This window comes from Anastrepha obliqua, chromosome 4 (assembly GCF_027943255.1).
Source record: "Anastrepha obliqua isolate idAnaObli1 chromosome 4, idAnaObli1_1.0, whole genome shotgun sequence".
NCBI classification, from domain to species: domain Eukaryota; kingdom Metazoa; phylum Arthropoda; class Insecta; order Diptera; family Tephritidae; genus Anastrepha; species Anastrepha obliqua.
In genome coordinates, this window is record NC_072895.1 from 106,153,306 (window position 1) to 106,297,484 (window position 144,179).

The 144,179-nt window shown below is 37.8% G+C and overlaps 5 protein-coding genes across 5 annotated transcripts; 3 read left to right on the forward strand and 2 right to left on the reverse strand.

Annotated features, from left to right (window-relative positions):
• The first annotated feature begins 1,360 nt into the window (after nucleotides 1–1,360).
• On the forward strand, nucleotides 1,361–3,448 carry LOC129244326 (putative gustatory receptor 58a). Its single transcript, XM_054881944.1, has 3 exons — nucleotides 1,361–1,771; nucleotides 1,832–2,494; nucleotides 3,287–3,448. The coding sequence occupies exons 1-3, from the start codon at nucleotides 1,361–1,363 to the stop codon at nucleotides 3,446–3,448; spliced, it is 1,236 nt and encodes a 411-aa protein (XP_054737919.1).
• Nucleotides 3,449–8,954: 5,506 nt separating this feature from the next.
• On the forward strand, nucleotides 8,955–10,420 carry LOC129243645 (putative gustatory receptor 58a). The gene is made up of 2 exons (XM_054880825.1): nucleotides 8,955–9,169; nucleotides 10,248–10,420. The coding sequence occupies exons 1-2, from the start codon at nucleotides 9,056–9,058 to the stop codon at nucleotides 10,407–10,409; spliced, it is 276 nt and encodes a 91-aa protein (XP_054736800.1). The 5' UTR covers nucleotides 8,955–9,055; the 3' UTR covers nucleotides 10,410–10,420.
• A 4,387-nt stretch (nucleotides 10,421–14,807) lies between these two features.
• LOC129244692 (integral membrane protein GPR180) lies at nucleotides 14,808–23,311 on the reverse strand. Its single transcript, XM_054882471.1, has 6 exons — nucleotides 22,409–23,311; nucleotides 19,392–19,863; nucleotides 19,176–19,319; nucleotides 19,045–19,115; nucleotides 16,065–16,354; nucleotides 14,808–15,997 (listed from the first exon to the last, which is right to left on the reverse strand). The coding sequence occupies exons 1-6, from the start codon at nucleotides 22,918–22,920 to the stop codon at nucleotides 15,717–15,719; spliced, it is 1,770 nt and encodes a 589-aa protein (XP_054738446.1). The 5' UTR covers nucleotides 22,921–23,311; the 3' UTR covers nucleotides 14,808–15,716.
• Nucleotides 23,312–41,834: 18,523 nt separating this feature from the next.
• On the reverse strand, nucleotides 41,835–105,087 carry LOC129244327 (sodium channel protein Nach). Its single transcript, XM_054881945.1, has 9 exons — nucleotides 104,594–105,087; nucleotides 68,419–68,616; nucleotides 68,064–68,348; nucleotides 65,493–65,729; nucleotides 65,123–65,277; nucleotides 64,191–64,256; nucleotides 50,437–50,528; nucleotides 46,530–46,635; nucleotides 41,835–41,944 (listed from the first exon to the last, which is right to left on the reverse strand). Exons 1-9 carry the CDS (start codon nucleotides 105,085–105,087, stop codon nucleotides 41,835–41,837), a joined length of 1,743 nt encoding a protein of 580 aa, XP_054737920.1.
• A 25,979-nt stretch (nucleotides 105,088–131,066) lies between these two features.
• On the forward strand, nucleotides 131,067–131,577 carry LOC129244328 (putative nuclease HARBI1). The gene is made up of 3 exons (XM_054881947.1): nucleotides 131,067–131,288; nucleotides 131,346–131,423; nucleotides 131,557–131,577. The coding sequence occupies exons 1-3, from the start codon at nucleotides 131,151–131,153 to the stop codon at nucleotides 131,575–131,577; spliced, it is 237 nt and encodes a 78-aa protein (XP_054737922.1). The 5' UTR covers nucleotides 131,067–131,150.
• The last annotated feature ends 12,602 nt before the right edge of the window (nucleotides 131,578–144,179 follow it).

Here is a 144,179-nt window from a genome sequence, read left to right on the forward strand (position 1 = left end):
CATATTTATTTTATGGTTTAATAAAAAAACAATTATAATAAATATTTTTTAAAATTATTCTAATACTTCAACGTCATTTTATTGCGTTAATAAATTCATAATATCGCAAAACTTGTATTAGCATATTAACAGTAATGCTATAAAATTTGCTTTGCTTTTGTATACAAAACCGACGACAGAAAATTTTCAGCCTGCGGATGGTAACATAATTCACATACAAATATTATATTTGAAATATCTTCAAGACCATCCAACGCCTATCTCCAAAAAATCGTTCCAATATTGATACAGATTTAATCTTTTAATGTTTCTTGCTAAAAAAATAGATTACTACTTTTCATTCGGATGTTTCTTAAATCCATATGGTATGTCCCTCCATTTGTAAGAGGTATATATTTCACACTTCATAACTCTTCCTCACCTCAAGTGACAAAATCAGTTTCATAACTTGCTTCAACATACAAAACTAATAGGTTCCTCGTTAAGCCACTGAAATGCTTGTTCGTAGTAGATCCTTATTCTGCGCCAACTCGCCACTCGCCAACAAATTAACAGACATCCTTGCAAATATTTACCCCCACCATAACTTATACCCTTATCGCCATCGGATACCCATAAATTAATTAATTCAGTACATGAATGCTTATGGAAGACATGAGCGCTAACGGTGTCGTCGTTCAGAGGGATCAATGCCTTGCACATGGCTAAGAATATCAAATACGGGAAGCAAGTAATCAAAACTATTTCGATTTTTGGCTCAGAGTTTATTTTTTTTGGTCATAGTTGAACTCGTATTCGCCAGATTTAACTCCGTGTGACTTCTGGCTAATCAATAAACAGAGCAGACCACTCCGGTGACACCATTCCGAGCCCATGGCAACGATTCAATTGACTATCAAATATTTTAAGAGCTCGAGTTTGAGTAGAGATGTGGGCAGATAGTATCCGAAATTGGCCGGAAGATCTTGCAAATTGGATTGAAACTAAGTAGGAGAGGAAGGAGAACACTCAGTTGAAAATATTGCACTGCGTAACGGATTGGATATTAATTTTACGTAAAGAATTAGTTCGATAGTTACGTATGAGAGTTGTGTAAAAGGATTTTAACGTAAACTGAATCAGATTATTTTGTCACTAAATTCCCCATTGTTCAGTTCGCTTTCATATAATGGCACAATACCTCGGGGCTTGCGAACCCCTTCCTCATCGATACCCCTTCAACTGCTGTCCTAAGATATCATCAAATCATCACATGTTTACATTCGCTATCAGCAACAAAACGACAACAATACGAACTCATCACACTTGTAAATCTACTTGGAATCGTGGAATATAACAAATCCTCAGTATAAAATAGAAAATGCTACGCGAACGTTTGCTCCGCTTCGTGCTAAACGTTTCCTATTACAACTCACTTGCGGTGGGTTTGCTGCCAGCGCCGCTAGACAAAAAATCGTATGAATTCCGGTCCACACGGTTATATCTAGCGCACAGCGTCTTCGCACATATCTTCTATTTAGTGGCCAGTACGTGTGCCAGCTTATATTTTTTCCATGCTGGCTACATGACGATCCATCTGGTATTACAATGGACCTACAACATAACGAATGTAACGAAATTTTTCTTCATTATAGTTTTGATCAAGGAGATATGGTGCAAAAGACGTTGCGTTATGGAAGCTTTTGTGGATTATTTTGAGCTGGAAGCACAACACGAAGCATTTCTATGTGAACATCAATACAAAGTAACAGAAGAAAATGCCACCGAGTATGTAATCCCGAGCGAAAACGGAAGTACAAGGAATGTCAGCTCGGACTGCGAATCAGCGCAGGAAAATGAGATAAACATCAAATATTTGAAGCGCTACACTGCCGACCTCATCATTTGCAAATTCTTTCTTGGGTATGGGCTTCTTCTCTTGAACGCTTATATTTTTATAAGTCATCATCCAGGTAGCGATCCGTGGTACCCACCCATCACCTTTATCTCATACGTATTGAACACTTTTGGCCTTACCGTTTCTGGACATTTCTTCTACGTATTCTGCCAACTTTATCGACAGTTTGCGCAAATAAACTCACAGCTGCATTTGTTGTTCGAGCAACTCCATCAACAGCAAAGACCGAGTGATGTCGTAGCAACAGTTTTTGCCAGGCGTATTAACTCTCTGGCCACATTGCATCTGGATGGCTACCGTCTGGCACAACGTATTTTCACCATCGGAGAGCTCACGCTGGCCGCTTTGTTGTTGCGGTTGTTTGTTGTTAACACGCGTACAGTTTATAGTGCTTGCCTCTTTCTTAGCCAAAACTCGCTTGAGAGTTTATGGCCCTTGGCCAATGAGCTCTTGTACACTTTCGCGTTCTTTGCTGATACGATAATGGTAATGGGTATACTGGATGCGACGTTGGACAAATGCAATCATACTGGACAAGTACTGAGAGCGTATGTGGAGGTGGAGGATACGCACAATGCTGAGTGTTTGAGAAAAGCGGTAAGATTAACGAAATAGTTAAGTGATAAATAGAGCAAAGCACACACTAAATATTTTTAAAGTATGCAGTAGTAAAACTCGTCTCAAGGAGAGGTGGGAGGTCTCCTACTCAGAAGCGTAGATTAAATCTATGCAACCAAATTTGAGACAAAGCGAAGAGCAGTTACTTAATATTTGTCTCCTTTGAAACTAAAATAAAAGTGGCCTACTAGAAGCCTGAATGAAATGAAATACATTCAGCCACATATATCCCTTTTTATACTGCAAACGGAAGACTTTTCTAGTGGCAAACATACCTATATTTGAAAAGTATTACGACTAAAGTTAGTAAGAAATTATAACTTTCAGATCACAAAGTCTGGCCTTAGCCGTCTATTCGCTTAAAACGCTCATACATCTGATTGATATTCTATGCCATCAAGTCTCTCAGGTAATTTATGACTAATTCGAAAGATCTCTATAATTTCAGAAAAACAAGATCTCTATCTGAATGGTCAAATCCAAAGATTCAAATTCCTTTGACCTTCCTCTAGTCAATTAGAAAAGGGAGCTCTACTATTCGAGTGTAATTACTGCTATGATGCCGCTAAGAGACTGGCCAGCTCCAATGCCAACAAAGGATCGCTTCTTCGTGAGCCAATATAGTCTTAGAGTCTGTCATTTGCTCAGCTGATTGACCAGTGCCTCAATAAGTGTAGAAGCAGGCCAGATCGCTTTCTAGGGTCTAAATTAAAGTTAATTTTTTTCGAACTTTTTCTCTTTCTCATTATTCTTTTGCTATTTTCTTTCCAGCTGGACTCATTTGCAGCCCATCTCAGCACCCAAAAGCTTCGTTACAAAGTTTGTGGCCTCTTCGAATTCGATAAAGGATCATCGTTGCACTTCTTTATGATGGTATTGGTAAAAGTAACGGTACTAGTGCAATTCGATATGCAAAACAAGTTGAAGGCGTAAAAAACTGTCACAATTTTATTTTTCGTAAATAAAGTTGTAAAGAGATAAAAAAAAATGTTGCTCTTATAATTTAAAATGAAAAAAATAGTTCTCTTATGGTAGTTGAGAGGGATTAAAGAATTAAGTAGTAGAACTCGACTGAGCACGTCTGCGAGTACCGTCAGTCTATGTAGGGAAATTTACCAGGCATTCTATTTAAGTAAATAGCCGCAAAAAAGTGAGGTTAGGTTTTAATGAATAAATAATTCCACTTCTTTAATTTCAATGTAATTTTTATTATTTAAAATGTGTAAAAAACGAAACAGATTTTCAAAATAGATTTATTGTTTGTTTACATTTTCTTGCATTCACGCACGATAAACATGTTTATGTGTGTATGTATGTATGTGTGTATGCTTGTAAATAAACGCAGCGCTGTGCATTGCAAAAGCTAATAAATGCAAAAACAAACACTATATATGAAAGTTCAATTTTTGTGACATAAAGATTAGACTAAAGGGGTTTTAATTAAAACCAAAATTTAAAAAAAATTGTATTTCTAATTTCTAATTAAAAATAAAAGAAAAAAAAAATTTTAATTAAAACAGAAAATTTTTAAATAATTTTCAAAAAGAATTTAAAAGATAAATCAAAACATTTTGTAGGTACCTAAAAAATAAATTCGCACGAATTCGCAATCATTAAAACTTGCAAGTCCTACTACATGCAACAAAAACTGTATGGCATTTGACAATTTCGCTTAGTGGTAACATTTTTTTTTGCTTTTTTTATTTTTCGCTTTGTTTTGTCGTAATTTCATAATTTTACTTAAATTTTTTGTTTCGTTTATTTGTGTGTGTGTTTTCTTACATTTTTAAAATTCTTTTCCTTTGTCTGCACTAAAAACAACACTAAAACGTCGCTTAAAGCATAAAACAGTTTGGGATGATTATAAATGCTAAATAAACAAAAAAATCCTAGCTTCGGAAAATAAAGGCCCAATCAAATCAAGGCATAATCTCTCGGGAGGTTCAGGTCTTTCGGCAGGCAACTGGCTACCATCCCAACCCGGTCTCAAGACATGTTGGTGAAGACATTCCATCAGCGTCTAGTGCCAGCGGTAAACCCCCCTTGCAACTAGACTCTCAGGAAGCAAGGGCTGCCCTGTCAAAAAACAAGCTGAGCTTGCTATCTCCGTACCTTCAGGTGACACGAGAACTCCGGAAGGAGTAACACCTTTAACTATGTCGGCGGCATAGGCCAATGGTTACTAGTGCTCGCGCTTCTGACATAATCACTGCCCATGGTAGCACACACACCCAATAACATATTAGTGCTTCAGAAAGGTAGTATCGTACCGAGTGATGGGCTTTCAGAATCCTGAAGAGACTGAAGGATATCAAATGAGAGGATCTGACAGAGGAATGGTCAGACTCCATGGCGTGGACTTAAGCCTTCATTGTCGAACACCCAGAAACGGTTAAAATGGATTATGCGCAAGGTAAGCTCAAAATATCGAATGAAGCCACATCGGATGAAACGAAAAGAACGAAGTTGTCCGCCAATCAGACGACTAACATCACAATAAAGAAATATGGTGAGGAAATAGCGAATGAAAGCTGCATAAGAGCGGTGAATGACCGCATTTCCCATGGCGGTTTGATCCCGCAAGCAAACTGCGAATCTTTGAAAGATAATCCAGGACCTCCACCCAGTTGTTCGGATGCTGGCTAGTTGCAATCACGCGTCAAATTAATGAGGTGCGTTGTTCAATGATCGGTGGGCCTATACACCCTGGCAATAAAACGCATAGGGGAGCTTTGGCCGGGAGTCCGCCTCGATGTGATCCTCCAAGAAGACATCCTCAACCAGACAAGATCCAGAGCCTGGATATCAGAGGATATGCTGAAAGTAATTAAACTGGGCAACCCTGAGCTACCAGCGACTGGAGGTAGCAAAGATTGGCGAAGTGAATGGCAAGAGAAGGCTAGCGGGGATCATCTGGAATGAGCAATCACTTGATCACCTCGCCAGTCGGAAATGGAAAGTAAGCACGGCTTACATGCACTGACACTCTATGTCTGCCAGTAAGAGCACCTCCGCAGGAAATACGACCTTATCTGCAGAGGAGACCACAGTTGCGTTAGACAATCCCCCTTCCTCTCCCCCGCGTATGGTAGGCGAACTCTCTCGAAGGGTTTATGCTAGAGGACATGGTGGGAGAATACTCCGAACTCTCTGATGATATGGAGGAGAGAAGTATATCCCCACTACTTCCGGCAAGGAGAACGCTGACTAAACCGTCGTTGGCTGTCATCCAATATCGTATACCATTGTTGGTGGGGGTGGTTTTGTATTCACTACAATTTTTTTGTAACTAGTCGTAAAGAAAACTTAATAAAAAATAAAATAGAAAACGAATCGAAAAATGGGCTACTGCCACTTCAATTTCAGTTCGAAAAGTCTTCCATTTCATAAGTTCATAACTCCTCGTCACCTCAAGTAACAAAATCAGTTTCGTAGCTTGCGTCAACATACAAATCTAATAGGTTCCTAGTTAAGCCAGGGAAATGCTTGTTAGTGGTAGATCCTTATTCTGCGATCAATTTCCACTCGCAACCAAATTATCAGACATCCTTGCAAATATTTACCCCCACCATAAATGATACATTTATCGCCATCGAATTACTCATAAATTATATTAAATAATTCAGTACATGAATGCTTATGGAAGGCATGGGCGCCAACGGTGTCGACGTTCAGAAGGGTAAATGCTTTTCACATGGCCAAATTTTGAAATACAAGAAAACAGTATTCAAAACTACTTAGATTTTTGGCTCCGAATGAATCTCTTTTAGTCAAAGTTCGACTCATATTCGTCAGACTTAAGTCCGCGTGACTCCTGGCTAATCAGTGAACTAAGTAGACCGCTTCGGGGATACCAATCCGAGTTCAATTTCATTTTTGCAATTACTTAATAATTCTTGAAAGCACATTGGATTGCTTCAAAAACCAAACTACGATTAAGATCATAAGCTCAGACATCTTTTAAATTTATGTTCGCAGAAGGGCCTTCTTTATCTCGTTTGCTCTTTCAAGGCTTTGAAGCGCCTAATGTATTAAACACGACATCCAAAAACACATGGCTACGAAATTTTTCCAGAGCTCGATTTCAACCCTTTTCTTTAAAACATCGTGTGGAAGACGTGATCCTAATGCTTTTTTCTGACCAAATGTGTTAATCTCGTATCAAATATGATATTGCTTGAGAAAAGCTTTCATCGAAAGTGATCCACAGAATCGTGGCTCGACTTATAGGGCTCGATTTGCGCAGTCAGCTTCCAAAATTTACCGAAAAATCGAATACTGGTGGTGATTTGCCTATTTTGCTCAAAATTTATTTCAAAGTAAGATTCCAAAGTTCGGTCAAAAAAAGCTTATTAACTGTATTATCCTTCAGATATCCAGAACCCATAGCTAGCCTATAGTTGGATAAAGTTTCAGAAGCTGCCTCTATGCCTGGAGGGAAAACGAAACTAATAATTTGTAATAAAAATCTTTCCAATCTCTGATGCAAAAAGAAGTAGTCGAATGATTCACTGGTATCCAACTTTGGCGCAGTCGGTGGCGGCTATATGTTCGTTGACAGAACTTGTCGACTACATTTACATCTTTACAAACTTTGGAAATCTCCGCAAAATTCACTGGTTGGCTAAACTCCGTCCATTTTTGGTGCACGTCTTATTGTTTCAATACAAATGGGGGCCTCTCGTGTTTTTCTCTTCTCACAGCAGTTGGTGCTTTACGAGAAGCTTCTTCCTGACATGCTTTCGCAGGTTTATTATTGCCTGCCGAGGATCGTTCCCACTTAGAAAAAAATTCTGTTATTTGCTGTTTTATGTTCACTGTTTCCCAGTGGAATGATAGTGACACATATGTAACTAACTCCCTTCGGCAGTTGTTTTAGTGATGTAGTCTAAAATTGCAGACTTTAGTCAGATCAGGTGAAGAAGGACTTGGCTCCACTTGGTGTGTCCAACTGGCGCCGGTTAGCACGAGAAAGAAACGGCTGGCGCGCTTTGTTAAACTCGGCCAAAACCGCGCCAATTGAGAAGAGGAGAAGTCGACTTTACCATTACTTTTGGATACCTGAGCGGGAGAGAAAAATCCGTACAAAATTGTCATTAAATTGTCTTTTGTACAGTCCTCGAGGTTAGGAATAGATTTTCGCCTAGCCTTGGCGTGTTGAGTATACAGACAAAGTATACTTGTAAGACAAAGGAAGTATCTCACTCAGCTGAGCATATTGAACTGCGTAACGGATTGGATATTAATTTTAAAATTAGATTGGATAATTAAATATAAGAGTTGAGTAATAGGATTTTCCTGCAAACTCAGTCAAATTATTTAGTCGTTAAATTCCAATACCTGGGGGCTTACGAACCCCTTCCTCATCGCCACCCGTTCAACTGCTGTCAAAAGATATCATCGAATCATCAAATATTCACATTTGTTATCAGCAACAAAACGACAACAACACGAACTCATCACACTTGTAAATCTACTTGGAATCGTGGAATATAACAAACCCTCAGTGTAAAACAGAAAATGCTACGCGAACGTTTGCTCCGCTTCGTGCTAAACGTTTCCTATTACAACTCACTTGCGGTGGGTTTGCTGCCAGCGCCGCTAGACAAAAAATCGTACGAATTCCGGTCCACACGGGTATACCTCGCGCATAGCGCCTTTTCACATGTTTTCTACATAGTGGCCAGTGCGTGTGCCAGCTTATATTATTTCCATGTTGGCTCTATAAAGTTTCATCTGGTATTACAATGGACCAACAGTATAGCGAATGTAACGAAAATTCTCTTCATTATAGTTTTGATCAAGGAGATATGGTGCAAAAGACGTTGCGTTATGGAAGCTTTTGCGGATTATTTTGAGCTGGAAGCACGACACGAAGCATTTCTATGTGAACATCAATACAAAGTAACAGAAGAAAATGCCACCGAGTATGTAATTCAGAGCGAAAACGGAAGTACAAGGAATGTCAGCTCGGACTGCGAATCAGCGCAGGAAAATGAGGTATACATCAAATACTTGAAGCGCTACACTGCCAACCTCATCATTTGCAAACTCTTTCTTGGCTATGGGCTTCTTCTCTTGAACGCTTATATTTTTATAAGTCATCATCCAGGTAGCGATCCGTGGTACCCACCCATTACCTTTATCTCATACGTATTGAACACTTTTGGCCTTACCGTTTCTGGACATTTCTTCTACGTATTCTGCCAACTTTATCGACAGTTTGCGCAAATAAACTCACAGCTGCATTTGCTGTTCGAGCAACTCCATCAACACCAAAGACCGAGTGATGTCGTAGCAACAGTTTTTGCCAGGCGTATTAACTCTCTGGCCACATTGCATCTGGATGGCTACCGTTTGGCACAACGTATTTTCGCTATCGGAGAGCTAACACTGGCTGCTTTGTTGCTGCGCTTATTTGCTGTTAACATGCGTACGGTTTATAGTGTTTGTCTCTTTCTTGGGCAAAAGTCGATTTGGAGTTTATGGCCCTTGGTCAATGAACTCTTGTACACTTTCGCGGCATTTGTTAATACGATAATGGTAATGGGTATACTGGATGCGGCGTTAGAGAAATGCAATCATACTGGGCAAGTACTGAGAGCGTATGTGGATTTGGTGGAAATGCACGATGCTGAGTGTTTGAGAAGAGCGGTAAGATTTGCGAAATATTTGTGAAAAAACGTTTTAAATAATCTGCTCCTATAGTTCATTGAATTCTAGTCGGGGTAGACGGCATTAACACAAACTGCGCGCAATCTTCTTTGGTTTTTGGAAAGTAACTTTACATCTGGGTACCTGGTCACACAGGCATTGCGTTAATGTGCTGGGTGGATGAGCTAGTTAAACAGATATTAGAGTATTGGGTTACACTTGGTTAACTCTGGTCTGCCCCTAAAGAGTTTGGCTTCACGTCAACTCCACACAAACTTGCGAGATGCTTCTGGTTTCCCGTGGATCGAAGAGCCACAAGGGAGCTTCTAATACTCGAATTTTGTGATAGATTTTCTATAGCTTCTTGCTCTCTCCACAAGGCGAATTTTACTATTCCTAATATCCATTTCGTATGCAGTAGTCCATTCGTGTTGGATTCAAGGGCGTAGCCAATGCTGCAAACGGAAGACTTTTCTAGTGGCAAACATATATTTGAAAGGCATTACGGCTAAAATTACTTAATATTTGAAAGGTATTGCAACTAAAATTAGTAAGAAATTATAACTTGCTGATCACAAAGTCCGCCATTAGCCTTCTATTCTCTTAAAAGGCTCATACATCTGATTGAGATTCTATGCCATCAAAGATCTCAGGTCATTTATAACTAATTCGAAGAGCTCAAATGAGATCAAAGATCTCTATAATTTCTTAAAAACAAAATCTCTATCTGAATGGTAAAGTCCAAAGATTCAAATTCCTTTGACTCTGCTCTAGTCAATTAGAAAAGGGAGCTCTTCTATTCCAGTGTAATTACTGCTATGATGCCGCTAAGAGACGGGCCAGCTCCAATGCCAACAAAGGATCGCTTCTTCGTGAGCCAATATAGTCTTAGAGTCTGTCATTTGCTCAGCTGGTTGACCAGTGCTTAATAAGTGTAGAAGCAGGTCAGATCGCTTTCTGGGGTCCAAATTAAAGTTAAATATATTTTTTGGTTATAAAAATTAAATTTGAAAATCAATAGTACATTTTTTTCGAACCTTTTCTCTTTCTCATTATTCTTCTGATATTTTCTTTCCAGCTGGACTCATTTGCAGCCCATCTCAGCACTCATAAGCTTCGTTACAAAGTTTGTGGCCTCTTCGAATTCAATAAAGGATCATCGTTGCACTTCTTTATGATGGTATTGGTAAAAGTAACGGTACTAGTGCAATTCGATATGCAAAACAAGTTGAAGGCGTAAGAAAACTGTCAAAATTTTATTTTTCGTAAATAAAGTTGTAAAGAGATAAAAAAAATGTTGCTCTTATAATTTAAAATGAAAAATATATTCGGAAATTCTCCAAGAGTGCTCTTATGATAGTTGAGAGGGATTAAAGGACTAATTAGTAGAACTGGACTGAGCACGTCTGCGAGTACCGTCAGTCTATGTAGGGAAATTTACCAGGCATTCCATTTAAGTAAATAGCCGTAAAAAATGAGGTTATGTTTTAATGAATACTAATTAGGCAAATAGCCGCAAAAAAGTGAGGTTAGGTCTTCATGAATACAAATACAAAAAAGTGAGGTTAGGTTTTAATGAGTAAATAATTCCACTCTTTTAATTTCAATGTAATTTTTATTATTTAAAATGTGTAAAAAACGAAACAGATTTTCAAAATAGATTTATGGTTTGTTTACATTTTCTTCCAAGCACACACACGTATGTGCATGTTTATGTGTGTATGTATGTATGTTTGTATGCTTGTAAATAAACGCAGCGATATGCATTGCAAAGGCTAATAAAAGCAACAAAAAAACTATATATGAAAGTTCAATTTTTGTGACATATAAACTAAAGGAATTTTAATTAAAAATAAAACTAAAACAAAAAATTTTAAATTTGAAAACAAAACTTTTGAAATAAATTTGAAAAAAAAATTTAAACAAAAAAAACTTAAACCATACTTAACCACCCATCTATATTTTATAGGTTCGTAAAAACTAAATTCACACAAATTTACAATCATGAAAACTTGCAAGTCCTGCTACATGCAACAAAAACTGTATGGCATTTGGAAATTTCGCTTAGTGGCTAAATTTTTATTTTGTCTTTAATTTCTTACTTTGTTTTTTTTTTTTTGTTTTGTCGTAATTTCATAATTTTATTTCAATTTTTTTCTTTTGCCCATTTATTTATGTGTGTGTGATTTCTTACATTTTTAAAATTCTTTTCCTTTGCACTAAAAACATTTTTAAAACGTCGCTTAAAACATAAAAAGGTTTGGGTTTGGATTTGTCATGTTTACTTAACATTTCTGTTGAATCTTTCATTGCTCAGGATTATTTTATTGCTGCCACTTAAAATCGAATTATTTTATTTAGTAAATTTCGAAGTTAGTACTCTGTTTTAGAAGCAACACTTGGTTTTCGAAAATTTGTATTAAAAACGTGTAGTACTATTAAAAAGGGATCCGAAGCATAAAAATACTCTACATGTTTACTCATTTGCTAGATTCAATTTCCTATTTTGCCTGCTCGCAAATCATGGAATCATTTTTTTTTTCGAAAACAACTTTTTTTCATGCTTAGCTGACAGATTGCAATTTGAGCACCGTTTGCATGAATTGTTTTGAAATTTCGCAAGTTGTTTGAGAATCAAATTTTATTTAACACCAAGGCGAATTCATACAAGGTGATGCTATGCTTTGATACAAAAAGGGTTTTTTCCAATTTCCTAATTTGGTGCTTTGAATGTTAAAATCAGCTGATTACCTTTTAATCAACCATTACCCGAACAAAACAGATCACTTTGACATTCGAATTTCCAAAACGAAAGAAACAAATCAGCTGTTCTAGTAGCACCACCTGATAAGAATTCGCCTTGTTTGAAAGTGAGTTTTATTATGGAATGTAAACTTTTTTTTTTAATTTGCTATTCCTTGAAAAAAAAACACTTCAGCAGCATTTTTAGGGGCTCAATAGTTCCAACGCCCTCATTAGTTTCCCCGACAGTCGGCTCTACGTAACCCGAACGACCCAGACTTATATCCGGCCAAGGACTGTCACTTTAGCGAGAGAATACGGGGAATATATTTATGGGGAACATTTATACTACTACAACAACAAACTATACTCATACTAATAGTAAAACTTCAATTTCACGTACTTACAGATTCTTTGTCTGAGGGGACCCTTAGCGAAATTTTATGGGAAACAATTTTATAAAACATGTAAGCCTCTGGCGGCCTTCAAAATGCGATTTTATTCAAACTCCCTAAAAGTGGGGCCAAAATTACCCTTTCAACAGAGAGATAATGGGCTAAAATGTTCTATAAAATTATTTCTCGTAAAATTTTACGACATGCAACTTAACAACACATTTCTCTCCGATATGTATTTTAACTCTTGTTTTCATTTATTCTAAAAACACTTAAGCAAAATATTGCAAATTTAACCTTCAGTGGGCACCTGGGTTTAGGGAGACGCTTTCTACTTTGTATGTGAATTTATCAAATTTCTATTACAGCTAAAAAAGCCTTGAGACTTGAGCTTCCTGGTAGCTCCATAAAATTTAATTTTCTATCGATTTATGGAAATAATCTTAGGGTCTTATAACCTTTTAAAAAAGATCGTCGAACAGAATGAAAAAGTGCCATACCCGAGTACCTAGCCAAAGGTTTTAAAACAGGTACCCAACAGAGGGTTAAAATGACCAATGAAAAGAAATTTGTACCAAGAACACAAAACCAATTTGGGGTTATAGGGGTTCATGCAGAGATGGAGCCATTCCGCTCCCAGACAATGAAGCTCAAATTGCTGCGCAGTGAAACGAAAAATGGTTCAAAAGGCAAAATTTCTGCCAAATTTGATTCATAAGCGATTTCGAAGTTTGACTCTGTCGCCGCCATTTTGCTTTAGATGTTTTCGTTAATCTTTTGGGTTTATTTCGAGGCGAATCTATTAGAGGTGGTATCCAAGGCGAATTGAGTACAAATCACGTGGCACTTCGATTTCAATGGTTTGTTTAGTTTAAATTCTCACAAATCACAAAACTTCCAAGCCACTCACTAAATTTTCAAAAACATGTAATTCCTCCTCCTTTTGCTTGTTTTGTATTGGAAAGGGAACTGACGTCAAACTTGTCAAAATCGCGAAAAATAAAGTAACTATTTGGGAAGGCCTCACCTATAGTACTCAATTTGTCTTGGATGGTAAGGGTAAATCAGCTGATTTGTTTTTTTTCCTTTCGCCGTGTCTATGTGACTGTCAGCTCAAAATGAAACAAAGCGAATTCATTCTTTGTTTTCTAATTTGCCAATACTTTGCTTTGACAATCAAACGTACAAAATATTGTTGTTGGTCTAGTGCCACCACCTTTAATAAATGCGCCCTGGTTAATTTTTTTGTTTTTTTTTTTTTTTGTTAAAATTTACCTCAAATTTAGCTTTTTCCGATTTCTTGAATTAATTTTCTTCAGAATTGTTTGTGAAGTTTTTGTTTCCATCCCTTTTCAATTCTAGTGAGTTTTTACACCTTTTATTTATTTCTGTTAATTTTCAATTTCATTTTAGCATTTTTCTTATTTTTAAATTAAATTTCTTCAGCATAGTTGGTGAATTTTTTTGCTTCAATTCACGGGGATGAGCAACGGTTTCCTGGATAGGGCTAGTTTACTGGGACGACAGCCCTTGGTCGGAACCCGAGTCATTCCGGTAACGTAGAATGGCACGCACTTTACTATTCTAGCGATTTTTTACTTCTTTTATTTATTTCTGTTAATTTTTAACTTCGTTTTAGCATTTTTCCCGATTTTTAAATTAAATTTCTTCAGCAAAGTTTGTGAAATTATTTGCTTCAACTCCCTTTTCTATTCTAGTGATTTGTACCCCTTTTATTTATTTCTTTCAATTTTTATCTTCATTTTAGTATTCATTTTTGTTTTTTGAATATTTTTCTATTAACTTTCTTCAACTTTTTTTTAGAGAACTTTGTGCTTCTGCTCCCTTTACTACTTTGGACCTTTTAATTTTCTTTCACTCTAGATTTCCTTTTTTTAATATTTTTAAATTAATTTTCTTCAGCATTTTTTAGAGAGTTTTATGCTTCAGCTTCCCTTTTTCAACATAGTGACTTTTTCACCTTTTAATTTACTTTCACTCTAGATGTCCCTTTTTTTAATATTTTTAAATTAATTTTCTTCAGCAATTTTTGTGAATTTTTTGCTTCGGCCTTTCCGTTTTCATTGCAGTTATTTGTTGACCATTTTATTTTGTAAATGTTTTTTTTTTTTGTGTATCTACTTTTTCTAAAATTTTTGTCATAAGTTTTAGCTTTAAATTTTATTCTCACTTCATTAAATTTTATTCTCACTTCATTAAATTTTATTTTCATTTCATTAAATTTTAATTCTTTTATTTTGCATTTATTTTTAAACCCTCTTTTCTTATTCTTATTCTGCTGTTAACACTCTTTAGCGCAAATTTCTTTAGCTCCACTTTACCGTTATACTATATATTGTTCTAGCTTACATTTCGCTTGCTATTTTGAGTAGGGGGGCGGGTTGGGTTTGCTTTACGCACTAAATATACAATACATATGCAAAAAATTGTGCAATTTACAAATATAATTTGACACTTCTTTAGGTATATGCGATTATCACTGAGTAATGCATACTTTGTTGATTTTATTAAATGTTTGTTACAATATTTTCAAATTTAATTTATTTCGGTAATAATCATAAGTTCATTTTACAAAGTCCATGTAGCACAAGGCTGCCAAAGTCGTTGTGTACTTGCAGCATATTTTCTGTTATCTATATTGTTTTCTTTCGGTTTCTTCCTTTGCCACTAAGATATATAACTACCGACTTAACTATCCAAATACATATCTATGTACGTACGTTGCTCATTCAAACAGTGCTTAATATGCTAAGTTACGTAAAGTATTGTAATTTTAATCGCATACAATATGAAATGTGTACCTTAGACTTAATGTTGTTATGCTTCAACCAAGTGCATAGCAATAATGATTTTTTGTTTGTTTGTTTCGTAATTTATAAAACTTCTCTCTTTTTATTTATAAACATACGCGTACCTACGTGTACTTGACTCATCACACAATCGTTATATGTTGATTACAAGGTTTTGTTGTAAATATTATAACTAAACTAAAAACTAATGTAATGTAAAAGTATTGATAATTAGAATAATAAAGTATCATACAAAACTAAAGCAAGTTGTTTGTAGTAATAAATACAATAAAATTGTGTTTACATGTAAAAAATCATAAAATCATCACATACGACGCACAAAGACTTTCGTTACATTGTTTTCTACCCGACCAGCGCGCATCAAAATTTCACTTTCTTTTTTCTGCGCTTCACCGCCTACGCTCTTAATCTCTCCCGCTTATAGATATATGTATGCATGTAGATAGTTACTAATTCCATTGTTTAAAAAACTTCGCGTGCACGCAAATGAGCTCACAAAACTACATACATTCAGGCGTTTACAGTATAGCATTTTTGTTTTTGCACACTACTCATGCACATACAAGGGCCGTTTAGCACTTATGCCACAACATGACTATTCTTATTCAAATCGGTTAGCAGTACCGCATCAAGATCCTCTGCATCCAACAGCTCCGCGCATGTGTCACCGTTTACAGAATTAGATGCTAGCATCAAATTGTTCGCACCGCCCACTGCCGTTGCAACACCGCTGATGCCGTTGATGTTCGCATGCGCAATGTCACCATTGGCGATGACCACCGCATCGGGTGAATTGCGTCGACGTTCACGTTCGCGCACAATATGTGGCGCTTCATTGAATTCGTCCAGCTCATCCATGCCTTGAGCGGATGAATGAGAATATTGTATAATTGGTTCACTTACAATTCAGTTCTATGCTGCACTCACCTGTGTACTTATTGCCGGCTAACAGTAAATACTGTCCCGATCGGTTAGGCCACAGCAGTCCCGTCATTACGCAATATGCCAGACAGTCAGCTGAATTGGTTATGCCGAGTAGTAGTTTATAGCGCCACATTGGACTCACTTGCAGCGCTACAATGGCGACAATGGGCAAGTAGATGAACCACACCAGACTGGATGCGCCTAGGTGTAATAGGAAATCGAGCTTTTTTGTGGAGTGCTCATATTTCATAGTGTTGCGAAGTTCGTAGAGGAACCATGTCATGAATGATGTGCTGAAAGTAGAATTTTTATTATTAAAGACTTAATAAAACAAAGACCCGCAATGTTTCCATGCCAGTAATCGGCCAGAAATTATCATCGCCGTTATCATACACTCCAACAGTTCCAAGTTGGAGCATAAGGCCTCAAAATTATGTGGCCCCAAAAATAGTTCGGGAATGATTTAAGCTATTATAACAACAAGAAATTGGGACAAGCTTATTTTTCAAAAACTTATGAGACATATTTAGCGCTATTATAGTAAGAAAAAAAATTTAATCAGAAAAATTGAGTTATTTAGCGGCGATGAGAAACCATATCACTAAAGAAAAGCTTAGGAGAGAGCTTAAGATGCTTAAAAAATGGCACTCTGTGACCTCATAACCTCAAAAAGTTTAAACACTACAACACACCGCGGAGGAAAATATGATAGTGGCTCCTTCGAGCGCAGGAAATCCAACGAAAAAATAGTAGCTAAAAATGATACTGAGCCAAAATTTTCGAGATACATGAGTGTAATTTGGATAGAGATCCCTTAAGAATTTCGCTTACTTCGACTTTTACAAGAAATTGAGTAATTGCTTTTGTTATTGAAAACGTCTTCTAAGTATATCGACGAAGGTATCGAGTATGAACCGGTTATAAGAGAAATGTACGGCTTATTGCTATGAAATATTTTGCCTTGGCGGCCGCTGTAGACGTTGTTGTAGCAGCTTCCTAAGCCCTGTCAGTGCAATGTAGTTACCGGTCGTCTTCGACTAGTTCACCTAACGGTAGGACCACGAAACCTGCCCTTTCGACAGGTTGGGTCCAGAAAGAAACGCGTGTTAGGTGAGTAGGTTTGGTGGGGCATATAAAATGGTGGTTAGTATCGTGCGGAGTGCCTTCACATGCTGGACATATGTTGTGTATATCGCGGTCAATTCTGGATAAGTAGGCGTTTAGTCTGCTACAGTGTCCAGAGCGTAATTGTGCTAAAGTTGTGCGGGGCTCTCGAGGTAGCTGAAGCTCTTCATCTGCTGTTGGTGTTGGTTGGACTCCGTTTACGACGTTCAGAGGTCGAGAGTTTAGGAAGGTGCTAAGTGGCTCCCGATGAATATCATATCATCCCCTTAGTATTAAAATAGCCTATAAATTTTTTGATGTTTTGAGAAAATGAATTTCAAACTTTTTGTCGAAAGTAGCTCTCACTCAAATCTCGTTATGTCTGTAAACATTTATTATTTTTTGAATGATGTTTTGACCCACTTTGTGGAACTAGAATTTGACAAAATTTTGACCACATGTAAAATCGACGATGGAGAATCCAAAAATTCAATAAAAAAAATAATAGCCTATGAGCACATAGGCTATTGTTATACTAAGGGAACGATATAATGTATGTCTAAACACTGCCCGGTCCAGCGGTTGTCGGTTCGTTTTGTCCTGGATCGTGTCGAAATAGTTGAAGAGATGTCTCCTGACGTGCCTGGAAGGCGGCTCAGGTTCTAACAGGTGTGACACCTGAGTACAAACTGTTTGCTGAGCATTTTGTTGTGCTCCTTGACTGGGAGCATTTGCGCCTCATTATGTAGGTGTTGTAGGGTGGACATCAGGAGGCATCCCGTAGCTGTCCTAATAACAGTGTTTTGGCATATCTGGAGATTTGTCGTATCACGAGTTCTAGGCGACCAGACACGCACAGAGTAATTTAGAACCAACTGGTCAACTGCTTTAAATGTCGCCACCAACATTACTTGCCTTGTTGCGGTTTTGGACTTTATTAGCAATTGCGGTTGTGTGCGCAGAAAAGGAGAGCAACTCCCAAAATTTTGGGGTTGTTTACTGTCGGTATTGGTGTGTCGGCGACTGTAAGCTTGAGCTGCAGTTTGACCTCCTTTGTCCAGGTGGTAAGGAGGGTCGCCGTGGACTTAGTGTGGGCAAGTTGTAGATTCCTCGCAGTCAAGAAGTGAAAAAGACTGGTGAGGTAATCATTTACTTTGGCGCACAGGCCACCGATGTCATTTCCCCCCGACACCAGGGACCAGGGGAAACTCCCTCTGGTGGTTGGAGCCGAATCCATGTTGATGTGAGGCAGGGGCCAGTTGTTTCATGTAGAGTGGGAGTAGGAGGGATTCAAGAGTCTTCACTACTAGGGAAACGAGAGTTATCGGGCGATTAGATTCCCCTTGGTTGGAGGGGTTTCAGAAGTGGTACCACTCTCCCTGATTTCCACTTGTCAGGAATTATGAGAGTGGCCATAGACATTTTGGAAAGCCTTTTGAGGTACCCTACACCCAATGTCACAGGTTTTTCAACATAAGCATGTCCGTCAGGGCCAGTGGGTTTTGATGCTTTTCATTTAGTGATGGCCCCCTGAAACTCATCACTGGAGAATATGTGGCGCACTGTTGCGGCCATCTAGTGGCACGAGAATTGGATTTGCCAACCGGAGGATGCAATATAAATTGCCGTATAAAATAGCTCACACATCTCTTCGGGTCCGACGAAGTGCAGCCGCTGAAGGTGTTAGCAATTTTATCGATCGTTCTGGCGTAGGTTGTCACGCTCGTTTACTAAAACAGCTGATTCAGCAGGGAAATTGCGAAGTATGTCTCGGCTTTTGCATTTGTAAGAGTTCTTCCTCATAACTAACTCATTGGGTGCACACCACAAGCTTTGGCTCATAAATTAATATTTTAAAAGTCTTTCTCTTGTTGCGTACCGTAGTATCAAAACAATCCAGCCCGGCCAGGTTTGGTACTCATCGATGTCCGAAATAATATCCACCTCCGTCTGTAAGAGAAGACTTTATGTTAAAATTTTAGCTGCAGCCAATATTAATGCTAAACTCACCTTATCCCACACATAGAGGAACATTTGAAATGCACAATAGGGAACCCAAATACTCATCAGTATTATCCAACCAGTGCGATTGATTTGCTGGCGTGTGACGGCCCAGCCTTTAGCCAGCAACAGCAGGATTAACATAAAAGTTGTCTAAAGAAGAAGTTATTATCAATTAAATTATAGTGGTTACAGTGAAAAGGCAGCTATATATTTATCACATACTCTACTAAAGATATCCAATATGTCGCCAGCAGTCTGCATGCTCGGCATACCAACTCCATTCATGGCGAACTTTATCAAATGCGCTGTAATGAAAGCCAAACTGACAAACTCACTCGCCAAGCTGAGCGTGAAGAGCCGAGTTACTGGATGTTTTTGCAAACGCACCGCATATATTTGCACCGGCAGCAGCACCATATAGACTAGCAAGAAAATCAAATACATTTCGAGCAAATTTTGCTGATCGAATGAGAATTGAAAGGTGAGTGGATGGGCAGCGGAATTATTGGGATGCCCGTTGACAACGTATATATCGTAGTTGAGCGCGGGCGTGGGTGGTGGGAGTATGCCGTAGGGTGATGCAAGAAATTCGTTAACCACATTGGCTGCATTCTGATTTTTGAGACGATCGTATACATGCCATTTGCAGGTGGTGCGATTGCGATAGCAGGCAGTCAGCGCGACATACCAGAATCTGAAAGGGAAAGAAAAAAAGTTTATTTCGTGTTTTAAGAATTTAACAAAACAAATTTTAATTAAAAATACTTTGTTGAGGTACTTATTACGCCGAGCAGCGCTAATACCATATATGACTCATAAAGCAAGCAAGAAGATTGGGGTTTAAGTGATGTATGGTAATTTTTGTATTTACTGGATATACTAAGATGTAAAATTTTAGTGTTTCATTTTCTAGAAATGTTTAAATTCATTATTTGCACTAAATTTCCGTCATTACTAACTTTTTAAAGACCATAAAATATGTTTAGTAATGAAAACACAATTGAATTAGTAAATAAAGGTATGAATTTAAAGTTAGTAACTGACAGTATTTGCTTTATTGAGTATTATGCAAATAAAAGCCGGGTTAAAAAGGTGTTTTGAAAACAAATAAACAGCAGCAGATAACTCTGCTAACAGATAAACATTTTTGTCTTCATTTGGTTTTGCTTAGTGAGAAATTGCAAGTAAACTGTAAATTTTTCTGAGAAGAGTCGCTTGCAAGGCGAATCTATTAAAGGTGGCAGTAGGCCAGCTAATTTGTTTTTTTTTTTTTTTTGTTCCTTTTTTCGACTTGTACATTCTGAAACGTATTACTTACCAAGGCGCATTCATTAAAAGTGGTGGTGTTTTGTACGTTTAATTGTCAAAGCAAAGTGTTGGCAAATTAGAAAACAAAGAATGAATTCGCCTTGTTTAATTCTAGGCTAATAGCCAAGGCGCATTCATTAAAGGTGGAGGCACTACATCGACAACAATGTTCTGTACCTTTGATTGTCAAAGAAAAGTATTGGCAAAGTAGAAAACATAGAATGAATTCGCCTTGTTTCATTCTGGGCTGACAGCCACATGGCCACGGCGAAAGGAAAAAAATCAGCTGATTTACCGATACCACCTTTAATAGATTCGCCTTGGCTGACAGCCATATGGACACGGCAAAAGAAAAAAAAAAAACATCAGCTGATTTACCGATACCACCTTTAATAGATTCGCCTTGTTACAAACAAATTTATAATTTGAAAATTGACACTTTCTACAATAATGAATTTAAGTTCCAAAGTTGTAATGAACATTTTAAAATGATTGACAAATAAATTGATTCTTTGTTTTATACTTTTAAGTGAGAACAAAATGCTGTTGTTGGCCTAGTGCTGCCACCTTCAATGAATTGTTGTTGTTGTAGCACCATAAAAATTCCTCATACATATTCGGGGAATGCTGCTGAAGTGACAGCCTTGGCCGAATATAAATCCGGGTTGTTCCAGTTACGTAGAACCGACCGTCGTGGGAACGCTTTCAATGAATTCGCTTTGGTCGCTTGTGGACGTACGTCGAAGATTCCTTAAAAAATTATATTATGGCCCTGTGTAACCCTCGTTAATTATTTTCCACCTAGACCACTGTTGGCGGGGCAACTCCAAGCGAACTTTAGTGGTATTCTGCAAGTTTGAGTTTTCTTTTTCTTTAAAAACACCTCTCATTTGATCAAAATCAAACTAATTTCGAAACAAACAACGAACTTTCAAAATTAAGCCATATGGGAAGGCGAAATAAATATTTGTATCTAGTAATTTGACTGTGTGCGTAGCTTTTATCACACCAAGCAATTTGTGCAATCCATTAGGCAAATTAAATAAAGGCATCTCTAGATAAATAAGCAACGTATGTTCAAATTTTCAACGCAATCGAGGCTACTGCAACCAGTTAATTGCTTCATTAACATCCGGTTGAACCAATTTACCGCCTGTTTGTCTGTAGAAAGGCTGAACTTTAGCTGGAGTTCAACCATTTTAAACGATTTTACCATGGTTTGCCTTCACAATTAATTTGCGTCTCTTGCACTTTTACTTTCTTATGCCTTGAGCTGAACAAAACAGCTGAGTATTGTCTGCAAAAAGTGAAAGGAAAGCAGAACTATGATGCCAGTCATCGAAAAGAGTGTATTGGAGCATTACATTTGTGTGATGAAAAACCTGCTACAGATAGCAGGCGCAAATAATTTGGACAAATGATTTTAACGCACAAATAGATACTCCCCCTTATCTTATCATTGAGCAGAGCACTTAAGTTGGGACGGCTACATGACATACGGCTGTGATTTCTTTGCTAAAAAAAAAACAAATTTTACTGACTTTTAAAAAATTATGTCGAAAAGCACACGTGTGAATATCGGCGCACAACAAAAAAAAAACACACACAAAAACTTGTTTGGCAGGTATTTATGATCAATAAGCAATGCAAAAAAAAACAACAAAAACAGCTACAATAAAGCGTAAGCTAACCGAGCAGCCCACAGAAGAAATGCATTCACAGCTCACTCTGCTTGCCCAGCGAGTTGTTAAACTGAAACATTAGCCATGTAAGCAAAATTATTTCCTAGAATTACTCTTAATTTATTCTCTCATTTACGCTTATCGCTGCATTTTGCAATTTCAATTTAAGAAAGCAATCATTCATGAAACAACTTCTGTTTAATTTCCTCCCTGCATATCTCAACTTCTCCTCTTTGCCCTCCAACTCACCTAGGCTCCGACACCTCGCTGATAGTGTAGGTGAACTGATGCTCTGCTATCACATTTGCGGCCGTATCCTCGTCTGCACAAAGCTGTCCGTGTTTACACGGCACACGCCGTACGAAATCGCGTTTACCCTGCTTGTTGCATGCCTCATCATAGACCAGTGGCTGCAAATGCGCAAACATACGTTGGCACGCTAACTCGTGGTCATCATAGCTACGATTGCTATAGAAATCAACAAAAGCCGCCTTGTCCAGCACGACCAGCGAAATGGGTTGCGCAAACTGATCGGATGTTGTAATGTTGCCGTATATGTAGCCGAAGGAACCGCCGTGCGGTGCTGTTGCTTCGGCTTTTTGAAAACCAAATTTGGTAATAACTTTGAAAAAATCACCAGTATGAAAAGTGCCTGTTAGATGTATGGCGCTACTGTATTGCCATAACGCTTGAAAGGCATACAACCAGCCGAGTGTGTGGAGTAGCAGTCGCGGCCATAACGGCGGCCGCTGCCGCTTCATAATGCAATTGCAATATTTTACGCTTTCCTATTGTTGCAATTCAAATTTATGTTGTGTTGTCGTCGCGCTTATTGTGCGTTCCTTGAGAGATTGTCTACTCTTTATGTTTCAGCTCAAAAAATTCATCTATGCAAACTGCTTCTGCCAATTCGGCGTTTGGGTGGAGTGTCGCAATTTCGTTTTTCGCTTTTAAAAGTTGTGTACTTTTCTCTCACATTTAATAAGAAATTACGTTTTAGTTCTATGCTACTATTTTCTCGTAGTTTTCATTTTGTGTAGCGCACAGTTTTAGTTTAGTATAAATAGCGATTTTAGTTCATTTTATCACTAAAATTTAATAAAAATACATCAGCGCACCAATCGAAATAAAAATAAAACAGCACAAAGCTACAGATTTCTGCGCTGTCAAGCTACAAATGTTGCCAGATTACTTCAACAAAGTTGACTAAAGAAAACTTGTGAAGCATAAGCCAACGTTCATACAGAGCTACAATAACTTTACTAATGTAAAACAATCAACTGCAGCTATTTTCGACACGTTTGCTGCTTACTCACTGCATTTCTTCTTGTATTCTGCATGAATGATGGAATAAGTATAATAGCTTTCACTTCATTTAGTACAGAATAAAGAAATAAATGCAAAAGAACGAACCTTATGAAAGACAGTTGTCTATGCATGTTGAAAATTTGTAAGAAAAAACAACAACGTGTAGACTAGCGGGAAGCCTTAGTACTTACTTAAATTTACTTCAAAAAATCCATGCACACACTCCTGATTAGAATTTCATTTTCCTCCGTTTTATAGGGAATGCACAGAAGGAATGCGTTTGAAATATAATCAGCAACTTTCTTACAACAAAGAAACTCAGTCAGCGATTTGCGAATAAAACAAACGAATGGAATAAATCAACGGGAATCTATTAAAGGTGATAGCAGTTGACCGCAAGAATGATAGAATGAGTCAATTCGCCTTGAGTAGACTGGCTGACTAGTTTTGTTTTCTTCCGCTGTGTGCATTAGGATGGCCGCAAAAATAAAATAACGAAAACCCGTTGAATGTCGATTGCACAAAGCATATTTTTCGTTTCTATTTTCTTCTGTCGTGACATTCCAATGTACAAAACGTTGTTGTTGGTCTAGTGCCATCAGCTTTAATTAATGTGCCTTGGAATAAACGAACTACTTAGTCAGCACATACGGCAGTCACCGTAGCCGAAAGGGTTGGTGCGTGACTACCATTCGGAATTCACAGAGAGAACGTAGGTTCGAATCTCGGTGAAACACCAAAATTAAGAAAAAGATTTTTCTAATAGCGGTCGCCCCTCGGCAGCGAATGGCAAACCTCCGATAGTACTTCTACCATGAAAAAGCTCCTCATAAAAAACATTTGCTGTTCGTAGTCGGCTTAAAATTGTAGGTCCCTGCATTTGAGAAACAATATCAAGACGCACACCATAAATAAGAGGAGTAGCTCGGCCAAACACCCAGAAAGGGTTAACGCGAAAAGAAAGAAAAAAGTTGTAAAGAAACTCAGTGTGAACAGGAAAAAGATGAAAATAGATTATATACAATATATATAAAATAAGGAAAATTTGGAAGGTAATCAAGTCCTTATTTGCAATTTTGGCTATAGATCATGTGAGCCGCCCCTGCATGCGTACAACCAGCTGTTTTTATTCTCAGATATAGGCATGCCCACCCATACGATCAAAGCGAATCTATGAAAGGTGGTATCGGTAAATCAGCTAATTTGGTTTTTTTTCTTCTTTCGCCGTGTCAATGTGTCTGTCAGCCCAGAATGAAACAAAGCTACTCATTCTTTGTTTTCAAGAATGATAGAGAAACAAGTAACGCCTTCCGAATTCGCCGTGTCGTAAGAGCGCATGAATAAACAAGCAAAAGGAAGGAGAATAAATTGTTTGTAAAGAAGAAGAGCAGGCGAAAGCAAAGGAAACAACCAAACACAAGAAATAATATACACACCCACACACATATACTTTCTTGCCATGGCGTTTTCCGCATAAAAACGCAAACAAACTGCATTTAAAGGTTGTATATTAATTTGTTTTCATTAGTTTGATTAGTTTAAATCTCACGTATCACAAAACAACAAAGCTATGCACAAACTTGTTATTTCTCCTACTTTTGTTTGTTTTGTATTGGAAGGGAACTGACGTCAGACTTGTAAAAATCGCGAAAAATAAAGTAACTGTTTTGGGTAGGCGCCAATTTGCCTTGGTTGGTTACGGTAAATCAGCTGATTTATGTTTTTCTTTCGCCGTGTCCATGTAGCTGTCAGTACAGAATGAAACAAGACGAATTCATTCTTTGTTTCCTGCTTTGCCAAGGTGGATTTATTAAGGGGGAAGTCTACTGTGACAAGGGAAAAAACAGGCTTATTTTCCGCATTTTATTTCTAACAAAATATTGCTCGTACATAAAATCTATTTAAACTCTTATCTTTATTATATATTTAAGTTTTTGAAAAAAAAAATTTTAAGTCAAAATATTCAAAATGGCCGCTGTGGCACTTCTGCAAGCGCAGGTCCGCTTTTCTTAGGTGCCTAAACGGTGTACATGAAATCTTACGTTTCGGTGATCTAAAACAAAAAAACAAAATATTGTTATCATATACATAGTATTGACTCTCGTCTGACGTAGGATTATGTCGATAAAAAATTTTGGCGTTGAAAAAAAAATTCTTGAAATTTTTTTCTTTTTTTTTGCCTAAAATTGATGTTACTATTGTTTATAACAATTTAACAAATAACGATATCAAAAAAATCCTATGTCAGACGAGAGACACTATTACAGAGAATATATAATTAAATTTTTAAGCTGATTCATTTATCAGAACTCGAGATATCGTGTACACCGTATACAAAAACTTAGTTTCGAGAAAAATGCGTTTAAAGTTTCAGTATTAGCAGGTACGCGCTTTGGAGCGCTTCGGGAAAAGGTCGAAATTTCAACGAAGAAAAATTTAGCCAGCTGTAACACATATTGTACCTTATTTAAGAGGGTTCAAAGTATTTTTTAAGCTAATAAAATAAAATCGATTTTTTGAAAAATTCACAGTAGACTTCCCGCTTAAGGTGACAGCATTCACCCAGCTGAATTTTTCGCCGTAGGTATGGCTTACGTCAAAATGATATGCTTTGTTTGTATGTATTGGTATGTTTACATTCGTATGTTTACATTTGATTACTGATTTTGACGTGATGCTTGTACCAAACGCAACAACAAATACATGTAGGGTTTTACTTATATGTGTTTGCTGTCACCTGTAATAAATTCGCCTTGTGCTTTGCCACTACTTTGCTTTGGCAATCAAACGTACACAACCTTGCTGTTGGTCTAATGCCTTCACCTTTAAAGAATGCGCCTTGGCTACGACTAATGAAATCTAAAATAGTAAGACTGGAAATTTTTATCGACAACTTACAAAAAGTTATTAGATTCAAGTTTTTGTTTTGTATAAATCGATTCTTAATCATGTTCGAACATGCTGAACCAGAATAAAGCACAAATTCCTCATAGTTTCTTTTTAAGAGAAAACATCGAAAACTTCATACATTTTTGAAAAAATCAGAATTATTACAGTTTCAAGATTTCAAATGATTTGGGTCAACTAAAGCTTCTATAACCACACCTTCATGCATTAAAATGTCGTTTGGTGTTTTGATTAAAAGAAACAACACTCAACAATGAAACCGTTGACAACTTTGTATTCGGCGTGTATGTACGCTTTTGGAGTTGTGCAGCATTCATTGCGACGAAGATTTTGTTTTATTACTGGCAAAAAATAAATACTGATCGAAAATAAAAAAAAGCTTGAAAACAAACCAAAAACGCAGGTTAACCCAGGACCTCATGTAAGTATACACTTTTAAGTAAGCCAGCGCAACAGAGTTTCACACTAAATTTCGTCTCGGTTAACTCCGTTCTTTTGCAAGGCTAATCGAATATTTAGTTATTGTTGACACCCTGTTGTCATGTCCGCTTTTACTCAGTGCAAAAACCGGATATTGCTTTTACTGTAGGGTGCATTTTCGCTTACCTGCTGGATAATTTGGCTTTACTGAAAATTTAATATTTATAATGTTATGTGTTAAGGACAGTTGTAAGATTTCCAGTAAGTCTACAGAAAAAACTTGCTTAAGCTCCTTTTGAAATCTGAACCTATGCAACTAGCTTTCAGGCTTTTCAATGGCTTTTTGAGCAGTTTTTCTTTGAAAATTTTAATAATAATGTAATCAACCCCAGCATAATTCGTAAGTATGTCAAATTTGCTTGGGATTATTATTAGAATATGACATAGGAATATACAGACATTCACACACATTTCTTTTTGTCTGCACTAACCCTCAAAAGTGTTGCGAAAATTTATTCAAAATTAGTTAATCACTTCCTTTGATCCAGTTTGACCCCAACACCTGTAATTGAATGCGATTGTTCGAAAAAAATAATCGGATTCAGCAAGCGAGTATGTATGCGTGCATGTTCATATATATACATAAATTCATAAAATAAATGTCACAAAAGTATTTACATAGCTTATTTCTTTTGAATAACGCATAAAAAGCATCGACGGTAGTTTGGGTTCTTTGTCAATACCAGCAACCCTCTTTCTTTACAAATCCTATTCCGAAAGGGGAGATTTGTATCTGCTGCCACATTTGAGAGATGATAGAGAAATCACATACAGAAGTTTAATAAAAAATGGCAATGAGCTTATGTCTAATGGAAAGGCATAAAAGTATTGATAAGTAAAATACTTTTAATATGTTGGAATGGCCTATAAGTTAATGAACATTTATTTAAACTTATTTTATGCTTATCTTTTCTCGTAGTAGGAAATTTGCGGAATTTTTTTATTTTGATTTATGCTGACTCTGGAAACTGAGTTTCAACTTAGGTTTTGCGGAAAATATTTCAAATATTTGTATAATTTTAAACTTTAAATTTTGTTTTTCGGTACATAATTAAAATTCCTATCTAAATATCTAATAAAAAATTTCCTACTAAATAATTGGTGATACTTGTACGTTTACATATCGCTCATTTACTGCAAAAGTGTCATAACTGAAAACAAAAATCGCACACCTCAAAAAATCTTCATTTCAAGACCAGCAGTTTTTAGTACTAATTTAGTACAACACAAAATTTTCCTACTAAGTAATTGGTGTGAGTATAAGGGCTTCACAACGCAAAATATCTTTATTTTAAACTCAAACAATTTTTAGTACTAATTTAGTACAGCACAAAATTTTCTAAATATATAATTGGTGATACTTGTATGGGTATAATCATTTCGTAACTTAAAAATTCTGCGTTTTAAGTCCAAAATTTTTTTAGTACTAATTTAGTGCAGCGCAAAATTTTTCTACTAAATAGTTGGTGATGTTTGTACGAGTGCAAGTACTTCACAACTCAAAAAATCTTCATTTTAAGTACAACATTTGCTTAGTACTAATTTAGTACAGCATACAAATTTCCTACTAAACAATTAGTGATACTTGTATAAATATTTCGCAACTCAACAAATCTTCATTTTACGCCCAACAAGTTTTTAGTACTAATTTAGTACAGCACACAAATTTCCTACTAAACAATTAGTGATACTTCTACGAGTGCAAGTTTTTCGCAACTCAAAAAATCTTCATATTGCCCCCACAAAAAGCTTTTAGTACTAATTTAGTACAGCAAAAAATTGTCTTATTAAATAATTAGTGATATTTATACGGATACAAGTATTTCACAACTCAAAAAAATCTTCATTTTAAGCGCAAACAATTTTTAGTACTAATTTAGTACAACACAAAATTTTCTGATAAATAATTGGTGATACTTGTACGAGTGCAAGTACTTCACAACTCAAACAGTCTTCATTTTAAGTCCAACAATTTATTAGTACTAATTTAGTAGAGCACTACATTTGCAATATTTGTATTTTTCACCATAAACTGTATTGTGAAAAAGTGTTTAGTACTATTTTTTCTAAAGCAATGTCCTATTTAGTACTAACATAATATTTTTAAAATCAGAACTGGGTTGGGCTGAGCGTATCTGCTTTTCTTTCGACCGCATTCGTTCGAGATGTTTCCAACTTCTTCGTATTATAGCGTCCCATCTGAGCAGAAGGTGTGTTGGAGTCTCTGGGAGTTGGTCGGAGATACGACAGGAATCAGTGAACCATATCCCAATCCTAAAATTACGCAATCGGCGATGACCTGTGGGGATGCCCGTGAGAATTCTCAGTTTTTAGCGAGGATTATGAATTGCCTGGACCTCCTTTGATCACACCTCGCCAGTAAGGACTTCGCCCAGCGTAGCTCCATATTTTGGTGCCAGCTAATGTATCTTAACCTTAGCTCTTCACTTTTAATCTTCTCCTTGATGGTATGTCGTCCCATAGCAAGTAAGGGCTCGGGATCTATAAATAACGAGGCTGCATTCATTTCATTCATTCATTGTAGTATCTCATACTGTGTTTTGTAATATGGAACTTCCCTCCACTCACTTACTATTTTAATACGTTTTGGATGTTAATGTGCTGAAACTTATTAGCGAATGCATATTGGTCCATTTTAGTACTCGAGGAAAAGTTATCGATATATTTATATTTATTTCATATCGAAATTTTAATGGAACATTTTTGATAATCTTAAAATAGTTTATTGGAAAGCACAAAATATGTTTTTTGTACTTTTTAGTATCTTCAGATTTTTAGTACATTTTTATTTTACTTTTAGTATTCAATAAAAAGTAGTACTTAAAATACCGCAATGTAAAAGTGCATAATCACTTTACTAACATACACCTTTTACTTATTTTTAGTACTAATGAGCCAAAAATCTCTTTAAGTACACATTTCTTTTATTTTAGTACTCAATGAAAAGTAGTACTTAATAAACCGCATTGTCAAAGTGCGATATTTCACTTTACTAGCATACAATTTTTTAGCATTTTTAGTACTAATGAGCGCAAAATCTCCTTTGTACACATTTTTATATTTTTAGTACTCAATGAAAAGTAGTACTTAATATACCGCATTGTCAAAAGTGCGATATTTCACTTTACTAACATACACCCTTTACTTCTTTTCAGTACTAATGAGCCCAAAATCTCTTTGGGAATGACTTGGTATGTTTTCGTACAGGTAAAAGTATTATGTATACAATTATACTTTGAGTACAGGATTTTTTAGTACATATTATTTTAGTACTGAAATATTTTAGTACAATTTACAATGTAAAAAATTATCAAAATCTGTACAAAAATATTTTTTAGTACTTCTTCAGTAATTCTCATAAAATAAATTCTATCAAAATATTTGCATAATGTTTTACTCTTCTGTTCTTTGAAGCCTACTGAGTGACATGTTGACATATTTCTTTATCCAACACAACAGGCAACTAACACACGCAACCATAATGAATTGACTTTCATTCCTTGCGTAACTTCTGCGGCACTTCAGAGCAAAAGTTAGAATTTGGCAGTTCGGATAAAATGTCTGGTGGTGAAAGTCTAAAATTGGTTGTTAATTTATAGCTGCCTGCATTATTAATACAATATTAACTTTACATCACACATGCACACCCACACATTCGCAATGTTCACTGATATTTACACTTGTAATTAAAGCATTTTCACATTTATCACACACCAACTAATCGACAGACATAATTTCGAAAGGAATTTGTTGCATATTTGTGCCGGCACGTGTAAGTTTGTCTCCGCAACTTCCTTTCTTCTTTTCCTGCCCCACTAAGACATAGAAATGACCCAAAAACTTACAGAGCAAAATTAAGTGATACGACCGACCTTCTGGCATTTAGTGACACATTGTATTTGAACTTGTAACCTGTTTTTCATACAACAACACTGTGACCAAAGCTGGCACACAATACGAAAAGCGCTTGCAACCGCAGTAGTGACTGCGCGAAGGAGACCGAGGAGGAGGAGGTGCGAGTGTACATATCATAAATATTTGCCAAGTGACCCATTCGTGCGGAATGTAGCACAGCAAAAGGATTGTTTTAATTGTTTCAAAACTAACCCAACAGCTTACAGGCGCACACATACACATACGGCCACACTCCACCCAGAATGCAACGAAATGAGAATGGCATGTCAGGGAATGGCCGAGAATCGGACTGAGAAAGATGGAGTCTGGGAGCTGGAATGCAAGGAAATGAGCGAAGGAATGAATGAATGTTTGGCTGCTTTGCTGCTTGGCTCGCAGGACTGAGAACTCAAAAATAGGCTTGCGGTTTGTCACATTGTTTTTTATTACTTTTATTTTTGGCAAAAAGAGGAGAAAACTTTTTCGACAGTTTTGAAAGTTTCTCATTTGCTGGACATTCAGATGAGAGTATTGCAGGGAAGGGATTATTTTTCGCATGCGATATTACGCGTGCTTTGGAACAAATTAAAGTTAACGGAATTGCTGTAATTGTGGGGCTATGACATGGGGAAAGTTTTTATTTCAAGCGCATAAAACAAAAATATAAATACACACCCACATACATTTTTATACGAAATAAACAAAATTTATTTTTGTGTTAGTTGAACATTGAACGAGAATTTGAAAACTTAAATTTAAAAAAATTAATGGCTTTGACCAGCAATTTTTGAATTTAATAATTTTTGTTCAAATAGATTCATTTAAGTATCTTTGGAAGGAAATGAAAATTCTTGGACATATTTTAAATTTTCGTCGTAAAAATAGATTTAAGTTTAGTGGCTAAGTGGCAAAGTGGGGCATAATGCAGTTTTGACTTTAAAACTTTATTTCAGCGCTAAGTTAGTAAAATTTTTTATGCAAAATATAACTTTTAGTACTAATAAATACTAAAGTAACTACTTATAAATACAACACTTTTTTTGCAATTTTATTAAATTATTTTAGTATGTTAAAGATTTTCAGAATGCAAAATTCAATATCAGTTTTAGTACATAGTGCGTCCATTAGATTAGATTAGATTAGATTAGTGGGGGGTTGTTCAAGTCCAAGCACTCAGCCAGGAGACCATTGTACTATACCCGGATAGATTTCAGTACAAAGAATAAAGATAGGAAAGATAAAGAGTGGGTGGTAAAACGGATAAATTTGTTTGAGGGCACTCCTCCACAAATCTCTTGGATTCATTGATGAATCTTAAGAGATCCGGAAGAGGAAGTATATAAACTTTATCCATACTCAATATAACGCAACACAATATCCGAAGTCTGATTCTGGAAAATGCAGGGCAGCTACAGAGAAAATGCTCTGCAGTATCGTCATCCTCAAGACAGGATAGGCATATCGAGCTATCTACAGGCGTTGTGCCTTGTGGTTACATCCACCAGTACTCTCAGGTTCTTTCTGTTTAGGAGAAACGTCGGTATTTTCCTGTTTGGTTCTTTCACAAAGCTTTTGGCTACTCTGCACGAATTCAACCCAGACCAACGTACTCTATGGGTAGACCTCATGAAGTCATCAATCCATAGTTGTATCGACGCGGAATTGACATCTAGAAAGGGTTCAGGGCCTAGTGGCATACTTGCAGAATCTTGCATAGTTCAGAGCCAATTTATCAGCTAACTCGTTCCCTGTAAAACCACAATATTCAGGCGCCCAAATAACACTAACTTTGTTGTGTTTTGCAACACTATTCAGTTTTGTCTTACATTCACCTAATAACTTCGAAGAGTGGCGTGGTTTAGCAAGGGCTTTCAGCGCAGCTTGACTGTCACTACAAATTCCAATAGTACTACCCCGCCACTTTTTCTCAATTAGCCAGTACGCCACATTCAAGATGGCATAGACTTCCGTAAGGAATACCGTGGCCATCTGCCTTGTGGCAGAGGAGTACTTAGTGTCTTCGTCTAAGTTCCATCCAGATCCACTACCATCACTGGTGTTGGGTCGGTGTAGAAAGTGTGCTGATAACCCGTTAATAGGTTCTCTAGGTTAACCATTGAGCTCTATCTGGGATCAAAACATCATACTTCCTACCGAAGCTAACGACAGGCACCCGATTGTCCACCGGCATCGAGAACAGTGTGCACCTCTCCGACAACTGGTGGCATATCTGACAGTGGCCAGTGCTTTCTTCATTTCCCCAGACTCCGTTTAACTTCAGCCTGTACACCGCCTTCATGGCTTCCTTCCGATTTTTGAAGATTTAGAGGTTGCAAGCTCAAAATGGCATTAAAGGCATCACCAGATTTCGTACTTATGGCACGTTTGGTACCCAAGCACACACTTATCTGTAGCCTGTTTAGGTGGCTTACTCTGGAGTTAACCATTGTAGCTTTCCACTCTACTACAGAGGCGTATGTAAATGTATGCGTCCATTAGTACTTAAGTTTTTTTACACTCCGCGCAGTAGTTAAAAGGCTGCCAACAACTTTAATATTTTTATAGAACTAATTTTTTAGTGCATTAAATAACTCTTTATTGTGATTTTAGTACACTGAAATATAATTTAGTACTCTAAATAGTTTTACATTAAAATGAATTCAAATTAAAAATTTAAGTTGAAGTACGTGGAGTTACTAATAAACTAATGTAGAATAGATTTTTGATGGGGAAAAATAAGTTTAAATATGATTTTAATAGCCTAAGCCATTTAGTACTTCTATCTTTTATTTTTATTAGCACACATATATAAGTACGCGGAATAACTTTTAAATTAATACTAAAATGGTGATGCTAAAACATGAAGTAGTTCTTTAATTATTTTATTAATTATACTAAAATTTTATAAATTTTAAATAGTTATAGTACTAATATTTTTAGTGCTATTTACAATTTAATTATAAGTACGTGGAATAACTTTTGATGACTATTAAACTAATTTTTAGTACTTGTGGTAATAATGGTAATGTGATTTTAGTACTACGTAAAATTTAGTACTGTACACAATTTAGTGTATATAATATTTATTAGTACTAAAAATTAAGTACTCGTAATAGCTTTTGATTAGTTTTAAACCAAGTAATACTTAAATGGGATTTTAGTACCAGGTAGACTTTAGTACTTTACACAATTTAGTGTATAGAATATTATTAGTACTAGAAATTAAGTACGCGTAATAACTTTTAATTAATTTTAAACCAAGTAATACTTAAATGTGATTTTAGCAGCATGTAAAATTTAGTACTCTACACAATTAAGTGTATAGCATATTTATTAGTAGGTAATAAAAATTAAGTACTCGTAATAGCTTTTGATTAGTTTTAAACCAAGTAATACTTAAATGGGATTTTAGTACCAGGTAAACTTTAGTAACTTTAATACTTTACACAATTTATTAGTATTAGTGCATTGTAACTTATTAGATTAATATATTGCTTTATTATTATTAATTTTAACAAACTATACATTTTAGTACATAATTAAATTTTTAGTACATTTTTCATGTGTACTAAAAAACTATTATGTACAATAAAATATCTAAACTAAAATAAAAAGTTTTTAACGCTGCAAATAATTTTGCAGTTCTGTGTACTAAAACACAAAGTAATGTGGGCATTTTCTTAATATTTAATTTTTAGCACAGTTTTTTTTTTATATTTGTTAATTGATTAAAAAAGATACAATAAAATAAATAAACTAACATAAAATATTTTTAGCGCTGCAAATAATTTTGCAGTTCTGTGCACTAAAATACAAAATAATAGAGCACTTTTATTAATATTTAGTTTTTAGTACATATTTTTTTGTGATTAATTGAAATAAATATTATAATTAAATTGACATAAAAAATTTTTAAGCGTTGAAGATAATTTTTAAGTTTTGTGTACTAAACCTCTAAATAATATAGTACCTTTATTAATATTTAATTTTTAGTACAGTGTTTTTGTATATTTGTAATTAATTAAAAAAAAAACATATTACAAGAAATTATTTAACTAACATAGAACATTTTTTAACACCGAAAATAATTCTTCTGTTTGGTGTACTAAAGCGCAATATAATAAAGCACTTTTATTTTTGAAATTTAATTTATTTTTATTTTTTGTATATTATTTTTTAGTTTTTAAAAATTACAATGAAATAATTAAACTAGCATAACACATTTTTTAGTTTAGTTTGGTACAGTTTTTTTGTATTTTTGTTAATTAATTAAAAAAAAATTATGAAATAATTAAACTAACAGAAAATTTTTTAGGGCTGAAAATAATTTTTCAGTTCTGTGTACTAAAACACAAAATAATAAAGCACTTTTATTAATATTTAATTTTTAGTACAGTGTTTTTTTATTTTTCAGATTTAATTTATTTTTATTTTTTGCATATTTTTTTTAAAATATGTTTTTAAAAATTACAATGAAATAATTAAGCTAGCATAACATATTTTTTAGCGTTGAAAATATTTTTTTGTTGTGCACTAAAACACAAAGAATTTAGTAATTTTGTTAATATTTAATTTTTAGTACAGCTTTGGTTTTTTTTTGTTAAGTAATTTTAAAAAATATTACAATTAAATAATTAAAATTTTTAAATTAATATAAAAATTTTTTAGCGTTTAAAAAATGTGTCCAGTTTTGTGGACTAAAACTCAAAACAGTATAACACTTTTATTCATATTAACAAAAAACTAAGTTTTGCTTAATATAGTGTAAATACTGCCTTTACTAGTCTCCAAAATGATTTTCCGGCATCACCCTAACCCTCTTCAGATTATAGTAAATTTTCAATAATATAATAAATCCACTTTTTTTAAATTACTCACTACCCAACTCGATTTTTTATCTTCCCAATGCGGCAACATTTAATTCAAGCTTTAAGTAACAAACCATTTTTAGTTGCATTTTATATCCACTTCCATCCGCAATTACCCGCAACTTATCGCACATTGAACTCTTAAAAATTATGAAACAGTCTACCAAAACAAAAATAAAAAAAATGGAACAAAAATGGCAAAGAATTATTGCACACAACGGCCACTCGATGCCATCAGATAAGCGTCAATCGGTCAACTATTATCGGTGTAAGTAGCCATGTTATGAATAATTTAGAATATTTATGCCGCGCACAACCGTTAAGCAACATCACTGCGGAGCGCTTAACAAGCGTCTTATCCCTTCAACAGCCGGTCGGTCAGCTTTCTCGTCTTGCGACCCTCATGCTTTGGCATGACTAAGCACCGCCTATTCGGCCGGCTCCCACTAATCCTGTCGATATTGCAACTAAATGACAAGCGCTGATGTTGTCATTTCATTCAATCATAAATATTAAATAAAATGCTTACATATATCAATTATAACGATAAACCGACGCAATCGAGGGGAATACAAACATATACACACACGCATACTAACACACAGCACAGAAGATTGAGTAGCTTTCGGTTTGAGTGAGCTGAAGTGGCCAGTGGCAGAGAGAATTGATGTTGGTCAAACGGTGGAGTTGTGTTGTTGTGGCTTGGGGGTGGTTCGGCTTGCATACTCGTGCACATTGACACGCTTATGCTCCATCAATATTTGCTGTTGTTTGTTATTGTTTGTCATTATTGGCTTTTTGCTGTGTTGCTGCTTTGCTTTGTGGACTATTTGTTGTTGTTGTATTTATGCTTCGTTGGTCCGTGGCAATCGTAATCGCCAATAATTGATGACAAGGCAGAAATTACGAAAGTTAACGGTGCCTTTTGTTTTCTGGAAGTGCTCACTTTCTTGCATTACCGATACAGGGACATGCACTGCTTTTATGTTATTAAAATAAAATGAAAAATGGCGATTATGATAACATATTTTTGGGTTATTGGAAAATGTGCTGTGGGATGGACGTTTTGCTGGCGCTTGTAAACTTAATCAAGGAAATCGGTTAATTATTTTTGGACATATTTAAGCTTCTTGAAGAGCTACTGCGTCACTATTCAGTTGGTGGCTGGGAGTCTTAAAAATATTCTTGTCAGGAGGGAAAACACAAATTTGCCATGGTTGTAGGCCATTTTCGTCAGAAAAGCTTTTGTGCGATAATATTTGTGTTCATAGACGCGAACTGTAAAGTGCTTCTAAGCTGCACAACAAAAGGGGTCGCTAAAGCACTTGTTTTGTAGGTCGCTTGAGAATTGTAACCGCGTTTTGAGAGCGAATGAAATCGTAAGCGGGCAATGGCACAAATTAATAAATTAGTATTTGGTTAGTTCTATAGCGACCTGACTAATTTGAAAGCAGCTGTGTAGGGTTCTAGACTGGAAAGCACTGTTACCGATAAGAAATTTATCGGATCTAAGCTCAGCAGTATATTTTTGAAAATTACATGTTGGCTAGTTCTTCCAAATATCTTCTCAGCTGATGGCAATGATTCGCTTTGGAGAGAGGTGAGGGTGGGCTGGTTAGGAGTATGGGTTTAGTATATGTGGATTATGAACGATGAAGCTAAGAGGACATGCTGAGACGATTCCAACTCGTCTTCCATACAGGTGACGTAAAAAGAACTCAAGGTAATTCCAAGTGCCATAGCATACACACCACGCAGATAGTGTTCTTTGAGAAAACCCACGAAGTTCGAGAGCTGAGATTTTTTGACCTTAGAAGATCGTTCGAGCGCTACCGAGCGCTCCTGGTCACACGTGATCAGAAGGTTTTCACGACCTTACAAGTTGGTTTCCTTGCCCAGCGCTCGCTGAGACGAAGCGAAGCCCATCTTTCCAGGAGCAGACCACAGGTGGTCAAGGGGATCACAGTCCTCTCCCGGGGAAACCACTTCACATGCCCCTTGTCTGGTCAGCTCATTGCCTCATAGTTTCTCGCAATGTCGCTGTGACCAGGAATCCAGATGAGCCTTATGTCAAAGAATTTGGATGCAGTCGACAGTGAAGCCAGGCATTCTTTGATAAGTTTCAAATGCGCCATCATGGATTCCAGAGCCCTAATTGCCGCTTGGTTACCGAATGTAAATATTTACTTTCTTGACAGTTAGCACGCGTGTGAGTAGAAAGTCAGCTGCTTCTTTGATTGCGGCTACCTCTACTTGAAGCTCAAAGCAGTGGTCCGGTAACCTGAATTGGAATCTGAGGAATTCCTTGCAGAATACTTCTCCGCCAACCTTTCCTTCCAACTTCGATCCATGCGTGAACAGGCTCACCAGGACCATTTATAGCACTCCGTCCACACCTGCCTTGATGGAATGTGAGTGGAGAAAGTTCCGCTTGGACTAAGCGTGGGTGTACATTGATCCGTCGACAAGGGGTAAGTATACGCCTATTTAGCAGCATTCAATTTTTTTATAACGATTGAATTTAGCCGCTCATGCTTCATTAGACAAACTGTATGTAAAATTTTACTAAAGAAGCAGTTTGAACTAGTTTTCTGTATCTCAATTTTATCAAGGGATCACTGAATATACAATAAATGTGGAGTTCGTTCGAAAACTCCCAGAACTTTAGGTATCCATTAAGCTATAATTCAGTCAGACTCAGTGCAATAATAAAATAATGGATTTAGAAATGACGTCACTCCGAAGTTTTGGATCTGTGCACCGCAAGTTTCAGCCATTCATGCTATTCAACTTCATTTTTCATTTACTGAAAAAACTTCTTCACACCAATCCTATCCAAGAACTAATGAGAAGATGTTTTAGTACTGGACGTCTACCCTAACTTTCAGTTCTTACACTATTTCTGCCATTGCTTCGCTCTGGTGAAGTTGGCTGTCAACTGCACCTTATTTGTAGGTGCGTGCGAAAGCGTAAAAAGGCCATTAACAATGAGCTGGTTGGGCTTAAGTGTGCCGCCGAACGTAGATATTCAGAGCTTCTGAGGTTCTGCAACTAATAGCGGTCACCCCTCGCCAGGCTATGGCAAACCTCCGAGTGTATTTCTGCCATGAAAAAAGCTCTTCATAAAAAGTCATTTGCCGTTCGGTATCGGCTTAAAACTGTAGGCCCCTACAATGGAACCATATCAAGACGCACACTATAAATAGGAGGGGGAGCTCGGCCAAAGACCTAACAAAAATGTAACCGCCAATTATTTATTTATTTATTTGTAGATATCACAATGATATCGATGGGGTGGTTATTTCGTTAGGTTCCAAGACCTTTCGGTTCCTTTAAGCCACCCATATACGAATCGTACTCTATGGTGAAAAAAAAATTTAGGAGAACTTTGGCTGCCACGTCACTTGGGAGATTCTGCAATCGAATTCTCCGCGATCATTTCAAATGCATTCATATACTCATCCAATCAGTCGCTGTTCAGATGGCAACGATTGTTGTTATTGGTTGTTCTCTTTCGTAAATCATTAACACGATTTCAGTTTTTTCGTAAACAAGCCACTTCGTGACCTAAGTGACGTCAGCCCATCAGCTGATTCTGTCAAATTCACTCAAAACCTACTAGCGTAACTCTAAAAATCTGCTCACCATGCACAAATTCTGCTTCCTCCTTCATTTCACCACTTTTTGGCGAGATACGCTTACTCACCATACTTGTTGGTTATTGAACTTTTGAAACACCCTTTTTCAGCTCCAATAAGTATTGCTTCTATTGATATCACATATGAAGGCATGTGGCAACTAGAATTATCAATACATGCTGCCATTGCGGCCACTGACAAATTGACTGAATGTCTAACAGAATTTGCGCTTACATACATATGAACGTGTATATGTGTGGGTGCGACTATAAATAAAAATTCCAATACTTAGAAATTGTACAACCTTTGCAGAAATTTACCCTTTGTCATTTATGACTTGTATTTCGCAATTTGTCGCAAATAAGTAATAACAAAGGCAAAATACAGTTCCTGTGCCACTTTTACGCCTTTCCACCCCCTGGCACAAAACTCTTGATTTCAGTGACGCCACATAACGCCGCGCACGGTCACTCTTTTCCACAGTTTTTCTTTCGTTCTTCCACCCTTTGGCAGATTAGGGCATATTTGATTGCATGATTGGAGGATTGTTGCTTGGGGAAGGGGGGTTCGTATGGTTTTACGGTACTTTTTTCTCATCTCATAACGCTGCCAATTTGTATCAATACACTCGCTGATATGAAATTTGATGTTGGTGCCACAAATTCTGTCGATTGTTGATTTGCTTGTTTGCTTAGAATTTTTCTAGGTTTGCTATTTATTCGCCAAGTCACTGCCACAGTTAGGCAAACAAGTTTTATTACAGTAATTTTTTTTCAATATTCACAATGTGAACATTTTTTCGCTTTTTTTCTATGAAAATGTAGTTTTTAGTATAATAATTCGAAGTTACACGCCAATTTGAAAAGGCGTTTCGGAGTGCTTGAAAGTAAAAGGCCGGAGCGGAAACGCGTTTTTCTCAAAATGGTGTTTTCAAAGTCGGAGACCAACATTACTCGAAAACGGCTATACCGAATAGTCTCAAATTTTAATTTTTTTAAATATAATTTATTTTTTACTAATTAATCGAAGATTTTTTCTCACCAATAAACATTTTTTTTATGAACAATTTATGGCCGGAATCGGATGATATTGATCTGGACAAAGTTTATTTTCAACAAGACGGCGCTACGTGCCATACAAGCAACGAAACCATTAATCTTTTACGGGAAAAGTTTCCGGACCGTGTTATCTCTCGAAGAGGTGATCACAATTGGCCACCGAGATTTTGTGATTTAAGACCTTGTGACTTTTTTCTTTGGCCCCACGTGAAAGAGAAGGTCTACGCCAACAGCCCAGGGTCGATTCAATACCTCAAAGATGGAACTCGTGAGGCTATCGAGGACGTAAGGCAGCCATTTCGCAACTCGGTTATGGAAAATTTCATGAAAAGGATATTGTCCTGTAAACGTGGTCATGGTGGTCATTTGCCTGATGTTATTTTCCAATACTAACGGCATACCTTCCTCTTTATAATGCAATAAACATCCGTTCATTTATATTAATAAATAGCTTTTTTCTTTGAATATCAAAATAACTCCTCTTATTGGAAAACCCTTTATTTTAAAAATCCTATGAAAGAAGTTCAGAGTCAGAAGATTGAAATTTTCAAAATTTGGTTCATTTTTTAATGTTGCTTATTTTTTAAAGCTCGAAATTTTCAAAATTTGAGGCATTTTTTTTATGTTACTCAAAGTTTGAAACGCAAAATATGTTACTTTGCTGTAATACATGTGTAAAAAGATTGCGGAAAAATGCAGTCTCAATTCAGATTACAAATTTGTGGTGAACTGTATGTTATGTGAATCATAGTCACTCTCAACCTAACCTGACCTAGGGCGACATGCGATGACTCCCCATAGTTGTTGGTTATTAAACCTCGTACTTACCCAACACATCAGCAAATGAGAAGAGCACATCACGTCTTAGCTGGATTTCGGATAGTTTCGAAAAAATAAATTGAAACTGAAATTGAAAAAAATTGGCGACATTGCGAATATTGCAAAAAGACTCATAGTGCCAAAACTTTTTCGACTCACTGTACGTATTTAGACATAGCAAATTTTACATTATTTTGCTTTTATGTTTGCACTGTTAAGACAAATATGTTGGCGACGTTTCCGGCATAAATAACCGGCATTAACCATACGAGTACAACCCTGTATAATTCATATATTGTACATTCATACGCACACACACAATTGAATACAAAGCAAATGAGTCGTAGTTGAGGAAGTGGTTCGTTAATTTTTATATGTCAGTGGCTAATAGTTAAGGGAGAACAACATGAAATGGTTCATTTGAAAGGTCTATATGTATGTGTGTCATAGTGTTTGCATAGGATTTTTCTGATATTTATTCATTGCGGTTTTAAAACAACTCGTGCGTACATTTGTGTTGTGTGTAAACAAATTGCTGTGTGGCCAGCCATAAAGGCTCCAATTTAGTTAGCAGGATTATTTTATTTTATTTTTTGCTTTTTGATTTCTATTTTTTTATTTTATCCTTTTTTTTAAATTATTTTCCTTCAAAAATATTAGTCAGCAGGTTTTAATGCGGTTGCTAATTCCAAAACAATCTCTTGATTAGACGTGCGCTGAAGTAGTAGATGACCTCTGTGAAGCTTAAAGCGCTGCAACCCAGAAAGAAGCCAATGAGGCCGCCAATATAAACTGCAAACGAAATGAAGGATAAAGATAAATAAAATACAAGTAAATAAATATTTGTTTTTGTTTTTTATAAGCCAATATAATATTTTCTTAGTTACACTGGAAATTTATTTTGCTCCGCTGAAGCGAAGCTTTCAGGGATTACTAAGCCTCGATGCTGATTATTGATGACTAATTGCTACCGCGCCGATCACTGGGCGCAGTTATCCCGGTATCGCAGAACTGTGGAGTTCCGCGGAAGCTCAGTTACAGGCTACCGGACGCGTCACAGGCTGTGATACAGATAGTGATACGGCCTTCAGATACCAAGGGTTGCTGTGAATAAGTATTATTTACAAATAAGCAGTACCGAACAAGCAGCGGCTAGGAATAATGGGTGTGAGCGGTCTTGCTTTGGTGTGAGGCAAGCCCTTTAAAAAACCCACAACGCCCAACAGTTGCTACTGACAAGACGAACAAAGGCCGCCTTCAAATTAGCAGTCTACCTAATTCTACAAGGCAGCGTCTGTCTTCTTGTGAGGAGCGGCTCAAACAAGATGTGTCTCGTAGCGAGCGGGTGTCTCTTGGAAATGCTATTCCTCGCAAGCTGTACCACGAGGCAGCCTCATCCCGACGATAGAGATTCTGGGCTAACAACCATTACTCCGAAATCACATTGTTACTGAAACCAGAAAATGCCTGACCCACAGGCTCGGCTATTAATGAAAAAATAGAGGAAAAATTGGAAGTTTTGCAAATATGGCAAAAAAATTTTCCACGAATATTTGAAACAAAAAATAAACTAGAAATTGTTTGAAAAATTTTAAATAACAAAAGTTTTTTGTTAAAAAAAACTAATATTAAAAATATTGGAAAAAAATGATATAAAAAATTTGTTTTTAAACAATTTATTTTTTGTTAAAATTTTTTTTTTTGTAAAAAAAAAATGTAATACCAAAAATTGTAATACATCTCTGTGTGACTTTTAATATTATATTTCTTTTGTGAAAAAAATTTATTACTATTCCATTTAAAAAAAAAAAAATTTTGTTTCACTTTTAAATAAAAAGAGAACAATCTCTTTAATTTTGAATTTAAACAATTTTTTGTTTTTTCTTTTAATTTTTTTTTTTCGTGAAGGAATTCAATATTAAATTTTAATATTATAAATAAAGTTATATTAAATATTAATTATTAAATATTATTTGTTTTTATTAAATTTAAATATAAATTTTGTTTATTTTTGTTTGATATTAAAACTTTTTTTATTAAATTTTTTATTAAAATTTTATGTAAAAAATTAATACCAAAGAATGTTTTTTGACGTGATAACGTCTTATAATTCGATTTAACAGGCTGCACGCACGAAAAAATGTGTCGTTACCTTGCTCATTAGTGTTACCTTGCTCTTTAGTGTTACCTTGCTCATTAGTGTTACCTTGCTCATTAGTGTTACCTTGCTCATATGTAGTTACCTTACTCATTAGTGTTACCTTGCTCATTAGTGTAACCTTGCTCATATGTAGTTACTTTGCTCATTGCCGTTACCTTGCTCATTTGTCGTTACCTTGCTTATTGCATTGAATGAACTGCAAGCGAAAGCACGGAACGAACGACAAAGCAAACAAAGCAAACGAACGGCAACGTTCGACATCTTGCTCTCTCCTATTTAAGTGAGCATATATATGTATGTATATGCGCATATGTACATACATATATAAATTCACGTATTTGTATTTGCATATGCCTTCTTATTGATTATTATTAATTTGATTCACTTGAAGAATTTAAAATAAAACCAAGTTTGTTAATAATACCTGCTGTTTTAATGTTATTATTATTAATTTTTTTATTATATATGAAGGAAAAAATGTATGGTAATATTTACCATATATCTTATAAGATATGTTGTCTATACTAATATTATAAAGAGGAAAACTTTGTTTGTTTGTAATGAAGAGGCTCAAAAACTACTGGACCGATTGTAAAAATTCTTTCACCATTCGAAAGCTACATCCTCCACGAGTAACATGGATTATATTTTATTTTGGAAATAGGGCTCGAGATATAGGTCAAAACGTGGACCCGGGTAACCTTCGGATGTGTATGTACAATATGGGTATCAAATGGAAGCTGTTGGTGAATGCTTTAGTCCGGAGTATTTTTCATGCCGCTCCGTGACTAGGGTCTCGAGATAGAGACTAAAACGTGGACCCTAGAATGTGTTTGTACAATATGGATATCAAATTGAAGCTGTTGGTGAATGCTTTAGTACAGAGACCCGGGTAACCTTCGGACGTGTATGTGCAATCTGGGTATCAAATGAAAGCTGTTGGTGAATGCTTTATGATATGTTATGTTATGTTATGTTATGTTATGTTATGTTATGTTATGTTATGTTATGTTATGTTATGTTATGTTATGTTATGTTATGTTATGTTATGTTATGTTATGTTATGTTATGTTATGTTATGTTATGTTATGTTATGTTATGTTATGTTATGTTATGTTATGTTATGTTATGTTATGTTATGTTATGTTATGTTATGTTATGTTATGTTATGTTATGTTATGTTATGTTATGTTATGTTATGTTATGTTATGTTATGTTATGTTATGTTATGTTATGTTATGTTATGTTATGTTATGTTATGTTAAGTTATGTTATCTTATGTTATGTTATGTTATGTTATGTTATGTTATGTTATGTTATGTTATGTTATGTTATGTTATGTTATGTTATGTTATGTTATGTTATGTTATGTTATGTTATGTTATGTTATGTTATGTTATGTTATGTTATGTTATGTTATGTTATGTTATGTTATGTTATGTTATGTTATGTTATGTTATGTTATGTTATGTTATGTTATGTTATGTTATGTTATGTTATGTTATGTTATGTTATGTTATGTTATGTTATGTTATGTTATGTTATGTTATGTTATGTTATGTTATGTTATGTTATGTTAAAATATATTATGTTATGTTAGTGTTAACTCATTCTCTATATCCATACAAAATATCTATCAAACAAATAAAATTAAAATTTTCTTTTGAAAAATGCAACCATTCAATCAGTATTTTCTTATGACGTTATCACGTTGTTAAACTATCGTCAGTAAACCGACTTTACAGACAACCTCTTTTTTTAGATTTAAATAAACTGTACAATTTTATTTTTAAATCAAATTTTTTTCCCCTGAATATTTGAAATAAAAAATAAATTGTAAATTCCAGCCGAAAGCCTCCGATGCTAGCGCTGCACTACTTTCAGTTTGTATAATAATTTTATTGTTATGTAAACCTTTATAAAATAAAAAAAAATAAATAAATTGTAAATTGTTATTATTATATTGATATAAATGAACTGTACAATTTTATTTCTAAATTACATTTCTTTCCCCTGAATATTTGAAATAAAAAAAAAAATTTTTTTTGTAAAAAAAAATTGATATTAAAAAAAAATTATATAAAAAAATTGTTTTTAAAAAATTTATTTTTTATTAACAAATTTTTGTTTTGTAAAATTGTAATGCATATTATTATTTTGGGGAAAAAATTTATTAATATTTTTAATATTTATCACATTTAAAAAAAAAATAAAATTAAATTAAATTTAAAAAAAATTGTTTAAACAATTTTAAATAAAATTAGAACAAGGTTTTTTAATTTTTAGTTACAAATTTTTTTTTAAAGTATTTTTTTGTGAAAAAATTTAATATTAAATTTTAATATTATAAATATAATAATGTGATATTAAACTTTTTTTTTTAATTTTAATTTGATATTAAAACTTTTTTTTATTAAATTTTTTGAAAAAAGTAATACTAAAAAAATGTTTTTTAGATTTAAATAATCTAAAAAATTCTATTTTTAAATTTTAATTGTTTTTAAAGACAATTTTTTAAGGTGTACTTTAGTCTAGAATATATTCGTATATCACTAACATAATCAAATTCTTTTCACGTCCCCAGTTACGTCAGGCAATTAGCGGATTCCTTCACACTCGCTGAGAACCGTTTAACGGTCTGATCTGGCCAGACCTCTAAAATCTTTTCACCATGAGTAGAATTGATATAGGTATTTAAAAAATTGTTTATAGGGAGTTTTTTGAAACAAGTTAACTCAGCCTGATTATATTTTCTTTGATTTTTGAGAACCAGGATCCAAACTACAATTTGCCGAAAGTTCTTACTTACTTTACATGGTATTTTTTTCTGGGTAACATTTTACGAGACTAACACGCTTCTCAAAATGGGTTCAGAAGATGAGGCATGGCACTTTCAGATACTGTTATGACATAAGAAGATCGAAAGATGTTACATAACCTTAAATACAGCCGAAAAAGCTGATATTTGTAGGCATATTTTGATTATGGATTATTCTGAGTTCAGATTCCTATACAGTACGTCAAAAACCTGCGGAAAAATGCAGTCTCAATCCTACTTCTAAATTTATGGTGACTTGTATAATTGACCCTAGTTTTATGTGAACCACAAATATTGCGTTTTCTACACTTTCTTGGCCAGTTTCAGCCTAACCTAATCTAGAGGGACTTTCGATTTCTTGATTTCTATAGTTGTTGGATATTAAACTGCCTACTTACCCAACACATCCGCAAACGAGAAGAGCACATCGCGCCTTAGCTGCATTTTCGGATAGTCTATAATACCCCACTGAAGATTCGCGCCTAAAAACCAAATCCTGGAACGCTGGAAAGATACAACGATGAGCAATCTCGGATATATGAAACTATGCAACAGATTTTTGGAGTAAGTAATGAAGCCAAAAGTAATATAAAATGAACGAAAATTTAAGATCTGGATTTTGAATTAGGATTAGGTTAGAATGTGAAGCACAAAAATGTTAAAATACAAGATTTGGCAGATTAAAGTGAAAAAATGCGCATTTCTTTGCCGTGATGTGAATGTAGATGATGTGCGTGAAAACACTAAGAAGGGAATGTCAAAATTACGAAGCTCTTTAAACACAAAAAAAGTTAGGTTGGGTTAATGTGAATAAGAAAATATCGAAAATAAAGAAAAAGGTCGTTGGTAAACACAAAAATATAAACCAACATTTGCAACACAACAGCTGATTCTGTCAAACTTACTGAGGACCAAGTAGCAGCCCACAGAAGGCGCAACATTGATAGAAATCCAAACTCACACAAGGTTTTGTTTGGTCTCAATCGACGACTTAATTTCCCATTGTGAATAAAGTGTTTCCTTGAAGAGCACGAAACTCGAAAGTAAAAGCTTTATTCCAAACTGGATATCGCCAGTTTGGCACTAAAGTATTATAAGCTCGAAGTGAAGCGAAATACAAGGTTGGTTTTAATCTCAATCAGTGGTATAATTTCCCACTGTGGTTATGCTCTGTAAATACAGTGTTCCCTTGAAGGTCAACTAACCAGGATGCACATACCTCAAATGAGTATTAAATTAAGTTAAACTCCTCAGTTAAGGAGGATGGTTCCATATGTAGAAGTCCACGCAAGTGGGGAAAGTTACTGATCGCCATTCACTTGTGAGTGGCCAGGATTCTTCTTCTGCATATGGTTGAAGCAGCTCACAACTTCCGGGATTAGCCCAAGTATCCTCTGGGTAACTTCCGAACACCCGTTCGGGAGTGAGCTAAAGTGAGAAGGCGAAACATTCCAGGATAGCTGGTTGTGCGCTGGGTTTGGGACCCGCCACTGAAAACCCGAACAGCGAAAAGTGAACATTTAACTACGCAAAGAATGTTCGACATCGAAAAGCTGCAATCACAACAGACTGCCAGAAGATTCGCCACTCGACTCTCACTCCTGCTCTCAGAGAGTACTGCCCAACAAACCGGCATGCATGAACAATAGAGCAACATTTCTCGTTCTCTACGTAACGCCACCGAAGAAGAAATCGGATTCCGGCGAGCCCGAAAAAACAGTTGGTACTACAAGGAATGTCATGCTGCTTATAGAGCCACGCTGCGATCAGGCGCAACGCGAGCCATGTGGGATCGCTACAGAGAGCTAAGAAAGGAAGAGAGACGTATTATATGACAGAAGAAACGAGAGGCCGAAATACGTGGTAAGGTGCATGCATCAGCTTCTATGCAAAATATGGTCGGATGAAAACATGCCTGCCGATTGGAATTTAAGTGTGCTCTGCCCAATCCATAAGAAGGGCGATCCTGCAATTTGTGCCAATTACCGCGGGATTAGTCTTCTAAATATCGCCTATAAAGTTCTAGCGAGCGTATTGTGTGAGAGGCTGAAGCCCACCGTCAACCAACTGATTGGACCTTATCAGTGTGGCTTTAGACCTGGAAAGTCTACCATCGACCAAATATTCACAATACGCCAAATCTTGGAAAAGACCCATGAAAGGAGAATCGACACACACCATCTTTTCGTCGCCTTCAAAGCTGCATTCGAAAAAAAGTTTCCTGTATGCTGCGATGTCTGAATTTGGTATCCCCGCAAAACTAATAAACCAGCAGCGCCGTCAGAATTGGGAAGGACCTCTCCGAGCCGTTTGATACAAAACGAGGTTTCAGACAGGATGACTCGCTGTCGTGTGACTTCTTTAACCTAATGTTGGAGAGGATTGTACGAGCCGCAGAACTTAATCGCTCAGGCACAATATTTTATAAGAGCGTACAATTCTTGGCGTATGCCGATGATATCGATATCATCGGTCTTAACAACCGCGCTGTTAGTTCTGCCTTCTCCAAACTGGATAAAGAGGCAAAGCGAATGGGTCTGGTGGTGAACGAGGACAAAACGAAGTACCTGCTGTCATCAAACGAACAGTCGGTGCACTCGCGTATCGGCACCCACGTCACTGTTGACAGTTATGATTTCGAGGTTGTAAAGGACTTCGTTTATTTAGGAACCAGCATTAACACCGATAACAATGTCAGCCTTGAAATCCAACGTAGAATCTCTCTTGCCAACAAGTGCTACTTTGGACTAAGTAGGCAATTAAGTAGTAAAGTACTCTCTCGACGAACAAAACTAACACTCTACAAGACTCTCAACATGCCCGTCCTTACATATGGCGCAGAAGCTTGAACGATAACAACAACATGAAGCGACGCTTGGAGTGTTTGAGAGAAAGATTCTGCGTAAGATTTTTAGACCTTTGCACGTTCGCAACGGCGAATATCGCAGGCGATGGAGCGATGAGCTGTATAAGCTTTCCGACGACATACATAGACATAGCGCAGCGAACAAAGATCCAGCGGCTACTTTGGCTAGGTCATATCGTCCGAATGGATACTAACGCTCTGGCTCTGAAAGTATTCGATGCGGTACTAGCTGGTGGTAGCAGAGGAAGAGGAAGACCTCCTTTGCGTTGGGAAGATCAGATGGAGGAGAACGAGAAAGAAATGACTGGTGCGCTTTGTTAAACTCGGCCAAATTCGCGTAAGCAGTTATCGCGCCAATTAAGAAGAGGAGAAGAGAACCCCTCAGTTAAACCACCTTCCAGGCTAGTCAAAACTATATTGCTGACAGATGCACTGCACCTAAACTTTATAAATTTTATAAATGCTCTCATGCTGACTCTAAGAGTTTAAGTTTCTGCCAATTGCTACAATTTTTATTCGCACACATTTTTCTACGACAGTTGCACAAAAAAAGAACAAAAAATATTTCCAACTACGACTATCAATTTCGAAGAAAAATATTTTCCTTTTACGGTGCTTTATATGCTTATTCCCCACTCTCACCGAAGGATACTCGCTATTCACAATCCAAAAAAAAAAAACAAATAACAAAAACCAAACCAATAACAGTTAACAATAATACTGGCAAAATTTTCAATATTGTCGCATTGCGAATATACTGAGCATTACTCGCTAGAATCCGTTACAACACATTGTCACTTTGTACAAAAATATGTAAAAGAGGGAGAGAGAGAAAAAAAAACACGCCAGATTTTTGGGGAAAAAGTGAATAAGAGCAAAAATATTTTTATCGTCAATAATTCGGCATACAAATTGTGGCAGTAACAGCAGGAAATGCTGGTAACAGAACCATTCCATACTACCAACAATGCTGCCAAATGTGTGGCAATGCACTGCTGCGAGAGCGACGGATGTGCATTTGAGGAAGTCAGCATTGGCGGCAACAGCAGTCCCGCAGCGCCTGCATGTGCATTGATTTTCAACATTACTATTGCAGTAAAACGGTACTTGCTGCTAACTGTATGCTTGAATACGAGTGCGTACAATAGTTGATGCTATTGTCAGCTTGTGAATCGCTTCATAAGCAATTGTTGCTCAGCTGAAAAATGACACATTGCGCACTGATAGCTGGCACGATGATGCAGCTCTGGCGGTGCCTGCAGCAGGATACTCGTACAATGGCGTATGTGGCATACTGGCGCTTATTCATATGTACATCGTTAATATAATACTTACATCCTAAATATTTATATGTGTGCTTCGGTGTGTGTGTGTGTGGTATGAAAAATTTGTGTGCAGATTTCATAAAAAGGAAATATGAAATCATTTACGGTACTTACATAGGATTGCACAAAGAAATTGGAGTCATCGCAATTTGACAAGCAATGACAATCGATTTTATACCGGCTGGACTTGAGCGAGATGATTTCTCCTGAAATCAGAGAAGAATAGAAAAGTGAATTAGAGGATAAAAACTTGTCAGTATTGTATAAAAAATAGTAAGAAGAAAAAAGCTGAAAGGGGAAGGAAAAAGCAATTCTGTGAGTTTAAAGTTTTCATTTACCTCAACTATTTCTATTATTCACAAAAAATTTCATATGCACAGAAAGGCGAATCTATTAAAGGTGGTGTTGGTAAATCAGCTGATTTGTTTTTGTTTCTTTTGCCGTGTTCATGTGGCTGTCAGCTCAGAATGAAACAAGGCGAATTCATCATTTGTTTACTAGTTTCCCAATACTTTGCTTTGACAATCAAACATACAGAACATTGTTGTTGGTATATGCCACCACACTTAATGTATGCGCCTTGCAACAGCCTCAATTTTTCAATTTCTTACCAATTTACATTTTTAAAGGATTAAATTCTTAATATTAAATTGAAAATTGAGATCATCTAAAGGGTGGTTAGAGTTCAAGGGCCGATGTTGAATGTGAACCACACCTACACGTCAAGATTTTTTCTGCATGAATGATAATCCAAGAGTAATTGCCGAAAAACCAATGCACCCACAAAGAGTGACTGTTTGGCGCGGTTTATGGCCGGCGGCATCATTGGGCCGTATTTTTTCCAAAATGAGGCCGGTCAGGCAGTTACTGATAACGAACTTTTTATGGCCCGAATCGGAAGATATGGATGTGTACGGTATGTGGTTTCAACAGAACGGTGCCACTTGTCACACAGCTAACGAAACAATGGCTCTTTTGCGTGAAAAATTTGATGGACGAATAATCTCACGTCGCGGCGATGTCAATTGGCCGCCAAGATCATGTGATTTGACACCGTTGGACTTCTTTCTTTGGGGTTATTTGAAAAAAAAAGGTATACGTCGATAAGCCAGCAACAATTAAAGAGCTAAAGGATGAGATAATTCGGCACATTAACGGCATAGAACCTCAATTATGCCTCAGCGTCATCGAAAATTTGGACCATCGGATGGAGGTGTGCCACCGAAGCCGCGGCGGCCATTTGACCAATATTTTGTTCTATGCGTAATTGAGCCGTACCAGTATTATCATAATAAAGAGAAATGACAATAATTTCTTAAAAAAATTCTAGTTTATTTAAAATCAACACCGGCTTTTGAAACTTAACCACCATTTATAATATTTACTTGGGTGTGTAACAGGGCGAACAATGATATTTCAGTAGAAAAAAGTCAATTCCTCGCCCATTTAATGATGCAGTTTTAAAGGGAAATGCCTGACTGGGTAAGGTTAGGCTAGATTTCGATGGTTTGCTGGAAAATTAATGGTACGACTTCAGTTAATTGAAAGGGAGCGCAACGCCCAGCAGCAAGTTGCAAGTACCACATGGAGATGAACTGTTTCTGGACATGACGACGACAAACGCCGACATCATTTGAGTTAATCACTCACAATAACATCAGACAGAAGACAAGACGATAGCTCGTAAAAACTGCGTTATCTCAAATTTTCCGATGTTTCACTTCCTTCAGAACCATCTATGAAACAGTTGGAGGAGTGGATACTATCGCTGGAGCAAGATCTCCATATGTCCACAAGAGAGGAACCTGGACGCAGTTACCTGGTTGAGTCAATAGACATAAACGCTGCTTCAACTTGATGAAATGCTTACAGCGGTCTCAGAGTGGAAATCAGACGAGGAGAAGAAATGTTGCTGTGCTAGTGGGAGCTTGCTCCACATACGATTGGTGTGACGGCTCCTTTGATGATGTTTCAGACGTTAACCATTTCAGACATTAATATTTCGTTGGTTGCCACTTTCCACAAGAGTGCAGTGGGACTCACTGATACCACTAGTTTGGACTCAAATCCCTCCTATAATTCCTAATGTGGTGAAATCGCTGTGTCCCTCGGATAAACTATAAACTACTGTGCATGCCTATGGATTCCATGTCAGCGAGATATCCACACAAGTACGTAAGGGCTTAGACAGCGATATCACATTCTGGGAAGTGGCAGATGAAGTGTTCTCCACATCCTCCTCTTTCCTGCAGCTGCGACGAAGACATTAGAGGAAAGCCCCATATGTTTCCCATGTGCTCCCACTAGACAGTGCCCGGTGATGATACCAACTTCTGTACTAATGAAAGATCGCTTTAGATTGGTAAGGAACATAGCTCTGTGCTCATTCTTTCAAGACCAGAATTGTCTAATTTCGCACAAGTCGGCACAAGTAGGCTCCATGATTCATCTACTGTTGGCTTGCGCAATGGAGCTCGACCTAATCCAGAGCAAGCTCGAGGATTAAGGGATACCCACATATTGCGCAGAATTCAATGGTTTAAGATCAGTAGACTTCCTAGCCAATCTCCAGGAATGTCTCTGTGTACAAGAACCGAGAAAACATTCGTGGTGCACCTTTTAGACAGCTCATTTCAATTAGCTCTAGATTCGATTGCATCTTTTTATAAAGCACTGTCGGGCTGTAGAGATTTTATTTTTATAGATATAATTTTCCGCTGAAACCAAATGTGAACCCATAATGCGACTATAGAAGTGGAACAGAGAGTTTTTGAGCTTTCGAAAAAGGTAGGTATGTTAGGTGAAATGGTTGAAGTACCTGTCTGGCTGCCCCCAAGTAGGACTAAAGCGCTTTTCAGATCTGCAACGTGCAGATATCTACAGCCAACCATATCTGTTTATGTAATTTAGAAGGTTGATAGGATCTGGGTTGCTGTACTGCCTCAGATTATTGAAAAATGGAGCACCCAGTGACTAAAGTCTAATAATAGTCTAATAAATTTTCATATCTTCGTCTTTAGTGAACTGCCCTTTTCGATGGAACGCTCCTAAGAGCCGCAGTATGCCAATTCATCACTCAGTTCGTTGCTTTGAACACCACAGTAAACCGCCAGTAACAGAAGTTTAAGCTCAACTGCAACCTGATACTAAAGACTAAAAAGCCTTTGAGCCCGACGAAGTCAGCCAGCTTTCGTTCTTTACCGAAGTTTCTTCCGTTATCTAGAAACCACCGTTAACACCGATAATAATGCCTTGAGATCCAACGGAGAGACTCTCTTGCCAACAAGTGCTACTTTGGACTAAGTGGGCAAATAGTAGTAAAATCCTCTCTTGACGAACAAAACTAACACTCTTTAGACGATGAGCATAACTGACGAGGCGTCCCTTGTAGTGTTTGAGAAAAAGATTCTGCGAAAGATTTTTGGGTCTACCTTCTACTCAAATATGAGCGAGACGTTATCAATAAAACGGTCCGAGGATGACATATGGCAAAAATAAATTTTTTGTTTTTTGGTAGGACTGTTATAAGCTTACATGACAAATTTCAGCGTGATATGTCACATAGTTTGTTTTCTGTGCTACTGTAAACAAGTCAAGCTCGAGTGTGCTCTCGAATTCTCTTTTATGACTTCAATTGTCTCAAAATGTTTTCCACGGAGCGGCAACTTGAGCTTGGGAAACAGGAAATAGTCACATAGGGCCATATCAGGCGAATACGGTGCTTGCGGAACGATATTAACATTATTTTTGTTCAAATAATCGCGAACAAGACGTGATGTGTGAGCTGGTGCATTATCGTGATGCAAGAACCATGATTTGTTGTCCCACAATTCCTTCCTTTTAAGACGAATGTTCTCGCGCAAACGCTATAAAACGTCTAAATAATATTCAGCGTTAACTGATCGGTCTTGCGGAAGGAACTCCGAGTGCACCACACCTTCGTAATCGAAAAAACAGTCAGCATAACCTTAATTTTTGAGCGACTTTGGCGTGGTTTTTTGGGTTGGTGTACGGCCCTCTTTGAACGATTTGTACCACTGGAAAACATGTGCACGCGATAGAGCAGAGTCCCCATAGGTTGTCTGCAACATTTTTAAGGCGTCTGAAGCCGAAATTTTGTTGGAATAACAAAATTTCAAACAAATTCTTAGTTCAACTTGAATTTCCATCGTTAAATTCGAAGAACACACTCAAGCTTGACTTGTTTACAGTAGCACAGAAAACAAACTATGTGGCATATCACGCTGAAATTTGCCATGTAAGCTTATAACAGTCCTACCAAAAAACAAGAAATTTATTTTTACCCTATGTCATCCTCGGACCGTTTTATTGATAACGTCTCGTTCATATTTGAGTAGAAGGTATGCACCTTAGCAACGGCGAGTATTGCAGGCGATGGAACAAGGAGTTGTATGAGCTTTACGACGTCATAGACATAGCGCAGGGAATAAAGATTCAGCAACTTCGTTGGCTGGGTCATGCCGTCGTCCGAATGGATACAGACACTCTGGCTCTGAAAGTATTCGATACGGTACCAGACGGTGGTAGCAGATGAAGAGGAAAACCTCCTTGCGTTAGAAAGCTGAGGTAAAGAAGGTCTTGGCGTTTCCAACTGGCGCCGGTTAGCACGCGTAAGCGTTTGTCGCGCCAATCAAGACGGAGAAGAAGAAGAAGGTTGAATTTTATCAAAGCTCTTCTTCTTACCCAATTTGACATGGAATATAGAAGCGACCTTTGGTTCCGTCGTCATTCTTTTCCATCGGGGTGTGAGGGCATATGCGTGGGACGCTAAACCATCTCGTTTCAATGCGGGCTGTAGAGCTTACGGAAGTACTTGATGGTAAAGTATTTTTCCTATCACATAGTCGATACCGAATCCGCGACCTCTCACAAGACCGTTTCAGTGATGTCGCAAAGATCGTCGTTATTTTTACGTTGCCTGATTCATAGTTTACGTCTCTTAGGGGCGGTGATCAGTCCGTGATGATTTGCACTTACGATGATGTCACCCAGCTAGAGAGAGCTACCTTCTCATTTAAGGGATGAGAGATTCTAGTTGTATGCCATCTAGATTATAAGGTAAGATTTGACCCTCACCCCCAGGTGCTTCCCATGTGACTAACTCAACTAGCACATGGTGGCTTAATAATACCAAAACTCTACAGTATTCTAATTAGTCGAATTATTTTGACTCTGTAATAAATTTACTCAGATCGCCTATTGGTATGCGAGTAGTTTCCAGCTTCTCGTCCAACGGATAGCGATGGCTGATTCTGTAATGTCCAAATAGTTTTCGTTGCTACTCAGAGGATACTTGACAAAAGCCGAAAGATGTGAGCAGTTTGAACCGCTTACAAAAGACCAAAAATAATTTCAGGCTACTTCCAGTGAAAATGTTTCTCTTATGTGAACAAAGCCATATTAAAAATTGTATACTCTTTAAAACTCCCAGCATCAAATGTGCCAGTTGTGCACACAAAATTGGGCCAAACTAAATCCACCTGCATTCCATTAAACTGACTCACAAAGAAAAAAAAACAAACTCTCAGAACTCAGGTTAAATATTTACTGGCCAAAAATTTTAAAATTCCATTAAAAATTTCCTCTAAATCGCCCCGGGAGGCAAAAAATTCTAATCAGTCTCAACTCACTATTGGCACTTTAGCATTTTTGTTGACCGACAACTGACAGCAGTAGCCTGGTAATCCGCCTAGCAAATCTACTAATCTTTGCGTATAATTTGCAGAACCAAGCCACACACACAAATATCAAAAGCTTAGTTATCGCCACACATCATGCAATAGTAAGTGACGGCAGTGGTCCAAGTGGCAAAAGTGAAACTAAAACTATTTTACTCATTCCTGAAATTCTGTTTTTGTTTGTTTGTTGTTTTCTACTTTCCTCAACGGTACTGCACATGATGTTAGCCAAGTGCCATGCTTCCTTGCAGTTGTCCGACAAATGCGAGTACACGTAGACACACGGAAGTAGAGTATGTGCTTGTGTGTGTGTGTGCGGTTATGGTTAACTGCTACTCTACATGTCTCTACTGTGATATGCAGCAATGAATGCCAAAATTTAGCCACGTCCCTTGCGTGTGAGAGAATGCTAGTCCAGTTTCGTTTTTTGTTTTTTTTTTTGAAGAAGTGAGCGAGGGGCACGGAGGTCACGTATAGGTGCAGCAGGTGTTCACAGCAAAAATATCATTTTCAGTTCACAGTCATAATGCCAGGCGTTGATATATGTATGTAGGTATGTAGGTATGAGTGTGCAAGTACCGTACAGTGCATAGTCAAACTACTCAATGTGCTAGTTCATGAAGTAGTATTTGGTGGAAGAAATAAAAACTAGTTCGAAAGTGACCACATTTTTACTAGTTGCAAAGTGACCAGAAATAAACTAGTTCCAAAGAGACTAGAAGTACGTTAGTTACAATTAGAGGTGTATGCAAAATAATATTTATTATCACTGATACTTAAAATAAGAATATTTCGAAACATTGATGGAGTCAAACTTGATTTCTTTGGGTCATTATGAAACTACATAGTACATGACTAGGTTAACTAACTACGTTAACTAGGTGCATATACTGACTAGTCCGTTAAGTGGCATAATCCTGAATAAAAAAGTGCCACTTGGAAGATGAACTACTTCAGCTGCATGGCAAACTATTACTTATGCCATAATTGCCGCTACAACTTCAAATTAGTGTGACAATTCAAGGCCCGATTTTTTAAATTTTTTATTAAATCAAACCTTTCCCAAATTAACAAGGTCATGCCAATAGGTTCTGGTGGAAGAGACAGAAATATACATGCATTGGCGACTTGAAAATTTACATCTGATGGTTTCTTAGGATTGATCCAGCACAGCTTTCAACCTTTTGCACATTCTTATGGTAAATCAGTATATACAACTATGTTATCCTTATATTTAAGATAATTAATGAGTTCAGCTGAAGCTGAAGCTCAACAAAGCGGCGGGCGAAGGTGGCATACAGCCTGAACTAATGACTGCTGACCCGCAAATGTCAGCGGAAATTCTGCATCCCCACATCACATCCATCTGGAGCAATGAAAACCTACCCCCGTCTTGGACAAAAGACATCATAGTGAATCTGCCCAAGAAAGGCGACCTGCGTGACTGCGGCAACTGGCAAGCAATAACCCTACTTAACACCATCTACAAAATTGTAGCCGTGCTTATACAAAGCAGGCTCAAAGATATCGAACGCTCCTTAAGAGACGAGCAAGCTAGTTTTCGCCCTCAACGAAGCTGTGTTGACCAAGATAACACACTCCGGATTATACCTAATAGAACAAGCATTTGAGTGACGCTCCCCGCTCTACATGCTGTTCGTAGACTTTAAGAAGACATTCGAAACTAGCGAACGAGATGCAATATGGCTGGTACTAAGTAGAAAGGGAGTTCCCGACTAGATAAAGCGCCTCATCAAAGCCCTCTACGAGAACTTCGTACTGGCAGTGCTTCACAAAGGCGATATCAGCGATCCATTCAATATCAACGCAGGCGTAAAGCATGGTTGTCCCCTGTCGCCTATTCTCTTCGCCATCGTCCTTGACGACGTCATGAGTCAACTGATCCTGCACAAAAAAAGTATCGTATGGAGTTTCACCAGACGTCTTGAGGACCGATGGCATCTGCCTCCTCTCTCACAAACTCTCTGACATACAAGCGAAGGCGGACAAACTAGTCGCGCTGGCACGCACTGTCGGACTGGAGGCCAACATCGCCAAGACCAAGACCATGAGAGTTAACAACAATAACGGATGCCCGGTGGAATTCTTCGAAAGCTTCTGCTACCTGGGCTGCATCATCACTGCAGATGGTGGAGCAGATGAAGGTGTCAAAATTCGACCTCAATGGCAGAAATTTGTCAAAATTGAGAATGTGCACTGTCTCGCGCTGAAAACAATTTTTTCAAACGTACCAACGAAATTATCCCTTACACATTTTTTACGCTGTCTGAGCGCCTGTCTGTCAGGCGCAAATAAAAGCCGGAATATTCTGCCGTAACCACTCTGAGGTTGTCTTAGGTTTATATACTCGCTGATTCGCGCTCAAGGACCCAGAGCGTACACCATTAAGGGTTAAGTTCTTCAGCACACCTTCCAAGACGTCTTCTTGCTACACTTTTGCTTCAGTTTTTATGCGCTTTCCACAAATATCCAGAGAGAGCTTTGATAAGGCTTTAAAGTGGTTAAGTAGACCAAAACAAGTTAATTTGACTATCGGGTATATTCGTATACAAATACACGTGAAGGTATGCATCGGTGCGTCCTTCAGCACCTCAATTGCTTTCAAGCTCACACATAGTCATGCCTGCGTGGCTGTCTGTCTGTATGGTTGGTCACACCCCTTCTTGCTGTTGCAAGTGTAATAATTTCGTTTATGATTTTAATTTTTTTCCATTTTTTTGTTTTTTCTCTTGCGTATTATTTCATTTATTTTGCCTGTATGTGACGTGTTTGTCCAACTATTGCTACCACTGCTGCTCTCCCTCGATACTTTCACGTTAGTCTTCGTGTTACTTGTGTTTAGTTTTTGTTGCTTCCTTTTTTGTTGTCGAAGTGCTGGAGTGTGTTTTCCTGTCTCCGGTTGCTTTCCCCTGCCCCAATGAACGTTTTTGGTTTGTTCCACTCTGTTCATTTCAGATTCGTGCAGCAAAAACAAAATGAGATATATAAGACTTTTGTGTGCCGAGAGCAGGAGGAGGAGAAGTAGGGGTAGCAGAGAGTGCAGTTGGTGTTAGTTATAAGAATGTGAAATTGGGCTAGTAAAAAATGTATGGCTGTGTAGTGAATAGTAAGTACGCATGCAAGCTTGAGCATTTCTGACAAATTGAGTAAATTTCATAATTTGAACATGAATTTTAATTTCCTCTAACAAACAGAGATAAATTTCTAAAATGTTGGTGTGCATACTCGTATTTACTATATATCCACTTTGTGTGTTGGTATTAGTTTTTTGATGAGAGTGAAAGGCAAAACTAAGTTTGCTTGGGAAACTTGTTGCTTAACGAAAATTATTTTTCAATGACACCGTCCCCCAAATTCTCGGAGATTATTTCATGAGCTTATCCTTAAGATGATTATTGCTCTTGAAATATACTGGGTACAGACGGTGAAATATAATGGAGTACAGATGGGTCTTCTTAGTTGAACGATGATGGAAAACACTTTGCCAATAGACACCTAATTAACTATCTTAGATTGCAAACTTGCGGCTGCGAATATCTTTGTAGCAGCAGAAAGATGGGGAGGGACTATTGAAAAATGAGACTCACGCATTTTATTTATATTTCACTTGCATTTACTAACTTAGTAGCATCTTAAATATATATTTTTTATTTATTTTATTATTTTTCTTATTATTAACCTACAGCCGCATTAAATTCAAATTTTAAATATTTTAAATAAATTCAATTTGAAGTTATGTACTGTTATTCGCACTGACCTCTCCATCCACAAACTGTGCTTTGAGGGTTGTGCTAGGGCTATCTTTCCGAGCAGGTAAGATCGGAAAGAGGGGAGAGTCGACATGGATATAGGTACCTCTGTTTTCACTGACGGTTCCAAATTGAATCTGGAGTGGGAGCGGGGGTTTTCTCTAAATCAGCCAGCATTTCGGTCTCCTTTAAACTGCCGGAAACGAGCAGCGTTTTTCAAGCAGAGGTCTTCGCGATCCTGCAGGCGTGCAAAATGCTTCGGGATCGCTGTTAGGAGGGAGATATTAATATTTTTCCCAATAGTCAAGCTGCGATCAAGGCACTGTCGTCGCCGTATTGCAGCTCTCAACTGGTGAACGCCTGTGAGGAGGAACTCAAACATCTCGATCGAGCAGGAAACATCTCCCTTATCTGGGTTCCTGGGCACAGAAATATAGAGGGAAATGAAATTGCCGACGAGCTGGCCAGGAAGGGGTCGGCAGAACCGGTTTCAGCTGTCCCTTCTCAGACATCGGTGTCTCCTTGGCCGTCGTTAAAGGGAAACTACACAATTTTTTTCTAAAAAAAGCGCAAGGCGGATGGAGTGGTCTGTCTCGTTGTGTGTTATTTCGAAAACACTATGGCCTCAATACGATAGAAACAGAACACGTAAGGTGAGGGAATCCCCCGCCATTCAATTTCCAAACTCATTGCGGTATTCACTGGTCACTGAGTGATCGGTACTCAAGCGGAGAAGCTTGGAATTCCGTACAACTCCTGTGGGGATCCTACAGAGAAAGAGACTGTTGAACACTTTCTCTACAAATGTCCGGCTCTGGCGGCTAGGCGCTTGAGATTCCTTAGCGTGCACTTTGGGGATGACTTGAAGAAATTCTCCAGCCTAGATCTCTTTTCTCTCCTCCACTACATCAACAGCACTGGATGGCTGTAGACGGGCTTTTCTCTTCCCTAAATCTTTTCACAGATAGTGGTCCACATTATGGTATCAAAACGGCACGTAAGTGCTACTTGAAGTGTGCCTAGGGTACTCTTGCCATCTTACCTACATATGTACATTTAATATAAAGTAGGATTTGCATAAAAAAATAAAAAAAATATTATGAAATTTCGAGACCTCACTTTCTAATTTTTGTCTTTTATACGAAAAATAACAGGCCTACAAAAATTTATTTTCCGATATATTTTCATGCGCTCAACGCGATTTTGGGGTCCACGTCATGATTTATTTAAAAACGTATGTAAAATTACATAAAAACATATTTTTAGGTGGTTTTACTCCTCCTTTTCTTAGAACCATTACATGATAAACCTCTCAACCTATACTTTAATTAAGGCCTGAATCTTACCGTAATGGTAAAATATTATTAAAAAACTTGCTTAAAAATTACTTTTTTTCGACGGCCGCCGTAGCCAAATGGATTTGGTGCGTGACTACCATTCGGAGAAATTGGCCAGAAACACCAAAATGACGAACAAGTTTTTTCTAAAAGCGCTCACTCCCTGTCAGGCAAAGCCAAACCTCCGAGTGTATTTGTGCCATGAAAAAGTTCCTCCGGCTTAAAAATGTACTTCCTTCCATTTGTGGAACAACTTCAAAACGCACACCACAAATAGGAACAGAGCTCGGCCAAACACCTAACAGAAGTGTACGCGTCAATTACTTATTATTATTTTTTTAAGTTAATAAAAATTACTACTTGGTGGTTTTTTGGGGCCGCAGGTCACAAGTGAGATGACAGTCGAGAATCGCGGTAAGTGCACAAAAATTCATCGAAAACCAAACGTATACCAAAAAAGAAAAAAAAAATGTCTAGACCCATAAAATATTTCCTATATTTGTAGATTTTTTATAGGTAGCGATTGGAGTTCATGGAGGGATGGATGGATGAATAGATTGATTTGAGTAGGCTATAAAGTCGTCAGTGAAATCCCGGGCACTCTGACCAAGCAGCCGATTATACTTGACAGTTTTAAATTTAGCACAGGCTAAGGAACCTTCAGCTCATGGTGCATTTAACTACTATCGGTCCAAAAATGTTGAGCCTTCTGGCTCGTAGACTCTTTACACTCTACTCTTAAGATGAAAAATCAAAATACAATGGAGGTGGTCGCCCTACTGGTTGAAAAAGTGTCGGTTTTGGAGATAAGTACTTATGGACAAGGATTTTCTTAGTAGGGAAATCCATTAGTAACAAACTGGCGGTTCGCAGCGCCTTAAAGCAAAATACAAAAAAAATAATAAACAACATAAACACTGCTGCCAAAGCATTATAGGATACTATTGGAATGGCGTCTGTCAAGTTGTACCCGTTATAAGATTAGGTGGTGTATGGGCGACCAGGAAAAACCTCTGAATTTCAGCAAGAGAAGCAGATAAGAAGAAGAAAGTTGGCAAATGCATTTGTGGAGATTGTGGTGTAATCCAGAACTTTGGTGGTGCAGAATGGACTTGTTAACAGCAGTCGTCAATAGCTCACATAATAGAAAAAACCACTACAATATTGTAAGAAAGTCTAAGCCTTAAGTAAGCTCACCCTTGCTACTTGTACCTCAACCTATCCATGTGACGTAGATCGCTTTTGAAAAAAATGATTTGTGCTAATTTTTTTGAATATTCTCATATTTCTGTGGATTGACTACCCTTAATTTGGAATTATTTCTAATATTGTTTGCTTTATTCCATATTTTTCTACATGTATCACCCTTTATTTGCACATATTTCTAAAATAAATTTTGTGAGTAATACAATTACCCGATTTTTTCTGCTAAGTACTTTTTTTATATATATAATATTTTCATATTTCTCTAGAGGGACCACCCTGTATTCTGATTTTTTTCTGAAGCATGCACTGTAAATATTACAGTTCCCATACTTCTGTCCCATAGTAATTTTATTTTGGTATAATTTTCTATTTCTATAGACGAACCACCCTGTATTTGTAATTATTTCTGAAATAAATTTTGTAATTAATACAGTTACATATCCGACTTTCTATACTTCTTTCTCATTTTTTGTTTTGTATATTCTCATATTTCTTTAGATGGACCACCCTTTATATGGAACTATTTCTGAAATACAAATTGTATTATTGACATATGAGTTACATATCTAGCTTTCCATACTTTTTTGTGATTATTGTTTTCGTATATTTTCATGTTTCTTTAGAGGAACCACCCTGTATTTGAAAATGTTTCTAAAATAAGTTTTGCAATAAATACAGTTATCCGATATTTCTTGTTTCCTTGCATTTAGTATTTTTTTGGATATTTTCGTATTTCTCTATATTAACCACCCTGTATTTGTAAATATTTCTGAGTTACAATACATTTCGCAAGAAATACAGTTAACTAATTCTCTATACTTCCTTTTATGGTTTTTGTATGTTCTTATATTTCATTAAATGGACCACCCTTTATTTGAAATTATTCTGAAATAAACTTTGTAATTACTGTGGCTACATTTCTGGCTTGTCATACTTTTTCTAATTATTTATTTTGTACATTTTTATGTTTCTTTAGATGAACCACCCTGTATTTGAAAATATTTCTAAAATATATTTATTTTGCAATAAATACAGTTATCTGATTTTCTATACTTCTTTCTTTTTTTTTCTTTTTTACGTTCTCACATTTCTTTAGATGAACCACCCTGTATTTGAAAATATTTCTAAAATATATTATGCAATAATTACAGATTTTGTTCTCACATTTTTTTAGATGAACCACCCAATATTGGAAAATATTTCTAAAATATATTTTGCAATTAAAAAAACAAACAAAATAAAACAATATTTTGCAAGACAGTTATCTGATTTTTTTACTTCTTTCTTATTTTTTTTTAAATATATCTAAAATATATTTTGCAATAAATACAGTTATCTGATTTTTTTACTTCTTTCTTATTTTTCTTATCTTATTTTTTTAATTTTTGTACGTTCTCACATTTCTTTAGATGAACCACCCTTTATCAGGAACTATTTCGAATACAGTTATTAATTACAGTTCTAATTATTATTAATAAAGCTATATATCTCATTTCTTAATTTTTTTCCAGATATTTTTCCTTTTTTTGTATATTCTCACATATCTTTAGATGTACCACCCTTTATTTGGAATTATTTCTGAAACACACGCTGTAGTTGATACAGTTTAATATTTGGTTTTCTGTACTTTTTTCTGATTATATATTTTTTGTGCTTATATATTTTCACATTTTTGTAGATGCGCCACCTTTTTGTATATTTTCATATTTCTCTAAATGAACCGCCCTGTATTTGAAATTATTTCTGAAATACACACTATAATTAATCCAGTCATCTATCTACAGTTTTTCCATATCTCTTTCTCACATTTTTATTTTTCATGTTTCTGTTTTTATGTTACTCAAAGGATTACTCACTTTTTATGTCCTCCAAACAAGCCAAACCATCGAAATCACAAATTCGCAAAACTCGTCCATTTCTCACTTTGATGATCCGAAATAACGTCAGATTTGATTTATGTTTTTTTTCATATATCACAAACATTCATCAAATTAAAATGGAAAAGCAATGGGGAAAGCGTTAATTGTGAAAATCCGATTTAAAATCGAAACTATGAATGATTTAGTACATAGGAATTTTAACGATATATGTATGCTTGTGTGCGCGCATGTGTACAAAAGGAAAGAATCCAATTAAAAAAGCTTTAATTTTCTGCTTAAATTTTCAGCAAAAAAAAAATGACTGTTTTGCGCTCACAGTTGACCAAATTGTCAAATATGGCAATTTTGGCATTAAGAAAATGGCGGTGGATGAGAGCAACGCCGCAGTGTTGGCGCCAAAATAACCAAATCGTTGGAATGGCAAAATAATTGGCTGATTTTACAGGTTTTTGTGGGAAATAACACAATGCGGTTAACTGTGAAATTGCCAAATAAAATTTTAAGCAAAAAACACAACAACGAAAACAAGTAAAAAAAAAACAAACAACAACTAAAAAGCAATAAAAGCAAGTAAGCGGAATGTAAATACCAACATTCGTATAATATTCAAAATGGCGTCAATGGCTTTTAGCAAATAGATGCGTTGTCACTTGCAACTACGAATTACAAACATACACAGATGCAAATGAAACTGATATTTTCATAAAAGCGTTGGTTTAGCGAATTGTTATTTGAATGCAGCATAGCATAACATTATATAATTGTAACGGTAAGCATTTGTGTTTTTGCTTTTTTGTGTTTTATTTCTTTTTTTGCGTTTCTAATTAAAATAATGCTTTTAGCGCTCATTAAGCGTAATTGGGTCAAAATATTTCTAAGCGTGAATTAACTGTATACTGAACACTCACACTGATTGCGATAGAAATGCGGCACGCAGCCACACACCCGCAGCGCGAAAAACATGCGACACTCGGCCAGGCAGAGGCTGAAACTGTAGATGGGCACCGTCTGCATTTCCTCAGCCTCGTATTGGTAGCGACATTTGCGCTGTTTGGTGGTGAAGCTGTGAAGCAATTTTATTAGAATTATAATTATTTTAGTTTATTTTAAAAACATTATAAATTATTAGAAAAAAGTGACGCCTAAAAGCAGCCACCATTAAAATTAAGCGGTCATACAAGCGAAAGCTTCCAAACAGCTAAGCTTTACTTTGAAATATGATGTAAATATTTTTAGGCAGTTCAAAAAAAAGTTATTTCATTTATTTCAAACACTCACGCGCGCGCCTCCTCCGCTGTATAGATCTCCAACGCAATTAGTTCCACTGTTGTGTAGTCAGTTTCTGGAAACGTGTAACGCTGTTTCGATATATTCGGTATGTCGCCGGCGCCATGAAAGTAGACATCATATGCGGTGGAGAGGTTTATAATCTGAGCATAGATTTCGCCATCAAGCGGGTGCACGGTGACACGATCGCCGTGATCTAACAGGCTCCAATCGTTGCGTTTCCAGTAGCTGGCATGAGGTCGAATTTTGTGTGTGTGTGAGAGAGATGGAGAGAAATTTAAAGTCGAGGTTAAAATGGAATTATTGGTTTTTGAATATATACAGGTTTTCAGAAATATACATATAACTTAAGTGGAAAGCGAAAATATGGAGTTGATATTAGAGAGGTTGCTATGCTCCAACGAACTAAGAGTGAGCCACTTTGCAATGCCTGATGATTGCATGCAAGGATAGGAATATCCTTTCCAACACATCAGTCAGTTCGTTGCTTTTGCGGCAGCCACACAAGCTGAAATTCATTCCAACGAAGTTCCGCTCCAACTAACATTTCTGGATTTTTGTTTTTTCAAAGAGGTGCCAGCGGCTTCTAAGGCCTTTAAAGTAGCTCGGCTGTCACTGTAGGCACTGATTTTATGTCTGCTATTATAATAGGTGCGAAGAATTTCGATCGAAATCAGGTATATCAAAAGAAGTAAAGCACTTGTAGTTACTGCCCAAATAAGAGACTTGGGCTCGTTGTTTGTGCGTTCGAGATTTGTCGGGGAATTTCTGGCTTCTCTCTCGATTGCATACTTCGACATCAGACTCATTTGGGTTCCCGGTTACAACGGCAGAGAGGGGAAACTGCGCGGTTGATGAGCGGGCTAGACAGGGATCTTTGGAGACGGTTTCGTCGCGAAATGAGAGGATTGAGGTTCGCTTAGGAACCTGTGTTCTACTCCTGGAGAGATGGGCATCGAGTCAACTCAGCGAGTGCTGGGCTAGTGTGCAAACGTGCAAGGTCGCGAGATCCTTCTGGCCACGAGTAGATTGGGGACACTCGCGGGAACTCCTAAGGCTAACAAGGCCCCAGATTTCGAATTTGGTGAGTATCCTTACCGGACATTGTCCGTTAGGTGTTCATGCGGTGAGACTTGGGATCGCCTCAAGTCCGTTCTGCAGAAGCTGTCTTGAGGACGAGGTGGAAGCACCTCAACACCTTTTTCTCAGCTGCCCTGCTCTCGTCTGGCAAAGATTAAGACATCTGGGCTCTCATTTTTTCGCTATGCCTGCGGATATATCGGGTCTAAATATCACAAATCTGGTGAAGTTCATCAGTAGCTTGTTGCGGCTAATTACGAACGTCGGCGTCGTCATAAATGCATGGCCATCATCGTCTCTAATCCCAAGGCTCCTTCTTCCTTTCCACTACCATTTTCAGTCTTGGAGGCAGTGATGTAGAAAGTTTTTACCGTATTTTAGTGCCAATAGTACTAACTATGCTCATGAGGGCCCAAGACAGGCTGAAGAAGATCAGAGAAAATCCGGCTGGTGGGTAGGCTCGTTGAGAGACGTGCTTGAAATTCTTCTATGAGAATCACTCAAAGAAGATCGAGGCCGGATTCGCAAAATGTAAGCACCCGGAAAAGGAAGAGGTGGCAGCAGGAGAACTATTTTTTTATTGAATTATTTTCCATTTTGGATGGAAAAATTTCATTCGATTTGCTATTTACTGCAGTGCCTACAACTTTCAGACTTCACTTCAGTATTCAATCCTTGTAGCCAATAAACTTTTTGTGGAATAACCTGCATCATCTACTAGGTGACTCAGGCGTGGATGAGTTAATGAGGCCATTCAAGCAGTTGATAAACCTTAGACGAGGGCTCCCTTAAAGGTGGTCTTTCGGGAATATGTTTCTAGAAGATCCATATTCGGAAGTTCAAACCTTGCGATGGAGTTCAGCTGATGTTTCGGATATAGTATGCCTAACTTTCTCCTTTTTCGGAAAAGCACGCTATGCTCGGACGGAAAGAAACAGGAGTAAGAGGGTTTTAGAAAAAAATACTTCTTTGGATTTGTTAGATGGAAGATTCGTGGCCGGTTTGTGATCATTTGTAATGTGTACAACTGTCCCACCTCTCAGCAGCATCCAGTCTTTCTGACCAAGAATTTTTTTTTGGATTATCTGGATGATATATTAAGAGGTTCAGGTATGTAGTGGATAAGATGAGTTAATATGGCCATTGAAACATTTCGTAGTCCTTGGTTAATGGCGCGAACAGAAGTGTTCTTCCGGAAATAAATTTCTTCAATATTCATCTTCAGGAATTGGAATCTTGTAATGAAGATGAACCGGTCTTCCGGATATGACAGGCTTGGAATTTTCAACTTTCTGCAAACAAACGGAGATTACTTAGTTTTTGGCAGGGGAGATCAAGCTCGGACTGGGAGCAGGGGCGAGAACATCAGCTCAAATATGAGCAAAAGCAAATACAGAAGTCTAAGTATTATCAGGCTGACAAAAAATGATATTTTTAATGCAAAATCAGTTAGATAAAACTACAACAATTCATCGTACTTACTCATAAGAATTATAGCGCGCCACGAGCGAGTTAACCGAATGGCAAATGCCAAACTCGGTGAGTGTTTCATAAATGAACATTTGTACGGCGGCGCCACTACTCATTTCCGGTTCGAAATTCCATTTGAGTTCATACAGCAAATTCAGATAGTTGCTGCTCGATATGCCAAAAGTTTTATTACGCGGCAGAGTTTCGATATTTTCATAGGTGAGGCGAGCCAACTTCTCAATAAATACATGAAAATCAGTACGATCCTGATCAGATTCGAAAATGTTTGGGTGTGAGCTAATCAAATGAAATTTACAAAGTTTCTTATGGATAAACAACAAGGATAATCACATAAAATTTCACTTACTCCATATATTCCTCCACTTTCAACTCATCGATGCGCTTATGAGGACATACAGTGAGCGAGGGAAAGCTCGTATTCCACACCAACTTATTACGATCCATCGATATGACCATGGGTGAGGTTTGAAAACGTTCCCAAGTACGTTTACTCAACGAAATGATGGCGAAGAGAGCAACGCAGATGAAGGCCAGCCAAAGCATTCTGGAGGTGGAGCAACGAAATTGAAGAGAAATGGGAAAGCTAGAGTGAGCAGTTTCTTTGGGAGTTAGTGAGTAAATGAGGGAGGGAGTGAGCAAGTGAGTGAGTGTGTGAGTGCGTGTGTGCTTACTCTTTCCCTTCTACCCCTAAGCATTTGTCCTTTTACGTATGCCCGCTGCGCTTTGTGATGTGAATGACCGGCTCTAAAATGGCGTCATAAATCTGACATTTGCGCGCATTCATAAAAATCTATTGCGTGTAAATTTATGCTATGAGTATTTCCGTTTTTTGGTTGCTCATAAAAATCACAGCCGCAAAAGGCAAAAGCCAAGTCAACAAACTGTAAATGTTCGTATGGAAGTGGAAGTAATAAAAAATTATTGTTTTTTTGTTCTTTTTTTGTTGTGGGAAAACCAAATGTGAATTGCATAATTTCAAAAGTTTTCAGTTTTTGGAAAATGTATGCGAAAAAAATGGCAAAAGTTGGTTGACGTAATGAGAATAAATATTTCATATATGTGGTTGTGTATGTTTGTATGCACAACTTCTCTATTTCATTGGCATTGTCTATAGCTGCATGTGTGTGAGTTTGTGTGTTAATATGTGTTGCCTGTAATTCACCCTTTCTCAAATTTGGCAGTCAATGACTTCAAGCGCTTTGGCGCACTTGGCCCAACCATCCAGCTTTTATGGCTCCTCTTCCTCAAAAATGAAAAAAAAAAAATAGTCATAGTCAAAGTGCAAATGTGAGATATTGTCGAAATGTTGCTAGTATTTTTTTATTGCACTTACAAGCATTTATTATACACACATACATACGCAAGTGATTCAAGCACATTTAAAGCCACACACACATACGCATGACAAGCGCATTTCCGCGTGCATTTCTCGCGCTCTAGAAGGCAACTACCACCATCGCCTTTCAAGGAAGAAAGTTCTAAAGTGGACGCCACAGTGGCTCATAAAGCTCGCGTTGAGAATTCTAACAACAAACACCATTCCGACGCGCTTTACAATATTTCCGCAATGGTTTTAGAAATATTAAGAAATAATAAGTGAGGAAGTGCATAAATTTGGGGAACCCAATTTTTTTTGTAGCCATTGCATGGTTTTTAGTGGAGTACTCGAAGAAAATAGGAATTATAAAGGGTGGTTAAATTTTAAGGGCCGATGTTGAATGTGAACCACACCTAAACATCAAGTTCTTTTCTGCATTTCATTTGACATTTTTCAATTCTAGACTAACTCAATTTGAAGCATGGAAAGATACACAATCGAGCAAGGCGTTAAAGTTATTCAGGCTTATTATGAAAACGGGCGTTCAAATCAAAATACATATTGCGCACTTCATCTTCAGGCACATTTTCACCTCAGTGAAATAAGCAGAATTGCCGCATTTTGGCGAATGATAATCCAAGAGTGATTGCCGAAAAACCAATGCATTCACAAAGACTGTTTGGTGCGGTTTATGGGCCGGCGGCATCATTGGGCCATATTTTTTCCAAAATGAGCCCGGCCAGGCAGTTACTGTGAATAGTGTTCGCTATCGTGAGATGATAACGAACTTTTTATGGCCCGAATCGGAAGATATGGATGTGGACAATATGTGGTTTCAACAGGACGGTGCCACTTGTCACACAGCTAACGAAACAATGGCTCTTTTGTGCAAAATATTTGATGGCCGAATAATCTCACGTCGCGGCGATGTCAATTGGCCGCCAAGATCATGTGATTTGACACCGTTGGACTTCTTTCTTTGGGGTTATTTGAAAGAAAAGGTGTACATCGATAAGCCAGCAACAATTCAAGAGCTAAAGGATGAGATAATTCGGCACATTAACGGCATAGAACCTCAATTATGCCTCAGCGTCATCAAAAATTTGGACCATCGGATGGAGGTCTGCCACCGAGGCCACGGCGGCCATTTGACCAATATTTTACTCCATGCGTAATTGAGCTATACCCGTATTATCATAATAAAGAGAAATGACAACAATTTCTTTAAAAAATTGTATTGTATTCAAAATTAATATCGGCCTTTGAAACTTAACCACCCTTTACTTAAAAATCCAAGATTATTTAATATTAAAGAGTATAAGAAATATTGAGACGCATTGAATTTCGATCAAACGAAAAGCTACGACCCGATCAGCTGTGAAATCCAGCTAAGAACTCCACTTCAAATAAATAATGAGAGACCTTCAGAGCCACTCAAAAACGCTTTAAACTCCTCTACATATTTTCAACAAAGTGCCAGTGAATTATTATGCCAAAAAAGCAACGAAAAAAAGTTTAAAATATATAAGTAAAATTTGCAAAAAAACGCAAATTTGTGCACAATGAATTTAAATGGACCTGCACAAACTTATCTCACAGCACACATCTGCGTTAGGAATTTCATGCGCGCGCAAATTGAGCTCATTTACTCACTAATACCAGCAGTTGCGAGTTTTTTTCGACGAAAAAAAAAAAAAATACCCGCACAGCGAATCGCAAACTTTTCTCTAAACAAAAACCAAAAACAAACGAAAAAATAAAGAGTTGCAGCAAAGCGCTTAATTCAAATTTCCAACTCTAACCTCAAAAAGTGCTAAAATTTTGGTATTTTTTTATAGCAGCAAAGGCAAAGATGAATGTAACGGAGCGCATTATCCAGTGGCACTCAGTTGCTATAGCGACAGTAGTCACACGCAAACATATGCATACACAGGCAAATTCGCATCCCTGCAGGGAAGCGCTTCTAATGAATTTAGAACTGTGATTTGTGCGCGTTATTTGTTTTTTTATTTATATAAGCAGCTGGTGAATTTTGCATGGTGAGGGTTTCTAAGAAGTATCAAGTGCCCCTACTTCTGCATGTTTCAATAGTTCGAAAGTAGTACTAAATTTTATAGACAAAATCTGGCACCTTCACAAAACCAATTGTATTTATATTTCTTTCGTTGTCTGGAACTAGCACTTAATTCTACTAACGGGATTTGGTACTTTTTGTTTTACATTTTCGATAGTTTGGAACTAGTACTAAATTCCATAGAGGAACTCTAGTACCTTCCACACTCCTTTCCAATAGTTCGGAACTAGTACTAAATTCTACTGACGAGATCTGGTAGCCTCTGCATTCCTTTTTCGATATTTTTGAGCTTGTACTAAATTCTACAGAGAAACTCTAGTACTAAATTCTGTTGACGAGATCTGGTAGCCTCTGCATCCCTTTTTCGATATTTCTGAGCTTGTACTAAATTCTACAGAGGGTTTCTAGTAGTTTCTATATCACTTTTCTGTAGTCTGGAAGTAGCATTAAACTCTACAGAAGAGCTCTAATACCCCCTACATCACATATCGGTAATTCTGAATTCGTACTAAATTCTGCAGAGGAGCTTTAATACCTTCTACACATCTTTCTAATAGTTCGAAACTAGTACTAAATTTTATACATAAGATCTGGCATCTTTTGCGTTTCATTTTGATGATTCTGAACTAGTACTAAATTCTACAGAGGAGCTTTAGTACCTTCTTTACCCCTCCCGGTTGTCTGGAATTAATACTAAACTCTACTGACGAGATCTGGTACTCTCTGCATCAGTACTAAATTCTACCGAAGAATTCTAGTACTTTCTAGATCCCATGTCAATTATTGGCAAGTAGCACTAAACTCTACAGAGGATCTCTACTACCCTTCCGCGGAGGTTACGAAGGGGCTTTAGTACCTTCGAGTTTTTAGTAATTTGGAACTGGCACTCACTTTCACAGAGGATTCAAATGAGTAGTAAATTTAACGAAATTTTTGCATGAGAAACCGAACTGTGTTCTAGTTCCAGCTGCTGAAATAGTTGAAGCAGTAATTTCCACTCGTTTTTATACTACGACTCCCTTAACACAATTAACTTTTTATGCGACGCTCTTCTTTGCATGAAAACTCACTGGTTTCGAACTGCTGCGCCTCTATTGAAAACCATGACCAAATCATATTTTTCTCTTTTCCACTTGACCAGCTAGTGAATATTTAACGTTGAAGCCCTAGCCAATAGTCCTCTCAGCGTACCATTTCGAATAGTGCCGCACTTGTAGGAAATCCGATGAATTTGTGGGAATAGCTGTCACTGATTCAGCAAAAATTGTGCAGGTATATCAGCGGGTTCTAATACTTTTTGTATTGCGACTCCTTTGCAAAACTAATTTTCTTGCGATGCTCTTTCTAAAAGAAAATATCGATACTTGTGAGTTGTCACAAGTTTAACAGACATGAAGAAGACTTTACATATTTATTATTTGAGCAGAACACTAAAGACTATACAATTTTATAATTAATATTTACTAGAAAATATAGTAACAAAATCAAAAAGTATTACAAACACTTTTATGAGCATCATTTCTCAAATCTCGATTGAAACTTAGACTTTGAATAAATTTTTCATGCAGAAAATCTTTCAAAACAAAAAATCCCCCACACAGTTCCTTTCCCCCTTTCTATTTCTCCTTTTCGCAGTCATCACTCGATTTCTGTGCGAGAGGAACAATTGTTGGGGTACACTTTTCTTGCCGTGGCACTGTCACACACCGAAAACAGATGTCGATGCTCGCGTCATGACTGGCTTGAAATTGACAAAATCGTACTAACTGAGAACGGCAATTGATTTAACCTGTTACGCTTTTTCCTGCAGGGACATTCTCGTGAAAGGGCACATATGGGAAATATCAGCTCAGATGCACACCTCAACGCGCGTACACTCTAGTGTAAAATTATAACCACATTATAATTTTCGGAACAATTTTTGTTGAGTGTAGAAACAAATGGAGGGACTTACAGGCCCAGTCCGAACGGCTCTGGTGATTATTCATATTAATATTGGGAAGCAATAGAAATGGCATTTTTTGAGCCAAATGGGTTTTGAATTCGCTAAAGATAAGAGAATTTCATAAGTGGATTACGGTTTGCTGAACTGGATTATTAATGTGAACTCAACACATTCTTCATGAAGTTGAGGTCAATAGAAACCGAATGCTTTTCTCTTCATATTCGCTTTTCTACTAACTTAATTTTCAATACTTCGAATCTTCGCTCTTTTGACATTCTCTTCTTAGTTTTTTCACACAACTCATCCTCAGTGACGTCACTTCAAAGTTATGATAACTTTTTTACTACAATCTGCGAAATTTCCTTCCTGCGTGCAATCTAATTTCTTCTCAGCTTGTGCTTGCGGTTGTTTCTCACTATGCGATCTTCGCTAAAACCCCCTACAAATCCTTTAAAAATTTGCAGTGAGGTTATACTTTTGCACTGGTGTGTATGCACAAGGTTATTGCAGTGTATTTGTTGCCATATCAACTGGCCCGTTTGTCTGTTGGCAGGGTTATCATATGCACCGCAGAGATTTTCCCAGAAATATCCTTTTTTTCTGTTATCAAACCTGCATAGCGAATGCTAACTAAATTCTGTAAGTGTCGGTGTGCGATTACACGGATGTGCGTGTGTGGGTGCGTGTGTGCTACAGCTGTTGCCCGTTGGCGTTGCGAACCCGTTTAATTTTTTTCGCCGCACCTTTTTCCTCATTTTTTCATACTCATTCACATACTCGTATACTTACGCCCACACATGCCCGCTCAAGCTTTGTTTGTAATTCCGTTTTTCATTTGGTTGTGGCTCAAAGTTGCAATCCACTTTTTCACCATGGCACTCCAATGCCCGCTGAGCAGGTTTTTTATTTACTGCTAAACCACAAACGGACATTTACGAGGGACGTCAAGTTAGGTTCAAGGATCAAGGTGCGTAAGGAAAGGATTATTATTTTTTTTAATTTTTCATTTGTTTCAACATTTCAATTTGGTTGCTTTTCAAATATTGGTCAACATTTCAATATTTGAAAAAATGTTCTTTAGAAATCGGCAACCTTAGGGCAACTGCATTTCATTATTGTTGACAGACTTTTGAACGAACGCAGAATTTTTCGATTTTAGAGATAAGTAATGAAATAAAAAGGCAGTAAATCTTAGGTCTCATCTAAGAAGTCTGTGACCTTTAAGGTATATAATGCAAACCAAACCGAAACCAAACAACCAAAACCAGCAAACAGGGCGCTTACTTTCCAGGTGTCTTCCGGAATTCTCAGCTAAATCAATAAAGTTTTCCGGCAATCACATAAATGATTCTACGGGGCCTTCCCTTCTTCTATTGCACTAACTTTTGCTTGGAGTTTCATTGATCATTGATTGATTTGGATCGTTGAGAGTAGAAAAAGGAGTATAGCTGGGATTGTAACAGGTGGCGCAAAAGTAACCTTGCGATGTTTTTTGGCTGTAATTTAAAAAAAAAATGAAAAACTTTGATTCTTCTTGTGGATTATTTTTATTTGGTCTTTTAATTTTTTTTACATCAAGTCGAGAATATGATGTCATGTAAATGGCCGTCGCCACAGTTGATTGCCATTTGAGCCCTTTTTATGGCATTTTCCATCACTTTGGCCAAAACTTCCGGCGATAGGTCCTCACATTCTTGACGGATATTGTTTTTAAGAGCTGCAAGAGTCTGAGGCTTGTTGACATAAACCCGCGACTTCAAAAAGCCCCACAAAAAGAAGTCTGGAGCGGTCAAATCAGGCGATCTTGCTGGCCAGTGCAAATCGCCAAAACGGGAGATTAGGCGCCCGGGAAATACATCCTTCAGCATATCGGTTGTGGCACGTGCAGTGTGTGTCGTTGCACCGTCCTGTTGGAGCCACATGCTTTCCAATCCCAATTCATCAAGTTGTGGCAAGCCACCTGTTATAAGCTTCTAACTTTGGTTTCGTGACTGTTCATTTGCGCTTTCTAGTTCTGTGTAGAGCCTTGTTCTTCAAAATCTTGGCTTGAGCGTGCGCTTTCAATTTACTATTGCATGCCATAAGTTAGTTGAAAAATTGCGTCGCTTGACGTCGATGACACGTCCCGCAGTGGAAGGCCTTCTCAACTCGATTATGAAAGTCTCAAATCACTTTTGAAGGAGAACGGCCGCCAAACCAGTCGGGAATTGGTGGAAAAAATTAATTGCGATCATAAAACGATTCTTAATCACCTTCATTCAATGGGATTTCCCGTAAAATTGGGTGCCTGGGCGCTTCATGAGCTCAACGAAAAAACAAAGAAAGTTACCTTCAAATAGCTTCTCAGCATCTCGCCCGCCATCGACAACAAGCGCTCATAATCGGCGCTTTTGGTACCGCATCGTCACGGGAGATGAGAAATGGTGCCCATATGTACATCAATAAGAAGTAAAGAAAGGAGTGGCTGGCTCCAGAAGATACGTCAAAGCCGGATCGGCATCCAAAGAAGATCCTGATATGCGTTTGGAGAGACTGGGAGGGCATGATGCACTGGGAAATGCTCGAAAAGAATGCCACGGTCAACAAGGAGCTGTAGATTGCCCAGCTACACTGCGTGAATGAGGCTTTTTGATTGAAAAGACCTGATAGACATGGTCAAACCATACTCCTTCATAACAACGCTAGGCCCCATGTTGCACAAGACGTCAAAGCCGTTCCCACGACAGTCGATTCTACGTAATCGGAACGACCCGGGCTTATATCCGGCCAAGGACTGTCACTTGAGTAGCATTCCTCGTATATGCATGGAGAATGTTTATGCTGCTACAATGACAACGACCGGTCCCATGTTGCACAAGTCGTTAACTCAAAGAGCTCGCTCCCTGTAAAACAATATGAAGGACGTCACATTCGATAACAAAGAGTTCATGAAAAACTACATCAACAACTTTTTTGAGACCAGATCAGGCGATTTTTGGCGGAATGGCATCAACAAATTGGCCGAAAGCTGGGAAGAGATTGTAAACAGCAACGGCGAATATATCATTGATTAACTTATTGATATAATTATTGTATTGTGTTTGAAATGAAATTCTTCGGTCATTCTCCAGGCTAATAGTTTTATAGCTTATTAAATTTTTCTATATCAAAATACGGGTCTGAATTGACTGAAAAATTGCTTTGATTTTTCATATTATTTTTTTTCTTGCTGGCGATCTTGTGGATCCATTTAAATAAATTTCGAGCATTCGCTATTGGAAGAAATGCATTGTCGGCGAAAAAAAAAATTATCAAAAATCAACGTGAATTTCGAGCTACTATCTGCCGCCCCAATATTGAGTCAGAATTGAATGAGCTATAAAGCTTCAAGCCCAGAATTTTGCTAGGAATCATGAATAAAAAGTTTGCTCAATTTTTTTTAAATGTTTTACAAAGCTTGAAGATTCCAGTTATATGATTTTTCTTGTGTTATGAACTATATTTTTATTGAAAAATTGTAAAAAAAAATATTCAAAAATTTGTATTTTGTTGCGCTAATATTACTGTGAATACAAGTGTACATATGGCACAAATATATGGCTTGACTCTATTGCTCGAAGGACTAAGTTTGGCAAACTTTGCTATAACTGCAGGATTTTAGATTTCGATTGCAGGTTGGCACCTAGTTTGTTCTGCCATTGGTAAACATTTCAATTTATTTTGGATATTTTCTACAGCCACTATTGTAACCGGTCCTACCAGCCGAAGATTGTATTCACAGATCCCAAAAGATTCAAGGGAGTTCTCACTTTGATCATCGATCATGATTCCGGAGAATACTGTAAAAACGCTGTCATCGCTTCAAAAATATAGCTCGCGTATATACTTTCTTACCGAGTTTCTGATTCATGAGATAGTGTCCCCAATTAGGTGACTTCCTCAATAAGTAACTTCGACCGCAAACTTATCCGCCATCACTCGTACACACATACATATGAATGGTTGCGCAAAAACTAGGTATATGAAAAAACACCTTTTTTTTGGATATTGATAACACATGTGGCTCACTCGCATACATGCACACACACACACACAAACAACCCAAATCCCACCACCCATTGTGTGCAGAGATGGAAAGCCTCTTAACTAACCCCGAGCGCTATGGAGCAAATGCGTCGCGCGAATATAATTCTGGTGTAGATTAAGTGGCGCGGCGAACAAATTTGCCTTTGAAATAAAGAGAGCGCAAACAAGAAAAAACAAAAAAACGAAAAAAGAGAATAAAATAAATAATAAGTGCGCTGATGGTTTGTGAAAATTTTTCGCAAACTTTTAATTAGTTTGTAAAAGGACGAAAATTGAAAACGATTATCTCTGATTGTGCCAATACTTAAACACATTGAGCATCAAATTCATAAATATGTAAAGAATTAAGTCATACATAAATATGTTTAAATGTTGGGGGAACCTGTTATCCCTATAGGGCGCGTCCCCAGGTGGTGGATAGGGGAACGCCTCCCAGATATGGAAGGCAGGAGAATCGGTCTCCCGCGAACCACACAGGTCGAAGACGTAAACTTCGTTAAAAAAACTCCCTCAATCCAAGGTGTAACGCGACCCGTGCCTATTGGGTGGGTTTGGCAGCCGGGGGATAAAATTAGGCTGTCTCCTAACGGAGCCCTCCTGATATCAGGCCGCCTCAGGTTGTAACGGTGGCCTTACCATGGTATGGGGCGCTGCCATGGCGGACCGTTTATTTCCCCTCCATCCTCATTGGTCACCGCACATGGCGACATGGGCAGCTCTTTGGAAGGGCAGGTGACCGTAAGAAACAGACAAATGAACAAACAACAAAAAAACAAAAAATCGGATAACGCTACCAAACGGACAGACAAACAGACGGACAAACGGACTGACACAAAGACAAAACGAACCGACAGTCGGACAGACAAGCGGATGAACCCAATGACAAAACGGACAGACAAACGAACGGACACAATCGAGCTGAGGAAGTTGGGAACTCCCTCAGAGGACGAGCTCTTGGCTTCTAGTCAAGAGACAGTTGATGACAAAGCTGTGGGCCACAGCACGCCATCAACTATAAATCAACCGATCACATCCGCTGATGCCAAGGGGCAAAAGCGTCAATACCCAAAAAAAGGCCCGTCTAGATATAAGCTTTATCAGCGGTCCCTAGCTATTCACGGCAGAATAAGCAAAAATGAGGCCGAAGGTAAAACTCATCCCAAAGATGCGGCCGATAAGGCAAGGTGCCAAAAGGTGGTCGATGAGTACCTGGCGTTCCAGACCACCCAGAAGGCAGAAGCCGTAAAACGCAATCGTTCGCAGGACGAGGGCTATAAAACTGCGAAAAAGCACAAGACGTCTCACACTGCTCTGACGCCCAAACCAGCCAAACGCGCGTTTAACGAGGTGGCACGGGATCACCTGCAAACGGCGTTGGTGGACGAGTTAACGAACCGCGGTAAACCTGCGTTAGAAAGGTGGTCCGAAATCGAGGCACGGCTGTCTCGCATTGTCGTTGATCACGTCATGGCAAGCCCGTAGGGTCAAGTGCCAGGTTATGATTCAATGGAGGTGGTCCGTGGATACAGGATGATCAAATGCGACGATCAGTTCTCTGTTGATTTCCTTCAAAACGCTATTAGCAAAATCCAGAGCGACTGGGAAGGTTTGAGGCTCAAACTAATCCCAGCCAGTGAGATCCCAAGACGACCAAGGGCTCGTATCTGGATACCGAACATGGAGTTCGAAGCTAAGCAGTTAATACCATACCTGCAAGCACACAACCGCACTGTTCCAATGGATGACTGGAGTATCATCAAAGCGGAGGGTCCGCAAAAGAACAGTGTGCCCTTCCTTCTCCAAATCTCGGAGGAGAGTATTGAGCCACTGGGAAAAGTGGACAACAAACTTCGGTTTGGCGTGAGGAAAGCGCATCTGAAGTTATTCCGTTCTGCAAATCCGGGGGATGAGCAGGACGAGGTTGACGACGCTAATGAGTTGCTCATGGGCATGCAACTGGAAGAAGCCGGGTCCACCCAAAACGATGGCGCTAATGAGCAGCATACGGGCATGCAGCTTGACGCCCCTAAAAACGACCAGTAAGTATGGGTCTCAAGGTTGTCCAGATCAATCTGCAGCACTCCAGGACTGCAACGGACAACCTAGCCGTTCTCCTATCGGAGGAGGACGTAGACATCGCACTGATACAGGAACCCAGAGTGCGGAGTACTGAGGTAAGCGGATTCTCTCTCAAAAACTACAACTTGTACTATAAGCGGACCCAGGGTAACCCCAGGGCATGTATTGTAGCAAAAAAACATCTAAATATATTTTTAATCCCATCCTACAGCTCATCGGATGTGACGGTCATCGAAATGGAGACTACTGACGGCGTCAGGATCAAAATTGCCTCCATCTACATGGCAGACGACCAACCAGCACCACCTGACGAGGCTCGTAGGCTTGTGCTTGACTGCAAAAACAGTATCCTGCTACTAGGATGTGACGCCAATGCGAGGCATTCCCTATGGGGGAGTACCGAAACGAATGATCGAGGTGAGTCCCTATATGAATTTATCATCAATACTAACCTAACAGTATGTAACAGGGGTAATACCCCGACTTTCACCTTTCCAAGCACGGAAAGCTTTAGAGGATGGGCGGAAGTAATAGATGTGACATTACTGTCTGAAAATACTTCAGTGAGGGTAGAAAATTGGAGAGTCTCAAGCAAAAAGTCCTTTTCGGACCACAGCTGGATCCTCTACCACCTGGATCTTGAGGTAGATCCACCCTTACCATATCGAAACCCACTTAGAACAAATTGGAAACGGTTCAAAAATGTAGTAGGGAATAGGATAGGAAGGACTCCGATCCATCAAATCACTCTCGCAGAAAACATTGAGAGTAGGGTCACAACATTGGAAAAGACATTCAGTAGGGCCTACAAAACGTCATGTCCAATTAAATATAGCAAAAAATCCTATCCTCCTTGGTGGAGCAATGAGCTCTCAAAATTAAGGGAAGAATCCAGATCAAATTTCAATCTCAGCTACTCAACAGGTAATTGGCAGTTGTATAGAGAAAGTCGGAGACAATACAAGAAGGCAATGAGGGCCGCCAAGAAAGAGAGCTGGAGAGATTTCTGTTCTTCTATCGAATCTACCAGAGATTCTGCGAGACTTAGCCGTATTCTGTCCAAGGATCATTCAATGGCTTCTTGGGTCAAGAGGCCGGATGGCACTTGGACTTCTACGGCGGAAGAGTCTCTAGAACTTCTTTTAGATACACATTTTCCGGGATGTAGCACCCATGACAGTGATGCTGGGAGAATCCGGCGGAGCCGATATGACCCACAGCATCTTGTCGATGTAATAGTTACGAAAGAGAAGGTTGCATGGGCAATCAAATCATTCTCACCTTTCAAATCTCCAGGCCCTGATGGGATCTTTCCTAAGATGTTACAGGAAACTCTTGATAGTATTCTACCATGGCTAATGGAAATTTTCAAAGCGTGTCTAAATCTAGGTTATATTCCAAACAGCTGGAAACTTGTTAGGGTCGTCTTCATACCAAAGGCAGGCAGAAGAGGACATGAATCAGCGAAGGACTTTAGGCCGATCAGTTTGTCGTCCTTCCTTGTTAAAACTTTGGAACGGCTTTTAGATATGCACATTAGAAGTTCGCTGGAGAGCTTTTGTATATCAACTGCACAACATGCTTACCTCAAAGGCAAATCGACGGAGACAGCGCTTCACGAGGTAATCCGAACAATAGAGGGGTCTCTAGTAAACAAACAGTATACGATGGCAGCTTTTCTTGACATAGAGGGCGCATTTAATAACGTTAGCACGAATGCTATCCAACGGGCGTTAATAGACTTAGGGGGGGAAAATTGTATCACCAATTGGATCATCTCTATGCTAGAAACCAGGATCATTAGAGCTAATATGGGTAACATCAACATAACTAAGAGAGTCCACAGGGGTACGCCACAGGGGGGAGTACTATCTCCACTTCTTTGGTTATGTGTGATTAGCAAAATCCTAACTTAACTTAATACTTAACTTAACTTAATAGAGGAGGGGTAAAAGCGGTGGCGTACGCTGATGACGTGGTGCTAATGGCGTCAGGACTGTGTCCTAATACGATCAGTGGGATCATTCAAAGGGCGTTAGGCGAGCTTAATTCTTGGGCATCAGGCTGTGGCTTAAGTTTAAACCCGCGTAAAACAGAACTCATGCTCTTTACCACCAGATACAAGGTACCAAGCTTTACCTTACCAAATATTAATGGACAAACCCTCTCACTTTCACCCAGTGCAAAGTACTTAGGGGTAATTTTGGACTCCAAACTTAGCTGGAAATTAAACGTCGAAGAACGGGTAAGGAAAGCTGAAATTGCTCTATATGCCTGTAAACGTATGCTTGGAAGAAGATGGGGTCTTCAACCTAAGCATACATTATGGTTGTACAAGGCGGTTATACGACCAATTTTATCGTATGGTTCGGTAGTTTGGTGGAAAGCTCTAGGGAGAGATTACAACATCAAATTACTCGGCAGAATACAAAGATCAGCCTGTGCAATAACGGTCGGTGCAATCAGATCATGTCCTACGGAGGCTCTGAACGCACTGACACACGTTATTCCAATAGACCTACATATTAAGAAGACGGCAACCATGAGTGCATTTAGGTTAAACGAAGCGGGCCGCTGGAAAGAAAACACTTATGGTCATGCCAGTCTACTATTGCGGCAAACTCAGTTAACCTCGGTGAGGACTGACTACATCGTCCCGACGGTAACATTCAATAGGAATTTTGCCACTCTCTTTCCATCTAAGGAAGAGTGGAATAAGGGATTCTCATTAAACAACTTCGACACTACAGTCTATACAGATGGTTCTAAAATGGATTGTGGTGTTGGAGCTGGTATATATTCTCATAGACTTAAAATTGAAAAATCTGTGCGCCTCCCCAATACCTGCAGTGTCTTCCAGGCGGAAGTACTGGCAATTGGGGAAGCTTGTAGGCTACTAATCACAGACTTCTCTTTTAAGAGCAATATCGCTATTCTCTCGGATAGCCAAGCTGCAATCCAGGCACTGGATTCAGCGACTACAACCTCAATGGTGGTGGAACAAAGTAGGAATAGCCTTTCCACCTTGAGCGAAAAACATAATGTTACCTTAATCTGGGTCCCAGGACATCGGAATATTGAAGGTAACGAAAAAGCAGATGAACTGGCAAGAGGGGGATCTGCCATGAATAACGCTCTTGCAGAACCGGTATTCACACCATTAGGTGCAGTCAAGAGTACAATTTCCCTAAAATACCTCCGAATGGCGGAGTGTAGATGGAGGGGCCAGACGAAATGCAAAATCAGCAGAACGTTATGGCCCACCTACAACCTTAAATAATCATCAATATTGTTAAACATGAAACGACGGGATGCCTGGAGATTAACGGCAGTCATAACTGGCTTTTGGTCTGTCGGAGAACAGGCAGCCAAATTGGGCATCCCTCACAACACATACTGTCACAGTTGCTAACAACCGGAGAAAAAGGAAACAATCTTCCATTTCCTCTGTGAATGCCCTGCCCTATGGAAGGACAGAATGTTAACCCTGAGCAAACCGCTGTTCGAGGAGCTCGAACAACTGTCTGGCTTAGATGTCAACAACCTAATAAGGTTCCTGAACCGCACAGACTGGGTATAGTCATGCCGTAAATAACAAGTTGGTAACGAGGATGTGGCAACAAAATGGTCCGGAAGCGCTAGTTGGATTCAGGATGAATCACCACTCTAACCAACCAACTAACCAACCCCGAGCGCTATGGAGCAAATGCGTCGCGCGAATATAATTCTGGTGTAGATTAAGTGGCGCGGCGAACAAATTTGCCTTTGAAATAAAGAGAGCGCAAACAAGAAAAAACAAAAAAACGAAAAAAGAGAATAAAATAAATAATAAGTGCGCTGATGGTTTGTGAAAATTTTTCGCAAACTTTTAATTATATTAGTTTGTAAAAGGACGAAAATTGAAAACGATTATCTCTGATTGTGCCAATACTTAAACACATTGAGCATCAAATTCATAAATATGTAAAGAATTAAGTCATATATAAATATGTTTAAATGTTGGTGGAAACAAACCAAATGGCGGGCTTTAGGTTAGTTTAGGTAGTGCTGGCTGATGTGTAAAAATATCTTATTTAGACCTGAGTGGTCCATTGTGTTGTCAGAGTGCTATGTATCTGGCGTCGAAGATATTATTTTATGTAACTCCTAATGTACGTCTTCGCGAGTTTTAACAAGCCGCTCAGCTTTTTGTCAGCAATATCCTTTAAGGATGAAAAATATGGACCTTAATATGCCACCATTTCTCGAACTCTTATCGCTTGAGGGTCAAAGTGAACCTAATGGAGCTAAAATATGTACTGAAGTAATGAAATAAATATTGTGCTCACCACTATGTGAATCTTGAAAATATTTTTCTTTGGATCTAACTTGAACTTTGTTAAAAGAAAAAAAAGAAGTGTCACGAAAAATCTTTGACAATCTTCTCATTACACCTTGCGACAGTGAAAGTTATTCAGAAAATATTTCTTATGCACAGATTTCAGGAAACTAGACATTTCAAATGATAAAGTTGCATACTCATGTTTTCACTAATTTTATAAAGAGATTTGAAGTTTCAGAGAACTAAATTAAAAAAAAAAAGAAGATTTTAAATACTTCTACTCACTCTACGATACTGATATTGGCATCAAACGAAAGAGGATATATGCAGTATTGTTCAAAAATGTCCATTGAAAAGACATAAATATTCTTGAAAATTTTTTATGAATTATTAAAAAACAAAAAAATGGTGACATATTCTTATATTTAGTGGCACATCAGCAGTAGTTATTTCCAGTCGCATATGAAAAGAGCGTTCTACCTTTGGTATGCTGAATAAAGTCTGGAGATTGGCGCACACATCCAGACGTACGACGTTGGTGGTCCTATATGGTTGTGAGCAGTGGAACCTGAACACGTGCGACTTGCAAACGTTGCAAACTTTTTTTAACCGTTGTCTGCGCAAAATCATGTGGCCATAAAGGGTTTTCCAATAAAAGGGAGTTATTTTGATATTCAAAGAAAAAAGCTATTTCTTAATATAAATGAACGGATGTTTATTGCATTATAAAGAGGAAGGTATGCCGTTAGTATTGGAAAATAACATCAGGCAAATGACCACCATGACCACGCTTACAGGACAATATCCTCTCCATGAAATTTTCCATAACCGAATTGCAAAGTGGCTGCCCTATGCACTCGATAGCCTCACGAATTCCATCTTTGAGGTATTGAATTGACCATGAACTGTGGGCGTAGACCTTCTCTTTTACGTGGCCCCAAAGAAAGAAGTCACAAGATGTTAAATCACAAGATCTCGGTAGCCAATTGTGATCGCCTCTTCGAGAGATAACGCGGTCCGGAAACTTTTCCCGTAAAAGATCAATGGTTCCATTGCTTGTGTGGCACGTAGCGTCGACTTGTTGAATATAAAAGATGTCCAGATCAATACCATCCAATTCTGGCCATAAAAAATCGTCAACCATCCCTTAATTTTTTTTTTGTGTTTTACGATGTGTAAAAGCAATCGTAAGCCTTAGTCAGTGTGGGACTTTAAAGCCACTAAAAGCACCTCAAGTCCGACGGTTCATCCTACAGGGATACCGTTTTGGTAATTACGTCTGTAGGCCGCCGTGAGCAATAAGCTCAATCGTCAGTTGTGGTTGCTGCCGCGTTCGTCTCGCGTCGTTCTTTCGCCTCCAATCAATGTTGCGAAGTTCAACGATAATTCGAGTAGCAAAAATTTGCACTGCCCTCCCTTTTTCATTCGACTCAAGCATTTGTGGGACTAGGTTAATGGGAGTCAGAAACAAACCTGTTGTTCTTGCTAGGTCCTCGCGTTCCTTAACGAACCTACTACAATAAAAGGCCACATGTTCGACCGTCTCCTCTTCGTCCAAGCACTCTGGATAATAAGGGCTACCAGCTAAGTCTAGGCGATGCAGATATTTTTGGAAACATCCGTGTCCACTTAATAGCTGCGTTAGGAAGAAATCAACGTCTCCGTGCTTTCGATAGATCCGCTCGGTAATCCGTGGGAGCTACATATGCGTCCATGCGGCCTTTTTTGACTGGTCCCATTTTGATTGCTATTCAGCTATCCAGGTAGAACGTTCTGTTTATTTGAGTTCCTCTGTCGGCTTGGGACTTTGCGAGTAGTAGAACCTCTTCTGTCTATTTGACCGAATATTTACAGGTATTTTTCTTGCTATGGCGCAGAATGTATCGTCCGACAGCGTGCTCAACACACTTGTTCTACTCACCTGCAGTATTTCTTTAAAATTACACTTTTTTGCTCCAGCCCAGATTGGAGAGGCGTACAACATTATGGAGTCTGTCACAGTGGAAATCATTTTTCTCCTGGCACCCTGTGGTCCTCCTAAGTTCGGTAGCATACTCATAAGTGTAACAACGCACTACCTTTGTCGCCTTCACACTAACAGCTTTAAGATGTTCCCTGAATGTTAGTCTGGCATTAATGTACATGCCAAGATATTTTATAGCCTTCTGGGATTCTATATCATGGTCACCAACTGATATTGACAGCTTTTCTTCCTGCTTGCTTCTGCTGATCAGCATTAGTTCTGTTTTTGTATTCTTGTTATGGCATCATTTAATACATGTTGCAATCTGTCTATGTGCTTATCAATCTCTCCCAATGGGATATCGTCGGCGTATTCTACTATGGTTGTATTAGCGGGCATTTCGATTTTAAGAATGCCATCATACATAGCGTTCCATAGGGTTGGTCCAAGAACAGATCCTTGCGGTACACCACCAGTCACGCTATAGCTCTTTGGGCCATCCTCTATATCATACTGCAGTACTCTCTGGTTTAAGTAGCTGCGGATGATTCTAATAAGATACTTTGGTACCGAGAAGCTGCTGAGTGCATTAAAAATATTTGCCCAATTGACCGTATTAAATGCGTTTTTTATGTCTAATGTTATAAGTGCACATTTTTTCGTCGCTCTGGTGTCATTGAATTTATTAACAGCCTTTTTGGCCAAATCAACTACCATTCCTATTGCATTAACAGTAGATCTGGCTCTACGAAAACCGAACAGATTGTCTGAGAGACCTCCTGGCCCCTCCAGATACTCCCGTAATCTTTCGCTTAATATTCTTTCGAATACCTTCCCAACAGTATCGAGCATACACAGCGGTCTGTATGACGATGGCTGATCCGGCTGCTTTCCCGGTTTTAGTAATAATACTAGACGCTGCTTTTTCCACCTCTTTGGAAATGTACCTTCGGTCAGGCGCAAATAATGCAGGTTTACAAACGCGGCCGGATTTGAGTACACCGCCGCTTTAAATGCCGCATTTGGTATGCCATCGGGCCCAGATGCTTTGTTGTCAATAATTCGCGCCAATGTGCTTAATACTTCTAGCACTGTAACCGCCTAGATCTCATAATTTTCTCCCACTTGCGTATAAATTCTGCTGCTTTCCTCCTGTGGAGGGAAGAGTGAGATGACCACCTTTTCAAGCAGTTCTGGACAAGTTCGTTGAGGAGCTTGGGGCCATCTTACTTTGGACATGACTGTCTTATAGGCAATACCCCATGGATTGTCATCAGCGTCGTTGATAATTTTTTTAAATCATCCCTTTTTACTTGCTTCTATAGCTTTCCTTAACTTCAGTCGGTGTGTTCTAAATTCTGCCCGTAGTTCTTCTAATACTGGTCTTCCCCTCGCTCTTTGAGATCGTCTTCTTGCTTTATTGCATGTTTCGCGCAGCTTACCTATAGTATCTCAGTCGACCATAAATATACCGGTTTTCTGTTGGCCGGTTTCTTGCATCTAGGCATCGACACATCACAAGCTGCTTCCATATAACGCGCTATCTGGTCGGCAATAATATCTGACGTGCCAACGGTAATTTTTAATCCTTCCCATTTTTCGTTGAAGGCTTTTATGTTAAAAGACCTGGTCTTAAATGTTTTCGCTTGTACTCTGTGGCAGCTTGGCTTTTTCAAAAATCAACGTATTTATTGAACCACTTCAAATTTGCACTTTATTATACCAAAATGCAATGGAATATAAAACTGCATACGAGAAATTTTTCTAAAAATTGTGATTACAAAAAAAAAAATCATAAAATTTATTAATTAAAAACAAAAATTCTAAAATTTGTTAATTAAAAAAAAATTATAAAATTTGTTAATAAAAAAAAAATATTTATAAAATTTCTTAAAAAACGTGTTTATTTTTTTTAAATTGAAAAATATTTTTTTTTAATTTTTGTTTTATACAAATTTAAAAAAAAATTGTAAAAACTTTTTTTATTTAAAAATTTTTTTAAATGTTTTTTTTTATACAATTTCTTAATTTCAAATATCTTTTTTCTTATGCTTGGGGTCAAATTTAAATATGTGTACCTGTAAATGAAAGTTATCGTATAAGTACATATTTTACACCAAAATACTTAACACCGTCAGAGATTTAAAAATCAATGACCAGGACGGGCTGTAAGTGATCTGCTTAATGGAATATCTGCTCTTCTACAGTTCTTCATAAATATCAGATGATGCAAAATTAATAAAACAATTTCATTTGTAAATAATTTTTTTACTAAATAAATGCAGCTGCATAGTTCATTTGTTTGACCTGAGTCACAAAAATTATAAATCTTCAGATGGGTGATTAATTTTGCGCCACGTTGTACATCTGTGCTCTGCGATTTATACGGCGTGGTATAGGTAGCGCTGGATCTCCTTCGATGCCACTGTACAGAGTATATACAATATTTTATTACTTGTATATTGACTTGTGGCTAACTCTTCCCGAAAGCGTAGGAAATCGTCACTCTTAGGGGCAATGGCGTTCTGTTGTCACAATAATTTATTTTTCAGAATTTTCTCAATGTATTTTTGTATTTATGTTCATAAAAGTTTGTATTTTTTAAGCTATTTATTTACATCTGTTTACTTTACCGCCTCGCGTGTATTGTTTTTGTCACTTTTGGCTTTCTGTTTATTTATTTGAGTGCCATGCTTATATATTTACACAATGATATGTGTGTATGTATGTGCCCATTTTTATGTGTTTTGTCAGCATGGATAAGTAAATAGATAAACAAATCGGTCAATAAATGCTAGTAGAGGTAAACTGCGGCTCATTTGGGGATACATTAAATTTTTCATTTCATAAAGATGGCGAACGAAATGGCGCGATAATTTTTTTTTTCAATACAAAAAAATCAAGGAAAGTTCATGTCAACAAAGTAAGAATATTTAAAGTAAACTGCAATACATAAAATGATAAACACTAAGATTTAATTTACGGAAAGAAGAGCCACAAATGACAACTGAAACGGAAGCTGAAAATCAATGCGAAAGATGAAGATCGGAAAATTTAATGAAGTTTTAAAGTATGAAATAAAACACTGCTACGAAATTTAGTTAAAAAAAGTACATGCCCTCTTAGGCAACTCGCCATTAGGTTTCGCTTTAGAACAGAGTCCTATTTAAGATTGTTGTTGATAATATTAGCTTTGACGTCTACCGTATGAAGCCAAAAGTGAACGTTTCGGCTCGCCCTCCTAACCGTTGTAACGTATTTGAGGCTGAAATTCCCAACATTGACGAAGTAGCTGTCTGGTTAGACAAAAATGTGACTAACTTTAGACAAATTTATATTTATTCTGATAGCCAAGCGGCGACTAAATCGCTTAGTGGCGTTGTCACTCACGAGTATTTCACTATTGCTTGCAAATGCCTGGCATTACATATCTCATATGCGTGCCAGGGCATGGTGACATACCAGGGAATTTTGAGGCATTAGCGAGAGAGGGCACTATCAAGCGCCTCCCTCTTGGTATGCAGATTGTTGGTATACCTCTCTCAACCTACAAACTGCGTGGTTCAAGTATGGTATGTAGCATTGTCTCTTCAGCTAGTCTGATATGTAGCGCTATGAAAAGAATTTGGCCAAAATGGGACGCCAGGTACTCGAAGCAGCTACTTAATCGGTCAACGAGAAACGTCTCGATATTAGTAGCTTCGATGACAGGCCTCTGCCTTCTAGGCCCATGTGCTCAACTATTGGACAGAAACTGCAAGAATGAGCATGAGGAATAGTATCTCAGACGTCTTCACTACCTTGGCAGTCTCATCGTTCTTGAATTATACTGATGACCTAAGGGATGTAAGCGTATGTCGCCGTATTGCAGCTCTCTTCTGGTGAACGTCTGTAAGGAGGAACTCAAACATCTCGATCGAGCAGGAAACATCTCCCTTATTTGGGTTTCTGGGCACAGGAATAAAGAGGGGAATGAAATTGCCGACGAGATGGCCAGGAAGGGGTCGGCAGAACCGGTTTCAGCTGTTCTTCTCGCAGACATCGGAGTCCCTTTGTCCGTTGTTAAAGGGAAACTACACAATTTCTTTCTAAGAAAAGCGCAAGGCAGATGGAGAGGTCTGCCTCGTCGTGCGCTATTTCGAAAACACTATGGCCCCAATACGATAGAGACATAACGCTTAAGGTGATGGGAATCCCAGCACCATTCAATTTCCAAACTCATTGCGCTGTTCACTGGTACTCATGCGGAGAAGCTTGGAATTCCGTACAACCCCTATTGCAGAAGCTGTGGGGATCCTACAGAGAAAGAGACTGTTGAACTTTTTCTCTGCAAATGTCCGGCTCTGACGGATAGGCGCTTGAGATTCCTTAGCGTGCCCTCTGGTGATGACTTGAAGAAATTCTCCAGCCTAGATCCCTTTTCTCTCCTTCACTACATCAACAGCACTGGATGGCTGTAGAAGGGTTTCTCTTACCAATAATTTTTCTTTGCACAGGTAATGGTCCGCATTATGGTAGCAAAACGGCACGTAAGTGCTATTTGAAGTGTGCCAGTGGCACTCTTGCCATTTTACCTACCTTCCTACATAAAATCCTTTCGTTTAATACTTATTTAATGCCTTCCTAGCATTTGATTTCAAATTTTACTAGGAATTACAGTCAATTTATGCGTGGATTTAGGAGTGTGATTTCGTATCCAAGAAGGGATGTGGTATGAAAAAGAAGTATTCATCCTTGAAGGTTAAATATGACATAGAATAAACTAATTGAAACACAGAATTGGCTGGAGTGTTTTTATATATAAATATTTTCCATATCTATTACTCGTCGAGCTTTCAGCTTTCACTGTTTACGGGCGAAAGCTTTCATAGGTTGCTCAACATTCCTCCTCGCACTTTTTCATCTAATCTTGCAAAACTTTCGTGAGGGCTTTGAGTTTTGGGTGTAAATAAGGAAGTAATTTCTAATCCAAAAGTACACAAAATTCATACTCCCCTAACGGCCTAAAATTGAATTATGAAGGCTCTAGATAACCATGCGGCGTAGGAAGCAAAAATTAAATAAAAATATTAGTTGCTACAAATTTCCATTATCTATTTTTCTGCTACAGTAAACTAAATATACAAAGTAACAGTACTTCTTATGATAAATTTGCGCTTCATAAAAGCTCATCAACCATTATGACATTGGAGCGACCACATCCTTTGCCAAATAAAGCGCAGTGGACAAGTACTCAAACAAGCGCGCCTATGCCATTACACACAATGCAATACAATATTACATTTTTCTATAGGTATTTACTTATGTGCCCTACACGTACTTATGCGCAAAACAAACCAAAAGCCTCATATTTAAGCACAAAAGTGAGTTTATTTATTTGCACAAAAGACCGAGTGCTTCGTAAGTCCAATGGCAGGACAAATAAGAACATTTTATTAACAGCAGGATTTGTCAATAACCAATGTCCGTTTCTATTTGTGTTAAGCAAATGTATGCACACACATTCACAAGCACACATATATGGAGCATGTGCGGTGCTCCTAGCAACACACTACGACGGTGGGCGCCTATGTCAGTTTGTGTGCCTTGTCAACAAAACAATTTTCTGCAACCTTTTCGATGTTTGTCCTCTGCTCCTCAGGACATTCTTATTTATTTCTTACGTATTGTATATTTGTTTCCAAGTTAATATCTTACAGCGGCTTAACAAACAATACCGCTGAACGAGTGTGTGTGTGTGTGTGCTTGCAGGCGCTTCATTGTGTTGCCGCCCAATGCTCCAAACTGTAGGCTACTTCCATTTCAACTGTCACTTTCTCAGTCCAAAAGTGTCTTTAATGTCTTGACACTTTAATTTTACTACTCTGACATGATTGTTTTTTTTCTTCCACTGAATTGTTGCCATTTCGAAAGTTTCTCTCAAAAGTCGTCCACTCAAAATTATTTCTCAATTCGTTGGCATTTCTGTTGGCAAATTGCAATTGCAAACAAATAAAATAGTTTTGGGAAAGTTTTATTCACGCTTAAAACGTTAAGCATTTCATTGTCGAAATACACACACACAAACAAATGTATATAAGTGTATGAATGGATGTGTGCTTGAATGTGGTCTTGAGTAGCAGATTTGCAGAAGATTGTTAGCCGACAGTTGAATGGAGAAGAATACAATTGTAAAGAATTTAAACCAAGAAAGCTTAACTAACAATTGTTTACCTACATTTTGTGGAAATTTAAAAAAAATTAAGCTGATTGTTCGAGAACTAAAGTACATATATGGAGAGCTGCATAGGAAAAAGAAATGGATCACAGATTTTTTCTGACGTGATAACGTCTTATAATTCGATTTAACAGGCTGCACGCACGAAAAAATGTGTCGTTACCTTGCTCATTAGTGTTACCTTGCTCATATGTCGTTACCTTGCTCATTGCCGTTACCTTGCTCATTTGTCGTTACCTTGCTCATTGCATTGAATGAACTGCAAGCGAAAGCGCGGAACGAAGGACAAAGCAAACAAAGCAAACGAACGGCAACGTTCGACATCTTGCTCTCTCCTACTTAAGTGAGCGTATATATGTATGTATATGCGCATATGTACATATATAAATTCACGTATTTGTATTTGCATATGCCTTCTTATTGATTATTATTAATTTGATTTACTTGAAGAATTTAAAATAAAACCAAGTTTGTTAATAATACCTGTTGTTTTAATGCTATTATTAATTTTTGACGTGTTAACGTCTTATAATTCTATGTAGCCGGCTGCACGCACCAAAAAATGCGTCGTTATCTTGCGCATGCGTCGTTACCTTGCTTGAACAGCATGTAATGTTATGTTATGATATGTTATGTTATGTTATGTTATGTTATGTTATGTTATGTTATGTTATGTTATGTTATGTTATGTTATGTTATGTTATGTTATGTTATGTTATGTTATGTTATGTTATGTTAAAGTATATTATGTTATGTTAATGTTAACTCATTCTGTATATCCATACAAAATATCTATCAAACAAATAAAATTAAAATTTTCTTTTGAAAAATGCAACCATTCAATCAGTATTTTCTTATGACGTTATCACGTTAAACTATCGTCAGTAAACCGACTTTACAGACAACCTCTTTTTTTCAACTTTGCGGTTTTGCAGTATTTGGAGTTACAAATTTGGTAAAGAATTTTGCAAACCTTTTTTTCATAAAATTTTCGCTATTAAAAATGTTTGAAATTTTAGAGAAACGCCGTTTTTAAGAATTTTTAACTCGCAAACTATTTGTTCTATAAGAAAAATTAATTTATACAAAATTGTAGAGTAAATGTAAAATTTAAGAAATAGAAAACAAAAAATTTCTATTTAAATTTTGTTTTATTAATCTTTTTAAACCTAATTTGTACTGTTAAGAAGTCGTAGTAAGGACATTATAGATCTTTTCTAAAAAAATAGCTTCTTAAAATCTTAACTATCCTCAAAATTTAGCGAAAATGTCAAACTATCAGGTCACTCCATAAGTTCGTGCGTATTTTACCTATAATTTCACTTTTGTACGATTTTTGCATACAGAAAATTATTCGCGGAATATAACGGAACTATTTATATTTTCTTTGATATATTGTGCATTCAACAAGTGATTTTAATCGCGATTAGAAGAGAGTGAATGTGTGTTCTCAGCTGCTGCAACGGCTTGAATACGAGGGGTGCCTTTTATATGTCGGGATTAGAGAACAAAAACAAATTTTAATCATCGAAAATCACTTTATTGTTTTTAAAAATATTCTCCATGAAGATGTATATACTTTTGATGCGTTTGAACCAATTGTCGAAGCACTTTTGCCACTCTGAATGAAGTACCTCCAAAACATGCATTCTGAATGCCGCAACCGCTTCTTCAGGTGTCAAAAAACGTTGACCTCTCAGTTTGTTTTTTACGTACGGGAATAAAAAGAAGTCATTCGGTGCCAAGTCAAGACTATACGGCGGATGACCCATTAATTCGATGTTTTGGGTGCTCAAAAATGCAGTTGTTTGAGCCGATGTTTGAGAGCTCGTATTGTCCTGGTGAAGAGTGATCCGTCTTTGGCGATTGGTTTCCCTAATTTCTTGGAAGAAAACTGGCAAACAAATGGTTGTGTACCACTCAGAATTTACTGTTCTGCGTTGTTCTAGTGGTACGGTTGCGACATGTCCAGTTTTTCCGAAAAAACAGGCGACCATTTGCTTGGAAGTGCTTCGTGCGCGAACAACTTTTGTTGGATTTGGCTCATCTTGAAACACCCATACAGTCGACTGCTGTTTACTTTCGGGCTCATACGCGTAAATCCATGATTCATCACCTGTCACGATGTCATAGACGTGTTTCTAAGCCCCGCGATCGTATTTTTTGAGCATTTCCTTCGACCAATCGACACGAGCCTTGTTTTGAGCGATTGACAAATTGTGTGAGATCCAACGCTAAGAAATTTTTTTGACAGTCAAATTTTTATGCAATATTGAATGTATGCTGGTCCCACTAATGCCTAAGATTGTCTCAATCTCACGATAGGTCACATGACGATCTTGCAATATCAGTTCGCGCACAGCATCAATGGTTTTCGGAACAACAACTGATTTTGGACGACCTTCACGAAATTCGTCTTGGAGTGAACTACGACCACGATTGAATTCACCATACCATCGATAAACACTGGTCCTTGATGGAGCTTCATCGCCAAAAAATGAACTAAGTTCGTCCATGCAATGTTGCTGAGTTAATCCACGTCGAAAGTTGTAAAAAATAATCGCACGAAAATGTTCACGATTTAATTCCATTTTTGGACCGAGATGAATCTTTTAAGTTACTGTAAACAACACAAATAGCGCTGGTATTTCAAAACGTTCTGAGTACGTAAAAGCCAAAAAATGTCAAACTTTGCGATACAGCAGTTAGTTGCCAGATTGCAACTGGGTTGCCAAACCCTGCCAAATAAAAGGCACCCCTCGTATGAAAGTTTTTTAAACCGTGTCGTTACTGGTGATGAAAAATGGGTCCTTTACAACAATCCTGTTCGCAAACGTCAATGGTTTGATAACCATTGGATTGTCTATTTGGTGAGTTATGGCCGGTATTGTTTGTTATGAGCTTCTGGAACCAAACCAGATGATAACTGCTGATTATTAATCCCATCAGCTATCAAACCTGAATCAGTCACTTAAAAAAAATCGACTGTCTTTAGTGAATTAAATTAAAAATTTGCCTTAACGTTGGGAAAACATTGTAAATAATGAAGGAAAATATATTATTAATTAATAAATACCTTAAACATCTTTTTTATTAATTTTAAAACCACCTTTAAAAAACACACGAACTTATGGACTAGACGGAATTTTTCCAGCCATGCTCCAAAAGATGACCGATCTTTTGGCACCATGGCTAAAAGCGATATACACAGGATGTCTGAGACTTAACTAGTTATATACCTGTTATCTGGAGAGGAGCAAGGATTGTATTTATACCGAAAGCGGGTAAGAACGACCCGGTATTCTCAAAGGGCTATAGGCCCATTAGTTTGACCTTATTTCTTCTGACAACGCTTGAGAAAATCCTTGATCAGAGAAAATAGGATGCCAGACTTTATGTCTAAGGTACAACACGCATATAATGGGTGGTTAAGTTTCAAGGGCCGGTGTAGATTTTGAATAAAATACATTTTTGAAGTGAAAACTTCTTTAGAATCGTTGGGAGTGATTTGAGACTCGATGAAACGAAAAAGCGACACTCTTGGCTACGAAGCGTTTCATGTTGATATACGTATATGTGTGTGGCTGCGTACTGCTGAGCCACGCTAGTATAGTGAGTATTGTAGTATGTATACTACACTGCCTATTACTTGCTTTGGTGTTTAGTTCAAGCGTCTTGCGTATGTATGTTTGTATGTATGCTAGTGCGTATGTGTGCGCGCCTGCACCAAGCGTCCTACGAATGTTTGTGTGTGTGTTAGTACGTCTGTGTAATATACGCGTTACAAGGCTCATAATAGCAACCGCGTGTGCTGCATTGCGTCCGTATTTTTATATTCGTAAATATTTTCATTTTTAAATATTTACCGCAATTATGCCGAAAAGTGTCGTCAATATCGACAGAAAAAAAATCAATAAATACAGGGTGGCTGACGAAAGCCGCTACCAAAAAAAAAATTGAATAACTTTTTTTCTTTTTAAGTTATCTGTTCCATTTTTGTTTTAATTTGCAGATTGATCTTTAAAATTTATTAAAATGGATAACTGGGACACGCAAACAAGAATTTGGATAGTCCGCCGCTATCACGCACTGGAGTCCGTAGTTTTGGTACAGAGAGAGTACAGGCGGATGTTTGGCGGCGATCCCCCGAGCAGATGGACCATAATGAGACTGGTGAATAATTTTGCTGAGCAAGGAACAGTCGCAAGAAGGCCTTATCATCGAAACCCACCAGTTCGGACGGAGGAAACGATCACTGCTGTAGCTGCAGCTATACAAAGCAATCCAAGGGTTTCAACAAGAAGCTTATCTGCTCAACTTGGTGTCAGCCGACAGTCTTTGCAAACAATAATGCACAAAGATTTAGACTTATTTCCCTACAAAATTCAAATGGTTAACAAACTGAATGCAGCAGACTTGCCGATTCGCTTGGAATTTTGCCAGAAGATCCTGCAAATGGTGGAAGAAGACCAAAACATGTTAAACTGCCTTTTCATGTCTAATGAGGCCCATTTCGATTTAAACGGCAATGTGAACAAACATAATTGTCGAATATGGAGTACTTCTAACCCACAGATACTCCACGAGACGGAATTGCATCCTCTTCGCGTGACAGTGTGGTGTGCGGTTTCCTCACGCTGTATTGTCGGGCCTTATTTTTTTGAAGAAAATGGTCACACCATTACGGTTACTGGAGACCGTTATTAGAAAATGCTGAAAGAATTTTTCTATCCAGAACTACGCCGAAAGAGAATTCCTTTCAACTCTGTGTGGTTTCAACAAGATGGGGCAACGTCTCACATAGCCCAGACTGTTATGACAGAGTTGCGACGAAAATTTCCCAATAAACTGATTTCAAGAAACTCCGAATTTCGTTGGCCCCCCAGGTCGCCTGACCTTACTGCACCTGATTTTTTCTTGTGGGGTTTATGTAAACAAGAAGTTTATAAAACAAAGCCAACAAATTTGGATGAACTAAAACAATCCATTCGGGCAACAATTGCGGCTATTCCTGTCGCAACTCTCAAAGCAGCAATGAACAACTTTTTACTAAGATGCCGCACTTGTGTCAACGAGCATGGGGGGCATCTAAATTCAATTATTTTTAAAACTAGTTAAGCTACATTTAATAAAATTTAATGACCTTCAACTTGAAAAAAAAAATGAATTCCATATACTAAAAAAAAAGTTATTTGAGTTTCTTAATGTAGCAAATTTCATCAGCCACCCTGCATTAAGGAATTACAGATTTTTTTTGTTTTGTCAAATTATTATATTAAACCTCTGCAACTGACGTGGTAGTATAACAGACACCTAATACTATAAAACACTATTTTGCTCCGTTTTTTTTAAGCAGATACTCTCGAATTTTGAGTAACTTCTTATTAAGTTCTCATGAGTACGTTAGTGTATAAAGGGCAGTTGAAGTGAGCGAAAAAGTGTCGGTGTGAGTGAAAAAGTGTCTACAAGTCAACCACATCAGTATTGCCGTAGGTGTCTGAGAAACAATCACCTCAGTATTTTTGTTATATTTTCGTAGTGTTTCCTGAACAACGTATAAGTAAAATTGTTTCACTACCTTATATTTTTTTTAGTTTTGATTTGATGGTGCAGTTAAATACAAATCAGAGGATACACTCTTCCAAGAGAACATCATCTGGAAGTTTTAAAAATCGTGACGAGCAGATACAATAGTGGTTGGAGGAAGAAACCGAGCATGAGTTCAGCGATTTTGATGACGAAGGCACTGACTCCAATTTTCAGCCAAAAACTGAACTTTTAGAAAACGATGAAGTTTCAAATGATGAAGCAGATGAAGAATGTATTGTTTCAAGTCAAGTCAGGTCCATCGCTGAACAACAACGTACTTATGAAGCAGTGCATCAGGAAACATCTGACGCATTTTACACAGGTAAGAATGGTTTTAAGTGGAGTAAGACAGAGCGACCCAGATCATCCAGAACCGCAGTCCATAATATAATCAGGATACCTCGCCGTGTAAACACGTTTAACTTTGAATGATATTTGGAGCTTTGGTTCAAACTTTTTGACAGGCCTATGTTGGAATATCGGGCCCAATTTACAAATCAAAAGCTCAGTAGCTACAGGATACAGTTCAAAACTAGTACAAAAGTAGAGCTTATGGATACAGATGTAACTGAAATACGAGCGTTCATTGGATTATTGTACTACACTTCAGTTTTCAAAAGCAATGATGCGGATCTTCGAGCAATATTCGCTACTGACGGTACTGGCCGCTGCGTGATGTCCAATTTTCGTTTTTCTTGTTTAATGAACTGCCTCAGACTTGACGATTCAAGTACCAGAGTGAAACGTCTAAAACAAGATCCACTTGCTCCAATATCAGATATCTTCAACAAATTCACCTCAAACAGTCAATGCCAATACATTCCCGGACCATACCTCTGTATCGATGAAATGTTGCTGCCATTAATAGGTCACAGCAATATGGCAAGAGAATTTCGGGTGAATAATGAAAGATTGCCAAGAGAACTAAGAATGACGGTAAACAGGGTTCTCGGTAAAGATCTTCCCCCTCCCCCACCAACCATTCAATCTAACTCATCGAGTGGAAGAAAACTTTGCACTATTTGTCCGCCAAAAATAAAAAGAGTAACTAAATATTGTTGCTGCAATTGCTTAAAGCCCATTTGCCTCCAATGCTCTAAGCCACTTTGTGAGACTTGCCAACATATGATTTTGTTTTACTAGACTGCTAAGTTTAAGCTTTATATAGAATGCCAATTTTTTTTTAATGAATTATACTATGGAATATGGTTTTTTTTTAAATACATAATTTTTGAGGACGAATTTTTAAGTAATGTTCAACATGAAATAATTTCTGACTTAACCACTCAATTAATCTTTTTTCTTAATATATCCTTGAGTTTAAGTTTAAACAAAAGTAATTGTAAAGCATTTGTTGAAAAAAAAAATTTATGGTATATTTTTCGTTGTTTTTGTATAGATATACCATAAGTTTTATGGCTTAATTTGTGAAATGAGAACAAAACCTGTTTAACATAAACTGCGATTTTAAATTCAATAAATATGTTAATAAATAAAAATATAAGTCTTTGAGCAAAACATTAAAATAGTTTCACCAACTTTACAAGCCGGAACTTGGTAAAGGCTAGACATCGAAATGGTGTCTGATATAGTACCATGTCAGTGGAATTGTGAAAATTAAGTCACGTCGGTCGCAGAGGGTTAAGAAATAAAAAAAAATCTATAATGATTTTTTTAAATAATTTTTTCAACACTAACTTTTACTGTTCAGAAATCATGCTAGGAATATCACAAGTTTTACGAAAAAAAATTTAATCGCTTGAAGTCATTTATACAAAATTTTAACAAAACTGTGATATTTAAGAAATGAAAAGAATTTTAGGTAATAATTTTTTTTGATGATTTTTTCAGCAATAATTTTTTACTCTTCAGAAATGATGCTAAAGGTATCACAGATTTTTCAAAAGAAAAAATTTTTTTTCTTAAAATTTTTAACGTCCTTTAGTCATTTATACAAAATTTTAGCGAAACTGTGAAATTTAAGAAATACAAAAACATTATTTGCTATAATTTTGTTTAACAATAATTTCTACTGTTCAGAAATCACGTTAAGGACATCATACAGGGTGAACGATATGAAGTGTTACCAACTTCACACTGCTTGTATCTGTAAAACAGCTCATGACATCAACGTTAAAATTGTTCTAATGACAGTTCAATATATTGTTTATAAGCCACCAAAAGCATTTACGTCTCAGTTTTGTTGCATTTTTTTTTCTCTGATGGAATTCAAACGTAATAGTGTGATTTCGTTATATTTGGCTGGAAAATCACAACCAGCCATTGTTCGTGAGCTCAGTCACCTCAAAGTGAATAAAATGTTTGTGTATCGCACTATAAAACGTTACAATGATATTGGTAGCATTGCAAAACGCTATGGAGGTAGACCAAAAAAAGCACAACAACGCCAGAAATGGTTCGGAAAGTGAAAGCACGACTTGAACGAAATCCACGTCGAAGTGGAAGAAAAATGGCCAAAGAACTGAAAATATCGCAAGAAAGCATTCGAAAAATGAGCTCAAGGTCAAGGCTTACAAGTTCCAAAAAGCACACGATCTTTCACTCCAGCAAAAAAAGTTCGGTGCGAAAGAGCAAAAGAGTTGTTGCGCTTGCACGAACGTGGCGAATTTCCTAACATTGTGTTTTCTGATGAAAAAAAAATGTCCTAATTGAGCAGTTCATAAACACTCAAAACGATGGTGTTTACTTGACCGAACGGTAATACGAGAATTTTAACCTACGTATGGCCACTCGAAGCAATTTCCCATCGCAAGTAAGCCTGGTGTCAAATTGAATGCGACTTATTATCGGGAAAATGTTGTAGATGCTGCTTTAGAGACGTGGACGCGCAAACATTTCGGTTGTAGGCCATGGACGTTTCAACAGGACTCGCACCGTCTCATAAAGCTCGTGTGAACGAAAAATGGTTAAAAAATCATGTTCCACTCTTCATTTCGTTCACACAATGGCTTTCGAATTCGTCAGACGCAAATCCGATGGACTATTCCATCTGGTCCATTTTGGAGAGCAAGGTGAGGACTAAAAAATATGCCAGTATGGATGCGCTGAAAAAAGCGATTATAAGAAAATAGGCCCAAATACCTCAAGATCACATTCGTGCAGCATGCAACTAATTTTTTGACCGTTTGAAGGCTATAGTAAAGGCAAAAGGTGGTCATATTGAGCTAAAGCGAATATATGTTAAAATTGTAATCATATTTGAACAATTTTGTCTTTGAAATCAATAAAAACTAATTTCACATAAAAAAGTTATGGTGTTTTGAATAGGTATAACTTCATATCGTTCACCCGTATAAATAAATTATCTGTTATAACTTTGTCAAATAGTTTTTTTAACAATAATTTCTACTGTTCAGAAATCACGTTAAGGACATCATAGATTATTCTAAAAAAAAGATTTCTTCAAATTTAAACTTCTTTAAAAAAAATTGTTAAATTTTGAGAGAAGTGTTTTTTGGAATTTCTGCAAAAAAAAATTTTGCGATCTGAAAAAAAATCTTGCGCTTCAATAAGGAAATTTTTAAACTGTATGACACTCTGTTATTAACAGTTTCGATTTTGAGCGGCCCAAACCAAACTTTTTGCTTAGTTCGAGTGAAGTGTGAAGACATTTTTTTGAACTCGAAATGCAGAAATTTCAAAAGAAAATTTTGCATATTTTTCATGGCAAAATTATAGAAGCGACGCTTATCGATAATATTTATTTAGTTTTTTTATTTCAATTATTTTTAGAAAAATATAGTTCATTTCACAACAAAAGCCCTATTAGTCTAAGCTTCAAATTTTGTACAAGATTTATAAAAATGCGACAAACTTTCATGAATATTTCCAACTTTTTAATTGCAAGTTTTTTTCTAAAAAAATAAAATTCTGTTTATGCTCCATTAAATTCTGATGCAATGAAGATTACCAGTATGAAAGCATTGGGAAAAGTCGATGAACTACCACAGCCTTCCCAAATCTTGCATAAAGCTTTTTAAAAGGTCTTGCAATTAAATTGTAAGCTTTAAAAATATAAAATAATTAAATTTTTATAGTCTACGTGTTGAGCATATTTTCCACAAGAAAAATTCAGAAATTTATTAGCATATTTACTTACATACATACAAGTATTATTGCCTGCTAACAAATGGCAATACTCATAATCGCTTTGCAGCAGCTCTGACTTATAGCCAGGCAATGTGGGTAAGAAGTCACACATATTTATCTATGTATTTATGCGGAGGTGCGCGCCAACATACTTAGGCACATATGTTTCTATGTAATAAAGTGTGGCTTGCTTAAAAATTAAGTTTAATTAATTGTGTGTTACACAGTGTAAACCAGCTGCTTAGCTATTCTGAGCCGAAAATTTCCAGCAGGATAATCATTTATTTAGTAAGACTATTTTGCTGAGGGTAGAGTGCTTAGGCAGGGAAGTAAACAAAGGCCAAATGGTGCGCGAGAGTAAGGAAATAGTTTGTGGGAAGAGGTGGATGACAGGTTGGTAAGAGGACTGGCGGATGTTGCAATGAAAGTGAAAGTTTTGGGCGGTTGTTGCGGTGGCTGGTATGTGGCTTTTAGGGCAGTTAGTTAGGCTGAAGTTGAAGAATTTTTAAGCAAACGGATTACTATGTAGCTACCTGCTTGCCTGTTTGCCTTGCAACACGTGCCGAACTTATATTTCTAGTCAGTTTAATCCTGACATGTTTAAGTGTGTTTTTTTGTGTTTGTCGGTAACGAAATGAACGCATTAAAATAACTACAGAACTTAGGGTACATTTTTGGAGTAGTCCAAATAGAAATAAAGTGTGTGTGGGAGGTAGAGGGAACTATAACTGGTAGCTGTGGGTCTCCTATAAAATTGTTTTAGGAAATTCCGCAAACTTAAATTACAAATAAAGTGTGTCAGAGACGCAAAGCTCTTAAATACAAGTAAATGCGGCGCAGAAAATTTGTCACTGTTAAATCATGATGCAGAAGAGGCGCACTAAAGCGTCTTATTTGTGCTTCAAACAAATACCAGTTAGCTCATCTGTGGTAATACAAATCTGTAGCATTAAAAAAAAGTCCCTCCTAAATGTATGCCTTCTCTCCACCCCAGGCTTGAGTGGAGTTAACATTTCTATTATATTTCATGCATAAAATTACCAACGAAATGTGAGCATACAATACCTACAAGCGAATAGTATTTTTCGCTGTTGTTGGCTTTGTTGGTTGCTTCTTTTTTCCTGCGCATTTAGAGTTGGCCAATAAATCCTTAAAACTGACATGACATGACAAGCAGGATTACAGCGAGCGCATGAGATTAAACACGCCGCCTGGTAAGCAAATAAAGCAGCTTATACTAACTGTATTTGTTTGTGGATGTTTGATATGGATATTAGACCCATATGTATGTGTGTGTGTGCTTATGTGAACAATTATTGGTGGGATGTGTGCAAGTGCGCGAGGGGCACGCAAATTCTTGTGAGGTCGAGTAGTTTTGGAGGGTGGAGCGATGTAATTAGTATAAAGTCTTTGCCGTTTGAAGGCCGCTTGCCGCTCATTTCGGAGTGATGGATTGTGAGTGTAAGCGTACATTTGTAAGAAGATAAGAGTTGGCTGTGGCAGGAGAGAGCTTTTGCTGCAAGTAAACAATATTTTGACCTTATCGATATTTTGCTGCAAGAGCGGCATTATACAAAAAAATCAAAATGTCGAGAAAAATGACTTCAAAGTTGTGAATTTACTGTGCCTGCCTATGTAAAAGTAAATAAATATTTTCATCTAATGAGTTAATCGATATCGCCATGCAATTTTTACTTAACCAACATAAAAGAAGAGCTTGTGGTTATTTGTGTGTACTTATCTTTTAATTGTTTTTTAGACAAATGAGTTTATATCGACTTAAGCGCTTCAGTCTTTGTATCTTTTTGTGCCTAAGTAATTTCTCGAAAACTTCAAAGCCTGAAATACTGTAAAAGCTCAAAACGCGAATCTCAAGGGAAAGCTCTAAAAGCTTACTTTCTCAAACCTAAAAATGTCTTATGACTATAGCTAAATGTTTACAGCTTCTTAAACGCTCTTGAAGGTTTTTCCTCTAAAGATCCTACATATTGTAACTAACAACGGTAAAGAGTAATGGGAAGTTCAACCCATATGGTCTCAACGAAAACTCAAAGCGCTGTTTTGCTTAAATTATAAAACTTAAATTATAAAGCTTAAGAAATACTTTCGTACATTTCCCTTATAGGCGATCTCATAAAGATTCACTTTTTCGAGCTCTTCGGATAGCCTCCTACTTATCCTTTTTAATAAATCATGAAATAATTGATGTTTTGAAAACCTATAAACTAGATTTTAAAATTTTGCTTTCCTTCATCGGTCTAACCAAGTTATCTTTCTGATCCTATTTTGCAAATAAAATAGCGAAAGTGCTAAAGCGGAAGTTCTAAATTCACTCGGCTGAATTGGTACTCATAATTGTGGTGATGAAAGCTCAAAAAAAGCTCAAGAGAAAGCTTGTAAGCGAATTGATCTTCAATATTTTTTTCAAAGCTTTAAGAAATCTGAAGATACTGAAGATAGAGAAAGAGCGGAAGTATCAGAGAAAGAAAAGGGAAATACGCAAAGGAAGAGACAGAATAAGTTTTTCAAATGACCGCGAAAAGAGTTTTTTTTTGAAATTTATAGATTGGCGAGAGGAAAGATGCGGCATAGGGGCATACTTTTTTGTTGGTAGTTCATGAAGAATCTACCGTCAAACTTATCATTTCTTAAAGCTCGATGTTAGTGAAAAAAACTGCAGAGGCAAATCATCTAAAACTTGCTTGCTTGCAGGTGGCGCCTTGCGGGCTATGCCAGTCGCCCGTATCAATTTAAGTCCCACCCAAATACGCAATCTTTACGTCGCACGCTAGGCCATTAACTGTGCCATCTTCGACCCCTTCACTCCCCATTTCACTCACCTCTCTACAATGCTGAGCCCGATTTTCGCCAAATAGATGAATCCATGTATGGAGGATCCCTGTAGAAATTCAAAAATGAAAGCGCGTCCTTTACTCAGAATACCCAACTTCACGCTGTGCGTCTGCTCCCCTTGACGCGAAAGCCGCTTTTGCGCTGGCACCCATTGACGTGGTCGACGTATGCGTCGTATACTGTACGCCGGTGAATGAGATTTTGCTACTGGTATTAATTGCAGCTCCTGTTGTTTATGCAATGCCACTGTATCCATATCCACATGGCTCGCACAAAGGGTGCTATGCATGGGACTCAGCACATGCGAAGGCGTATCGTTGCTTCGTCGCTGTGCTGCGCCCGCATACTGCAATTTCAAATAATGCGGCAGCTTTTGGCCGGAGTGAGGCGTAACGAATGCTGGCTGCGCCTGTTGATATGCTACTGACATAGATTGCCGCCATGACTGGCGATACCGATGGTCAGCAGCTACAGCTCTCATTGTAGTTGGTTTTGCTAAAGCGAATGGCTCGCGTTCAAACGATTGTTGCTGGTTTCCTTGTGCTGTGAGCAGTGAGGCTTTTGAGTTGGTCAGCGAGCCACTGCTTATGGACTCTACGCTTGATTGCGCGTAAAGCTCATAGCTGCCGTCGTATAGATTGCATAAGTAGGCGTTATTGTCGTGGTTTCTACTGCTGCTGTTGTTTGTGTTATTGCTGCTGCTGCTGCTGCTGCTACTGCTGTGTATATTAACACGAGAGCGTATCATAGCTGAGATTATGTGACTTCTAGTGGGTAAAGTTGTTGCTGTGATTTACAAAGCGTGGTTGCGTCTGGCTCAACCCGATTTCGGTTTTATATTCGAGGTAGCGTGTATTTTGAGGCCTTCTAGAGTATCAAAGGTCGGGAATAGCCGGAGAAAGGTACAAACTGAAATTGAAGAAGTAAAAATGTAAGTTTCTAAAGTACTAAAGACTATTTAAACTAAAAATTTTCAACTAAAAATAAATTAAAATAAAAATATTATCTATTTCCAATGTTTTTAATTGCAATAGTCACGGAATACTTACTCTGATTCTTTACTTAAGATAAGAAAACACTTTTATCTCTCTATCTTTTCATATAATAATTTGTACTATTTTTTGTCTCTCATAAATTTTTTCCACGAATTTTTTATATGAAGGGATCCCGGTCGTCTAGAGCTCGAAAATTTAGAGTATATCAAGAACAATATTAATAACGATACTTTTAGGGTTTTTTTAATATCTTTTACACACAAAAATTAATTTTTTTTTAATATTATTAATTTAAAAAATCGCGCAGAAATTGACCCTCCCAAAATATTGGACCAGGACGGTGCAGTCCATTTGGCTTTTCCTTTATCTGAAACACAAAAACTAAAACAATTAACAATCAGTATGACTGTAGCTACTATATATCCCGTAGGTAGGTAAAATGGCAAGAGTGCCACAGGCACACTTCAAGTAGCACTTACGTGCCTTTTTGATACCATAATGCGTATCATTACCTGTGCAAAGAAAAATTATTGGGAAGAGAAACCCTTCTACAGCCATCCAGTGCTGTTGATGTAGTGAAGGAGAGAAAAGGGATCTAGGCTGGAGAATTTCTTCAAGTCATCCCCAAAGGGCAGGCTAAGGAATCTCAAGCGCCTAGCCGCCAGAGCCGGACATTTGCAGAGAAAAAGTTCAACAGTCTCTTTCTCTGTAGGATCCCCACAGCTGCAATAGGGGTTGTACGGAATTCCAAGCTTCTCCGCAGGAGTACCAATCACCCAGTGACCAGTGAACACCGCATTGAGTTTGGAAATTGAATGGCGGGGGACTCCCATCACCTTAAGCGTTCTGTTTCTATCGTGTTAGGGCCATAGTGTTTTCCAAATAGTGCACGATGAGACAGACTTTCTATCTGTCTTGCGCTTTTCTGAGAAAGAAATTGTGTAGTTTCCCTTTAACAACGGACAAAGGGACACCGATCTCTGCGAGGGGGACAGCTGAGACCGGTTCTGTCGACCCCTTCATTCCCCTCTATATTCCTGAGCCCAGGAACCGAGATAAGGGAGATGATTCCTGCTCGATCGAGATGTTTGAGCTCCTCCTTACAGACGTTCACCAGAAGAGAGCTGCAATACGGCGACAACAGTGCCTTGATCGCAGCTTGGCTATCGGAAAAGATATTAATGACTGCCTCCCAACAGCGATTCCGAAGCATTTTGCATGTCTGCAGGATCGCGAAGACCTCTGCTTGAAAAGCGCTGCTCGTTTCTGGCAGTTTAAAGGGGACCGAAATTCTGGCTGATTTTGAGAAAACCCCCGCTCCCACTCCAGATTCCATTTTGGATTCGTCAGTGAAGACGGAGGTACCTATATCCGTGCCAACTCTCCTCTTCTTCCAGTCTTACCTGCTCGTAAAGATAGCCCTAGCACAACCCTCAAATACCAGTTTGCGTATGGAGAGATCAGTGCGAAGAACACAGAAGGAAGGGGAGATCTGCTTCAAGATGCTACTATGTCCTTCAAGAAATTGTCTCCTGAGGCCAAGCTCCTTCAACCTGATAGCGCTCTGAGCAGCAATGGATTTAACCTGCAGATCCACAGGAAGTAAGTGCAGAATTAGGTTGAGCGCAGCAGTAGGGTATGTTCTACAAGCACCAGCGAGGGCCACACATGCAGTTCTCTGCACTCTCTCTAGTTTAGGGGTGTTGTAGCCCTTCTGAAGAGCTACCCACCAAACTAGGCAACTATGTGGCAGAACCACTAAGTTGTAAATCCAAAGTACGACACGAGGCTTGTGCGTAGAAGGCTATATTGGCCTTCTTAACTCGATTTTCCATGTGCAGCTTCCAGTGGAGCTTGGGGTCAAGTATTACACCAAGCTATGGCCCGTACCCGAATAAAAAAAATTAACAAAATGGCGCGGTTTTGAATTTGACGAAATAATTTAATAATAATAGGATTTTAGTATAGGCAATTTCAGACGATTATTGAATTTTTTTTTTTGACAACATCAGACCGAAAAAAGTAGTTTTGAGAGTGGATATTTTCCACTGATGCCGGCGCGTAACGAATCTGACTCTACCTGTTAAAACGGTTGTAGAATCGAAAATACTGGGAATATCCTTGAAAAAATTTAACAGTATATTCTTAAAAGCCTATACTTTCGAAATGTTAAAAAAATCAATTTTTGAAAATTCTAAGATTCAAAAAACAAACAAAAAATACCTTCATATAAGATAAACTTTCTAAAAATATTGAAAAAATGAATTTCCTCATCTCCTTACAACACTTAAACTTGCATTTAAAAATTCCACTTGGACTTACTGCCATATTACGTATTTCGAAATCGCGTCACTCATTCGTTTGGACTGAAAAATTTTCTAAATAAACTGTTGCATGCTTTTAGGCAGCAACTTGCAATTGGGGGAAAAGCGAAAGCGAAAGCGCCGTCAGACATTTTTTCTTTTCTAACTCGTATATTTAACTCAACTTCGGGATCTTTAACAAGGACGCTTGCTTGCTTAGATGTTTATATTTATTTTTGAAATACATTTTGAATAATTAAGGGCTTTATACGATTCCTATTAAGGAACAATTTAACCACTTGACTACAGTATCAAGTACCAAATTTTAATTTTAATCTAAAAAAAACGGTGAACTCGCTTGGTAGCAGGCGTAATGAAAAACTTGGGAAGAAAGAGTCGCTCGCGAGTTTCACCTTTTCGAAGTTCGAGAAAGGTGTAGCAGAGGTCTGCTTTTGGATTTATGAAAACAGCAAAGTTGCGCCGATTTATACATTTTTTCTTTACACCTAAAATCAGAGATTCAAATTGAAAAGTCACTCCTGAGTTTTACTTTTTCAATTCAAGCGAGAGATTAAAAAAAATCGCCAGTGGAAATTATCGGCAGAACATTTTTTCTCTTAAATATTAATTGAAAAATAATCCAAATGGATAAAATTCGCCGTTGAGTTTTACTTTTTGAGCTCTCAGGGTAGTTATCTAAGAGACTCAATTTGAAATTTTGCAATTCATGCATTTCTTCTTTAAATCTGGAATGAACTGTTGCTAATAAGTAACTCATTCGTGAGTTTTATTTTTAGTTTCTCGGGATCGGTGTAATTTCCTTGGGGAGTTTTTCTTTATTAATCTTCAATGAAAGATATTCTAAAGAAGTCTCTCGAGAGCTGAACATTTTTCGTTTTCTAGAGAGGTTTTCTTTCAATCTTAAATGAAAAAAAAACATCAGTCATGAGTTGTTTTATTTTAGCCCTCGAATGAGATGCCACAGTAACTCGTTTGTGGGCAATTCGGTTGGGAAATTTTTTTTTCTTCATAAATCTTAAATGAAAGATGTTCCAAAGAAGGAAAGTCTCTCGAGGTCTTTACATTTTTTGGCCTCTAGAGAGACGCAGAAGAGACTCACTCATTTACTCAATTTCTTTATTTTCTTCTTCAATCTTAGAGGAAAAAAACTGGGCATGTACATGCAGTCATGAGTTTTATTCATTTTTAGCTCTCCAGTGAGAGGTCAAAGCAACTTTCCTGTGCGAAATTTTGTTGTAGAAAAATTTCGTAAGGCAAAGTGAAAGATATTCCAAAGAAAAGAAGTTCCTTGAGAGCTATACAGTTTTTGGCCACTAGAATAGCGTCGAAGATTTCTCAACTTGTGCATTTTTTCTCCAATTTTAGTCGAAAAAAAATTAGCGGAACAGGAGTCGGACGGCCATGAGTTTTATTTATTTTTAGCTCTCGGGTGAGTTGCTGAAGTAACCTACCTGTAGAATTTTTTGGTTTATGAAATTCTTTTTCCTTCCGTCTTTAGTGACTGGAGAGGAAAAAACGCTTCAAGTTTGATAATATTTTCTTTGACTGAAAGAAAAAAAATGCAAACAGAAAAGTCGCTCCTGAGTTTTACTTTATCATCTGGCGTAGAAAAAACTCGCTTGGGTAAATTTTTGTTTTTGAAATTTCGTCCGTAATTTAAAAAAAAGAAGCTGGGGGAGAAAAAGGTAGCTCATGAGTTTTATTTTTCAACTCTCGTGATTAGTGTAGAAAAAACTCGCTCGCAAAATTTTTCGAAATATTAATTTTTTCACTCATTCTCTACAAACTGAAAGGAAAATTGAAGAAATAAGTCGCTTGTGAGTTTTATTTTTTAATTCTCGCTAATGGTGTACAAATCGTACAAATTTTTTCATTAATTTTTAAACTGAAAGTAAAATTGGGTTCGAGTCAAGGCGCATTCATTAAAGGTGGTGGCTTTAGACGAACAACAATATTATGTACGTTTGATTGTCAAAGGAAAGTATTGGAAAAGTAGAAAGGAAAGAGTGAATTCGCCTTGTTTCACTCTGGGCTGATAGTCACTTGGACACGGCGGAAGAAAAAAAATAAATCAGCGGATTTGCCGATACCACCTTTAATAGATTCGCCTTGGGTTGAGTGGACACAATTTGCTTATAAACTTTTTCGATTTATGAAATTTCATATTTAAATACTAAATGAAGTACTAAAATGTAAGAAAAAGTCGTCCGTGAGTCTTATTTCTGGAGGATGGTTCCATGTGTAGAAGTCCACGCAAGTGGGGAAAGTTACTGATCGCCATTCACTTGGGAATGGCCAGGACGATTCTTCTGCATATGGTTCAAGCAGCTCACAACGGCCGGGATTAGCCCACGTATCCTCTGGGTAGCTTCCGAACACCCGTTCGGGAGTGAGCTAAAGTGAGAAGGCGAAACACTCCAGGATAGCTGGTTGTGCGTTGGGTTTGGGACCCGCCACTTAAAAATCCCCCCCAATGAAAACTTTAAAAAAGCCTCGGATGAGACCTCCCTATACTGATGACGACCCCTGCAAACGAACTAAGGAATACGATTTGAGGGCATGCACCTGGAATGTCCGGTCCCTTAATGGGGAAGGTGCCTCTGCCCGGCTGGTTGATGTCCTCGTGAGAGTAAAGGCTGACATCACTGCCATCCAAGAGATGCGATGGACGGGGCAAGGAAAGAAAACCATAGGACCTTGCGACGTCTACTACAGCTGCCATGTAAAGGAGCGCAAATTCGGTGTCGGATTTGTTGTGGGAGAGAGACTTCGTCGCCAAGTACTGTCGTTCACTCCGGTGGACGAGCGTCTCGCAACAATCCGCATCAAAGCCAGATTTTTCAACATATCGCTAATTTGCGCCCACGCCCCGACGGAAGAGAAGGACGATGCGACCAAAGATTCCTTCTATGAGCGCCTGGAACGTTCCTATGAGCGCTGCCCCCGCCACGACATAAAAATCGTGCTTGGCGACTTCAACGCCAGGGTGGGCAAGGAGGGAATTTTTGGTCCAACAGTCGGAAAATTCAGCCTGCACAACGAAACATCCGGTAACGGACAGAGGCTGATCGACTTCGCCGGGACCCGAAACATGGTAGTCTGCAGCACCAGATTCCAGCATAAGAAGATTCACCAAGCCACCTGGCTGTCTCCTGATCGAAAAACACGAAACCAGATCGATCATGTTGTGATAGATGGAAGACACGCTTCTAGTGTATTAGATGTACGTACGATCCGAGGACCCAACATTGACTCGGATCACTACCTTGTTGCAGCCAAACTGCGCATACGCCTCTGTGCAGCAAAAAACGTGCATCTACCTACGCAAAGAATGTTCGGCATCGAAAAGCTGCAATCACAACAGACAGCCAGAAGATTCGCCACTCGACTCTCACTCCTGCTCTCAGAGAGTACTGCCCAACAAACCGGCATCCACGAACAATGGAGCAACATTTCTCGTTCTCTACGTACCGCCGCCGAAGAAGAAATCGGATTCCGGCGAGCCCGAAAAAACAACTGGTACGACGAGGAATGTCATGCTGCCGCAGAAAGAAAGGATGCCGCCTATAGAGCCACGCTGCGATCGGGCGCAACGCGAGCCATGTGGGATCGCTACAGAGAGCTGAAAAAGGAAGAGAGACGTATTATCCGAAAGAAGAAACGAGAGGCCGAAATACGTGAGTGCGAAGAGCTTGAGATGCTGGCCAACAGGAACAACGCCCGAAAATTCTACCAGAAAGTTCGGCGGCTTACAGAAGGTTTCAAGACCGGGGCGTTTTCCTGTAAGAACAAAGACGGCGAACTGGTGACTGACGTACAGAGCAATCTTAGATTATGGAGGGAACACTTCTCGAACCTATTAAACAGTGACAGCTGCGCATGTCACCGAGAAAGTGAAGATCCCGATACCCCAATCGTTGACGACGGAATTGTCGTTCCGCTACCCGATCATGACGAGGTGAGAATAGCGATAACGCGGCTAAAGAACAACAAAGCCGCGGGCGCCGACGGACTGCCGGCTGAGCTATTCAAACATGGCGGCGAGGAGCTGGTAAGGTGCATGCATCAGCTCCTATGCAAAATATGGTCGGATGAAAGCATGCCTGCCGATTGGAATTTAAGTGTGCTCTGCCCAATCCATAAGAAGGGCGATCCTGCAATTTGTGCCAATTACCGCGGGATTAGTCTTCTAAATATCGCCTATAAGGTTCTAGCGAGCGTATTGTGTGAAAGGCTGAAGCCCACCGTCAACCAACTGATTGGACCTTATCAGTGTGGCTTCAGACCTGGAAAGTCTACCATCGACCAAATATTCTCAATACGCCAAATCTTGGAAAAGACCCATGAAAGGAGAATCGACACACACCATCTTTTCGTCGACTTCAAAGCTGCATTCGACAGTACGGAAAGGAGTTACCTGTATGCCGCGATGTCTGAATTTGGTATCCCCGCAGAACTAATACGGCTATGTAAGATGACGTTGCTCAACACCAGCAGCGCCGTCAGAATTGGGAAGGACCTCTCCGAGCCGTTTGATACCAAACGAGGTTTCAGACAGGGTGACTCGCTGTCGTGTGACTTCTTTAACCTGATGTTGGAGAGCATCGTACGAGCCGCAGAACTTAATCGCTCGGGCACAATTTTTTATAAGAGCGTACAATTGCTGGCGTATGCCGATGATATTGACATCATCGGCCTTAACAACCGCGCTGTTAGTTCTGCCTTCTCCAAACTGGATAAAGAGGCAAAGCGAATGGGTCTGGTGGTGAACGAGGACAAAACGAAGTACCTCCTGTCTTCAAACAAACAGTCGGCGCACTCGCGTATCGGCACCCACGTCACTGTAGACAGTTATAATTTCGAGGTTGTAAAAGACTTCGTCTATTTAGGAACCAGCATTAACACCGATAACAATGTCAGCCTTGAAATCCAACGTAGAATCTCTCTTGCCAACAAGTGCTACTTTGGACTAAGTAGGCAATTGAGTAGTAAAGTCCTCTCTCGACGAACAAAACTAACACTCTACAAGACTCTCATCATGCCCGTCCTAACGTATGGCGCAGAAGCTTGGACGATGACAACATCCGATGAAGCGACGCTTGGAGTGTTCGAGAGAAAGATTCTGCGTAAGATTTTTGGACCTTTGCACGTTGGCAACGGCGAATATCGCAGACGATGGAACGATGAGCTGTATGAGCTTTACGACGACATAGACATAGCGCAGCGAATAAAGATCCAGCGGCTACGTTGGCTGGGTCATGTCGTCCGAATGGATACAAACGCTCCGGCTTTGAAAGTATTCGATGCGGTACCAGCTGGTGGTAGCAGAGGAAGAGGGCGGCCTCCACTGCGTTGGAAAGATCAGGTGGAGAAGGACTTGGCTTCACTTGGTGTGTCCAACTGGCGCCGGTTAGCACGAGAAAGAAACGACTGGCGCGCTTTGTTAAACTCGGCCAAAATCGCGTAAGCGGTTATAGCGCCAATTAAGAAGAAGAAGAAGAGTCTTATTTCTCAGCTCTCAAAATTAAGTGTTGTTTCTTCCATCTGAAATGAAAAAAACTTGAACGAAAAAGTCGCATACAATTTCTCATAATATTTTCCTTAAGCTTAAGTAAAAAAATGCGAAGGAAAAAATTGATACTGAGTAGAAGAACTCGCTTAAAAAAACTTTTCAATTTCTGCATTTTTTCATTAATTCTAAAATTAAAAGCAAAAATGCAAAAAAAAAGTTACTCGTGATTTTTTTTAACTCTCGGAAAAACGCCCCTATGAAATTTCCTAATTTATGAATTTTTTTCTTAAATAAAAAAAATTTATGTATTCAAATATGCTTTAATTTAATTTACAGCGACATGAGTCAAAAATATGCATCCTGAAACTATGCTATTTACATATTTTCTAAAACACCTGCCAATAGCCAGCCATGCTTTGTCCTGCATGCAATAAATTATTGAAAATTGGTTTCCTCAAATTCCATTAATATTTTATTTATATTTCAAACCACACATACACACGTAAGTGTGCACACGAGCATATGATACTAAATGACGATCCATTTAAGCTCCACAATTTAATTAACACCAAACATTAAACTCAAATGTGTGCGACTCAAAGCGGTCGTGTTGAAAAAGTTCTCCATCAGCCTCAGAAAAGCGCCTGACCATCATGGAATATTTCACGGACAAAGGCGGCGAGCAAACACCACAAAAACATACACTCCATACGCACACGTATACAGCATGTGAATATTTGTATGGTGATTTCACTGAAGGACAGCTGAAATGTGCAAAATAGTCTCGCGGTAGCTGTGACAGCTCGTATGTGAGCAGCTCATTTACCTTTGCGAGTGTAATTATTAACCGACAGAGCTTCCCTGGCAGCTCTTTAGCACTCCTGCACTTTGCAACCTTCATTTTCGTCCTTACCCCGCAGCTGCCATTGGCCTTTGTAAAATGCTTTTCACTTACTCGTTTGCTTTTTTCACTATCAATGACGAGTTAATAAAGCCTTTATTATGATGGCTATCGCCAATACACAGAGACCCTCATTTAGCAGTAATGGACCACAAAAATAAAAACGAAAATAAATAAAATATCGACAGTTGATACAAAAATACAACCGAATAAAAACGAAAAGGGAAATATTTGGTTTAAAAGAAAGAAAAACATTACAAAGGGAGCAATGAAAATTGGCTCAGAACACAAAGCAAAAGTGCTGGTGAAAAAATACAAAAAAAAAATTGCTTTTACTCCGCACACTCTTAGGCTGGAATCCCGGCAGGGAAAATTGGGGGTAGTGAGTAAAGTTTTTAATTAAAATATTAGTAATTTTTTGGCCAGTATGAACTGGTCTTGTGAGGATTGAATGTTTACTAGTTGCAAAGAGTCCTGAACGGGATTGTATTAATCACTATGGGATTGCAAAGTAATACTCTTCTAAATGGGATTGTGGCAATTTTTTTAGTTTGTAAATTTTTAAGTTTTAGGAAATGTTTAGCAGTTTTAAATTTTCAAGTATGTAATTTTGAATTTTAGTATGTATAATAAAGTACAAGTTTTAAGTGGCCCGAAAACCGCGTTATTTTTGCAAATATTTATTTTTGCTATTTCAAAGCTGTTTTTGGATTCTGGTGCGCCCTAAGTTAATTGGCGAAAACGGAACTTTTTTATCTTCAAGTACATATATATAGCATGCGTTGCAGCATAAACATTTCCTATACATGTATTGGGAGGGAGACTGGAGGGACAGTCCTTGGCCAGATAAAAGTTGCGGCCGTTCCAGTAACGTAGATCCGTTTGTCGTGTGATCATACAAGTAGAAGTGCAAAATAAACAAGACTGGGCTAAAATAGAAACGACAAGAGCTTTGTTCCGATAACTTCGAGTTTATTTATTCAAAATAGTCCCCTCTGGGGACCTTGACAGTAAGCTAACGTGGAAACCCAACATTGAGGAGAGAGTAAGGAAGGCAACAATCGCCTTGTATGGATGCAAGGGCGCAATTGGTAAAAGATGGGGCCTCTCGCCTAGAGTTGTATTTTGGCTCTATAACACCATAATAAAGCCAATCTTGTTGTATGGAGTCGTTGTCCGGTGGAACTCACTGGAGTTGACGACATCAGTTAAAAAGCTAGAGAGAGTTTAAAGGTCTGCACTTATTGGAATCAGTGGTGCGCTCCGAACTACTCCTACTCTAGCGCTTAATGTAATGTTAAATGCCGCTGCACGTACCGCAATCAGACTGTGGGACTTGGGCTATAAGCCCAATCTCACATATGCGCACTCCTCAGAAACTTCGACTTCATCCCCTCGTCGACGGATCATTGTGTGTTCCCGCTCAGTCCAAGCGGAACTTTCTCCACCCATATTCCATCAAGGGAGGAGTGAACCGGGGGCAACACTTGGGGACAGGGCCTGGTTAACCTATTCCCGGATGGCTCGAAGTTGAACGGTAGGGTTCGAGTATTTTGCAGGATCACTGCAGTGTGTTCCAAGTAGAGGTGGCCGCAATTAAAGGAGCAGCTGACTGGCTACTTACTTGCGTAATAACTGTTAAGAAGGTAAATATTTACTCCGATAGCCAAGCGGCAATTAGAGCCCTAGGCTCTATTGTGGTGCATTCGAAACTGGTCAGGGAATGCTTGGGCTCTCTCTCGATTGCATCAGAACTCTTCGATATAAAGATAATTTAGGTACTTGGTCACAGTGACATTGCTGGAAGCTGCGAAGCCGACGAGCTGGCCAGACAAGGGACCTGTGAGGTGGTGTGCCCACGAAAGGAGAGGATCGGGATACCCTTGACAACCTGCGCTCTACTCCTGGAAGGATGGGCTTTGCACCAACTCAGCGAGTGCTGGGCCAGTACACGGCAGTACACGAACGTGTAGGGTCGCGAAGTCCTTCTGGTCATGTTTGGATAGGAGGCGTTCGAGGAATATTCTGAGGATGACAAAATCTTATCTCTAAAATTTCGTCGGCATCCTCACGAGGCACTGTCCGCGGGGTATAAATGCCGCGAGACTCGGAATTACTTCGAGTCCTTTTCGCGTCAGCTGTATGGAGGATGAGGTGGAATCATCTCAGCATCTGCTCCTTAGCTGCCCAGCTCTCGCGGGACTAAGATTCAGGAGATCTTGATAACAAAAATCTGATGAACTTCATCAGCAGCATAAAGAGGCTAATACCACCGCAGACTAGTCACCGTTCATAGTCCACGAACACTCAACTCTTCCCACCCCTTTCCCTTTCGTCCAATCGTCCTTTTTCCTTCACCTCTTTTTCCCCTCTTGCTATGGCATCACAAAGGATGAGCCAAACTTCTGTTTTGCGCGATCTAAAAGCTTTTCGAAAGAGTGTTTCAGGTCATTGACTGGAATGCCCTTCAGGATGTCGGTACAAGCCTTTTGGATGATCTCTACGAACGCAAAACGTTCTCCATTCATGGCCAAATGCAATTTCCGAATAGGTAGAAGTCACAGGGAGCCAAATCAGGCGAATACGGTGAGAGATTGATGGTTGAAATGCGATTTCTAGTCAAAAAATCAGTCACAAGAGTGGATGGATGAGATGGGGCATTGTCATGTAATAAGCGTCAGCTTCCTCTTTCCCTGTATTCCCGGCGAATTCGACGAATGCGTTGTGCCAAACGCGTCCAATGCGATAAATCGATGATGATGATATCGATGGAGTCTTGCTTATTTTGGACTTCCCCTTGTATAGTGCGGGTAGTTCTTCTAGTTATCTGCAGGCTGCTCTTAAATTCTGGTGGACTCTGCATGAGTCAACTTAGCAATCGCTTGACCTACACCGTTACTAGTAATGGTCCAAGCACTTCCGGAGCAAAGTTGGATTGTAGGTAGTGAGGGAATTTCTTGGGCTAACTCAGGCGCAGTTGTCGACAATGGTGTCTCAAGCAGACAATACCCTAAAGGCAACCTCGCTGTGTGGTTCAAATAACTTTATGTCGCTCTCGAGTACTTGTTGCGGGGACAATGAGATGGAATTTTCACTGCTTGTTCTCTTTGGGAGCTCCTGATTTCAAAAGATTAAGATTCAGATATCTTCATTCTCTATTTATAAACACCTTTGAGGAGTTAATAGAAATGAGCTTGTGGAATTTCTGCAGGGGCTTACGCAGAAGCTCCATTAGTTACTATTTTCTCGTGCCTTTTTTCAATAAACCAAAATATTTTAGATGTAATTTAACGATTTCCAAAGCTTTAGTTTCAACTTACATGAAAGCCAGTTTAGTTATTTTCCGTACTATATTTAACTTAGCTTAGGTTAGACGAATTCCTGCAGAGGTCGTCACTCCTCATGATCCAATAACCCATTCAATACACGGTTCTCGTGTATTGGTGGTTTTTTCTTAAGTCGTTATTGCTAACGCAGCTTTATTAAGCTCCATCTACTAAGTCTTGTCATCGAGAACATTAAACGGCAGGCTGAGGATACATGCCGTCTTACGAATGTCAGTTCAGAGCGAGAGTGATGTTGGATGAGTTGGTTCGAGTGAGTCTGTAAGGAGGTGGTGCATATGAAGCAAAGCTTCTTCATATGCTGGACATTTGTTTGATAAGTCGGGATCGGTGTTCGGTGAGCAGGTGTTTGGGTGAGAGGGTTAAAAATGCCGTCGCAGCAGCATTGGTATGTCCGGAGAGTTAAAAACTCCAGCTCGTTTGGAACCGTTGCCCACTCTGGAACCACTTTCGCAGTCCTTCAGACTGGCGTTGCATGTTCCTCATTACAAAGGTCTATACCTATATGCCTGCGTCCAAATCCCTCTCTTTTATCCGGAGAATTCGGACGCGAATCTACTGAAAATCTCCCTCGCTTCCTCGCTACTTAGCATCTTGTCGATTGCATGGTTATGTGACCGACTGCATTCTCCATACATCAACCGCTTGCAAAACATTCTATTATCCCCCGTAACGGGAAGTCTGGCTGTTGAGATGGTGTTCCAATGGCTTCGGAGTGCACCCTCTTGCCATCCCAAGTGTAGTCTTCTGACATTTTTGTAGCTTCGTCCAAGGTATTATACTACTATTCACTGGTGACCAAATCAGCTCTACATAACTTAGGACCGAATTTTCTCATATTCTTCCTATAGGATAGATAATTTTTGGCCCGGACTTTCTTTTAATAGAGTCAATTTTAAGCTGGTGGGAAGCTGTCCAAGAACTGCTGTAGAAGTCATTAGTTCTAATTTGTTGCATAGCGCTTTCAAGCATCCCCGAATCATCAAGTAAGATGTGTCGAAAAGGGCCATTGACATCTCGCTGCATAGAATTCTTAACCTCCACTTTTTCCCACTGGGACATGCCTCCGTCTATATACCTACATGTATTACGTAATTGTATCTGTGCACGCTTTCATTGCAAACAGCAATTTCCCTGCTTTTTCCTCGCTCGTAGTTTTCTGTTCAAGCAAAACTTACACTTTCCCCTCCTATCAGTGCATGCAGGTGTTTAATGTAGTTGGGTGTATGCGTGTGCGTTTATTATCCTCTACGCTGTGTACGTGTAAATGCATACACCGCCGGTTACCTACGCTTATGACCATTTCATTTAGTTCATTTACCATTGAGCTTATTTAAATGCAAATTTAAATGAAATTGTAATCAGTTTAAAGTAGATGCAGTTACCGAAAGAAAGAGTAAAGAGGGATAGAGAGGGAATGGACATTTCTGTGTCTGTGCACAGTGACTTGCTTTGAAACTATCAGCGCGGGAACTTCAAGCTGACGAGTACATTTTGAAATTTTGTTGCAGGCTGTGAGTAAATCGAAAGAGAAGTGATAGTCGCATTGTATCACTCTTTTGACAAGGGAGGTGTTGAAAAATTTGAACTTGGGTTGGTTGATAATAATAAAAAATATCGGAAGTCGATTTCTGGTCAATCCAAGTAAGTTGTTGCTAGTTGCTGATGTCTTCTCAAGTCGTATGAGCACCAACTTCACAGTGAGCCCCTTTCAGCCGTTCTTAGAGACCTTTATATTCACTGCAAGAAGTCTTTGTTGCGTAGTCGCTAGAGGGATTAGATCATCAAGTATCTGTGGAAAGCTGAGCCGCCTCGAAGATACATTAAAAGGAAGTTGCTTGAGCAGAAAGACGTGGTTAAGCCATACATGCGCCAAACGCTGTAACCGAGGGGCTACGAACAGACAATCAATGACGTTCATCGAGAGATATTTAACAGTCTCATCAGCTTTCGCAACATCAACGTCGTAATTGCAGATCCATCGCAGATGAAGAGCTCGCCTTCCCGTGTGAGATCTGTGCAAGACAGGCACACTTTCTTTTCGTATTTCATTGCTGGTTGTCTTTGGTAGATCGCGGTATGTAAAATAGATGCACGTCCAACATATAAGGACGTTTCATATGATACTAACAATCTCCTCATAGATCCACTGAAATGAAGTAATCTAGCGCGCGACTTTTTCTGATCCCTTCCTATAGCACGCTTGAGCCTGGGCCCAGCGGAAGATGATTTCGATGGCAACATGGACTTTGAAATGAAAGGAAATACTGACCTTGGCAGTGCTTGGCAAGGTTGTTCAGAAAACAAAATAACAGAAAAAGAAAAACATATTCAATTATAGTAGAACCTTTGATCGCGGAATTACTTAGCTTCATATTTGTCTTACCCAAAAGTTCAAGGTTTCTGTAAATTGTTCTATGGCGTTAAGTCACAGCTGGCGGATGAAGACAAAAAGTTGCGGTTGAGAGTGAGTAAGCACCTCTTCACCCTTTATTGGGTGCTTGGCCGAGCTCCTCCTTCCACTTGGTGAGCATCTTGACGTTTTCCCACAAATATAGGCCCCAATTTTAAGTCGATAACGAACGGCAGCTGTTTTTTCATGAGAGGCTCTTTCGGAAGAGCAGAAAACCGCTCGGAAGTTTGCCATTGCCTGCCGAGGCGAGATCTTTTATCATCTGGTGTTTCGTGCTCACAGCGGGTTTCGGATCTGAGTGGTAGTTACATACAAACCCTTTTGGGGTGATGGCCTACTCTAACTTTGCTCACTCCATATGATGCAAACAACTCACTACTCTCACTCGTTGGATACTAACATTGGTCTCAGGACTAAGCTATCACTTCTTTAGTGGTACGTCTTCATCAGTATTGGTATGTGTAACAAAAGTAGGCGGAAGCTGGCTTTGAAAAGGAGTACTCGCTGAGGTTTTGGATTTCCAGAAAATTTCTTCTGTAGTTTCCCTTGAGTTGATATTCTCTACAGGCTATGGCGTGAATCGAAATATTGGTTTAAGAATTTATTTCATCAGTAACTTCCTTAGTTGAGAGTTTCTGGTATCGACACGCACGATATTAATACCCTGTAGATCATCCTGTATCCAAGTATTCACTCTAGTTCTTCAAGTTTCCTTGCACTAATTTATACAGGCGCAGCTTCTCTTCGGGTACACTAAAGCTCAAAAATATTCAAAAGTGAAATCATTAAATTTTCCTTCAGAATTTTCAAAGCATATTTCTTCATATTTCTAAATAAGCAGCGTACCACTGTTAAAACAATGAAATATGCAATTTTAACCAGGCAAGCGCTGGCAAAAGTAAAAATATTGAGAAGTGCGGTCTGCGTGTCCTTTGATGTCTCACCAATGGACATCGCAGCAGCACAGCGCACCAATAAGTTGATGGCTGATGGTCGAACGGGCTATACTTGTACAAAACGCACACACGCACACAGTTGCACACAAATTACCATAAATATATACGACAGACATAAATTGGCAGGGCCATAAAAGGATACATTTTCAGAGAGTTGCTTATTTTAAGCCGAAAATCGAACTGAGTTGATATGCTTTTGTGGCGGTTTAATGTATGGCGAAACAAACACGCCGCTGCACTGAATGAAGGGTATGAAGCTAAAGAGTAGCCCAGCATTGCACACTCATTATGAAGGCATTTGGGTTGGGCGTTCAAGCGTTTGGTCTGCCTACCGGTCTGCCAGCCTGCTAGCCTGTAACTCAAGGACATGCAATTAATCCTGTCCAAATACTTGCTGCAGTGAGTGAATGGGTACATACATTCATACATTTGTTTGTGTGTGCGTGCAAATGAATGCCCTTAGCAGCACGGCCATGTCAGTAGCGGAGCGTAGCGGTGTGTGTGCCATGGCTCCATGTAATCAGTTGTAATGGACTATTTGCGGCGCTGTACTCCGCCACTCGCATACAACCACAATTGCTGGCTACCCATCCAAATATTTTCATATATGTAGACAAGTGTATCTGCTTTTATATTAAACGACATGAAACATAAGAAAAAACACACTTAATTAAATGCACTTAACCAACAACAAGAACCACAAAAAGAAGGATGCGAAATAATGAAATAAAAAACTGGTCGAAAAAATATACAAAATTACCGAATATAGTAAAAATCAACAATACGCCTGAAGTGCTCGCTATCATCTCTTCATCTGCTTGCTCTTTATCTCAGTGAAAGTAATATGTGGAGTAAAAATATTTTCAGTGCATAAAGTTTAATGTTGTTGGTGGCAAAAAAGAGGAAGAATTGCTGCATTTATCTACCAACCAATGCATTTGCCCTGCTGCGCTTCTGCCGTTGCGAATTCACTTGCACAACTTATTTGGTCGCTGTGGACATGTGCCTACAGTGGCGGGGAAAATAATACAATAGGTATTTAAAAAATCTTAGATTTTAGATTTTTTTTAATACTATTGGTTTCAGAAGAGTATAAGAAAATTTTAAATTTAAAATTTCTTACAATTTTTTGTCTATTATATTTCTTTTAGAAGCTCATTTGAAATTTAAAAAAAAAAAATTTATACAGATTTTTTTCTTATTATATTTGTTCGCGAAGTTTTTGGCAATGTCTTGAATTAAAAATTTATAGAAAATGTTTTTATAGCAAATCGGTTTCTATTCTTTCAGTAGTGTTTAAGCTAAAGTTAAAATTTAAAACTTATAGAAAAATTTCGTAAAGAATTTTTTTTAATCTGTTATTTCAAAAAGGCAAGATTGCAATTTTTTGCAATTTTTATTGCAATTTTTTTATAGAAATATTTTTTTCTACTTTATTATATTTGGCTTAGAAATCTTCAACCAAAATTACTATACAAATTTGTAACTTATAAACATTTTTTTTTTAATTTTCGTTTGTTGTTATTATAATTATTTTTTTAAGTGTTTAGGTAATATTTGAAGTTAAAAATTTATTAAAAATTTGGGAAGTATTTAGACGGCATTTCAAATATAAAATAAAATTATATAGGAATTATTTTCTATTCTTTTATATTTATTTTGGAAATGTTTGCGCAATGATTGAAATTAAAATTTTTTGAAAAAATTTTCTAAGAAATTTGTTTTATGTTTTTCGGTAGTGTTTAAGAAAATTTTAGATTTTAAATTTATTAAATTTTTTGTATAGACCCTTTTTTCTATCCTTATTTATTTGTCTTGGACGGCTTAGAAAGTATTTGAAATTAAAAAGTAATGGAAAATATTTTTATAGACGCTTTTTTCTATTCCTTCAGCGGTGTTTAGGAAGTTTTATAACTTTATATTTACTGAAATTAAAATTTGTAAAAAAAAATTCCCTACAGAAACTTTTTTCTATTCTTATTATATTTATTTTGGAAGTGTTTGGGCAATGTTTGAAATTCAATTCGATTTCATGTAATTTTTTTTCTATTAATTCAGTAGTGCTTAGGAAAATTTGAGAGTTAAAATTTATTAAACATTTTTTTATACAATTTGTTTTTCCTATTCTTAAACAGTTTTTGAAGTTATTATTGAAAAAATTGTTGGAAATATTTTCATTTATTTTTTTTTTTCTAAAGGGCGGTTAAACATTAAGGGTCGATGTTGAATGTGAACCGCACCTAAACGTCAAGTTTTTTTCTCCATTTCTTTTGACATTTTCAATTTCAGATTAAATCAATTTGAACCAGGTAAAGATACATAATCGAGCAACGCGTTAAAGTTATTCAGTCTTATTCTGTAAACGGGCGTTCAAATCATAATGCATATCGCGCACTTCATCTTCAGTGATGAGGCACATTTTCACCTCAGTGGATTCGTCAATAAGCAGAATTGCCGCATTTGGGTGAATGATAATCCAATAGTGATTGCCGAAAAACTAATGCACCCACAAAGAGTGACAGTTTGGTGCGGTTTATGGGCCGGTGGCATCATTGGGCCGTATTTTTGCCAAAATGAGGCCGGTCAAACAGTTACTGTGAATAGTGTTCGCTATCGTGAGATTATAACGAACCTTTTATGGCCAGAATTGGAAGATTTGGATGTGGACGATATGTGGTTTCAAAAGGACGGTGGCACTTGCCACACAGCTAACGAAACAAAGGCTCTTTTGCGCGAAAAATTTGATGGCCGAATAATCTCACGTCGCGGCGATGTCAATTGGCCACCAAGATCATGTGATTTGACACAGTAGGAGTTCTTTCTTTGGGGCTATTTGAAAGAAAAGGTTTACGTCGATAAGCCAGCAACAATTCAAGAGCTAAAGGATAAGATAATTCAGCACATTAACGGCATAGAAACTCAATTATGCCTCAGCGTCATCGAAAATTTGGACCATCGGATGGAGGTGTGTCGCCGATGCCGCGGCGGACATTTGGCCAATATTTTGTTTAATACGTAATTGAGCTATACTAATCTTATATATAAAATAAAGTCAACTTTTTGTGTGTGTTCGCTAACCGGCCGTGTCTTTGCACCGAATTAAACCAAACTTACACACATTGTTAAGAAGGTATTGAAGATGGTTTCCGTATCGTTTGGATATCTATTGGTGGATAGGGTCCGAGATATAGGTCAAAACGTGGACCCGGGTAACCTGCGGATGTGTATGTACAATATGGGTATCAAATGGAAGCTGTTGCTGAATGCTTTAGTACAGAGTATTTTTCATGCCGCTCCGTGACTGGGGCTCGAGATATAGGTCAAAACGTGGACCCGGGTAACCTTTGGTTGTGTATGTACAATTTGGGTATCAAATGAAAGCAGTTGATAAGTGCTTTAATACGGGGTAATTTTCATACCTATTGATGACTAGGGTCTCGAAATATATGCCAAAACGTGGGCCCGCCATGTCTTTGCACCGAATTAAACCAAATTTACACACATTGTTAAGTAAGTATTGAAAATGGGTTTCGTAATATTTGGTTTTAATTCAGAACACTGGCAACGCGTACAGCGTTCTTTTGAACCAGCCATAATGTCGTCTACTTTTTTAACGCTTGGGGCGAAACTGAACTGTCAAATTGACAGTGTGAATTACAACGTGTCAATATTTCTTTCTGATTTGGATGCCATAAGGAGAAGACGTAAGTGCAAAGTGTAAACATTTTTTGTGAGTTTTTTTGGAGTGGATTTTGGAACAGTGAATAATTTCTTACGAAATTTGAGAATTTAATGTGAAATCCGAATGTTCAAATGAAATTATGTGTTCGTGGAAAACATGTTTTTTATATAATATGAAAACCATATATTTTCTGTTCTAAACCATATCTATTCTATTTTAGTGTGCCCAGCGAAGCGGGCCGGGTTTGCTAGTATTATCATAATAAAGAGAAGTGACAATAATTTCTGAAAAAAAATGTATTTGATTCAAAATCAACACCGGCCCTTGAAACTTAACCACCCTCTATTATTTCAGTAGTGCTTAGGAAAATATGAAAGTTAAAATTTATTGAACATTTTTTTATGCAATTTGTTTTTTCTATTCTTAAACATTTTTTTGAAGTTTAGACAAAATTTGAAATTTAAAATTTATAAAATAATTGGATTTATTGAAAAAGTTATTCTATTTTTTCGAATAGACATTCTTTCTTAATTTAATTATATTTGTTTTGAAAGTATTTAGGCAAAATTTCCAGTTTAAAAGTTATAGAAATTTGTACTAGGGACATTTTTTTCCTATTCTTCTAATATGTATTTTTTTTTTAAAATAGTGTAGATAAAATTTGAAATCTCAAATTTATTGAAAATTTTTAATTCACCCTCAATGCATGAAGTTTAGTGCCTGTTTAGTCGTCTTTCAGCTCTTGCAGGTGACTTCTGTTATATCTAGAAGTCTGGTTAGATTTCTGCAGAAGTCTGATGGGTATCCGCTGTGGTAATAAGTGCGCAGAAACGGCTTACTAAGTAAGCACAGTCGTCTGATTTCTCATTTCCCAAAAGCATCTGGGACCCAGTAATGATAGCTGGTGATGAGTTTATGGAGATCTTCTGTATTGACAAACATATTTTGAGTTAGTCATTAGCCCCCCAAAGGGAAGGCTGACTGGTTTTTACATTTTTCCTTAAATTTTCATAAGTGTATCTTCTCATTCATGTTATTTCTTTTCATCCGCGCATTTTCCATGTTTATCATGTTCTGACCACGAATCTGGAGTATTGAAAGCTTCTCTAGTTTCGGAAATCAGCAAGGCCTGACATTGCTTTAAAAGCCTTGATTTCATGACCATTACTGAGTTCTGTCGTTTACCTCAGCAGTTATCGCCATACCTTTAAATTGTTTGAATACATGAATACAGACTTTTGGTTAGGTTCCTCAAATTAAATCAGCAGGGCAAGACATTATTCTGAAACTTTGATTTCAATGCGTTCTCTCTTATTGCCTTCCGTGTTGCCACACGGCCAGAAATTTGGTTAGGAAAATTACTTTTATGCAATTCAAAGAAAACAATATGCGAAAATAATACAAAATTATGATTAAATTTACTTTTGCTCGATATGACCACTTTTTGCCTTGACCATGGCCTTGAGACGGTCCAGAAAGGAATCGCAAGCTGCCCGAATGTGACTTGCATTTGTTTTGGCCCACTCGCGGAGTATGGCTGTTTTTCAGCGCCTCGAGACTGGTGAATCTTTTAGTTCGGCCTTTACCCTCCAAAATGGCCCAAAGAGAAGAACCCATCGTACTCACGTCTGGTGAATTTGAGAGCTATTGTGTGGACGTTATGAAGTTCGGAACGTTGTTTTTTAGCCATTCTTGGATCACTCGAACTCCTCCTGTTGAAACGTTCATGATCTACCACCGATATGTTTGTCTGCCCACGGATTCAGAGCAACCTCCAGAATACTTTTCCGATAATATTTCGTATTTACCTTGACGCCAGGCTCGATGAAAACGATTGAAGAGCGCCCATCTGCGGTTACAGCGGTCCAAACCATTACCTGTGGCGGGTGCTGCTTCCTGGTGGCCAATCGATGACTCAAATTCTCGTATGAATTGTCAGTCAAATAAACCTTATCGTCTTGGGAGTTTACGAAATGCTCAATATGAAACATTTTCTCGTCAGAAAACACAATGTTCCGAAATTCACCGCTTTCGGCCAAGCGAAGCAACTCTTACGCTCTCTTAAGTCTAACTTGTCTGACTTGATGCCCGCGCATCTGCCGCGACAGCGGTCTGATGTTGGTTACACTTCGAGTGCCGGACCATATAGTTTTAGTGCTTCTTATGATCAATAGACATCTCTCTAAGCCTTGTCATTCAACGGTTATGCCTATTTTCCGACTACCGCTAGCTGTAAAAACATCTACGCTACAAAAAGTAATCATCCCGACAGCATTTGGTATCTCTACCGCATTACGCTACTCACATTTATGCATAAAACTAATACCTGTACTTATTTTCATGAACGCCACTGTAGCCTCTTACCTTGCATCCGCAAAAGGCGCTTTTGCGTGGTGAAAATTATCTCTTCAGCGGATATTAAAGTAAAGCGCATTACCGCTGCGCCACTCGGTGCTTTTTCGTTGCTTAAATGTTGTTGTTTCCAGCGTTAGTATTGTTGTAACTTCTATGTTTTTTTTGCAATTTTTACTCTCCTTCAACTTTTCCACTTTTTTTGTTTGTTAATATTTTATACTTATTATTGTAATACTTTTCCGCGCTGCCTTTGTTCTTTTTCCATTACTTTTATGGGCAATTGTTCATCATTCTTCTGGTGCTCCTTTGTTGATGCTGCAAGCTGAAGTAAGTTGCTTAAGAAAACACATTTGCTACTTTACAGGTGAGCGCGCTTCGCTCTTTGTTAATACGGCAAAGCCTATTGTAATGGTTGTATGCATGTAACTCTATGTGTATGTGTGCAAGTATGTATGCATGCATGTGTGGGTGTATGTAGCACTACTTACTGCATTGAAATTGCATTTTCCTTCGCAATTGGTTTCGGAAAGCTCTTATTGAAGACTTAAATTGTTTTTGAAAGGGAATCCGATAGTTATTCTTCGGTGTAGGTATGTGTGTGTGTTTCAATAGAGCGCAATTATTCACACAAAATGAGGATGAATTTGTGGTTTTACCGACATACTTGTATGTATGTATATAATTTGCGTATACAAAGGTTCTTTGCTGAACTATTTGTCGAGATTTTTGTCTACTTGGGGCTATTGCTCCACAAAAGTGTCTAAACATTAAATCAAAACAATATCTTGTCGATAAAAGTTAGGCCGAAGTTGTGCATCTTTTTTATGCGCTTGGTTGCCTATCTAAATCTGTGAGTTCAAATAAGTACAATAGAATTTCTTATCCGATTGCACTAAGAGGCCATGCCAATGGCTCTGCTAAAGAATTATGAAGAAGTGTTCCTTCCTTATCGAACTCATCCGCTGTCTCATTCCCGTCGATGTTCGAATAAACGGGAGCCTTGTGAACTTAGATTACTATGGACGGGAACATTGAGAATACAATTTTGTATATCTTAACGAGGATTCAGATTAATTTAGCTAAGAGTCGTTTGACCTTCAAAACCTCAACCATAACTCTAGTTCTTAAGATCTAAGTAGGTAAGTAGGTGAAATGGTTGAAGTACCACTCTGGCACTCCCCAAGTAGCACTAAAACGCCGTTTTTATACTAATATGAGACCTCCAACAGAGGCAGATATCTGCAGCCACCCTGACCTGTTGATGTACTGGAGAAGATAGATGGGATTTAGGTTGGCGCATTGCCTCAGTCTCACCACATCTGCAATTTTTTGCACAATAACTGGAAAAAGACCTAGAACCCACATTTTTTGCCTTTATTTCGCAAAATACAATTCATTTTCATGCTCAGCAACCCAAAATTAGTCGAAGATTTTAAGAAAATATTTTTATATCATTGCTGATTTTTAACCTTGTTATTGAGGCCTGACTCATGTTTGCAAAGTTTTTCTCTTCACCTGTTTGTCTTATTACCCTTACACTGCCACTTCTTCCAAGTTTATCTTCTTCAATTGTATTTAGGTTTACTTGTAAGTTAACGAATAGTCCCTCTATTGGTCAAGAGAAAATCGCTGATACTTACTCGGTCTTGTATTTGTATAGACTAAAAACACTTTAGCTTAGAAGTCTAGGTGAAATAGATAGACGCCTTATTATTCAATTTTTCACTTCGTATTCCGTATTTCACACACTGCTCTGGCGCAGGAAACTGTAACTGATACTGATACCGAATTTGTGTGAACGTGTCCTTTTTTGAAATGCACAAGTGTGCTGTTTTTTCATGTTTTGTTTTGGGGTTTATTCTCCTTTATATTTTCGGTAATCACTAAATAGTTGAGAACTATTACAGCTGTCACTGCAATTACCGGCTCGTGTCATGAAATATTTAGCATTTCATTGTATGAAGATCTGAAGATAATTTAAATTAGTGTCACGTATGTGAAATGAATAGGAGAATAGCAAATGGCAAGCTGTGTAGAGCAGTACTGGCAATAAAGGATGTAATGCATATGAATACATATATGATATGTATAAGAGTATACGCACAGTGGTCACATATTTATCGACAACTTGATATGTTATTATGAAAGCCACATTAAATTTGTAGAACCGCCGTTACACAGACACACACTTGCTTATGCTCTTACAGAAGTACATTCACACGCACATGCAGCTATACTCAGTAGGAAAGGATCAAAAAGCCATTAACCTTGGCCAACAACCTGCAATCTGTCAATGCCCCGCAATGAAAAAAATTCCCATTTGCAATATACTTAGCTACATACATACATGTACCACACACATACATGTATACATTTGTATGCATGCGTATTTTGCCTAAGCATATTTATGCTCATAAGTTTATAAGTCATGTTAGGGGCAGCGGCGTCGGCAGCGTTAGTGGCTGTGAGGGCCTCAGCGCTAACCACTTGTAACCATTTCTGGTCTTTTCAAGTTCTTTCACCGACGCCGCTAAAAGCTACTTGCGCCATACCAAGGTTTTGGTGGTGCGGGGAAAAAAAAACAAAAACATTTTAACAAACTAGTGCGCGAGTGTAAATAGATAAAAAAACCAACAAGAAAAATAATACGATAAATAAAATATTGTATTTATAAAATATAAAGAAATGGAATCTAAACGAATAGAAAACGAAGTGGAGCGCATCGAGATGTCTTCGGATGAAAAGTAAGCGGAGGCTTAAAAGAGGGTTAAGTGAAACTAAAAGAAGCAGCTGGAGGTGAGATGGAGTGAAATGTAATGAATTGAAACTTGAATTAATATAAATTAAGCAAATAAAAAATGTAAAAAATATAACAAAAGAAAATAAAATTGAGTTAAATTAAGCAAATAAAAAATACAATAAAAAATAAATGAAATAAAACAAAACAAAATAAAATAAAATAAAAAATTAAATAAAATAATCTAAAACAAAATAACACAATAACAAAATCATAAAAAATTAAAGTAAATATCGTAAAATATCATAACGTAAAATAAATTAACATAAAGTACTATATATTTAAAAAAAGAAATTAAAGTAAGTAAATATAAAAAATTAGATAAAATAAAATTAAAAATAAAGTAAAATAAAACAAAATTAAATTAAATTTAAGAGTTTAATTCAATTAAAGTAAAAGTAAAGGAAAATAAAATATCACAACGTAACATAACATAACAAAACATAACATAACCTAGCATAACGTAACATAAAGTAAAACAAAATTTAGGTATATTCCAGCAGCCAATTATAAAATAAATAATAATCAATCAAATAAACATAATCTGCCCTATCACACAATCCATCGTAGCAAATCTCCGAATGTAAATGTCCGCTCCGAATCGGAGCAATTTCTTATCATGCAACCCATGTGAATTCGAAAAAGATGTTGCTATACGCAAATTTTAAATTTTGACGTTTCGAAATCACATGTTTTGCAATAAATTAAAATTTCAATAAAGACAAGCGTAAATAAATTTAATTAGACTGCAATATATATTGGAAAAACAAAGCTTTTGAGTGTTATGGATTCTTCGTTAATATTTTCTATAATGTTGGTGGAGGCGGAAGGTGAAAGAAGTAGATCGAATATGAAAATTCAACGAAAAACATTAAGGGACGCAAGCAATCCGCTCGATGTCGAGGACACAATGTAAGTATAGGAATAACTTCATAACTTCATAGGTTAACTTTATTTTATGAAACAGGTTTACTAAAAATTACCGCTTGAATAAGGCGGCGTTTTTGTACGTCTTAAGTGTCCTAGATGGAAATGCACGCTCAATGAGGTCGTGCTCCATCTCTTCGCTCCAACGTTTGTCTTCCGTATTACGTTTTTTTGCGGAGGGTGGGTACCAGCATGGAGTGGGAAAGGATTTTGACACTCCCATGGCTCAATCCACATTTTGTGGCGTATTAAAAGACGTGTTACACACTCTTCAATGTCACCTATGTCCTCAGTGGGTGAATCTTGATTTAAGCAACGAAGAAAAAAGACAAGCAAAGATGGACTTTTATCAAAAATATGGATTTCCTGGTGCGATTTTATGTGTAGACGGAACACACATTAAAATTGTTGCGCCAGCTAAGGACAAATTCCTGTATTTTAATCGTAAAGGGTACTATAGCATCAATGCTATGATTGTAAGTCTTGAAAAAACTGATATTTCAAATATTTTTCTAATTTTTTATTTATTGCAGATATGCGATAATAAAATGAGAATTCGCTACGTGAATGCGCAGTATCCTGGCAGCAACCACGATGTTCATATTTGGAACGTAAGCAGCGCGCGAAATTTTTTTGAAAATAAATACCTAAACGGCGAACGAAACACTTGGCTTTTGGGTATGTGCATACACATATAGACCGTTTGAATAATTTTTTGCTAAAATGGTTTTATTTATTCCACAGGAGACGCTGGATATGCTCTAGAGCCATGGTTAATGACACCTTTTCGTTCACCCACAACAGGAAGCGCCGAAGGAAACTACAATAAAATACATGCAAAAGCCAGAAATACTATAGAAAGGACGATAGGTGTATTTAAGAACCGATTCAGATGCCTTCTGGGTGCTCGTGAGCTTTATTACGAACCCATGAACGTTTGCCAAATAGTGAACGTTGCCGCAACATTGCACAATATTTGTATCCATTATCGCGTGGTTGATGATTTTTCAGAAAATGTTGCAGAAAACCATTTTAATCAAACGTATGAACCTTCTCCTTCAACATATACTGATGCAGCTATTCGGATAAGGGAATCTATATCTTCAACATTAACGCGACTATATCTTCAACATTAACACGACTTTGTACCTGTAAAAATCAAATAAAAGTTCATATACTTAAAAAATTCCTTTTTGTTTATAGTTTAGTTATTATAGGACTTACATTTTACAGCTTTCTTATTTTTCTCCTTTTAAATTTTCTTTTTATTACTACTTCTAATTTTTGTCCGTTAGTCTAACCTTGTCGTAGAAAAATTGTACGAAACGGTAAGATTTGACGTTACGAGTGTATTCAGTGAATGCTCTCTACGAATTTCGAATGTGCGTTCGGAGCTATTCGAATTGTATGATTACAATTTCTTAGTTTCTACGAAAAACAGTCTACGACGGATTCTATGATAGGGCTGAATAATAATAATAATAACATAAAACAACGTATCATAAAATTCAGTAAAATAAAGTGAAATAAAGTAACAAGATATAACAGAATATAACAAATAATAAACAAAATCAAACAAAAAATAAATAAACAAAACACTTTAAAACAACATAACATAACGTAACAAAATAAAATAAAGTAAAATAATGTAAAGTAAACTAAAGCGAAATAAAATAACATAGCATTACGTAACATTACATAAAGTAAAATAGAATTTAATTATACAATGCACTCGCGATAATATGAACTAATTAAAACCAGGCCTGTTCAGTTTTGCGAGATTGTTCATATGCATGATTCAATTATTAAAGGTTTGCTCACTAGTGACATTCGATTTTTGACACTCCCTTACAAAAGGTTGTATTTAAGAAGGTGCATAAAAAGGAAAAAATTAAATCCTTTTTGGTAAAAATGGTAGCAAAATAGTATTTTGTTACTTAAATGGAAACAAACTGCGAACGGCTTAAAAAATAAATTTTAATTAATATTTGAATGTAAATAATGGTACAAATAGAAGTTATTAGCGGCAAATGCCAAGTCTAATATTACAAGAAGAAATTATTTAACTTCATCCAAGATTTTATTTTGTGAATTGATTTTAAAATTTAAAACCCACCGCGAAGTTGCGAAGTTTCGCCAATATGAAACTTTTTTGTTAAAAATAAATAAATAATTGGCAATAATTGGTACAATTCTGTTAAGTGTTTCGCCGAGATCCTCCTCCTATTTGTAGCGCGCGTTCTACAATTGGAAGTCCCTACAGTTTTAAGCCGATTCCGGTAGATGGTTTTTATAAGCCTCCTCTGGACACTTCATCCATCCATAGGAAGGTAGGCCCATTGGAAACAAGTTCTGCCAACTTTTTTATAATGAGGTCTGCAATGTAATCGATTGCGTCGGGACTATTCCATAATTCTCCTTGCTGAAACGCTAGCTCTTTAAAAAAACATGAGTTCCGTTCAAATCACCACATCATAAGAAATCAAATACTTTATCATGTCCTGACTTAAGCGGTATGTATTCCATGTCATACTATCATAGTCCTGAACATACCGATTAAAATTCTTGAGCGAGTTGTTGCTCGTAAGCAGTTCATTTTGAAAATGAAATGTTTTTTCTACAAATTTTACTTTTCCTCCAATTTTAGTCAAAGTTTCTAGAGCTAGCAACCCAGTCTCTTGCTAAGGGAGCCGATTTGTCAAGAGCGAATGAGAAAGCTGCTTACTGAGCAAACCTTTTATTATTGAATCATGATTCATATGTATATACGAAAGGCCACTAAATTGAAAAATATTCTATTTAATTAGTTTTGAGAGATTTCTGTTTTATTTAAAACCGCAAAATAAACGTTGTTTATTCATTTTTTCACATTTAACAAATAAAAAATTATATTAGTTACAGTCAAACAGTTTTTCATACTTAAATTCATGCTTTGTTTAAGTTTTAAAAAAATTGCGTTCATGTAGAAAAAAAAAATCAGTAGCCCGCTTTGGTTGTTTCTTTTGTTCAAGCATCTTAAAAACTGCTCTTAAAAACTGCCTTTTCCCTTAGCTTCTTCAACACATTTAAATCCCATTTATCAACTATTTCTATCTCAGCCCATTTCAAAGTTTTACTAAGCATGCCAATAGCTTCCTTTGACGTAATCGTCTTTTTCGGCTTCACAGAACAGTCATCATCATCGTCGGGAATTTCCTGTATTTCATTGTCATTGCATTCAATAGCATCATCGTTCCATTCTCTAACGTTGAAAGCAGCGAATTCAACCTAAAGTGAAATTTAATATAAAAAAATAGAAAACAAACTTCTTTGACTAGCGGTTCTAAAACACAAACCTCAGGCCTCAAGTGTGGCTAAAAGATTGGCTGCACCTTCCTCTAAATCCCTTACATTCATAATTAAGTTGCTTCGAAGAACACTCAAAGGAACGTCATCTTCAGGAGCCCCTTGATTTTCTACCATACTTAAGACATTGCTCCAGCATTTGGATAGCACAACAGCATCTACGTTACTCCATGCAGATTCTAAGGTAACAATCGCTTCCTTAAGCGTAATTTACTTTAGAGCCTCAAGCAAATCAAACTCCTTTGCAGCAACAGAAGCCAAAAGACTGTTTCTATAGTAAAGTTTCATAATCCTGATGGATCCATAGGTTGTATAAAAAGGGTGACATTTGGTGGCATAAACATTTTAATATGCAGCTGTCTTCAGTTATTAGTTCATCCTCGGGTGGATGCGATGGAGCGTTATCAATTAAAAGGAGAGCTTTTATTGGTAATCCCGTTTCCATCAAAAACTTAGTAATCTAAACAAATTTTATGAGTTTTAACCTATTGAGATAAAAATATGAAAGCTTACCTCAGTTATGAATGAACGGTGGAACCAATCTTTAAAAATAGTCGCAGTCATCCATGCGGATTTCGATTATCGATAATACACTGGGCAGTCAAAACCTTTAAAACAAAGGGGATTTTTAACCTTTCCGACTACAAGAAGCTTGAGTTGATGAGGTTCTGACGCATTTGAAGAACACAAGAAAGTTGTTTTTGCTTTTCCATCTGCGCACCTGGGGCAGTTTTTTCCTAACGATGACACATACGTCTTTTGTGGCAAAAGTTTCCAGTATAAACCGGATTCATCGGCGTTGTATAGTTGCTCACGACTTTATCCAAGCTCCTCCATTTTCATCTTGAACGCCTTTTTAAATGGGCCAACTAACTGGGGCTGTGAAGATAGTTTTTCTCCAGAAACTTGGAGCAATCGAACGCCATATCTCTTTTTAAAATTTCGAAGCCATTAATAACTGGCATTGAATTCAAGGCAACTTTCTTTAATTTAGAATGAAGGTCTTTTGCATTTTCTTTCATTTTTCTCCCGCTAACCGGGAACTTTTCGTCTCTCGTATTTCAAAACCGTCGATACAGAGATTTTTCCATCTTTGGGTACTCTGAATGACGTAAAGTTTTCCTCTTTCCTGGACCGATAAAAGTATTGTTGACACATTTAGAGATAGCATTTTTATTTTTATTAATTCCGCATATTGTAGACTTTGTCACTCCATATTTGCGCGATAAATTGGTAACACTTTGACCTTTTCGTAAATATTCTACAATATCTGATTTTTCTCTTAAGGTCAAAAACCTATGCTTTTTTGTGTTGATTTTTTAAACAGATTAATATTAAATGAAGTACCAATTATGCTCGCATGAAATGACCAACTTATGACGTTGAAAATTTGTATTGACGATTGAACATAGGAGAAGGCAAAGCATGTAAATACATGTGTATGCGAGTGAACGGAAGCATTTCTCAGCGACGGTTTTGTTCATTTTAAATTTTATTAACTAGGGGATTCCCCGATTTATTAGGCTTATGAAATTCGGTAGAAATTTGAAAATCAAGAATGTTTATGTTTTAGAGCTTTTCCAAAAGTTCATATTTTAAAGTACTCAATGGAAGCGAAAAAGTGTTCATATTTTGGGGTGTTTATATATTAGGTTGTTAATATTATCGCGAGTGCACTGTATTATATATATAAGAAACGGACTTCCTGTCCGTAGCACTGAAAAAAATAATGGGCCAGCTGCCCAGTAAGGAAACACTTGATTTTTTATAAGTTACAATTTAATTAAATTCCAAATTCACTAGCTTATAATATAATAAGAAATTAAGTATTAGGTAATGATGAGTAGCCCGTCCCGAACTCGACTGTCCGCTTGAGGTGACCGCCGCTTCCTTTACACCTATCATTACAACAGCGACGATGCAGTTGTTGTTTGATACGTCTGAGGCCAACCTTTGCCTTGACTTCCCACAGGTACAATATGAGTATCATTTCACAATCGTGTGAAATGATTAGTGCTGACACCTTCATTCTAATGCGTATGCTATTCGCCATGGCCTTGGCAAGAGTGTCGGATTGCCGCATGCCGGCTTGGTCACTTATGCAATGCGTGTGTTGCAACCGATCGTGGGAATGTTCTATTGCAGGTAATTGTGAAATAAAAATATGCTGACACTGCGACACGTGAAGCGCGCAGCCGTGGGAGCGTCGCTGTAAATGCGACTGCAGCGTGTTAACTTATATAATTGGCGCGTACACCCTTTTTGGGTGTTTGGCCGAGCTCCTCCTCCTATTTGTGGTGTGCGTCTTGATGTTGTTCCACAAATGGAGGGACCTAAAGTTTCAAGCCAACTTCGAACGGCAGATATTTTTTATGAGGAGCTTTTTCATGGCAGAAATACACGCACTGTAATACAGTGGCCAAATAAAAGAAATTAAAAAAAAAACTCAAATAAAAAATTAAATAAAATAACATAACACGATATATCATAAAAAAAATACGGTGAAGTAAAGTAACAAAATATAATATAACAGAACATAACAAAGAATAAAATAAAATTTAATTAATCAAATAAAAAGAAGTAAACAAAGCACAACGGACTAAAAGTGAATAACGTAGCACAGGTTAGGTTAGGCTATATTGGCTGGCCGAAGCCACGCAGAGTCCATTTTGGTCAAAGCGATACCAGATTAGAGTCCCCTTGTTTTTTTGTTTAGGCGAAAATATGCATCACTCAGGAAGCGCGTGCTGCTCGCAAATTTTAGGAGTCGCTCTAGCTCCAGTTCGGAGAAAGATACTAGTGTTTCAAAACTGAGAGCACCCAGTTAGTATAGTATAGTTTTCCAGAGAGCCGGACATTGGCACTCTTTGCGTGTCACTAAGCAGAGCAAATCAAAATCGAGAAGGGTAGTTGTGGAGTAGATTTTAGCGTGACTATCATTGGGTAGGTCCGTACTTCCATACCTACTGCAGATATGATGTTTGAAATAACTTACCATCTGCGTTTTAGAGGCTGCATATAACGTCGCGAAGATCGGTTAAACCTAACACATACGAGAATCGATTACTATGACTATAATTATAATAATTATTACGGCCATTAAAGCAGATCTAAATGAATTTCGATCGATTGTGCCATGTGCGAACTTGACTTGCAACGATGCAATATTGTTTTATCTGGACCTCTCTCATTACCATAAATTTCGTTGGGGTTATAGAGAGGAAAGCCGCATATGAGGAAATACCGCATGTCGCCTTGACTTGGAATCCGCGAGAAACGAGAAGAAGAGGCAGACCATTGATGACTTAGCAAAGGACTAACCGCAATGAAACTGGAAAATCGTTTAATGAACTGAGATTTATGTCTAGAAATAGAAATTTTGGGAAAACTTTTGTTAAATCCTTAAGCTCCTAAAGGAGTATGGAATAAAAACAAATTAGAGAGAATGGGTTTAAAAAATGGATATCGGAGGAGAAATAGCGAGAATTTGTTCAAGTGCACAAAATAGCTTAAATATAATAAAATTCGAACTACTCTTTCATTTGTTATTGCCTGTAATTTTTTTCATCCACAAACCTATCATATCGCAAGCCGAGCAAAGGAAACTTAGCAAAAAACAAAAAAGAATTCTGGCGCGGTGCGCTGCTCTGGAGACTAAGCTGAGGTATTTGAAAAAGTCTGCAGAAGATATGTAGAGTGAGGCCCCAACGGGGAACGGCAATTCTAAGCAACTGTGACGATTTAGTGACGGCAAAAGTTTTGCGCCATTTACGGATGTTTTTGCTACTTTCTGCAAAGATTCTAGGTTGTTTTAATCGTTTTTTCTTTAACATTTTTTTTTTGCCACTCTTCATTCTCTCGTTTACTCGCCTGTACATCTGTTTGTTTACTGCCTTACAATTTTTACGCTGTTTATTTGTTTGTTTTGCAAAAAGGCTGCGAAAGCAGGCCCACTGAAATGGGGGTGAGCCATGGCAGTTACAGCGCAAGAGGTCGTAAAATGAATGGTGTAGGGAATGTAGCTTAAAGTTAGCTCTTGGAGGGATGAGGCCTGTGTAAACAAGGCGTTACATATCAAGTGCTTCTTTTTCATTTTCCCTCATGTTTTGCAAGCAGGCAGAGCACTTCTTTGAGTTTCAATATAGCAAATGTATGTACATACAGATGTATGCCCATATTTTGCAGTATTCTATTTTTATTTGCTGCGAGGCCGCGCCCTTGTCCTGCTCACCGCCATCTCAGTTTTAGCCTTCAGTATATCTACCTGCCATCTCTCACTCACACACACTTTGATATTTTTAAAGTAGCCACACAAAATTTCCGCTATTTTTCGCCATTTTGCGCCCTTGTGCTCTCGATTCGCTTCGCTTTATGTTATTTTGCTGTTCGCTTTTGAGTTTTCGAGTGTTTTCGTTTCGTTTGCACCCGAAAAAAGTGAACACTTCTATTTATCTTTTCGAGCATTTCAACCGCAAAACCGAAATATGTTGCAAAAAAGTGACGAAAAAAGTGAATAGCCAAGCATCATCACTAGCCACTTACGAACGCTTGTTGACAATATTTATTTTTTATAAGCTTGTTGCCACTTTCGTTTGTCGCAATTTTTATTGCGGTGGCTGATTTCATTCTTGTTACTCGTTTTTTCACTTCCACCTAACTTTTGTTTGGTGCTTTTCGTAAGTGGCGGGATTCCGAGTAACTAAATTAGCAATCCCGAAGTTACGGGATATTTCGGGAAATTCTTTTCAAACAGTTTTAATTTAATTTATGTTACCTTCCAGTAGTTCAAGGTAAGAAAATATAAAATTATATTATATTTTGTATGCCAGCACATGAAAATACTAGGCTGTTCACTAAGTTTTGCGGTTCAATAAGAAACACACAATTTTCTGGTTTGAAATACACTTTATTATTCAGTATAGTCTCACTAAACATCAATACACTTGTTCCAACGAGATTCCAATTTATGAATTTCATCCCTGAAGTGAAAATCTGGAAAGGCTGCAAAATACGCATCCACAGTTGTTATGACTACATAATTTGATGAAAAATGCTTTCCACGTATGCATTTTTAGGTCTGGAAACTGAAGAAAGCCGCTAGGGGCCAAATCTGATCAACACATTGAATGCTCCAACAATTCAAACTTAAATTATTGGATTTTAGACATTGTCAAAATGCTCCTGTGACACGGTGCATTGTCCTGATGAAAAATAATTTTTTTTCTTTTGCAAACATAGTCTTTTTTCCCGGTTTTTTTCCTTCAGCTGGTCAAAAAGCTTGCAATAATATTTGTTCAGAAACGGGTGGACCACCGTTTGCAAATAATCCACGGCTAAAATTCCTTTAGCATCGCAAAAATCTAGTACTAACAATTTCTTGGGCGACTTCTGGACACGATCTGGTTTCGGAGCCGAAGAACCAGCTTCACACCAGCTTCTTTTGATTTAGGAGGATGGTTATAGACCCAAATCTCATCCATAGTGATGAATCGATGCACAAAATCGACTTTTATCCTTTCAAAAACGCTCTAAATGTTGCTGATAAAGTCGCGTTCGAATGTGTTTTTGTTCCATTGTTAGCGAATGCGGCCCCCCATTGTGCACACAGCAAGTCATAAACTTCTGTTAAAATATTGCTTACACCGCCCCATGAGATGCTTAGGGCTTTTACTAAATCTCTTTCAGTCAGTCGATAATTTTTCAATACGATATCTTTTATTATTTCCGATATCCGATTTCTGGTGATGCTGCTGTTTTTGGACGTCCTTGACGTGGACCATCTTCAAGGCTGGTACGACCTCGTATAAATTCAGCAACCCACCTTTCTACAGTACTAATTGGTGGCGAAAAGTCTTTACATACTTTCAACATTCTTTCATAAATTTCCTTTACTTTTAAACTCTCCAAAAATAAAAATTCAATCACTGCGCGTTACTTGATTCTTTTCATTGTAGAAAACACTGTGACTCTCGGCACTAAATGGCTTTTAAACAAAGAATGAATTGACAGACTGAAATGAAACTTTACATAGTTCATATGAAGAGTGTACCAATACAACAACAAAAAACGAAGGTTAGTAGTAGCAGTAGTAGTAGGAGTTTCTTTCGCCGGTTTCGGGCCAACGCATCACACTTAATCCAACGATATCTAGACTGTAATTAGACATTGCATTTTGAATTTGTTGGAGTCTCGATGGTACTGAGAAAGTTCTTACGTTCCATTTGCCAATCATAAACCTTATCTTTAAATCAAAAATCTAATTTCGTTTGCTGATGCTTCTGTATTCCGATATTTTAAGATGGATAGCTGATTAGGCCATCGCAACGGATCGCAGTGCTAGGACTGCCTGCTACCCGCTAGGCTGAGTGTATGTGTCTTCTCACAATTAGCTCACACTTGCGCGGGTGCGCAGCTGTTACCCAGGGAATACTTGACATAGCGCTGGAAGTCTGTGAGCTGCTTGAGTTACAAACAAAAGCGGCGCTACTGACCAATCCTAAGTGAAAGATGATCAAAACATTTTTCCACAACAGTGGATTTGAGAACACAACTCCGTTTCCCATTGTAAAAGAAGGACATTCGCATAAAAGAATTAAGTCTTTTATCACCAAACACAAGTACTTCTCTTGATTTAAAACCATAATGCTAGCGCAGGGTTATAATTTCTTTTCGAAATTCGTATATTCCAATCTCGAGATTGCATTGACCTAAACCCGTAAGCTAGAGACTTTATGAAAGGGCAGGTGAGTCCCGTGATTCAGCATTTCAAATTCTGGTATGTGGTGCTCTAACTACTACTGAGTGTCAGTGATTTTTGTCCCTTTGAGCAGCCTTTGTCATTATAGTTTCAAGCAGTTTATATTATAACAAATCAAAAAAAAAAAAGAAAAATAAATAATGCTTAATGCTTAAATTTCGCTCCAATACGCTCGAACTTTTTTATATATTTTTCTGTATCTTCAAACCATTTTTCTTGTATTTCTTTTCTACTTCTCTGCTGATTTTACCTGCCGTTTGCTGCTCTTTGTCTCCGGACGTGAGTTATACTAAATTGCGGATATCACCAATCAATTGGTATTTAGTAGTCTTTTATCCGCTTGGCTGGCACGTGGGCTGAATGCTAAAGTAGCTTAAGTGAATTATTGCATTTTCAGCACATGAAACGAAGCACCTGTTGGGGTATTAAATTTGTTCCAAGTTGCTTTATTACAGTAAGTTAGTTTTGGTGAGGGCATTTTGAGCGTGGTAAAATTTGTATTCTATTACAAATTCTGAGATTAGTTTTTACTTATAAAGTAAGACAAAAACAAAAAAAAAAAATTCAGAACTCTGCAAAAGTTCAATGCACTTTTATTTAAGGGAAGTTGAGATGCAAGTAATTAAAAAGTTTGATTGATTGAGTAAAGAAAAAAATCACTTTTATGCTTGGTCTCAAGTCGAATCTCACACTTCTTTCTCGTGCCGGGAATCAACCGTGTCTTAATTTTTTACTACTATTTGTAGGGACGCAGTATACATTGACGTTGTGCTGCGGAAGAGAGTGTAGGAATCGTCGTTATTCTTGAGCATATTTCGAGTTAGGTCAGTTTAGTCAGGCTGCTTGTCTAAAGTGGCCCTAAGGCCCATTGTGATACCTGCATTTCATTTCCATCCCCTAACTAAGTTGCCCTAAACAACTTAAATCGTTTTAAAAAGGGAACTAGTCTCTCTAGTGAGACATTTTCAAATTCCCCAGGTTTTCAAAGAAATAATCACCAAGATATTTGGCACGGCTTCTTTGAAGTGCAGGGCATTCACAGAGGAGGTGTTTTACGTACTCAATTTCTTCTTCATCTCCACAGCTTCTGCAGAAGTTATTGTGAGGTACACCCAATCTACTGCCTAGTGAGCCAATAGTGCAGTAATCCGTTATAACAACTGTGATGAACGCTGGTGGTTGATCTGTAGAATCCAAGCAGACATTTTGTCCTTTTAAGATTCAGTTTTGGTCCGAGCGTTTTGGAGTCCCTGCAGTTAGTAGTCAGAGACCACCTTCTATTGTCAAGACCATTCAAGTGAGCTGGAATGAGGAATGCTTATGCCCTCTATCACTCACTGAAAGTCAAGCTAACAGCGTTTCCTTGCACTCTCATCTGCTCTTTCATTGGATGAGGACCCGACAAATAGAAGTGTTGTGTTGTTAGATACGCGAGAGCGACCTTCTGCATTCTTTAACACATTTTGAATTGATGCGCCCTGAGGTCAGTGCCTTGATCGCTGCTTGACTATCAACAAAAATGATAAGGTTTGTCATTAGTCGTATCGTTTTTGCTGTTTGGCCTATAGCGTAGATTTCAGTGTGAAAGACGCTACACCAGTCTGGGAGTCTAAATGAGCAATTTAAAGATTCTTGTTCTGAGTAGACCCGCGATTCAGCGCCATTGCTTACATATCTTTGAGCCGTCAGTATAATTATGGTAGCCACTATCATCTGATACAACTCTGGTCTGTCAATCCTTTCTGTCGGGTATTCTTATTTTATAGCCTTTGTTCAGATTTATCTTGGGAACCAGGCACTTCGAATTAGTTACAACTGATCTCAAAACCCTATATCATTGTTTACAAAGGAAACAAGTTATGACGAAGCAAGGTTCATTGTGCTTACCTTTGCCTTCATTCCTATTACATAGAGCTCCGCTGGAAAAATGTTAAATTAGTCTGAAAATGTATGAGCTGACCCTGAATCAGAGTTAGCGGGAGAAAAGTTAAGCTCTTGTTTCAAAGTTCGAGCTTGAACCATTTATAAAAATTATAATTTCATATTCGTAGTCAATTCTATCCATTAGTGAACATAAAAGTTGTGGTAGAAGCCGATCATAGATGGTTGCAACTTTTATGCTACCCCTCAGTTCTCTTAATTTAGAAGGTTGGGCTCTGTCTGTTATTCGCAGCCAGAGATTACTTGTAGGCTGAGATATACATCAAATGTTGGCGATGGAATCTAAGACCGTCTCTGGTAGCGCGTACTGCTACAGCTTCAAAAATACATGCCAATAATTGAATGTTTGTCAAGTTGGGCAGATGGACAACCGAAGCGGCTTAGATGGGAATGGGTTCTGGTACAATTTATTAGAGTTAGAAATGTTTTTTGAAAGGTATCACCCAATCAGATTTTTAGATACAGTACAAAGCGGAATTTTTGAGAACATTGATCAGTTTAGTAGCCACCTACCGCGAATTTCATATCCGGCGGCGAAAGTTAACATTTAACTTAGATCTTGAAACAGCAGATCTTGAGACATTCTACTCCTTCTACCTACTGTCATTTCAGCTATATCTCCTGATGAGCAGATGTTTAAGGCTGCAATGCACTGTTTAACCAAATATATCAGTTTATCGTTAGTTGTTTATGAGCTGGAGCTCTAGACAGATGAACTGTTTGGCTAATCCTACCTGGGTTTATACCAGAGTGGTAGGTATTCAGAGGATACGAAATACATCCAATAGGGGTTAAGATCAAACCTTTTTAAGTATTAGGTAGCTGAGGTGGGTGCAAATTGGAGCCCGCGATTAATTTTCATGCTTTCCAAGTCGAGAACTAACAAAGAGTTCAATCAATGAGTATCAAATTCCACGTGCGTTGAGGGCTTCTAGAACTCCACTAGACCATCGTATCTTACTCATAAAAGTCAAGTGTGGCGACTGAAATCACTTACAAGTCTACGAGTGCATACAATTGGAAACATATACGAGTATGAACATACATATGCAAATTTTCTAAGTGTGGACACGTGACCAAGCAATGGCTGTAGAGCAACACCACACCCTCACCCACTCCACCTCTACTGCGAGAGGAAATGCAACATGTCTCACTCTAATATAAAATTCATGCACTTCTCTTCCCATCTGTCTTCTGCTCCCGTAAGTACTCATCACACTTTTGAGCCATCGCACGTGAGTGTTCATTATGCGCGACTTGTTGCCAACAAAGGCAACAACAACAACGGAACATGCAATGCAACACGATGGCACAATGAAAAAGC

What these genes read in the sequence shown, in the direction of transcription:
- LOC129244326 (XM_054881944.1), top strand. Translation starts at nt 1,361, where the DNA reads ATGCTACGCGAACGTTTGCTCCGCTTCGTGCTAAACGTTTCCTATTAC. An exon ending in AAGAAAATGCCACCGAGTAT is followed by an intron (nt 1,772 to 1,831) that starts GTAATCCCGAGC and finishes GAATCAGCGCAG; the next exon opens with GAAAATGAGATAAACATCAA. An exon ending in CTGAGTGTTTGAGAAAAGCG is followed by an intron (nt 2,495 to 3,286) that starts GTAAGATTAACG and finishes TTTTCTTTCCAG; the next exon opens with CTGGACTCATTTGCAGCCCA.
- LOC129243645 (XM_054880825.1), top strand. Translation starts at nt 9,056, where the DNA reads ATGGTAATGGGTATACTGGATGCGGCGTTAGAGAAATGCAATCATACT. An exon ending in CTGAGTGTTTGAGAAGAGCG is followed by an intron (nt 9,170 to 10,247) that starts GTAAGATTTGCG and finishes TTTTCTTTCCAG; the next exon opens with CTGGACTCATTTGCAGCCCA.
- LOC129244692 (XM_054882471.1), bottom strand. Translation starts at nt 22,920, where the DNA reads ATGAAGCGGCAGCGGCCGCCGTTATGGCCGCGACTGCTACTCCACACA. An exon ending in AGCGAGGTGTCGGAGCCTAG is followed by an intron (nt 19,864 to 22,408) that starts GTGAGTTGGAGG and finishes TTTCCCTTTCAG; the next exon opens with ATTCTGGTATGTCGCGCTGA. An exon ending in TGGATTGTTTTGATACTACG is followed by an intron (nt 16,355 to 19,044) that starts GTACGCAACAAG and finishes TTCTACTTTCAG; the next exon opens with CACATCATTCATGACATGGT.
- LOC129244327 (XM_054881945.1), bottom strand. Translation starts at nt 105,087, where the DNA reads ATGAGAGCTGTAGCTGCTGACCATCGGTATCGCCAGTCATGGCGGCAA. An exon ending in GGGCTCAGCATTGTAGAGAG is followed by an intron (nt 68,617 to 104,593) that starts GTGAGTGAAATG and finishes CTCCACCTCCAG; the next exon opens with AATGCTTTGGCTGGCCTTCA. An exon ending in GCGCGCTATAATTCTTATGA is followed by an intron (nt 65,730 to 68,063) that starts GTAAGTACGATG and finishes ACCTCATGCCAG; the next exon opens with CTACTGGAAACGCAACGATT.
- LOC129244328 (XM_054881947.1), top strand. Translation starts at nt 131,151, where the DNA reads ATGGACTTTTATCAAAAATATGGATTTCCTGGTGCGATTTTATGTGTA. An exon ending in ATAGCATCAATGCTATGATT is followed by an intron (nt 131,289 to 131,345) that starts GTAAGTCTTGAA and finishes TATTTATTGCAG; the next exon opens with ATATGCGATAATAAAATGAG. An exon ending in ACGATGTTCATATTTGGAAC is followed by an intron (nt 131,424 to 131,556) that starts GTAAGCAGCGCG and finishes TTTATTCCACAG; the next exon opens with GAGACGCTGGATATGCTCTA.